The sequence below is a fragment of the Falco cherrug genome, chromosome 4, assembly GCF_023634085.1.
Source record: "Falco cherrug isolate bFalChe1 chromosome 4, bFalChe1.pri, whole genome shotgun sequence".
In the NCBI taxonomy this organism is placed as follows: domain Eukaryota; kingdom Metazoa; phylum Chordata; class Aves; order Falconiformes; family Falconidae; genus Falco; species Falco cherrug.
In genome coordinates, this window is record NC_073700.1 from 72,871,333 (window position 1) to 73,015,244 (window position 143,912).

General features: G+C 40.0%; 3 protein-coding genes across 6 annotated transcripts; 2 read left to right on the top strand and 1 right to left on the bottom strand.

Moving 5' to 3' along the window:
• Positions 1-6,371: 6,371 nt before the first annotated feature.
• STAM (signal transducing adaptor molecule) lies at positions 6,372-42,173 on the bottom strand. Its single transcript, XM_055708398.1, has 14 exons — positions 41,990-42,173; positions 30,945-31,029; positions 24,305-24,380; positions 24,127-24,222; positions 23,435-23,581; positions 23,079-23,169; positions 21,566-21,758; positions 21,160-21,254; positions 19,807-19,895; positions 18,036-18,123; positions 15,329-15,383; positions 14,838-14,991; positions 12,635-12,810; positions 6,372-11,473 (listed from the first exon to the last, which is right to left on the bottom strand). The coding sequence occupies exons 1-14, from the start codon at positions 42,027-42,029 to the stop codon at positions 11,224-11,226; spliced, it is 1,635 nt and encodes a 544-aa protein (XP_055564373.1). The 5' UTR covers positions 42,030-42,173; the 3' UTR covers positions 6,372-11,223.
• A 9,146-nt stretch (positions 42,174-51,319) lies between these two features.
• Positions 51,320-69,316, top strand: HACD1 (3-hydroxyacyl-CoA dehydratase 1). Of its 3 annotated transcripts, XM_055708661.1 has the most exons (8): positions 51,320-51,610; positions 55,361-55,478; positions 56,701-56,719; positions 56,801-56,889; positions 59,600-59,721; positions 62,356-62,534; positions 63,877-64,002; positions 67,528-69,316. In XM_055708661.1, the coding sequence occupies exons 1-7, from the start codon at positions 51,483-51,485 to the stop codon at positions 63,957-63,959; spliced, it is 738 nt and encodes a 245-aa protein (XP_055564636.1). In that variant the 5' UTR covers positions 51,320-51,482; the 3' UTR covers positions 63,960-64,002; positions 67,528-69,316. The 3 variants fall into 3 exon arrangements, with proteins under 3 accessions (XP_055564636.1, XP_055564634.1, XP_055564637.1); XM_055708659.1 differs by having other exon boundaries at positions 63,877-69,316; XM_055708662.1 differs by having other exon boundaries at positions 56,807-56,889; positions 63,877-69,316.
• A 35,250-nt stretch (positions 69,317-104,566) lies between these two features.
• On the top strand, positions 104,567-141,141 carry ST8SIA6 (ST8 alpha-N-acetyl-neuraminide alpha-2,8-sialyltransferase 6). Of its 2 annotated transcripts, XM_055708059.1 has the most exons (8): positions 104,567-105,077; positions 105,365-105,460; positions 115,175-115,273; positions 120,815-120,901; positions 133,878-134,022; positions 136,294-136,406; positions 137,643-137,735; positions 140,669-141,141. In XM_055708059.1, the coding sequence occupies exons 1-8, from the start codon at positions 104,983-104,985 to the stop codon at positions 141,135-141,137; spliced, it is 1,197 nt and encodes a 398-aa protein (XP_055564034.1). In that variant the 5' UTR covers positions 104,567-104,982; the 3' UTR covers positions 141,138-141,141. The 2 variants fall into 2 exon arrangements, with proteins under 2 accessions (XP_055564034.1, XP_027656240.1); XM_027800439.2 differs by lacking the exons at positions 104,567-105,077; positions 105,365-105,460; positions 115,175-115,273 and adding an exon at positions 116,518-116,727 and having other exon boundaries at positions 140,669-141,139.
• The last annotated feature ends 2,771 nt before the right edge of the window (positions 141,142-143,912 follow it).

Genomic DNA, 143,912 nt, shown 5'->3' on the forward strand with positions numbered 1-143,912 from the left:
GGGCTTAAATATGTGATTAATATGTGGACAATGCTACAGCTGTCCTGGAGGATCCCAGGGCTTAGGAGGAAATCATGAAAAAGCGAGTTTTTGCAGACCTTGTTGATAAGAAAAATTCTAAAGCCTACAGGATTTACTGCTGTGGAACATACAGTAGGGCTGCTGATAAAAACCAGTCTGCTGTTAACAAACCAGGAGGTCATATTCCTTAATACATCAGTGGAATATTAAAAAAAAAAAAAAAAATTGCATATCTAGGAGGTCAACAATATTTTTCCTGACTGCTGCCTACATGTGAAACTGTGTTGCAACTGCAGTAGGAAAGTTTTGCTGCTATTAGTAAGGATACAGAAAATTAACTCCACAGGGCATCCACCCGCCAGCACCTAAGACCTTCCAGTCCCTTGTTTAGGACGAACAAGTGTGCAGTGCCACATTCAGCTTCCAAAACACTGATGTGAAGTCACGCCTCTGGTGTCATCCCTTTGCACACCAGTAGCCCAGGATATGGAGGTCCCCGTGAGCACAGCTATTTGGATCTGGATATGCTGAAACACATCCAGGGAATTTGTGGTGTTTATCCTGCTTTTTATCAAAAATATGAACTGAAAGCAGTAATGGTCAGAGCTGCTTCTTATTTGGTTAAATCTCCAACGCAAAGGTCTGCCAGAAAAAGAGAGAGGAGTTCCAAGGACTGAATACAGTCAGCATCAGATAGGTAAGGCAAGAGGCTATAAGAGGCTAAACTGACATTATTCTACAAAATTCCTATAGATAATGGGGACATTATCAATGTCCAGACACTTTCAGATTCAGCGCATGCTCAAACTGTTTAAACAAAACTATTCCCTTTGAACTTGGAGGAGAGAGAACTGCAAAGTACCCATTAGTGTTCCGAAGCATTTTAAAAAACAAACTGAGTAAAGAAAACAGCCAGAAACAAATCAAGTGATCATAAACTGCAACGATGGCAACAAGATTTCTGGCCGACCACAGGTGGATTTTGCAGCAAATCTTCAACAGTGAACTGTCATTTCCAAATACTGAGGTGAGCTGTGCATCACACACCTGGCTGCAGCCTGAAAGACGTGCTGGGAACTGAGACCAGCACAGCTGAGTATTGTTAGGATAAAAATGAAAGGAAAATGCAGACATAGGAAGGAGTAGGAGGTAAGACAGAAAATAGGAGAAAAAATGTCAAGATCACCATGTTTTTGTGTGCAACAGAGTTATTGATTGATTTGAAGAGCCAATACAAATGGTAGAGCGAAAAGACTCACTTTTCCCAACTAATACGAAAAAAATAACAAAAAAAGTTTGCTGAAAGAGGCTTGTTAAATAGAGTAGTTTGAAGAGCAGCATGGACACTCCCAACATGATTGCAAATGTCCTGCACTTGGACCCATTTCTGACTCTATTTTACAAATCAGATTCTCTTTTAGCTGGGAGTTGCCTCCATGTAAACTGTGTTTTAAAAAAATAAAACATTAAAATTACCCAAAATAATAGAAAAATATGAGGAGGAAACAGATTAATAATATAAATACCATGATAAAAATACAGAAACATACTGGATTATGCTTAAGTGGAAATTCTTACAAGGTCTATTACAAATTCCACTTCTTAATAGAGCTGGCTAATTAGGCAGACAGACATTTCCGTCAGAATATTGTGTTCAGCACAGTACAACACTTCAAAAATAATTACTTCCAAAGGAAAGCATTTGCTTTTAAGCACTTACATCTGTTCTACTTACTCTACTTAAATGGTACAATTAAATAATTGGAATAGCATTTATTTTCAAAGATGAGGCCAGGACATGTCAAAGAGGATAGTCCCAGCAGCACTGACAGCCTGACTTGTTCTTGGAAAAGTTTAATCTTCATCTACCTGTGTGGTAAAAATTGCCGCCATTAAGAAATGTTTTAAAAGTTACCATTTCTAGCTACTTGGAATTTGTGTGCTCATATTAATGCACTGTAGAATTAAGAAAGTACTTTATGTTCAAAACAATCCACGGTGTTCTGGAAGTACATCCCTGTTTGTCGGAAATTTAGAAACTTTTTTTCCCCCGGGAATTTGCAGAAACAACCCATGTTCTTGAAGGACATGCTTTCACTTTGGAAGATATAAATGAACACCTGAAAAATCCAGACACAAACTTTGATAAATGCAGGGCTGGAATAGACTACTCTTACACTATTAACTCCTACATTCCCCGCCTCCTCCCCCATCCATCCATCATACGAAGTCCTTAGTGACAAACCAGAGTTCAAAGAATGTACAGTCTCTAGCAGAGACAAACGAGACTGCAAAGGCCGTTAAGTGCATGATCTAGTTGGAATGAAAGCTGCAATCATCTCTGGGGTTCTATAAGCATCATTAAATTCTTGAAAGCAACACACAATGTATAGTGAACCACCCATAAAAGTTTACAATGGACTTGCCACGCATACTAAAGTAATTGCCTTTCTGAATCCTCTAATGGATAAAAATAGCAAATAGGATGCAACTGTCAGCTTGTATCATTAAAACGTTCAGAACTAAACCCCGGTCCGCAAGAACAGAGGTGCCCTTTTCCTGGCTCCAAACCTGGACAATTCTCTTGTGAAACTGTACTACTGATGAACAAAAATTAAAATGAATCAGAAAAATGGTGATTCAAAGTTAATAACCAGGTGCTATGTGAAGAATATGCTGTAGGCTAAAGTGGCATTACAGAGACTTGAAAAATAAAAAGCCCAATTGCAGCAGTTGTGTGACTGAGCTGGTGAGGAGGGAGAGAACGAACTTCAGAGGTTAAAGAGCAGAACTGTCTGCACTTCAGAAAACAATTTAAAGGCTCCACAAAATACCTGTATTATTGTGGAAGGAAGATTTGCAGCATAGAAATGTCCAAATATAGAAATGTATATACATATGTAATTAACTAAATTTATTGTTTACTAACCATTAGTATTTGCAGGCATGCTTACTGTGAGGATCAAGTATGAGAAAGCATATGAAACAAGGAGATAACCATTAGAAAACATACAGTATATGGAACTGGTTGAATATACATCTACAGGAGAGCTGGGATTTGGATTCTTTACATTGCTGCTGCTGAGCTCCAGGGTCCCGCTGACTGCTGCTCAGCTCCGTGCTGGTTACAGATACACAGTTAATTGCTTGCTACCTACTATCTGTCCTGAATAAAGAAACCAAAGCAACAAACCTGGTGTCAGTTTGAGCTTCATGGATAGACAAATTCAAGGGAGTTTAGCTCTTGCAAAAAGCAAAATTAGGAATTGGTTTGAGCAACCAAGGCAAATCGCTGCACCCTGAAACCCTGGGAGGAACAGCTAACATTTACAGGAAGCCTTGATTATCCGGAAGGTAAGAGGTGCTCCAGAGTAGAAAGCATGTCTGTTTTGAGAGAGAACAAGCTTACTAAGATAAATTACCAAAGTAAAATTACAGTTAAGTAAGCAGGCGAAGTTTTAAAAGTTACTAATGCTGAATCCCACTTGAGTGTCATTATCCACACAAGCAGATAACATAAATAATGATTCCACAGAAGATGCAAGAAATTTGTCACAAAGTGACAATTTTGGACTTTGTTAAAGCAAAAGAATTCTTCACTATTTGTTTTTCCTCACCACACCTGGAGGAAACAGAGCCCTCTGAACAAACACACACCCCCAGCAAAAGTCTTTTGGACAACACCTATGGTTTCTCTGAAAACATCCATTTGAATGTTTCAGTAGCACATTTAGTGCGGTGGTTGGTACTGGCCCTGGGTTCTTACACAGTTCCAAAGAACCGTAACTTCTCTGTCCCTGGCTGAGCTGAGACTTCTATTGTTCTTACATGAACCACCGTATTTTTATGTAAATGATCAAATCACCTATATTCCTTAGGCCACATGGTTGTTTCTTGCAGGATTTGCCTAAATGAACTCTGCCACAATTCTTCAGCACCAGCTATAAGAGTATGTCACCAGAGGAACAAAGAAAAATCCTAATTTGGGGAAATTTTCACAAGTCTAAAAGACATTAAAACCAAGGGATCTGAATGTTCACACTCCTTTGTGAGGCACAGTAAATTTGGGACAGTCTGACACACCGACTGCCAAAAGGAAGCACATCTGCATAATCCACAAATACCTGAGGATGCATGAGTCATCGGGGCGAGCCATCGCAGCTCGTTAGAGATAGATTCCGGTGTGATTTCACTAGCAGGCAGGGCAGGTTTGTTTGCTTATTAGGAAATCAGGCTTAGAAAAGTGCTATAGAATACAGTGTATAAAATGAAGTGGCCCAGGCATGAATACATTGAAGGGTTCCATTTCTTGATAAGTTTGCTTCCTGTAGCCAGAGATGGTAAATAGGGACACTGACCAGTCCAATGAGTTTCTACTACTGAACCGTGTCACACCAGTGGCAGGCTTCACCAACCACACATGTTCCTGCTGGATTCACCACCTCTATGAGGAGGGTCCAAAGCACAATTGCAAAGGCAGTACACATCACCCGTCTTGGGAACACGGGGCATAAACACCAGCCTGCACTGATCTTAGAAATCAAGGGTGCATGCATGGGAACAGGCTGCCCAGGGAGGTGGTGTTATCACCATACCTGGAAGTGTTAAAAAAACCCCTCACATGTAGATGTGGTGCTTAGGGACGTGGTTTAGTGGTGGACTTTGGCACAACCAACTGGGTTAAGGGCTGACTTGATGATCTTAAAGGTCTTCTCCAATGTAAATGATTCTATGACTCAAAACTCATGTTTAACAGGGTTAAGCAAAATCAAAGCGAAATAGGAGGTGCTACAATCACTACATTCCTTGTATTTTATACCAGCTCAAGAGATTGTACTCTAAAGATGCTCTCAACCTGCAACTGGAAATACATATATTTCCCTTCCCCCACCCCGCCCCCAATATGATTTTCTGTATTATCGCATGTTGTGCATGTAATACTCTTGGCACCGATATGAATTTTAAGTGCAAATCAGCCTTAATCGGTTTCTCCACAGGTGCTCTCACAATGTCTCATTTCTCATTTCCTGCTTAAAACACAGATCACAATCAGTATCGATCGGAATGGTCTTGTCTTAAAATAATCCAGATAATTTAAATTTACAAACACTGTGATCCTGCAGAATAGCGTAAGATTTTGAAAAGCAGCTGCAATAGTAAGACAATGCATTAAGGTCACCTTCGTAATGCAACATGAAGTGACTGCTATGAAGAGAGATTACATATGAACCAGTTCATTGAAGTTTAAGTTAAGATAGTTGGTTTGATCCCCTTAAACACACTGATGCTTATTTTTCACCTGTTGCCAAGATTCATGGCAGCAGGTTTTACAGTAAGTTTTAAACACTATGGAACAAACTCTCAAACTGTATTTACATCATAGGCATCTCAACAGAACACACTCTGCCCAACAGAGAGGGAAGTAAAGAAAACTCAGTATTAATTCCCTGTCCCAAATCAGAGATGTTTCATTTCTACACTATCTGTAGGAGTTTCAATTCTGTCAACTCAATTGATATTCTCTTGAAACATAGAAATTATACTTAAATAACACACAGCCCACACAATCACTTATCCTAAAGGTGTTTGGTTCATGTTTTTAGGAAGAGACTCTAAGAACAGGCCAAACTGATCATCATCTGCCCACTGCTCCCCAAGTCCCATGGAGATCTCAGATGCTTACATTGGTTTAAGCAAGAAACCAATAAAGTTTGACATTGTTTTAAGAACACAGCATACATCTCTCAAGACTATCAAGTTTCAACTGTAACAGTATTTCAAGCAGTAATGTGGACTCAAGAACCAGGCTTTAGCCTGATCTTCAGCTCACATAGATCAAACCACCAAGTTTTATGCTACTTTGTGTTATTGTCAACAGAAATGGAATTAACTGTCAAATAACTGTGTAAATTAACTGACAAGCTGCCAGTAGTATTTGCTTATTGATCTGTAAAGCACATATATAATTACACTATACAGGTACAGTTTTCATTTGTTCTTTTCCACCCCTGTAAAATATTCATGCTGTATTTCTTACCAAAAGAAAGAGGACATGCATCATACTTGAAATAAGATGTACAATCTTATGTATTACTTTGGTTTTAGCTGAAGGGAGTTAATGACAGATTAAAAAATTTAGAAGTACTAATCTATGTGTAAGCACCATACAAAAAAAAAAAAAAAACCACACCAAAAAAAACCAACCCACAACCCAAACAAAAAAAAACCCTACCAGAACAACCACAACCCCATCTCTTCCCTACCTGCCTATTGCATCTCCAAGTCCTTCCAGCAAAAGTCCTTTTCTGATTATTCTTCCATGAAATTTATAAATTGACTTTGCAGCGTAATGAACTAAATACTCCAACTTTAATATTTTGCATTCATACCAAAAACAATAAACAATTTTTACAAATAGTGTTATTTACTAAAACAATTCTTGTACAACAGTGCAGTATATCTAAATATATACATATGCCAACATCAAAGGGAGCATCAAAACAAACAAAACCAAAAATGCACTTCGCTACTGTGTACACTTTATTAAAACCAAAGCAGACTGCAGCAGGCTTCTTTTCTTTTTCATGACAAAGACAAAAATTATTTGGATTTCCAGAAGGACATGCAGGATAAAACAAAAACGCCTACCACCTTTTTGCCAAGGTAGCAGAATGAAAAGTGAACTTTAAATCTGCAATTTTACATAGTAGGAAATGGAATGCTCTTAAACACAAACATCCTTATTTAAGAAACAGGCTTCAAAAATGTACATAGTGTTTTTTACATATTGAAGCAAAAAGTCCAAATGTCAAGGCCTTCCCATGTTTTATTTGTTGGATATGTGTCAGATAGTATACACACGAAGGTTAATACTCTTCATTGCAGCTGAAAATGAAAAAGGACTAGCTGTAGTGTAGAGTCGGTCAGCTTTACTAAGATTGAATAACAGAGTAAAAAATGATTCTGCCTGCTGTTAGCAACAGTTTTTTGTACTCTTACTTCACCTTTTTCTTTAAAAAAATCTCCTCCCAGTTTTTAACTGGAAAACTTATGCTCCCACGTTCTTCAAAACAGATACATACATCTTCTCCAAAGGAATCTGCAGTTACGTAACCCAAAGCGCCATTGTAGCTGCTGTAATTAGAGATATTCTTTTTCATTCTGTCTGTGAAATCCAGCAGACAAGGTGTAAGACTTTTATATTTAACGACTGCACAGATATCTTTGAAATATGAGTGAAAAATAAGGTGATATTAGAGAATATACTAAAAAAGTTGGAGAATGAGGTATTAAGCAGTTCTCCAGTGTAAATCTGATGTTCCTGCCATCTAGATGAAATCAGAGAACTATAATAGCAGCCTAGACTTGGTCAGCAAAATATGTACGCGCTACTAAAAGCAAATTTATCTCCATTGTTGCATCTAAGCATTTGCAATCTGACAGATTTCTCTGAAGTTCTGGTTACTCAAATTCATTTCAGCTCCCTCTGCTTCAAAATTCACGAACAGTAGCTATACCATGAGGGCAATATGCTGTTCCACACCTGTTGAGAAGCATGCAGTAATTTGTATATTTTGTTCCTTTTTACTGCTGTTTTACTGCTGTTTGTATGTCCTTTGGCTGGTGACATTAAACACACATCTACATGGGTGCCAGTGACTAAACAGAGATGGGTAAATACGTTGCCACTGTTCCTGCAGCTGCCCACTGTGGAACACACTGCCATGACATCAGCATAGCAAATTTTAACACACTGCCTCAGTTATTTTTCCTGGGATGCTTTACAGTAAGTCTTGACATCTTTGTTATGTGCACATAAATTGAGATGATACACATAGGTAAACAAGCTTTGTTTATAGAACTGAAATGCACAGAAGGCACTTTCCACAGTTTGCTCCAGTTCACGATAACCAAGCCACTAAAAAAAACCCTTCTGAAGTTAACATTTTTGTAGTCCTTAATAAAAGGGTTAAATAACAAAGTGTTATATAAAACATTATGAAAACATTTTAGCTTTTCATTGACAATTTACATGTAAAGAAACAAGACATTCAAAAATTAGGTCTTCTATTGGAACATGAATAACACAGCATTTCCAAGGATTATTAACTTCCAAATAGATTAACTTCCTGAAACTTTATTTGCTAAAAAGTTTTCCCATACAGCAGCTGTACATGTACTTTCCCCCTCACCCAGATTTCAGTGTTCAATACTAAGTGTTCAATAGTAAGACAGAATGTATGTGAACTTAGTCAAAACAATGCATACATGAGGAATCTGAGAATAAATCACAGCAGAGAAGCACCAGCAATGGCATCTCCAGGTTCATGACACCAAACCAGCAGAGGAGTACTCAAATATAATTGCTGAATTATCATTTAGAAAGTATACAAGAGGATGAGTGAAGGAACTAGTGCAATGACAGCACCTAGCAAGGTAGGAGGAGGCATCACTTTAAAGCATCTAGCACATGGGACACAACCAAGCGAGAAAGCAAAATTATATTTTCTGATAAATAAAAATAATCAACTTGAAGTAACCCAGCTCCAAATTCAATTTAATCTGAAAATTGCATCTGAAATGGGAAACATAGGATGCAACAGAACTGCTAAAACTCTGAACCTTAACACCTAGTGATCTACCGCACCAACCGTGGACAATGAAAACAGATTTTAAGTCAACTAAAATTCACAACTTGTTACAGGAGATAACTTAGACCAGTGACTCTAACAAAGGCGTGAAGAAAATAAAAATTAAAAGCATCCACCTTTTTTTCACAGCTTTCATTATACTGAATTTATAGTGGCGTTGCATTTTAGAAAGTTGGTTTTGGTCATGATGAACACGAAAAAAGGTGATTTTGACTTTCTTAAAGATGGGTAAATGCCCAAAATAAGTTGGAAAGCAGACTTAAAATACACCCAAGTTTTCAGTGTTCAAAGGAGAAACCAGTAATGAGCATTTCTGTGTGTTAATGAAAGACTACTTCAAAAATTTTAAAAACTAAGATAAATTAGTAACAAAAAATAGATTTGTTGAGTCATTTCTGTACAGAGATTCCATAGGCCCTTAGCAGGGAACATGTGACCACCTAAGAATACACATAGTCAATGCCAGCTGGACAATTCTGTGTAGAAGTTACACTCTTCCATACACATTGCTTCTCTGGTTTTGGAATAAGGTACCTAAAGTATACAGAACACTATCTAAATTATACTACATGCTCTTTCTAAAGAAAACCACCTCTTTGATCTATAAAAAATTATCTATGACACAGTATCTTGGATTATTATTTCTTTTTTAGTATTTCCTTTCAAATTCCACATACTTTTTTGATGACACCAAGTGCTGAAGTAATGACAGTTTGTGAGGGTGCTTAAGAATTCTAGAGAAAAAAAATATGTGAAGATACTAGTACCAAAACTGCCAGTTGGCTAGAACATCCCCGACTGGAACACATCAGCTATAAGCGCGTTGTAACCACCCCAGTTAGAAGTTATGCAAAGTAGTCATCTGAAAGCGTTAAAAGCAAAACACCAGTGTCTATGAAAACAGTGAAACAAAGACATGTTAGGTAACTGCAAACAGATGCAGAAGTGTATGCGATAATTGAGGTCAGCTTATAGTATAATGTACAATGGCAACATTTAATTCCAGAAGCATCACACTAAAATATAGTACACAAAAGCAAACAATTTCTGACATGTACACTAACAAGACTGAAAACGTGGATCTGATGTTGAAGCTATCTAGTATTGCTCTAAGTGGAAATAGAGTCAATGGAAGAGATGAGGAAACCAGGATGCATTAAGAGATTGAATACAAATGCAAAAGTTACAACACTCTTTGTACAAGAAACTCTGAACAAGAATATCTAAAATGCTGCCTTCAATTGCCATGTTCCTTTTGCAGCACCTCAGCTATAGAAAGAAAATATCATGCCTTAAAGAGCCACCTGGCTAAGTTACTGAGAAATGCAAGGGTTTAAAATAGGCTAATGCATGCTGCTGCAGAAGAGAATCCGAAGCAACCTGAAAGTGAATGAAAATAAGATGACTCATAAACTATTCATACTGTAGAAGGGCTAACAAACTCAAATGGTACAACTGGAAATTGAAACAGATGTTTAAGGCAGAAGTGTCTGTGTAAGAACAGTAAGCACAACAAATTGCTAAGCAAGGCCACAAGAGATAAAATAAAGCCCTGAAGGTTTGTTCAGCAAAAAGTGACTTAAATGTCCATAATTCTCCATGTTCTAATTAAGAAGACTTGAGTAAAGTAGTGTCATTCATGTTGTGTGTTCCAGTTTAAAACTCCATCGTTTCTCTTCCAACTCAATTCCTCTGTCTTTGGTGTAATCTCTACCAACACACATAGAATACAGTTCTGGTTCTCACCATAGAAAACAACATGGAAAAAATAAATTACATGCTTCTCATGATAAAATGCAAGATCCTGTTCTGTTGCATGGTCCCACGATATGTTTAGCAGCCTCTGAATAGTAGGTTTTAGTTATTAATTATATCTGAAGCAGAATCATAATTTGCTGTTATCCCCCCAAATCACTTACTAGTTTACTAGTTTACTTTGGTAGACAAGCCATCTAATAGTCATGATACACTTGTGTTCAATTCAAAAAGTATTGAAACCTAGACTCAGATAAGTTTGTAAATTCATATATAGATCTTAGCTTGTAAGTGTAACCATGATATGCAGGATTATCAGAAATACATCACATCTGTCATAAAACTAGACAAAACTATGAAACATGGTTGTCAGTTCATGATTAAAATAAAATAGTAAATTATTTTTAAACATTGTGTTAAATATATTCACATGATCACCATAGCTATACAAAATGGCCACTATTGCAATCACACACTATATGTACATAACATATATGCCACAACAGTTTGCAAGTGTTGAGTTTTCACAGACTAGCCAATTTTACCAGACATAAATAATCTTGTACCAATTTTTAGGCATTTTAAAAGGAATTAAATGTCCTTAATATATCTGTTCCTCTGCAAAATTAAAAAAAAAAATCCTAAAAAGTCAGTGCAAATTGAACTTGTTCACCAAGATAGATTCTTATTAAGCTGAGGATAAACAAAGTTGAAGAGATTAAAGGAAGAAACTCATAGAACTGCCAACTGCCTTCAGCAGAGGTTACAGAAGATTAGGAATCAGAAGTCCTGGATCCTATAGCAGAGCCTTCTGTGAGTAACTATGCTGTTGTTGTTGAGGTGTTGGAGGCTGTGGTTGTTGTGGAGGTGTTTGTTGACTGCCTGCTGTCTGTGGCAGAGGTGTTGATGCTAAGTTATAGTTTGGCACCTGGGACATACTAGTTCCAGCATTTTGATAAGCAGCAACATCAACAGTAGCAGGTGGCGGACTATACACTGAAGCCTGGTTAGAGTAAGTATTTCCAGCAACAGAGCCAACCATTGCACTGGGGAGGGAAAAAAAATAAATAAGTTGAAGTTGAATTAACAAGCCATTTACCAAGAGAACAGCAACACTTTATCACTGCTTCAGCTGTTCTTTACATACACACAAAATCCTCCTAAATCTGGACACCTTGCATATTTAACACTGTAGCCAATGAATTTTCCAATTAGAACTCAAACACACTCCTCAGATTTAAACACACCTCCCTGTGAATCTGTACTTTGCTTTACTTTCATGGAGCCCCATCTACTTTCCATTCTGCTTATGGAAAAAAACAAAATCCAACCAACCATTTTAAATAGCAAAACAAGAATTATGCAGAAGCTCAGTATATCAATATATGTCTTACCACTGCAAATAAGTAACTTTGGGGGACTGAGACTAACAAATACTTCGATAACTCAAGACGGATGTTTATCTCAACTTCATAAAATAAAATTACTTTATACAGAGAGTAAAAAAAGCCACCAAAAAAACCCCACCACCAAGCAAACAAAACCAAAATACCCTAATCTTTTCCTAAGGTCAATTCAAAACTTATTTGTAATACCAGTAGCTTAGCCAAATCTTAGCATCTCTGGGTATCTACCCAAAATAGAAAGCCACTTGTGGCTCCTTTATATGGGGAAGCTGTTTAAGCTTTGGTAAGTATTCATAGCCCTATTCACTTATTTTCCAAAGTCAGCAGAGTTCTCCCCATGCTTCCACAGTAAGATATTTGAAAAAAGAACAACACGATATGCACTATCCCAGAAATTATGTAAAGCCAGCCAGCCAGAGCAGCAGATGATTTTCATCATGAGATGTGTATTAAAAGTTATATTAAAAATAATAATAAAAACCCTATCCATCATATCTATATAATTTTCTACTATTTTTATTTTATATAAAAATATAGATATAAATAAATAATGTATTTCTTACATATAAAATTTAAAACTAGATAAAATTATAAAAACAACATAAAAGTTTGAAGTTTGTCAGGAACTTTTACCATATACACAACACCAATAACACACACATTGGAAATAATTGCACTGCAGTATCTTTCATTTGTGTTTAAAATTATATTTCTGTATGAAAAAAGTTTCCTTTAAATACTATCTGTAGTCCTTGAAGTTTAAATTGATTTAAACTTGAACAGGAAAATATTTAAAATTACTTTGTGTAAGACGTCTGTGCAGGCTGACCAGGCAGTATGGAGCTGGCAGATGGAGTAACTGTGCCTTGGCTGAGAGAGGAGAGCTGTTCAGGAGGAAGACTGTAGCCTTGTAGATGGCCCATCTGTGCACTCCCTGCCACCAAATATGCACTACTTTGAGGTTGCCCCGGATAGACCTAGGAAGTTAAATAAAGAAATATTAAAAATAAAATAGAAGAACATTTATTTAATATCTGACTTCAGAACTTAAAGGCAGCCTCTCAAAACTTTTATTACAGATGTTTTAATAAAAAGCAACCGATTGTCTTCTATTAAGTGCTGCAGTATGAAAAAATTGCCAGCTTTTCAAAGGTCACTATTTACATTTGTAATCTCAGGCTCCAGTACCGAAAAGGTCAAATAGTTTACTGGAAAACTTGTATTCCAAGCTTGTATTTTAATGACCATCACTCATGCTAGCTAAAAGCTTCTACTTTTGAATGAAAATACCAGAGAATTTAAATTATGCAACAACAAGCAGTCCAAAGCAGAATACTTTTTGATGTCCAGATAACTTTCACCAAGTAGAATCATTAAAATGGAAAACCAATTGCATTTTTGTATCATTAGTTAATCTGTCATTTCATGTAACTGTTGAGACTACCACTGTAAAATTGTTTGAGCGGGGCAGAAGGGAAAAAGAGGTCTTATGAAAATTTCAATTGAAAATAAGGTAATGTTTTACAATTAACTAGAGGAAAAGCTTGCTAGTAGATGTGTCAACAGTATTCTACATCAAGACTAAATTTCTAAACCCTATACTTTCGTTCAATCATGAATTATTTGACAACCCAAATTACTAGAAGATACCAGGTCTCATGCACAACTGAGTTCATTGAGTTTATGATATATAGCTCTTCTGTCCTAAGATCCATGAATCTCAGATGACATATTCATAGAAGGCTTATCAATATTGCAAAAGAATTTTAGAAGACAGAAAAGGCAGAGACTACCTAGCTTTTCAGAACTTACTGGCCCATCTTCATCCCCAAATCCAGTTTTTCCCTTTAAGAAACCCCAGAAACATGTCCATTTATAAAACATTAACATTATTTGGTAGGGTCACGACATGATTGCTTATCACATATGAACAGAAGACAATGTTCCTCTTAATGACACTGTAAAAGTATACATCATCTTCTTTAAAACACACTGAAACAAAGTACGTACTTGTAGGGAGCTAAAAGAACTAAATTTTCTTCAATGTTTATATAATACTGCACAGGTACTAATAAATTGGCTTGAATTATTTTTTTTTACTCACTCAAAAAGCAAGTAATTTATTGAAAAAACAATTTGAAATGTTACATATTCCTATAAGAAGGAAAAGAATACATCAAGTGTGCATTAGACTGTGGATTTAAACATCTAAATGTTTTAAAGACCTTTTAAAATACCATAGTATACAAAAAGGCCAAAAGACCTACTCAGAGAGAATGGCCAATTACATGGAAATGCTGTCATGAAAGAACTATAAATTTTAACTTCAGTAATTTAAATGTTAAATGCTTCCTACTGATATTTCCAAAAAAGGAAACTAAAAGAAGAGACTGATTTTAGGGTGGGGAGGGCATAATCTTAAACAGGAATTGTACTGCTTTTGTTCTTTTTACTTTCCTTTTTTTTACCCGAGCAGCTTTAATTTTTAATTTTATGTGCAACTCAAAGCACGGAATGGGCTTTTTCCTTGGTCTAAAAGAACTGAAGCGAAAAGAACTAGAGGTGTTCGAACCTGCAAAAGGAGAATACCCAAAGCTTGCAGCTGAAAACAAACTTATTTTTTTTTAACATACTGTGTTGAGAGGAAATACTGCTTTTTCATTTGAGTTTATCTGTGAGGGAGCAAGATGATTTTAACCTAGCATTACGGTAACAAAGATCATAAAAAGAAGTTTCCAACTCAGGGGGCAAGGGGGGTGGGAACAGAAGGGCAGAAATAGGAAATGAATTATTATCTGCAATCAACAAGCTCCACCATACTTTAAATATCAGTACATATTTATTTTAGTAATGTAGAGAACTATACTGTAAAAAAATATTTAACCAAGTTTTGTAAAAAAGTTATTTCATGAAAAACTGCTTACCACTAATAATTTATAAGAAATCAACCATAGCTCAGTATGTACTTGATAATGTTAATGGCTATTAAAGGTTACATACATACCTGAGAGCCAGAAACACCAGATGACTGCATATAATACTGTTGGTTTTGTAGTTTTGCATACATAGAATACATTGGGTCTTCATTCATCAATTTGTTATACAAAGAAAGAGCCTCCATTGCTTTAACATTGAGCTCTGAAAGTTCTGAATGTTTCCTAGAAAACACATCTTAGTTTATTCTACAATTTAGATAACCTCAGTACAGAACAGATAATACAGGGAACTTTCATGAGATGTGACAAGCAACTTATTCTTACTGCCCGTGAAGTAATGCCTGACAAATGCCAGAATGTCAAACGGTACAATACTATAAAATATTGTGTGACTGGGAAAAACAAACATTCAGACCTCCTCCCAGATGAGAAGATACTAATACACACACCTATTTTCTTTGCCAATATTCACAGAAATGATTAACATATCATTAAGTAACAACACTGGTATTTCTAAGAATTAATTTTCATTTGAGCCAAAACACATGACTTTTTTTACCTGTCTATATCTTCCAACTTTTCATCTATGAGAGGTCCCATCTGGTGGCACATTGCTAGAACAGAAAGACATTAAAATATATCAGAGTAATAAAGATTTCCATATTGCAAAGTCAGAAGGCAACTTTAAAAAAAAATTATGACAGAAATGTGTAGATGCTAGTCTTAACTTTTTTTTACATCACTACTATAATCTATATGCCAAAAAAGTTATAGTAACAGAGGTAGTGTCATGAACAATTTAAGAATGACATTCAGCTGAAGTTTTCAGTAGTGGTACAGTTTAAAAAGTACAGTATCTAAAACGACAATAAACCCACAGAAAATAAAGACATTTAACATCCAGGGAGTGTAAAGCTGAAACTATTTTGCATAAAAAAAATTTCAGGCAAATCTGAAAGGTGATCTCTTCTTCAAGGAAGAAAATTCACCACTGCAACCTAAATCATGTGCTCAACCAACATTAGTACAAAAAGACTATCTACGAAAACAATGATGGGGAAAACAGGTTGCAATGATGCAAATCATCTGCAAAGACACTAACAGCACATTGCTATCTCACTGGGATCCTAACTGGGGGAAGGGGGCTTATTCAAACCACTGACACAAGCAAAAAGCAACACCAAAACTTACCAGAAGTAGAATGGAAAAGCATTAAAATAAACAAAAATGCACCCTCCTGCCAATCTTCAGCACAAGGACAGGAGGATCACATAACCGTCAAGCAAACCAGTTAACTAACAGAAAGACAGAGGTTTTCAAACTTAAAAATAAAGAGACAAGGAAGCTGAAAGGCGATACTGCAGTCTAACCCTACACCAGAATGCAAAAGGTGCCCACTTAGCCAAGCATGAACTATTTACTAACCAAGAGATGTGTTTAACACCAAGAGCCACTCAACGTTCAAACCGAGAGATGAGGAAAAAAAAAAGATTCAGGCATCAAATATGCCCGAAATGCATTACAAGCAGCCCTGGAACAGTGCCTTCCCTCCCAGTTTTCCCAAATGAGAGATGCAGAAGGCCCTGAAAGCCTCTGGGCCATGATGGGTGAAAGGGCATCACTGATGTGTTCCTTGAAGGCAACGCCAGGTGAAAGAGGAGTTGTATGAAAGGCACCCGTATGCTTCTTTGAACTTGGGAGCACTAACACATTAGCAGAAATGCTGGGAAAAGATGTAAAACCTGGTGTAAATTCTATCTTTTTTTATTTATAACACAAAGTGTGGTAGAAGGCATGACAAGGATTGCTTAGATGTCTGTACACTAACACAATGACCGCACTGCTGCCAGCCACAAACAAACCCGGGGCTCCTGAGAGTGTTGGGATGAGCTCTGCAATTGAAACACATTTGTGACTTGACATCTGGATGGCAGAAGAAAATGAAGTGGGTTTTTGTCAAATACTGATCAGCACCTGCCACCACTGGTAGGAACCCAAGATCCAACATACATCTATAGCAAAATTCCCAGAACCTATGCCAGAAGTAGTATCTACCCAAGGCCTACTTGAGCGCAAAGCCAGTACAGTCTTGAATATAGCACTGCTGAAATATATGCAGCCATGTTTGGCAAGTGCTGTTGAAGGTAGCTGGGGAGCAATCACCCGACTACACTACAGCTTTGAGATTCTAGGAGCAGTCCCACTGTTTAATATAAAACTCAGCATTGCTCTAACGATCTCACAATGTGTTTTGAAAGGAGACCCTAACGTAAGCTGTATCTGCAGGTTGGTTGACAAGCACACCTTTAATTTCTTTGCCTCTGTCCTGGACCAGATAGGGGCAATCTGCTTCTTAGACAACAAGCCTCTATAGCTGTATTTGGTACTTGAAAGAATAAAACCATTCATGTTTCTTTTTATAGCCCTTTAGCTTTAGTGAAACTAGAATATGTGCAGACACATCACTGATGTACAGTACCTAACACGGGATTCACTTACAGGTATGATGAACCAGATGGGTGTTGAAAGATGGGAGATATCCAAAGCTTACAAGCCTACGCACTTTCTTCCTGACTAACTTCTAGATAGATTTGGAATCTGCCATTTTTCTTAACAAAGTCCAGTCTTATCTGAATTGTTCGTTTAAGCCAATGTTCTGTCTCATAATTGGTAAGTTTCTTCCTTCTCTGAAGATCCCTTCCAAAAATTTTGGTGCATTTATCAACCCAGGTAAAATGGTCTATAATGCCTCTTTGAAGAGGCATTCAATTCGAGTCTAAAGGACTAGAATTTTTACCATTCTGTAACATATTTGTTTGATATTAAAGTCCTATAGAAATATTCATGCAAGCAAAAAGACTGGGGGACACCCACAGGTCTATTCTAAGCCTCAGTAGTACTTCTGCTTCCTCTCGCGGAATCTTCCTTACACTCCTTTTGCAACTCATGCTGTGCTACTCTAAGAAGAAAAAAGAGAAAAAAAATGAATATATGAGATTGAACTAAGTATTCCTGGGTCTTGAAAAAGAAAAGAATACAAAATATAGTTTTCTTGCAAGAGGAGTGGGCTTGTTTTAAGCTAAAATTTTGCACTTTGGTCTCTTAGATGTGGGAAACAGGAAATAAGAATATAATTATGGGTCAGGCACTTTTCTCAGGCATGCTTGGGGCATGCACATGAAGCTGAAGTAGTTTCAATTTGTTTTGATACAGGTAATGACTAGAGAGGAAAACAACAACAAAATGAAGCCATGAGATCTTCTTACCCTCAAGATGAAGCAATTCTGGGAGGTCTGGCTGGTCATCAGATGGATCTGCACTTTGCAACATCTGCAAGAGCTGGTCCATTTTATCCTAGAACACAAATTGTGTAATTAGGGCATATGTGGGGTGAGAATTAACACTTTCAGGAGAGTAAATTAAGGCAGCTATTTACAACAGCCATTTGGATATCCTGGGACTTGGAAGTCATCTAGACTAACTTTAAGAAAATACAAATCATACATGTTACTTTACAGGAACTAAGATGCTTAAACAAGGAAAAGCCAAATTATAAAAATTATTAGTAATAACAAATGGAATGTGCAGAATACCCCTTTACTCCTAAATTTCCTTTTAAACAGTATTTTCTAAGCAGTTTCCATTTTTCAATTTTAGTTATCACATAGGCAATACCACCACCTGGTGGGATTAGTGGTAATGTTTTCACAGAATACATTGAGTAATTTAGAAAGAGACGGGTACTGAAAAACCTCTTGCATTTTTTAAATGTAAGTGTATAAGGCCTATCAGCACATGAGCAATGTCATTACTAATTTATATATGAAAGGATTTTGTTAACGTGATGTTTGGAGGGGTTACACAGTTGACTTCAGAATAAGTAATCCTTGACTAACCATTTTAAGTGCAACCCAGTTATAAAAATACCAAAGGGTAGAAAATTAACAGGCATAACCTCTTTGAAAAATATGTCTCAGAGTGAGTTATATTGTTTAAACAAATATTAGATATAAAGTATTAAAAATCACTTTTTAGCTGAGTGCTATCAAATAAATAGCCTTTAACAGGCCAGAGTTATACAGGTCATATAACTAAACCCATGCTTTTTCTTCCCTAACCCCAGGAAAGGCAGGAAGAAGCCAAATTACTTACTTCCTTAAAAATAATACTATGGTAATTCTAAAAAGAAAACAAGCCACTATAACATAAACCAACCAGGAATCACAGAAGACAAAAGCTGGAAGGCACCTCAAGGCAGGCCTGAGATAAGCTGTTTCAGCAGATTACAAACTAGTATCTCTTGGGAAGAAGAGTATTTGAGGCAGGAGTTAAACAGGACTTTAGAAAGGCAGTAACTGATTTTGCATTTCAAAAAACAATGACAGAACCCTAGTTAAGAAAGAAATAGAAGGCCATGGAAAATTCTAAAGATAACAATTCTAAGCCCCCCAGGAGGGAGAGAAGAAAAAGAACAAGGTGGTGGGGAAAGGCAGGGGAAAAATATGGGCTGAGAGTTCTTCGGAACCTTGCAGAACCGCTGCGGTGAGATTGTGTAAATCTTACTAAATACTGCTTATGGAGCAACAAAAAGATCACAGTTTTCACAGAGGGAAAGAGGTCTTTCAGACTGGAAGAAGACAGCAGTGGTTATTCTGGAAATAAACCTAAGACAGCATTCAAGATGGGTAACTCTGAGGTATCCTAAAGTACTTAAAGCAAAACTTGGAAGTAAATGCATCACTCCACACCAAGCTTCTGGTCTGAAGGTGAACAGCTGTATAACCTTGGAGCAGGGCCCTAAATAGAATGCAGTTTCCAAATTCAGTTTCAGAAATTCCCAAGAACTTCAAGGCACATGAACAAACTCGAATACTGCAGATATTATTTTTTTAATTTAAATCAACTTTCCCTTCCCATTCTCTTTCGATTATGTTCTCCTGATATTTCAAATTGCTTTTGAAGTACAGGATGAAACTGTTTAACATCACACATTTAATTGTACCAGCAGATGGAAAACAGGGCTTTTATCATGCTTACTTCATCAATATAAACCGGTTCAGGCTCAGGTTCTATTGTCTCTACTTGAACTTCGTCACTGAACTGCACTGTTTTCTTCTCAGCTTTCACTGTAAGATAGACAGGCAGACTTTATTTTAGAAAATAAAACTAAACAGAACAATGATGTAAATGTTATACAGCTAGTATGTTGGCTAAGTTCTTTGCATTTGAAACATCTACTGTGAAAATTCAAAAAAACCCAGTGTTTTGTTAACATTTGAAGGCCAAAACCATCTCCAAAGACATAAACAATCTTTTTAAATGAATCTGTAAATTGCATAAAAAAGGTATCAGTCCACATAAGGTCAACAAAAACATGTGTTAGCAAGTAAATGTCTTTATTGTAGTCTCCCTGAACATAACATACTTCTTAATAAGCCATCAGAAAAAGAGACTGAGAGAGAGTGATTGGAAGAAATAGAGCTAATGAATCAGGTTTAAGAGAAAACTGATAAAGTAACCTATGACAAACCAGAGCCTTCTTTTCTCCAGAACAAAGTATAGAATTGAAAGTTTTCAAATTTTGCTATTCCTTCTCCCCCAAATAGTACCTGCAAAAGCATCTCACTCCTTTGTAGTGGAGGCCACAACAAAAAAGCTATATATTTGGGAAAAAAGCCAAATACTACTCTTATCACACTACTATTATCAGTTAGTCTTAACATAGAACAGATGACTCCTACAGCATGTAATTCTGCTGACCTGCTCATACCTTTGGCACATTCATATTAAGAGCACGGGAGATCAATCTTGCAAACCCATCAGATTTACATAAACCAGTTCTAGAATATTAAAACCTTGTCTAATATTTAATATTTTTATTAAACATTTAGAGTAGGTTAGACTCATATAAATAGATAAAAGAAGATAACCAGTATGCAGAAAAAAACTCCTTCAGTTACACACACACAGAGCAAATCTACAGCTGTAGGTTTCTTGAATTGTTTAAACAGTGGTAACCTTCTCCGATTCCTGTATACCCAAAGGCCTTCAGTTTTTCCTTGATTAGATATGTACCATTGCAACCAGGCAAAAAGGCAATTTGGAAAAAAAAGTTGTTGCCCAAATTTGTCTAGGTGTCAATGGAGTTGTTAAATGAGTTTCAAGGAAGCTACTGACAAAGCCAGCAGCAGGCAGCATTTTTCAGCAGATGCCAGCTTGGGCAACCTTGGTCTAATACATAAAGTTATGACTGTTGTTTGTAACAGCACAGCAAATGCTCCCGCGTTTTTACTTCGAGTATCATATTAACTTGCAACTGAACTCTATCATAAGGGAAAGGAAACAGAGAAAGTAAATCAATAGAGAAATATCCCTTGTAAAGTTACTTACTCATTTCTGGCTCAGCAGAAAGATCAGCTGTGACAAAATTAGACGGAAACAATCCTATACCCTGATGAGTTTCCCCTTTCCACCAATTTGGATCACTAAAGATTAAAAAAAAGAAATTATTAAAACCCCCATACATAAAAATATCCATACTCACATGGAATTTTCCAAAGAACTGCACTGTACAAGGCATTTACATGACTTATACATACACAGACATCTTTACGTAAGAATCTTTATGCAATAACATCAGTATGTTAAAAATCTAGCAAATAATTAAAGTATTTAACATGTAAATTTATTCTATTGCAATTGTATCCCAATGTATGCTTCTACATAGAAGATATGATTACTCCTGATTGATTTTTACAGTCTAATAAATTTATCATAGGTAGTCTAAATGTATTACCTGTCATCAAGGATAGTTATAAGTTCTCCAGCTTTAAAAGTTAATTCGTTGTCTTCAGCAGCCTCAAAATCATAGATTGCACGAACCTTTCGGCCCTCATGTTTGTGATTTGTTAAAAGGCTTGAGGTGCTTGGGTACAAACTGGAAAGTGCTGTTTGCTGTTGCCTTTGTTCTTTTAGTGACAGTTCAATAGCTACAAAAGAAGAGTTATTCACATGAAAATTCCCTATAAAAACAGGCTGAATGATATGAAAATTAATTCTGTGAAAACTTTCAGTATTAATGTCATTCCTGTTGCTTCATAATCAACTTCTGCCTTTCACTTATAAATAATGGTAAAAAACCAAAAAGATGTTTTACAACTAGAGAGCACAATTCTGCCCATAGATTTACTGAGGCTTTCAATATGGACAGGAGAAATAAATAACACTTAAGCACAAATGGGTTAACTCAGTGAAGTCATCCATTTTTTTATATTATTGTTATTGCCTTGAACTGATGTATTTACATTCTTGCTAGCAAACAGACGATGTTGAACTTTTCCAGATTGCTTGAAACATGAAAAAGATACAGCCGTTCAGGTACACACTGTTTCTCTTTTAGATCAGGGGTCTTGAGCCAGGATTCACAGAATGGCACAGACGGCCTGAGGTTGGAAGACACCTCTGGAGATCATGTTGTCCAATTCCCTGCTCAAGCAGGGTCACCTAGAGCTGGCTGCCCAGGATTACGTCCAGACAGCTTTTGAATATCTCCAAGGATGGAGATTCCACAGCCTCCCTAGGCAACCTGTGCCAGTGCTATGTCACCCTCCCAGTAAAAAAGTGCCTCCTTAAGTCATAATTAAGAAAATTATTTTTGCTTAGAAATGCAAAACTTTGTCCACTCCTTTTCTCTCCCTGTCATTTCTTGAAAAATTTTACATTTCTTGGTCATCTTCAATTAAACTTGACTGAGCAGAAAGGTTTCAACTCATATTAAACTCCTCCAAGTTTGTGAAAAAAATGATCATGCTTAAGAGACATGTTTAAGACACAGAACGCAGAAAATAAACATTAGAGAAAACACACAGAATATAAGCCTTTGAGATACAGATCCCATTAAAGCTAGATTTTGGAGGGTCAACTGTTGAAGAAACCATTAGTAACATAGAGAGATGGGCTAATGGCGATTTAAATAAATCAATATTAGATTAGATTTATGACTTATCAAGGTTATATTAGAAAATACCTAAACAACAACAAAAAAATCCTATCAAAGATGAGAAACTGCAAACCGTCCACCAAATACTAGTGCAAGAACTTCATTCATATAGTGAACCAGGAATTTTTTTAGATTTTTTTACCCACAGAACATTTTTAATCGCTAACCCTCCATGAAGGGTACAAAAAGAAAGGAATAGAAATTGTAACCACAATCCATAAATAGACAAAGGAAGGAAGTAAAACATTTGTTCCTGCTTTACCTGATATTTACCAATATATTCATCAGATCAGCGAGTAAATGCACTCACCTTTAGCTAAATCCTCCTCTTCCTTTTTGTTGGCTACTGTACCAGGATCTTTGGCAACTAGAGCTGGACTTGCTTTTGCCTGTTCAGCAGCCTAGCCAAAAGTGAAAGATGTAAAAACAGATTCAACAAAAAACCAACAAAGCATTAAGTTCATCATTTTGATTTTATTCATCTGCAATATAAAAATCTCGAGTGAGAGCATTTCATACCTCAAAGGAACATTTTATTAAGACAAGAGTTTTCATTTTGTTCCCTAAACACATTATAGAATTCAAGACTACAAACTGTAAAATACAGAGCTGAGGATAAAAAGAATTTGTCATCTCCTTTAAGAACAACCACAAAATTTAACATACCTGTGAACCAATAGCTGGGAAAGTAACTCCTTGCTCCTTAAGATTTTTTATCATAGCAGATATTAAACTAAGCTGTGGGTCATTCTTGAATTCATCAGTCCATTCCACCATAAGGGCTTTCAGCTTTTCACAAACTTTTGGATGACCCTGCAAGAACAGTAGAAAGTAGTTAAATAATGTAGGAATCTGTTCTTAATTCCTTAATTTGAAATAATTTCATGTTATGTTACTGTGAATATAAACTGTATAGACACTTTATTTTGGAGTCAAATTTATCACTAAGGGATATCTTAGTTAAGAAAGGGAGAACAGTACACCAGAATTGTGTTTGTACTAGTAAAATATGTACTAGGCCCAAAATAAAGAAAAACAAGGTTATATAAAAGCCCTGTATTATCTCCATTTCACCACATCTGTATTTAGTGTTTCACTGTTGTCATTTAATGTGAAAATGAATTTGTATATTTATCAATGAACACACCACACCTCACCTCCCCCAAACAGAATACATAAGTAACCATGGCTGTGAGAAAAGACTTCCTGACACAGTCTTCCCAGTAAACTTGTATCCTTCCCCCAGCCACCAAATTTCCTATCTTCCAAAAGTAGATTCCATTCCACTTCCAGATCACCCCAATTTTCTGTCTGATTTTTCTTTTCTATGAATTATATAAATCAAAGAAATACATTACCTTATTCAACACATTGCTTACTTCACTGGCAAAATCTCTTGAACAGACTTCTAAATGAAAGATTTTGCCACAATTTGATACACATGCACCTAGAAGCTAAAGACAGAAAGATTAAAACTCAGATGTTTTGCAACGTAACTTTTCACGAAGGAAAAGCACTACCTAAAAAGGAACCTACTGTTAATGCTTGCATAGCAACATGGGGATCTTTATGGTTCACTCTCTTCATAATAGAACGGAGACAGTCCTTAGGCCTAAAAAAATAAAACAGATTTTAAAAAATTTAGTGGAATGAACACTAACTGATAGCAAGCTCTCCTAAACATCATCAGTAAATTATTTAGCAGCGTATAAGCGCAACAATAAAAAAAATACACTAGTAGCAGCTGTAGCCATATCTATCTGTAGGTTTGCTAGCTTTCTTAGTTATCAAAACCTCTCAGAAAGTTACATTACCTTTTGTAGTTAGAAAGAATTACTGTAATTACTCCAGAAATGCATAAAATCCCTTACAAACAGAGAACTGTAGTTCTCTGTAGTCCATATACCTACTTCCCCGAACTTCACTCACACACATGAGCGCATTTGCTTAGGTACTGATTACCAACACCCTTTTGCTACCTTTTTAATTACATTTCTCAGAGTCTCTTTTAATCAGCAGAGGAACATTTATAAAGAAGATATGCAATGAACCAACAAGTGCTAAAAAATTGTTAGACATTCTGTATCAAAGTTTCAAAACAATTCAACACAGAATTAATTACAGGTTTCACCTAATGTTGCGGTAGGTAGAAACAATGTGAAAAGAGAATTTAAGAAAGTTTGAATGGGAGTTTCAGGCATAGTTTAGTGTATTAAAACCTGTGTGACTTTCTATTATTTTCTTCTGTCTTTAAAGGTGGTAGAACGCTGAGCGAGGCTGGGGTAGGACTTATCATGGGCATACAAGCATTAGCTGTTGAATAGCCCTGAAAAGATAACCTTGAAAGGGGTTAAGTAGGGGAAGAAGAAAAAAGGTGGTAAATTTAAACTAGAAGATTTTTATGCATTTCTGGATTATTTATAGTAACTTTTTTTTTTTTCTAAGCAATACTTTTTTTTTCTATTGAACTGATACCCAAGAACTAATACGAAACTTAGGTATAAGTTACACCACTGCTTGGCTATACTATATTTGGCAGTGTCTACATTTTACAGAAATGTCCACCTCATATTTAGTAGTACTAATTATAGAAAATGCTGTCACACAGCAAGACGACATACCACTTAGTGTATACCTTCATATAAGCAATTATTACAAATGAAGGCTATAAGACAAGCACTGCCTTTTATCTATTAATTATCCAAGACTTATCATATGTTCCCTCTAATTGAGAAAGAACACATGCTAAAATTTTCAGAAATAACTGCGCTTTTTAACCATTAATTTCTGAGGACGACATCAATGTTATAGGAGTGCAAACACAAAAAAGTGCATGTCCATTAACTGTGAAGCCAGTATTTATAGAGGTAGGATGCAGGACCAAGACCATAGCAGTTCAGAAACAGGACCATTACCCCAAGTTTTTTTTTTATTAAGGAATCCAAAGTCTTATTAAAAAGTAATACAGTAACAAGAAAGCCTCAAAGCCAAACAATCTTCCACATGTGTCAAGTACAATTATGAAAAGGTAAAATACCAACAAGAAACCCCTCGGTAATTCACAAAACCACCTTAATAAATTTAACAAAAAATATCTATTTGCCCCTATATTTAACAGAAATTATCAATATTTGATTGTTAATGTTTTAACATGCTCGAATGTTTAAAATAAATCTTTTGATTACATCTACAGAAAAAAAAAATGCTGGGTTTACCAATATTTAGTCACACAGACTAAGAATCCATATTCCAGACAGAACTGTAATCCTTATTTTTACTTCAAATTAATTAATCATAAAATTTAGTTTGTAAACTATGAGAAGCACTACGCAGAAATCAGAGGGAAGGCACACAGCCCGCAAGAACGGAATTCTGTTATTAGCCATCTTTCCAGACCATACTATACACACATTGGGCCACAGTTCTGCTCCAATGATTCTATAATCAAAATTTCAGATGCAGCACAGTGAGTGGGAAAAACAATTCAGTAAGGGTAAAATAGGGCAAGCTACAACAGAAGCTATGGTATTATATACTAATATCTCCAGAAAACATTCACAATAAACTTCAGTTTTAGTTTTAGGGAGTAAAAATTAAGGTATTTGATTATATTTTATTTAACAAATACAAAATTAACAGCAATCAGAATCTAAAAATACAACTCTGCACAGAACATTTCATATGTTTTCAGAAATTTATTTTTCATTTACAGTCCAAGGTAACTGACTGTGGGGCTCAAGATTACATAGGTGACTCAGTTTTCTTCCTTGCTCCTTCAGAAACAAGCCAGTCAAAGAGCTTCCTGGTGACCCTGTTAGACAAACATTGCAAAGACTTTGTAAAATGCTACTGAGACTGGGTAACTTGGGGGGTGAGTGGGGGGAGGGGAATAGAAGGTAGTTTGGAAGACTATCAAGTAAGCAATTTTACTGTTCTCTCTGGTATGAACAGGCACAAAAAAACCCAAAGAAGAATCGGCTAACCAGAGTACTGACTCACTGAGGCGATGATTAATTCATAAGGAATCAGGACAAAGTTAGGCAAGCAGCAATATAGACAAACCATTTCTCAATGAAAACTTTCCAGTACCCACCCCCAACAGAGAGTGCTGCAATGAAGATTTCTATTTTATTAAGCATTGGAGTATTCTCCCAGTCACTGGCTTAATGTTTTTTTCAGCCATTGTTTTTAGTAAGTAGCTTTTCTGGACAAAAACTGAAGTTGTGATAGTTTCAAACCTAAATACTGATGTGTCTCATTAAGTTAACACAAAAGGTAGAACTATCCCAAAGCCAAATGCAAACAGAATTAGACTTAGGAACGGCCAGCACTGAAGTGACAGTGGGGAGGCAGGGAGTGGGGTGCTTCATGCTGCAATACACCACATGTGGCCTTTAGTTTTCGTTTTTATCCTGCTTAATGAATCATCCAAATTTTACAATGTTATTTTACCCAGAGCTGATAAACTATAGATTCAGTTGTGCTGTGTAAGCATTTTATAACAAAGCAAAAATCTAACCTATCCTGTAGTCAGATGATTTTAAACGTCAGTCAAATACAATAAAAGTTTTTAACATAAACAAGTTTTCAATATTGCTGTAGAAAAACAGAAAAAAAGATTGCCTTTAATGGTAAAACCTTTTTTTTAATCATGTTTCCATGTTGAAAAGGCAACTTGCTCACTGAATTACCAGTACTCCCAAAAAATCTGATGCAAACAACGTAATATACAACTGCTGATCTGTATTAGTCCTTAAATTCAGAAATGAAAAAAATGTGTTGTCTTTTAGACAAATTTTAGATAATCTTAAAAACCTGATGTGAAACATGCAGAAAGTATTGAGTTAATTCCATACTACGTATGGCAATACTTCATATATGCCATTATAAACAAGGCATATTATTAAAAATATTACAGAATATACTGTCTTTCCAGAGTTTTCTATGAAAATTCCAGCATCAACACTAAATTAATTAAATTTTGAAACTCACAAAAAATAGAGGAAATGGTCAAAGGGAGAGATTCAGTGGAATTCTAATTATTAAAGCCTGTTTAAATTGGTTGTATTAAGGGAAGAAAGATAAAATGTTTAGCTATTGGTGATTCTCTGTGACTAAGGTACTGCAATGTAAAAATTAACAGTAGCAATTCTGCTACTGAACTGTAACTAATTTATCTTAAGAGAAAATGTAGGACCTTTGTAGCATAACAGGTTTCAACAGTTTCCCCAGATGCAAACAAACTGTTGGCAGATCTAAATGAGACAATGTGCCATGTAACACTGTGAGACTTAAAGTGACTTAAGTCCTTCCAGTTTCCTGCTGTTTCAGGTGTAAGACATTCTGCATCTAAAATGCTGCAGACATACAATGAGGCTTACAGAACAGTACAAAGAAAACCCATAAACCAGAGATTTTATAATCTAAACCTCTACCAAAAACAGCAACACACAGCTTGTATTGGACCAGAATTGGTTAAAAGGTTAAAATAGATACCAGTTAAGACTAGCATCCTTGCCACAGGAACTTAAACTGCAGGAGAATTTCAAACACTGTGGCACATCAGATTTAAACTCCTTAATGGGGAAGTTTGTCTTACTTTATCTTTCCATGGCATGACATAATACATCAAATCAAAGAAAATCCACTATCAGTAAGTTTTAACAGAATCTGAATTTAAGCAACAAGCCTATTACAAACAGGATAAATATTACAAAGGTTGAAGTCACAGCCAGGATAAAACCACTGTTTTAATAAAAAACACAACACAACAACAAAACCATACACAAATAAACAAACCCCACAAATCATAACAGAAATTCCAGCTGTCCCAGAAAAACCTAGCTGCACATTACCAGACACTCTCCAGTTCTGTCTGTATTCCCAAGCAGCTGTCTCTTGCAACTACTTACATTTAAGCATTGTTCAGTAAGTTGCTGTGAAACTAAGTCTTGCATGTGGAAATGCTTTCAGTGATTAAACAGAATACTGAAGCCTTCAATAATATTGTTACATGCTCAGCATCAACATGCACAAGGAGTAGAAATGCAGTTTTACATATGCAGATTAATATGAAACATTATTTAACTAGCCAGCTGTTACCTTAGCCACTGTTATACACAACAGCACAGAAGCCTCACTATGCTATTTATAAGTACTCCTCTAAAGACCATCTCTAATCCCAAGGAATAAGCTTATTTGCAAACCTGTCCTTTGGAACAAAAGTCCCAGGTGGGAATATGCTGTCTGGCATCTCATACTGTTTCCCGCAGTTTTACAAGGCAATCCAAGTTGTTCTCAGCGAAGCCATTCATTAAACAGCAGCAATGGCAAACCTCTCTTTTTGAGGCTATTCCTTACCTGAATTGTTACAGGGAATGCTGGGAGAAGATGTATTTAAAACACTTCCAAAGCTTAATGCTACATTGAATAAAACCACTGTAAATACATTGAAATAATTCCTTTAAACTGTATTTTTTATTTGTTAACTCAAATTACACTTTATCTTTTCATGTCCAAAAAACAAGTGCGTGTATAAATTCCATGACAGAGTTCAGTAAAGAATCATTAATGGAAGCACTAGTGGCCCATGTTAAGATGTGTTTAATTTAATAACACATTTTCAATATGTACATTTATCGAAGCCCTGACATCAGAAATAGCTTCTCAAAACAAGGGGAAGAAACACAGAACCTCATTGCTTTCTGTGACAAAGACACTGGTGGTCTGGTGGTGAGGACAAGGGAAGCGCAGCAGATGTTTTATACCTTGGTTTTAGCAAAGTTTCGACATAGAGTTGAAGCTCATATAGTTTCCTCATTACCCAATTGGTGAAATATGGGCTGGATAAAATGTTAATAAGGTGGGTGGAAAACTGGCTGGCCTCCTACGCTCAAAGAGTTGTCACCAGCGATGCAAATTCCAGCTAGTGGGCAGTAACTAGCAGGGTTCTCTGCTGGAACCAACAGTGCTTAAATGCCTTCGCTAATAACCTGAATGATGGGAGGCAGCGCACTCTCAGCAACTTTACTGACAACAGCAAACTGGAGGGGAGCAATCAATATACTGGAGGGCAGGGCTAATATCCAGAGGGGCCTGGACAGGCTGGAGAAATGGGCAGACTGGAATTCAAGTTCAACAAGAACAAGGGCAAGGTGTTGCATTTCATATGGTCTGCACCAGCAAAGGCCAGGAGGTGACCACCTAAAAAGCAGCTCTGCAAGAAAGGATCTGCCGGCCCCATTGGGTAACAGGTGTCAGCAGGGCAGCCTGGCAGCAGACAACCAAACGTATCCTGGGTCAAGCAAGTGGCCAGCGAAGCTAACAGGGCCAGGGAAGTGATCCTTCCCCTCTGTTCTGCACTTGTAAGAGTGTATCTGGAGTACTTGTCCAGTCTGGGGCTCCCCAGTGCAAGGGGGATATTGATGCACTGCAGGAAGTCCAGTGGAGGGCTGCCAGGATGGTCACATGCAGGGAGATGGAGAGCTGCTTTCGGTTTTGAGAAGAGTGAACTAAAAGGGGACCTTACTGCTTTCTACAACTACTTAATCAGAGAATGCATAGAAGGTGCAGCCAAACTTTCTTAGAGCTGCACAGTCATAGGATAAGATGCAACAGATAAACTGGGACTGGGGAAATTGGAAGCAGAATGCAGGATTATTTATTTGTTTACCCACTGACTGTGAGGGTAGTTAAATACTGAAACGTGTGGCCCACGGAGGCTGTGGAAACTCTGACGTTGGAGGCATTCATGACTCGACACAGTCCTGACGAACCCGATGTAATTAGACCTGTTTGAAGCTGGGGGGTTGGACTAGATGACCTCTGGAGGTCACCTCCAACCCAGATTGTGATTCTGTAAGAAAAATCCCTCATGATATCTCCTGGGTTTACAGTGACACTGCTAAAACATATCAGTTTGTTTATTCTGTTATATTGCTAAAAAGCTGCTGAACACAAGTCCTCATTTTAACATCAGCTAGTATCTCCAAAGGAAGAATTGCAAAATGATTGAGCAGAAAATCCATACATTTTCCTTTTACTTGTAACAAATCTGAATTAAATCAAGCTGTTGCAAAAGTATACAAGATAACAAAAATTTCATTCCTCTCATCTACGTATAACACTGAAATAACAAACTTTAAAAAGTGGGGAGGAAATTTCTAAAGTCACTTACCCTGTGCGTGACTGTCCAACTTTATCACAGATGTCCAAGATGAGGCCCCAGTCTTCTGCAGTGTTCATCTCACTGGTTGCTTTCTCTGATGAATAAAATATAAGTAAATCAAAATACAAATTTTAAAAAAATAAACAAGTAAAAGAATTTAACACAATTCTCAACAAAGACGTCGCAATAGTACCTTTCTGTATATTGCTAAATGCATGAAAAATCCTTGTATTTAATAAATTCATATATTAAAACTGTTATATCTAATTATTTTTAACTTTTGCATGTCTACTCATGGCCGTGAATTTAAACTCATAAGCAAATATATATTTTAAGGTTGTTTTCCCACATAATAAAGATATACCCAGAGTATGACAAAAGTATTATAACTATCAACAGATATTTATATTTTTTTTCATTTGGAACTATAAAGTTTAATAGGATATAAACAACCAAAGCTCTAGTTCGCTGCTGAGTCAGATACAACTGCATTGACCACTTCAACAGCCACTAAATTGCTGTGTCTTGCATTTCCTTTCTAGGTATTACAACTCAGCAAGGAGGATTCAACAACTCATTGATAATCACTAAACTTTTATGCCCCCATCTTCATCTCTGCTTTGATGATATATATTGCACACTCTCCTCAGCTATAAAGACTGCTAAACCAACGCTAATCTCATAGAAGCCACCGGAACCCCTTCTTCCAAATCTTTCGAATAGGACAAAAAGTGTCCCTGCTGAAGAGTAAAGAAATGGAGAGGGTAGGTGGAGAAGAAATAGATTCCACTTCAGAAAAAAAAGAGTCTCTCCCTATTTCTTCCCCAGAAAAGCTTAAGTACTCAGAGGATACCATTAAATAGAAGTGTTAAAGGACACTGAGCCTTACAGTGCAGCTGAACAGGAGATGATCTAAACACTGACAGATCAGATCAGGACTGGAGAGCATAAATGAATGCACAAGCAGTTTCCATTATTCACCAAACAGGAGGAGAACGGGCACAGAACAGTACACAAACTTTGTTTTCTACCCCTGGTTCATCTAATATTCATCTCTTAATCTACAAAACACAGAATATGCCTCAGCAACGAGTACGATCCCTCAGGGAATGTCTCAAAGTATTTAGTTTTATGAAAGGAAGCAAAGATCTCCAATAAAAACTTCTCCGCCAGGAAAGATTATCCGTATTAGCAATTGCAAGACTGCAGAGAAGAGAAAACAAAGCAAAACATCTAATCTCCAAAAGTTACAAAGAATTATTAATGTCAGAATTGATGGCTTGTCTTTATGAATGAGTTTTTCTATCCTACAAATTTAAGTAGGTTACAGTTAATTAGTTTAATTCAGAACAAAAATGCAGAAAAGCAAAGCTCTATAGTTATGTGCTCTCAAAGTATTTCTGAGGAAAAATTAAACACTGTCATATACAACTGGAATGACAGCACATCATTTGTGCTGCCTGACACAAGGAAAACAGCAAAGCAGTATACAGAAATCCTACATAGAAGATACTTAGAATTCTATATGTTCTCTCAAAAAAATTAAGAGAGCACTGCCTCCTCTCTTTAAACTGAATTGGAAAACTTATTTTATTACAAAAAATGGTCATAATCAACAAAAATATGAAAAATTCTGGGTAGACACCATGCTAACCTCTACCACTAAGATATACTAGCTGATAAACCAACCACTTTATTTTTCTTTCAGTCCACTATTGTTCCAAATCATCCTTAGGATTACTATAGCTAACAATCAGAGAAAGTCTTGATTTTTAAATCTTGTTCATAAAGGAAACATGTCAACTGTGAAGCAAAAATTGAGAGGAAAACCACAATGGCATGCTGAGTGGATTCTGCCACCTAAAAATACCAAAACTTGAGAACAAAGCAACAAGCCCATACCCTGCTCATATCAACAATGTTTTAATACTCCAGAGTTCTGGTTCTTTAGTCGGGGATATCTTCTAAATACAAGACAGTGTGTGTGAGAGTGTGTGTGTGTGGGGAGGGGAGGGGGGGAGGAAAACCCCATAGCAGAACCATGCATTATACTTTTCCTGCTTGTTATTTATTGCTTTAATATAGCCAGCTCTCAGTCACCTGTAGGCAGAATACTTGTGCCACACATGGTAAGACATCTGAACTGAATGCCTTGCACAGAGCCATCCAGACCAAGCCAGTCTTCTGTAATCATAGTCCATGAGCACAGCAGCTGTACTGCTACCAAAGCCAGCCTCAACTCTGAAGCATCATAACTGCTTTTTTGAAACACAGAGCCTGAGTTGCCTACACTGCATTCCCCAAACAGAAAGCAGCTGATAAACACAGTCCAGGGACACACAAAACAGACCACATGGAGGCAGTTTATTTCCAGGACTCCGAAGTTCCAGTTCATTGCCGGTTCTGCTGGAGCTGGACCAGCTCCAGTCAAAGTGTGCCTGCACGGTGCTCTCCACAGCATTAAGCTCCTGCCAGGCTCAGAGCTCACAAGCAACCTTGCAAACCCACACTGTTCACTCATACTTAATGCTGTACCTTGGTTAGCACATCCTTCAGCAAAGCGCTAAGCAATCCAATGGAACTGAAATTTTGGCCTTTTCCGTTATTCTACACAACAGACAGTTGTCTGTACTTCTGGCAACAATTGATCCTTCTTTCCTCACAATGGCATCAGAAAGAAATGGCACGGCAATCGGTTATGTCTTTTACAAACCAAAAAGTAAACTAACACATGCTTAATGTTTTAAGATATTACCAAACTATGGGTTATGCTAATTTAAATAGTTTGGCTAAAACTACAAATAAGTTGGTGATTGATGAAATCCCTGATCCATATCAGCCACACCAATTACAACCTTTATTTTAATTCTCAATAAGATTATTTTGCTAATTTATCCATAAGTAAGAGTTTTCTATCATGGCTACATTCCTTCATGGAAGTTGAATTTAGTCCTGTATAAAAAATGCCATTTGCTTGCAACACCCTTTCCCCTTTTTAGTTAGGATATTTCCTCCACCAACACACACTAGATAGATTCTTACTAAATTTCAGTCTGAAATGCAGTTCCATTGTGTACTTCTGTCTTCTGTAGTAACAAGCATCCATTAATTCCCTTGGATAATAAAGTTAATGTAAGACATGAGAAAAAAAATTGTCTCTAGAGTTTTAGTCAAATTCTGTCTCAGACAAGGGCAGTTAAAAGTTAACAGCATACTGTGAATGTCAGCAGTACACTATCTGACATTGACTGTCCACAAAAAAGGCCACTATCTCTGTCAGAGCATTAGCAAGCAACTATCACCTTTCACCACTCTGGGAACAGAGGCAAAGATCCTTTGACAAAATTCCTATGTTGCATCTCTGTTTTGTAGACAAAAATATGACTTAAAGCTACTTAAATTAAATTACTTACACTATTATCACTTAAATCCACAAATGCTCTCTCTCCTAACTTAAGGCACGCATTCACAGCCAAAAAAACCTACATGCCAAAAAAACCTCTGTGCCTTCAATATTTGCTTACCCTAACAGCTGGCACTCTACCAGCCTTCAGGTACAGTTCACATGTCACTGTCAGGCTCTATCTTAGTACCAAATGGACTGATAGAGAAGGAAAACCAGACATTTGTATTTGAAGTCCTAGGTTAGGTTAGCACAGCAGACAGAAGATAGCTTAAACAAGAAGTGTTCATTCTCTGTCTCCGATCAAAAATAATTCTGCCATAGCAATATGAAAACTTACTTCAGACCCTATTCTCTCCACCTCACCATTGCTACAAAGTCTTATTCAACTTAGTGAATGCCAAACCAGGATCAGGTAACATTTCAGACTTTACCAAAAGAACTTTTAAAGACAGCACTGGCTCCTTCATGAAATCCGTGTTATTTAAAACTTGTTAATGATACGTCAAACACAAAGGAACATAGGCCTATATGACACAGAGGTATACATGATTGAACTGGGTCTCTAGTTTTCCAGAACAGCTCTCTCCCATAAAGCTGTATTGCTCAAATTCAAGACATCGTTCTCCTAGCACAAGCAAGACCTACAAATTAACATAGTAACTTTAACAAGTGCAAGACTACAGAATCTTACATCACCTCAGATTGTAATGAGTTGTTTTTACAACTCTGCTTTTTCTCCTTTTTATTTTTCCCTTTCATTACAGGTCTTCAATTTTTACCATTATTTTTCTAGGAGTTATTTAAAATTCTTTTCTTACAATTAATTGCACAAAGATAGACAAAGTCATACACACCATCATTTCGGAGGAAAAGAATACTTAGAACTATGGCTTCTTTGGACGACACCAACAATTGTGCACAGTATGAGTGCCTTTCTAAATAAGTTCAACAGTTTATTTAATTCCTAAAACAAAAGCAAGACACACAAAACCAATATATCACATTTTTCAGCCACTTTGCAAGGCACAGAACATGGGATCCCTAGGCTTCTCCCTTCAAACTACTTCTGTACTCAGAGCACGAACCATAATGAGCCAGACAGATTCCACCTCGCCCAACATTCAGTCTTCTGAAGAAGATGCCTAGTAAAACCATAAAAAACAATGAGGCAAGCATTAGTTGTACTTCCCTACAACACACCTTTCAGCAACCAACAATTCATGGTTTCGTAACTCCTGAGTCAGAAATGGTGCTTCAACCGCACAAACATAATCATAAATGACATATAAAACAAATAATTAAGAAAGTGTTCCAAAGCAAAATGCATCTCCTCTGACAGAAATCTCAGCTGTATCTGTACCTTCAGAATTTCTCAATAAGTTCTAGAACATAATCTCCTTCAAGTAAAATATCTAGATGCTGAAATCATACTTCCAAACATCTATGGGGTTTTTTTTCAACTAAGCCTCTGAATAAGATTCATCCAAACCTGAACATCATCTGCCTTCTAAAGAAAACACCATTATTCTGTAGGAATACCATCTAATCTCACTAATATACTGTACCAAAAATGCAGAAGACCACATTACACCTAGTGATCAAAAGCCAGGCCAGAAAGACCTAATTATATGAGTTACATTACTTTGGTTGTGGTGAAAGTACACATGCCTCTTGCATGGGCTCTTTTTAGTTATCTAAATAAACAGGTCTCTCCTTGTGTTGTAAAGTTCATTAATTTTGTTGAGATCCCATTTCCCTCCAATTTACACAAATCTGAAGGGTCTTGGCGCATCAATAAAATTCTATTTTCTCCTGTGGGTTTGTGCATTATTTAGAAATTATAACCAAAGCAAAAATATTTGCACTGTGATTGTATTTGAAGTTCCCTATTGCATACTAAACACAACTGTAGTTGATGATTTTAGGACAGAAGCAGCAAACTTTTCTCAGAAGAAAACGTAATTTCCTAATAATTCATTACTGTCCTGAAAGAAATTTATCACCAGATGTATAAAGTACTATTAAACAGAAGAACTGCAGTACATGCTGAAAAAATCCACTGCCAGACTTAGTGGTTGACTGTTTAGGTGCTGTTAAGTAAAATATAAATATTGCCGCAGATTTTCCATGCAAATATGTGCTAGTCACTTGATTTCTCTGCCTCAGTTCTGCATTTTAACAAAAGCATTTTACTGCCTTATTAGAATTCCACAAGAGTAAATACTCTCATCAATGTTCAGATACTGCATTGAATGGCATGATGCATTTTTAGAGGGAAGTTGTGGCAGGTTTGAGCTTCCTAAGCTTTAGATTTTACTGAAATTTAATTTAATAAAAAATTCCAAACTTAGAACGGAGCTATTTTTCAACTACAAAGTCTCAAAGATGTTAAAGCTGCCTAGAATTTCAAGAAGTAACAAAAACAGATCAAAACACCCCCAAAGCCAACACTTAAAATGTACATAATTTGAAGCAGTTAAATATGAGTAAAAACTACCAGAATATTCTACTAAACTAAGGTTTTTAACGATTCTAGTTGGTATTTGCTCTAACTCCAATCACGGACATAACTCAAGTTCTCCAGTTCCGCATCTCTAAAAAGAAATACTGACTTTCTCAATAATTGAAGTTACAAAGAAAAGAATGGCTACAGAAAGACTTCCAAAGAATGGCTACAGAAAGCCTTCACTCAGAAACTAGAATTACAACCAGTTTCTAGCATGATTTTAAAAATCCTTAAAAATCCGTTATATCAATGTAAACACCACAGAATTAACAAAATATTCAACACTCCCTTTCCTCCCCATCTCCCTAGTCTTTTCTTCCCAAAGAAATAAATAACTTGCCTCCTCTCTATATAAATGCAAACACTAAAATTCCAAAGCATTGTAAATACATAAATGTAACTACTTCATCTCTTCAATATAGTTTAAATGGTCCTGAAAGACTGAAGCTGATGGCGAATTATTCTTTCTTTTTGCAGTCACTCACCAAGAAATTCTGATTACATACCAATCCACATCACTGAAGTTAAAAGTAATTAATTTTGTTCTTTTTGTCTGTCAAATAAAATGAACAAATGCATTTCTTGGCCCACTCTACAAAAAACATCACTTTAATATTAAACTAATCTGCATTTCACTAGCATGCTCAGAACCATACAGAAGAATATGTCCAACCAGGTTCCATTTAGACAAGGCTGAAAATAACCTCTAACAGGCCATGCCACCAAAGAAAGAAACTAGAATTCCTCATTGAAGCATTAACTTCAGTAAATCTATTAACCAACGTCTTCAGTTTAATATCCCATTTACAGTATTCCTAAAAAGCCCTAAAAATGGGAGCACTTGTAGAAGGTGTCCTATGAAAGCACTGCCAGCTGATCCAAGGCAAAGCAAGCAGCAGTGACTGAGCTGACGTGAGGCCACCTTAACTCACTCCTTCAGAAGACTAGGTAGGATCTTACCATGCATGAGGCAGTCTAGCCAAGACAGACATCACTCAACTCAGTAAGCCAAGCAGAATGAGTACAAAAGAACTCAAGATGTGGTAAGACAATGCTGAAAACACCAAGACAAGCTGGGCAAAAATGATTTATCTGTTTAAATATCTCATGCAAGCCCTAACAAATCCACAGAACTCAAACTACCTTTTGACCAGAAATACTACAACAGAGCAGGAAGGTGAGCATGTTAGAGATTTATGAGAATGATGATTACTCTGTAAACAAGGTGTATCACACGCATGTTATACTAAAATATGGTGCCAGGATCTACTTGCAGGGACCCACAAACCAAGTCATAATAGGAGCAGCATTTCAGAAGGAAAATCAGTAAGAGACTTATTCACATCAAATATACAGCATTATTTTTATCAGCTAGAGGAACAGATTTTACATGTTGGAAAACTACTTTTGATTCTTCTGAATTTTGATATTATAATGCACACTGTCACAGCTGAAATGAGGGGTTCTGAATTTTGATATTATAATGCACACTGTCACAGCTGAAATGAGGGGAAGCACTTAAAACGACAGCTCTTCCCTGGGAAAAAAGAAAAAGAATTACCAGGAAAGTAGTCCACAAAAACTCCATTACACCAACTACACTGAGAATCAGATTAACATGCAAAGCAAATGCAAGAAGTGCCTTCATCCCTTACTGTGCGTAAGGGAGAAAAATCATGCAAAACCCCCATGTTTTTTAAATACCTCCTATTAATATCATGTGTGATTTTATGACAACTCATACCAGAACCTGTATTTATCGCAGCTTATAAGACTTCAGAAATAATAAGCTTAACAGCAGGGAGTAAAAAGTTCTTCCAGTTTTCTACAATACAGATTAAGTTTACAATGCTTGACATGAAGCTAAAGTATGCACTACATTAAGCCCAGAGTTACAGATTTTAGTTTGGAGATAACATCTAAATGACACTTCAGAACTGCTTTAGCAGTTAAGTTCTTCATCAAACCTAGCCCAACCACCACTGCACTACCAATTAGCCTGTCATGACAGATTAGTAGACAGTCTTTTGGTTCTTAAAGCACATTTCACCATTATTTTGCTTGCATCAAACCTACAGGTAAACCTGCATTTCTCAGGAACAATTCTCTGAGAGTAATTTTATGATTGAGTTTGTGAAATACAGCAGAAACAGACTTCCCACCAGCCTAATCACACCATTAATTCTAACCCCTTAAATGGAGGATTAGAGACTCTTAATTATAATCACAGCAGTCCAGCGTCTTGAAGGTTTTTTCTTTTGTTAAATTCCAATATTGTGTTCCTTAGTTGGACACAGTACCCAAGGTTCCCAGACTTGACTGTGAAAATCCAAACTACCTTGTGTCACCACTGATTAGGACCCCTTCCTGGTGAAACATGACTAAAATGGTAAAAAGAGGGTTCAGAAAACAAAAAGTATTTGGGCTTCATCCAGACATTTGGACTCTTTGAAGATGACAATGGCCTATTTCCTCAAATGTCTGGGCAGCTTAAAGCATTCTTTAATATTATTAGTTTAACAGTAGTCTTAAACAACATTCTTTTGCCAACCACACCTAAAGAAGAGGTGCACCCCTCAAAATCTCTGTACAAAGTTGACACTAAATGGTAAGCTATTATGGATGACCAGGTTCCACAGCAGGAGTATGCTAACTGGACTAGCCAAATGTTGATGACTGGCCAGACAAACTGAGAAATTTCTCCTTCTGAACTTAGAGATACTTATGTTCCTGAAAAGAATGGAAAACAACCTAGTTCTAGATGTGTTCTCTGCAATCCATCATCCTAAATGGTTCCAAAATCATTTACAATTATTACACAGTACTGATTAGCTGTCCAGTAGACAAGAATGCACAGCTATCACAGCAATACTATCAGCTACACCAATGTCCAAATTCATATGAAATTAAGAATAGCTTTTGACTGCCTTCCTGCTTCAGGAATCTCATTTTTCAAAAGAAAAAAATTTTGCTGAGCAAGAACAAAAGCAGAGCACTCCACTTTCATTCTGAGAAAAGAATAGGAAAATAACACTACTGCTTGACAACTTTTGTAAGTTTCCCGAGAACAGGAGAGCTTACTTTACAGCTGACGTTATCTTATGAAGCCTGCCAAGAAGTTCATCCAGATAATAGCACATTCCCATGGGGCCTTGGGGAAGAAGGGCCCAGGGACACTTTCCAGGAGACTTCATAATTCCCATTTCCCTGGCACAAATCCAGTTAAGTGATGGATAAAAGCAGCAGGCTCCTGTAAGTAGGCTGCCACCAACTGAACAGCCAGCTGCTCCTTCGGTCTCTCTCAGGACACCATGGAAGGGGCCAACAGAAAGAAGCCACGTCTACTGGTGTAAGTTAGCCCATTGCCCATTGTCTGCTTTTCCAAGAACAATCTGGGATTGAGTGTTTATTTCCCTGTGCTCATACAGTATACAGACTAATGCTTTTTAAAATATATCTACAGGTGATCATATTAGGCAAGCGCAGTAGGTAGGATGCTGGCATCCTCTGCACCTGGAAAACAGCAACCAAACTACCAAAGTAACAGTTGGGTACTATTACCCTGCATTATGAAACTTAAAGTGCTGACAAACACATCTATCAGACTTCGCTCTAAAGAAACACATTCAAGCAGTCTGATCTTCACTGCTACACAGTGGCCTCAGGAAGTAAAAAAAGTGAACATTTGCCAGAACCTCCGCTATCACTTTTTAATCTTCTTAGTTCAAATAATTCTCATGTATAATATTAGCAATGTTTCAGTCCTCTAATGGTCCATGGAAAACTGGCAAACAGTTCAATGTCTTCCTCATTTTCAACTGCCAGATTATACTAGAAGACAGAGAAACAATTAGGAAAAATTCTTTACCACTTCTCAAAATAAGTCATTGTCAATTTTGCCGTCAAGAAAATTACAAATTGAAGAGTGGTCTTCAGCGGAAAATTGTTCTTAACTGTTCAAAATGAGAAGAAAAGCAAGCTATGCTTTATTAAGATGCAACAGACTATGAATTCCTGATAACATGCATACAGACTTTATGTCACAGTCCTTCCTTCATGCACTAACCCTCCCCCCTGAAAAGATACATGCTTTTCAGTTTTTGAGTTTTCTTTTGAAGAGCAATTAAATTGGAACTCAGAATTCTAAGGTCAGATAAACATTAAGAAAGAACCAATGTATTTGTAGTTGAAAGCTACAGCAATTATAAGGCTACTAAATAAATTTGTTCCAAGAGACATATACAGTGTTATACTGCTGTAAAAAAATAATCTAGGGTGGGTGTAGGGGGTACCTATCTGCATACGAGAAACAGTCCCTTTGTATTTTGCTGTTCCCCACACAAAGCTTATCGCTCTGATGTGAAACAAACAGCAGCAGGTAGGTGACGAACCTTATTACACAATCACAAATCAGACAAGCAAAACGAATTTTTAACTGCCTATATGTTATTTCACCTTCAGTTTGGACACATCAGCATTAATCACAATTTTTGTCAAGCAAAAGCCAGACATTTCCTCTCCATCTAGTTTGGCCTTGGAACAAGCAAGGTGGGGATGAAACCTGATCACACAGCATGTCAAGTTTCACTTGAAAGGAAAAAAGAAAGCTCCCACAGGAATTCACTTTAAACCACTGCACACAAAACGCTTTGACAATTTTATCCTGTCTGCGAAGCAATAACAGATGGTGCTTTTTACTTTTCATCCTTCCAGCAACACTCCACGTAGGCATTTCTCACTACTTGTTTTGCTACGCTGCAACGTTACCTCTGCGAAGCAGGCCGGCCTGCCTCCCGCGGGCATCCCCGCGCCCGCCCCCCGCCCGCAGCCCCGCGGGGCCAGGCAGGGCCCGCCGCCGCCCCGGGCTGTCACCGACCAGGCCGCAGCCACCGCCGCTCGCTGCCCGGAGGCGCCCCCGGCCCTGCCGCTCCCCCCGCACCGTGACCGCCGGCCGGGCCGGGCCGGGCCGCCCATGCGCCGCCGCCGCCACCGGCGAGGCCGGGCGGGCGCCAGCGAGCCTGGCAGCGGGGCTGGGCGGGGAGCGGGCCGGCGGCCGCGGGGTCGGAGGGAAGGCCGGCCACGGGTTACCCCAGGGGAGGCCGGAACGGAGGGCCGGGCCGGGGCGCCACGGCAGCCACTCACCCACATCCTGGTCGAAGGGGTTGGTGGCGAAGAGCGGCATCGCGGGGCGGGGGGCGCGGCGCGGCCACCCCTCCGGGCAGCGCGGCGGCGGAACGAGAAGCCCTCGGCGGCGGCGGCCGTGGCGGCAGCGGCTCCTCCTCCCGCCCGGGGTCCCTCCACCGCCGCCTCCTCCCAGGGCCGGGGAGCCGGCCCCCCGCGCGCAGCATGCTGGGAAACCGGGCCCGGCCCGGCCCCAGCCCCAGCCCCCGGCCCGGCCCGCCCCGGCCCGCGGCGGCGCGGCACCCGGGGAGCGGAGCGCGGCGGCCGGGACGGCGCCTCGGGCCCTCTCCGCAGGCACCCGCGGCCCGAGCCGGGCCTGGCCCGAGCCGGGCTCGGCAGGTGGGTGGGCGGGCGCCCCTCCTGACCAGGCCCGGCCCGGCCTTGCCCGCCGCCCGGCCCCTGCAGGCAGCGGCCCCAGCGCGCCCCGCCGCCCCAGGCCAGGCAGCTTAGGGCCGGTAGAGCGGCTGGAAGCGGGGGGTTATTTCATTTAGTTCTGCTGAGCTCTTCCGTGCCCCTCTAGGCAGGAGGTGGGTCGGTTTTGTGCTCAGGCACGTTCACTCCCTATACAAAATTTTCAGAGCTTCCCTATATGTCGGGCTGGGTCTTTCCGTTGTTAATGCCATCATGCTTCTGGAGCCGATGGCCTGCCAGCGAAGGTGCTGGGGGTGGTTATGAGAGCGTCTTTGGCAGCATGGCTTGGGAGTCTTATCATTGCTCGGTTAGATCTGCCGAGATCAGTAGCTTTCAGTTGTTCACAGGGCCTTGCATACCCTGTGGCCTTTGGTGCGCAGTCCTGTCTTGCTGCTTCTTTTCACACAAGTATCTTGTTGGCTTCAGTTGGGTTTGTCCCACGGTAACAATTTTGACTCATAGGATATGACACGTTCTGCCTATACCTGCCGTTGCATAAAACTCAAGTAGTTATCCTTTATTGCTCTCAACTAGTTGGATTGCAAATTAAGCAAAAAAGGGCACACGCACGTATGTGAGGCAAGAGTCATAGTCGTCTCAAAGAGCAATAAGGGCATGTCACAGGAGCGCAAACAAGAAATTAAAAAGACAGTACTACTGTTTGTGGTGCAGAAACACTAGATGCAATCAATAGCACTAACCATGCTCAATAATGAATGTGATTGCATGCATTAGGCAAACTTCTGACACATCAAATGAAAAGTGCACACAAGCCTCTTCCCACAGGGATATTCAGTCACTAGGCACTTCCTTATTTTACTAAAATTTATTCCATGATCTCAAGTTCTTCTTTCCCTATCTACAACTATTTTCAGCAGCGGATGCAGGTCAGCATTGATCTACTGCTTAGGACTGACTACTTTTAAGGAATTGCATGTCTGCTTTAGATTCCGCCTGATTTCAGCGACATCTGCTAGATATTCTCAGAGGATGCTTTACCTCCTCACCATTCATCATCCCCCATTATGTTCACAAAAGACATATGGTAGATGTTCTCAGAGCCTGTTTTATTCCACGCCTTTTCATCCCTTCCCTCTAATGGGTTTCAAAATGAATGGTAAGAATTGTTTAAAAACAGGCAGAACAACTATGCAGTAGTCCTGCAGTAAGAGCAAACACAAGAGATGTGGGGAACTGGGGTTTCAGCCTGGTCTTCAGCCTGAAAGGATTCCAGCCCAACCTTAACTCCCAGGCAACACTCTACTCCGCATTTTGAAAAAAGTAGTCAATACTCAGGTTGCATCTTAAGGCTCTGCAGTCATGGCTCATGTTTTGTTTCTCTTAACATTTTTTTTCTGTTGAAATTGGTGTGAAGTACAAGAGTCCTTTGGATACTCTGTATTTTATTGTATCTCCCTCTTTTTCCCTGTGCCAGGGCTCTGGCATTCTTCCATGGCACAGCAATGGGTAGTGGTTAGAGCACTCTCCCACAAAGCTTGGGGTTTGGCCTGTCAGACACGGATGGCTACAGAAACCAGCTTTTCCACCTCATGTGTGAGTAGTATAATAAGTACACTATTGAAAAAAAGGCTTGTTGAGCTCCTTTTGTTGAATGTAGTTCAAAACATTTGTATTATTTCCTGCTGCATTTGAGCCATTTCAAATGGTTCAAACTTGTGCTGCCTAAATTAGCAATCTAAAAGCAAGGATTCAAGTTGAAAGGTACAGTCTCAAATTGCATCTAATTTCAGGGTAACTAAGACGTGGAGAATGTAGCAACACTGCACTCCCTGTACCCACAACTGTGTGCTGCTACCACATTTCTCGTATTAGATTTGGATTTGATCCAATTCATTTGTGGTTGTACAATGAGCCGATCCAGCTGAAAACTACCTCACTGCAGAAAGTTCCCTGTTGGATCATGTCACTCATCTGACTCACCTTGCAATTAGATCCCAGGCAAGTGAAGAGGTGGGAAGGCATGGCTGGGGACTGCACTACACCAGACTGGGTCAAGAAAAACAGGCACATCCAGGGGATTATTCATCTGTTCTATTTCAGACCTCATTCTGAAGATGGCCTCTGCAACAGTCTGACCCTTGATTTCATAGAGGAGCTTATCTGTCCAGCAGTCCTCTGACTTAGGACTGTCTCCGGACAGCCTCAGAGCAAGTTTTAAGTAGGGTGTTTTTTAAAAATATGTGCTACTTTTGTCCAAAGTAAACAGTCTCAGATGATTGGTATGGACATTTCTTTTTTATATATAGTACTGTTGTTCAGATACTGTTAAGAGATAAAGGCATGTATTCAGCAAATTGCCAATGCAACTCACTTCCTGGATTTTAAAGATGCAACATACTTCTAGATTTGCTTAAACAACTGTGTAATTTTATTGTTTGTTTATATAATTTATTTTTTAAATTATGTCAAGGTTATCCATATCAAGGTTAGTTCCAGATTCTGGTGGCATACAATGATTCACTTCCTTATAGTCTTCCAGTAGGAAAGGGTACTTAGGAACAGCAACTTATAAATTACAATCCGCTAGGACAGTTCTAGTATTTTTTACAATCACTGAACTGACACACATCTGCATTATACAAGCATATTTCTTAGAGGAAGACAAAAATGTGGCCACAGAGGGGAAATCCACTGCAGTTCCAGTTTACTGGAGGAGTATTATACTTGGCATGCCCATTTATGTAGGGATATAGTAGTTTGCTGGCTGCTGCACTGTAAAGATAAGGCATATAACTCCAGGAAAAAGTCAGGCCAGTACAATATTAGCAGGGAGACAGATATGAAGACCAGTGATTGTCTCAGGGATCAGTCATGCTAACCTCTATTTTTAACAGCATTTTCATTATAGTCCACTGTGTATGTTTCTTTCAGAACTGGAAACTGGGCAGAAAAGAAAATTAAAAGAAAAGAGGAAGATTCAGACTAGAGAAAGTGCCAGCAGTCCATTTAATCACAGTTTTTGTCTTTGACAGGGCAAGTACAAGATGTTTTGGATGGCATACAAGACGCTGTAATGCACAGCAACATGATGATGTGACTAAGACAAAATTTATCCCAGTCACAGGCCACATGTAAATGTTCTAAGTACTGGACTACAGTGTTTTATTTCCAATCTATAGTCTTATTGTACATGTCCTAATATTTTGCAAGTGACCAGGTGGCATGGCTTACTTATGGTATTCTTATCTATTTCGTTATATAAAGAGACTATCTGAAAGATAAGTAACTCTGGTGTCCTCTGTTATACAAAAAGTCAGGCTAAAATTACTCATCCTTTTTGGCCTTAGTATTTATGAAGTATGCAAGTAGGATTATATGAAGCATATAGCTGGAGTTCCCTCAAATTCATGTAACAATAGAGCTAGGCAAGTGTTCAAACAATAAACTTTATAAAACAATCTATTTTGCCCCGACCACATTAAAAATTGTAGTGTGCAACTTCCTAGTTAATTTTTGCACATATAGATGCCTGAAACAAGGGTTTATATCTTCCCCAGTTTTTCTGTATTCAAAGCAGTACTTGCAAACCAGCTCACACGAAGTAATATTTCATATGTTTACACTGCAGTTTTGTTAAATGATTTTGTATAACAAGTTCACCAAAGTCAAACACAAAAATGTGTTTACACTATTTGCTTTAGTAAGCTTATAGTGATGTATTGTGCTATAGCTGTAAGAAGTAGATAATCTGGAAGCTGCTGGCTGATGGGACCACTGGGTGCCTGGGCTTCCCTGGGGATGCTGGCGGGACACCAGCCTCCTGACACTGCCATGGGGAACCACTTGTCCTCGTGCTTTTTCTGGCACAAGCACCTGTTCTCAGTGTGGCCAAACTGACTATGCCCAACATGGTCACTTTTTCTTGCTGATAACTAAGACCAGTTTTCAACCAATGATCAGGTTAAAATGAACCTTTTTGTTCTCCACTGCTCTTCTGCAAAGGAAAACAGAAATACTTCCACTGACCATAATGGGAGTTAGATTGGAACGCTACTCCCTTGATAAAGAATTCTTTTTAAATTAAGTCCTTGAAATAAAACTAAATAACAAGCAAAGACTGTGTCTGCTCTGAAACTAATAATGGAAGCAGTCTCCTCTATAGAGATTGTAGTGCTCACACAAGCAAGCTACCATTGAAATATGCTGAAAATCAGAAGGTATTTTTAATATTACTTAAGTGGGTTTTGTGAAACTCCGTGAAAAATCTGTTGGCAAGGTAGTAAAGCTTCTTTAAGAAAAATATTACATTTATTGCATAATATAGGGAAGGGAATTTAAGAATATCTTACTTGTGCTAGCAGTTTGTTTTCAACATGTACTTTATTTTACAAATGTGAACAGTACCATTGAAGCTAATGATACTAATTTAAAGTTTTGAGCATTTTATATGTATATCTATATAATTAGAACATTAGAGTTAGCTTCTTGATACAGCCAGTCTTCTTAGTATGCAAAGGTGTCAGCTGCACAGATTACAGTCTGTGGGACGGCTCTATACATAAATTTATCCAAGTCTAGCAATGCAACAAAATGTCAGGATTAAACAGTGGAACAGTCCAAAATATCCCATTAAGGAAATAATTACTGTACAGAATCCAGTTAGTCTGTTACAGCAAAAAGCACATTGAGTTTAGTTTGTCTAAATGAGATGAGTGGGACAGTCATCTTCATTTAACATGTGTGTGTCCTTCAACATTGCAGTTTGGGTGACAGTTTTGCTTCTGAAGAGGATTAAACACACAAGGGCATCTCAAACTGGTGATTTTGAAAACATAAAATAAATATACCTGTGCTTTTCAGATATAGAGAATCAATGGTGTTCATACAAAGACTTCTAAATGTTCACACCAGATTTTTTGTGTATTTTCCACTTCAGCCTGTGTTCATGGCACCTGTTTTCCTTTGCTGACTACTGAACTGCACAATAATATGAGTCATTTATCTTGCAGTAGCAGTACAAAACTCCAACTGCTTCAGATGTGTCTAATACAAAGATATTTTCTAGTTCTTTCTTTATGCAATCCATGCTACACCACATCTTTTGAAAGCATCTTCTGTCCTATTTCTAGAATAATAAATAAATCGATATACACACCTCAATGAATGCACAAAAAGTGTATAAACACTGTGTTGTTCGTTAGACATAGCTAAATTCTGTTTACTTGCATTTATCCTTGAATACTTCACTGATTACTACACACCATAAACCTAAAATAGTGTGCAAGTGCTATATATAAGTCTGTTGTCTAAACACATTGTTCTTGCAAAGTGTGTTGGGAACATGAAGTGAAGACAGGGCAGAAAGACAAGCAGAGTTTAAGTTGTTACTTTTTCTAACAAATTCTCCTTCCTCAGGATTTTAAGTTATCATCTGGCATTTAACTATTCTGAAGTATAAAGGTAATCTAATGATTCTGCAGGGCTCATACTAGAGTAATTCTTGTACCGTTTCATAACACATGACCTTCTCCTGTGATAGTGGAGCTGATAAGCCATTATATTATTTTCAGAGCACTACCACTTTCCTTTTCATAGAAATGTTCCCATAGAACACTGCATGAGAAAATAATTCTCATAAAAGCTTCACTTTGTATTTCTGTAAATAGATTGCAAATAAAACCCATTCAGCTATATAAGGTATTGAATATCTACTTGTGCAATAGCAACCTAGAACATAAATATACACTGATAATATCAGTCATGAAGAAGGCCAGGAAAACCACTCATTTTTGTAATAACATCATAGCAATATTGATGGTTTGCAACTAGAGTGAACATAGGAGAACCACCTGTGAAGGCTGAAAATGAATATGAAACATAACGATGAGCTCACCGACAACACAAAAGGTCTTGATCTAACCATCTTAAAATTTATCAGGAAGGTTGATTTCAGACTGTACTTGAACTGATTGAGCTCAATTGATAAGCCAGTCATAATTTATTTAAGAAGCTGATTTAGATAATGCAATTAATATATCATCCTACTCAGTTCCATTGATTACATTTCTGTATGTAGACAAAATCTGTCTTACGAATAATTTTGAGATTTTTTTGATCAAAGGGTGCTAGCTGAAGCTGAAATAGTAAATGAAATAATTTTGCTACTATAATATATAAATATAAAAATATATATCATATATAAAATCTATTTGCCACAGTATTTCTAATTAAGCCAGATACTGTACTTAATGCTTTGAAAACAGCTGAAATTTTATCAAATTTAAATAAAAGATTTTATAGTGATTCAGAAAATGCAGACTACTAAACCACAAATGTATACACGGTAAATTGACAGAAATAATGATTAAAAGAATAACAGTAGAAAAGTTATGAAAGGGAAATTTCATTTCAACTAATTTCTTGCAATTCCTGGAACACATAATTGCAAGAACAGACTAAAAAAAAATTAACACAACAAACACATTTTGAAAACACTGCTGCAAAGTTGTCACACAGGAACTACCAAGGATATGAAGTAGTTATATATTAAGGAACAAAGTATCTCCATAGATCAAAATATGGGAAACAGAAACAAAGATCAAATCTTCTTTACTTTGGCAAAAAGAAAGCAGTGGGGTGTTTATGAAAGTTCTGTAATTAGTTTTGTGCTTAATAAATTTATAAATGGTCAGGAAACAGAGAGAGGCATGGGATGGCAAAACTTGCAAATGACACAAAACGTTTAGTTTATTGAAATCCAAAAAGGATTATGAGGATATTCAGAAATTTCTCATCAATTGGGTGAATGGGTAGTGTAACAGCAAGAGAAACTGTACACTCATAAATAAACCCCACAATATTAGAGGAAAAACATTGAGCTTATCCTCAACAGTAAGTTCTTAATTGACTAAATCAACTGAAAACAAACCTGGCCATCATTACAGATTACAGATAAATTGTGCATCCAAAATCAACAATTTTAAGCAAATAAATAGTCGGAAGGAAAATAATACAGAATTCTAATGAGAATATATCGAACATTGCCTATCACATTTCAAAAGATTCTGTGCAACAGCATGGAAAACATCCAAGAAAGGATTTAAAGATGGAAAATGTTCACTTCAGCAAGCAAGTAAGATTTGTTTGCTCAAATCTGCAGTGGAACAACCTCAAGAGAAATAGCAAAAGGTAGCTAAAAGTATTAGAAAATCACACCTAATATTAAGAATTGGTATAAGGTCATGCCTTCCTCCATGTATCATGATTTAAAATTAGAAAGTCTTCAGCTGCTAATGAAGTCATAAGTTGCCAAATTCAAATGAGACAAAAAACACTTTACACATAGTACATGGTTGATTTGTGATACCCATTTCAACACTGTATTGAGAAAGCCAAGAAGCTAGAAAGGTCTGAAGAACAAAGTGAAATTTGAGCAGCAAAAAAGTGTAAGGAAGATAGCAGGAATACCCAGAATTAAAATAGTAAATTAAAAAATATTTTGGAAAGCTACAGAGTTTATTACAACTCATAACTGTTACATTGTGATGAAATTTAGGCTCAGATTATCCCGTATTTGCACACTATAGTTTCTTGCACTTTCCTCTGAAGCCCAAAGTTGGCAAAAACTTCTGAATTAGGTCATTCAAGTCCTGTGTGTAAATTTGTCTAGAATTTTTAACTATAGGATTCCCAAACTGGGTTATGACTACTTGAAGACAAAAATCCTCTTTGTATATATAATAACAAAAGCTACTATAAACTTACTAGCATGTACTGGTGCTGTTTTGCCAACTACTTGTTTTGCATGAACGTGTTATACATTTGCTGTTACCGGTGGGTGTGTATTTTGAGGCTGAACATCTGCTTGTGTACTTTGGTGAGAAGAGGGGGAGAGACCAAGTCTTTGCTTGGCACATCTACTTGTATTTTACCTAAAGGCCCACGAACTGAGACCATCTAGGTGTTTCCGACATTGAGATGACCTACCCCATCCTAAAGAAGTTAGAGTTGGACTCTTGAAATCTTTTAGGACTGAAAAAGCAGCGTTCCAAAGATATGTCCTGACCCACTTTTGGAGTTCTTCTGTCTGTATATGCCTGTTTGAGGTGTTTGGGCTGGGTGCCCATGGTCACCACGGTTAGCTGTGGAAATGAGGAGCCCGAGGCCACATGTACGCTGCCCAGAGCAGTGCACAGCATCCCTGGGCTAGCATACACTGGTGTCAGGGTGGCGTCAGCATCCAGGTGCCAAGATGGTGGGTGCAGCCTGCCACTTTGAGGGGCCATGTCACAGCAGCATAGCTCAGGCTCAGGCTGCCCCTGCTTCCAAAGCTAGTCTCGGCAACGCTGCCTGTGCTGGCTTTGCTTCCCTGCGCATATGTGCAGGGAGCGGATGTACAAGACAGCGTGCACATTCAGATGTCACCCTTCAGCCTGACAGCTGGGCTCTCTTCAGGCCCTAGGAAGGCATTTCCCTCCTTCTCAGGTGCGGGCCTTAGTCACCCTTGTGAGTGGAGGGTGGCCTTTATTGAGACCTACCAGACGGGAAGGTGTCCTCCCCTGAGCTGACCCTGGCAGGTGGCTGTTGGGCCTCTGAGGTGGGCGCCTGGGCGCCGCTCCCACCGCTGGGTCCCTGACCCGGCTGCCAGGCGTTCAGGCTCAGCCACGCGTTTCCGCGTGTTCCAGAGCGGCGGGGTACCCTGCCGCTCTCGCTGTGCCGCCGCTTTTGCAGGGCTGGGGACGCGGCAGCAGCCCGCGAGGCCCTTCCTCGCGCTGGAGGGGACAGCGGCGCGACCCCGGCGCCCTGCCCGCCCGGGGACCACGGTGAGGGGCCGCCGCCGCCGCCGGGCCCACCGGCCCCGGCCCTGCCCCCCCCGCGCCGCCCCCGGAGGCCGTGGCCGCCCCCGCGGGAGGAGGGCGGGGCGCGCAGCGCCGGGCGAGCAGCTGGCGGCGGCAGCGGCCGCGGGGGGACAGATGGGGTGAGAGACAGCGCGCGGCCGGCTGTCAGCGCGGCCGCAGCCCCGCCGCGGAGGGAGCCCCTCCTCCCCGCGGGTGTGCGCCGCTCCGCCGGGCCGGCGGGAGCCATGGCGTCCAGCGAGGAGGACGGAGGCGGCAACGGCGCGGTCGAGGAGAAGGAGAATGGCAAGAAGAGGCGGCTGGGCGCCCTGGCAACGGCCTGGCTCATCTTCTACAACGTCGCCATGACGGCGGGGTAAGCGGGCGCGGGCACGGACGCGCCGCGGCAGCGCGGGGCGGCGGCGCGGCAGCCGCCAGCGCGGGAGCCGCCAGCGCGGGAGCCTTGCCTGCCCGTAGCCCTTGCCTGCCCGGCATTGCCTAATACGGTGCAGCGCTGCCAGCCGCCGGCGCGTCACGGCGGGCCCGCCGCGGAGGTTAAGTATAGCCGGCCCAGGAATGCCGGGCAGGGGTGCCGTGCAGGCCGCGTCCCCCGGCACAGCCGCCGCCCCTCCGCCGCCGCCCGCCCCCGGGCCGCCCCCGCCCCGCCGCAGCCCGCCGCACCGCTCCGGGACGGGGGGAGCTGCCTGCCTGCCGCGGGGCGGCGGAAGCGCTCCGGGGCGCCGCCGGGGGGGTCGGGGCGCCGAGGGGGGTGGCCGGGCTGCCCCGGGCGGCGGTTGCCGCCTGCGGCTGCCCCCGCGGGGGGCCGTGGCTCCGGGCCCGCGCCCCGCGTTACCCCGCGCCCCGCTGCGCCCTGAGCGCCGGCCGTGGGCCAGCAGAGCCGGGGCAGGCGGCTGCGGAGCGCAGCGCGGGCCTCGGCCCAGCGGGCGTTTAGTGATGAGCGGGGGCGAGCGCCGTGGTAAGCCAGGGGGCTCGTTGGCCCTGTGCGCCGTGCTGTCCCGCTCCGCTGCGCGGAAAGGGGGTGTATGACGGGGCATAAGGGCACTCAGGTTTGCGGTGGTAGTGCTTGAAGCACATATTTTCACTTCTCGAAAATTTGTCCTGTTCGCTAAATCTTTGGGGAGAAAACCCCAAACCTATCTAATTATCACATGCTTGAAGGAGAACTAAGAACGAACACTTTCATATCTCCTAGCCTGTCATTCATCCTGAGAACAATCTTACCTTGGTTACCAGTGGGTGAACTCTCTGCCCTTTGAATCCCGTAGAGCAAAACTGATATGCTGTAGTTGATGCAGGAGTTCAAGCACTGATGCAGACAGCCAGGAGTACGATCGTAATAGCTTTCTTCTCACTAGCATCAGTGAACCTTGCACACATGCTCATCTGTTCATATATATTGCAGCACCTTTTGAAAAGTGCTTTTACTCAATATAATCTTTTTCTAGTTGGCAAGTTAATGTTGCTTCATTGAATTCCCAGCCTCGTGCTCCATGTGTGAATTTGCTAATGAACACTGACTCTTGCCACTGACTTTTATACGCCTGTAGAAGATTATCGAACCATGTTAGTTTTGACCTTAGGTGCTGATTCAGTATCTCCCACTTCCCTCTCTCCCATCTGTCATTAATATCAAAAGGGATTAAGACATGCAAAATTGCATATTTTAAGTGGAAACAGAGAAATAAGAGATAGGAACAAAATCTTCTGATCTGTTTCATATACAGTTTAAGAGGAAAATAAAAATTTGTAATAGAGCAATACTTAACAGGCGCACTACACAGGGTAAATAAGTAGCAAGAATGGTATGTTTGTCCACATAGTGCAATATAGCAAAATGTTTCTGGAGTTTTAACAAACTAATACATAATTGCTTGTTAACAACCATTCTAATAAAAAAGTGCAGCTTATCTTTTTTTTTCTAAGAAAGGTTTAAGGGACTAAAGTGACAGATCAGTACCCAATCTTACTGAAAGTCCCAACTGGAAACGCTACTTCTATTACTGAAAGTTTTTTCCATTTCCTGGTGATTTGCAATATTCAAAGTACAGGCGCCTTCCTGAGATCCAGAGTCAAAGCCACTAACAACTAAATAAATCAATCTACAGAAACTCACGTCCAAATGAAAATTTATTTAAGAAAAACTTACTTGCAGTCTTTGCTTCTGAGTGTAGTGCAAGATTACTTCTCTCTGCAACCCTTTTGTTACAGAATGAGGTGCAGAAAATGCCTTGTTAGATTAGATGTATTATGACTTCTCAGTGTAGGGCTAGGACAGAGCTGTTGCTGTGGTATTGCCAGCTGGATCTAAACTCCCTGTCACCTTCCTCTTGTCAAACACTTCACTAATTTCACTAACTCTTCATTTCCACAGTGGTGGGAGACAGCATCAAATGAATGCACTTCGGATTTAAAATCCATTATAAAATCTAAGTAACACTTGTGGGGGCAAATTTTGGAGCTCTGGCAGATCGGATTCATGGGCTTAAAGCAGAAGGGATCAAGGAGGGGAATCATTCCTACCATGTGGGGAAGCCTAACTCTATGTGAGTTTGAAATGCCAAGTGACTGCGTAGCAGTAGCTACCATATGTAAGAGTTGTTAAGGTGCTGATACCAAAGAACATGCCATCCGAGGTGAACAGAGAGCTGTCACAACCTATGTGACTCATGCTGTTACAGCGTAATGTGTGTGACCAAAGACCAGTGTTTCCCGGTAGCCCATTCCCAATGTTAGCCAATACCTTATGCTTAGGGAAGAGAATATAAGAACAGGAGATGTGTTAAATGTTTATACAAGTATTTCTCTGAAGGTTTATATGCTCTCTGATTCTTCCCCTAAGTATTTCTCAGACCCATTCCTTAGCCAGAGCTCATGTTGCCATACAGCATACTTGCTGTGGCTTTATGTAGAATGAAAGTACTCAGTAATTGTTCCCAATGTCGTCAGACAAGAAGTTAAGCTAAAGTCACTGTTATTTTTGTATTTTTATTTTTAACTCTCAAAATAGCCATCTATAGTTCTGGTTATGCCTGTAGGTCTATATTGAAGAATTTTTGTACCTCCTTAGTCTTTGTGGTTTAAAACCTGAAGTTTCAAACATCTTGCTAGCATCATGTTTGTGAGAATGTGTTATAGCCTTGCATTAAGGATGGAATATGTAGTACGCTATTTGAAAACCTTAATTATATAAACATGGATTAATTATATTGAAGGATGCCTTGCATTATTGTACTGGCTTTGGGCTGTGTGGTGGGGAGCAACCCACGATAGTTTAGAAGTTTGGGGTTTTTTTAGTCTCAATTTCCATTTGAGATATCAATTTAAGTTTTATATCAAGTTCCAGTCTGATTAAAAGATACTATTACGTTCTTTCTTTTACATTGCAAGGGTTATCAGTTGGTATCATTGTTCAGTTTCCTTAAAAAGATATTAAAGAATTATCCAACACCATCAAACGTGCTAGATAAATAAACCTGCACAGCCAGGAGCACAGAGCACCCATCTTTCAGCACTTTGGAGTCTGATTTTCAAGGATAATTTCTCAACACTTTTAAAAACTGCATCATAATAAATTCAGTTGGACAATCACAAACAGAAGCATTCCGATCACTGGTCATATCTGAAAGTCATGAATTGAGGGGGCCATGAAAAATGTTAAAATGATGTGCATAGGTTCTGGTCTGTTACTTATACAAACTTGCAACCCAAAACAGTGGCTTCATTGCCGAGTTCATCATGTGTTTTCAAATGACAGTAACTGACAGTAAAAAATGCTTGAGAATTTAATAGTAAAATGATATACTCACTGCTAGTGAAAAGTCTGATGGATCCACGGTTTTGGGGAGTCCCCTGAATTCAGGTCAGTCCTCTGAAGGTAAACAAGTAATTCTCTATCCCTTTCCAAGTAAAAAGATCAAAGAGTGTAATGTTTATATAACATCATATACAATTTATGTCTAAAGATATTTTTAATAATCTCCTAAGAACACTGACAAGTGAAGAAGCAAAGATATTCTGTGGAGAAAATATTCTACTAAATTATTTACCGTGGATGGATATTTTTAGATTTTTAATTTGAAATGTATCCATTCTTTTTCTTTTGTAGGTGGCTGGTATTAGGTATTGCCATGGTGCGGTTTTATATACAGAAAGGAACACATAGAGGCTTATTCAGAAGCGTTCAAAAGACGCTTAAATTTTTCCAGACATTTGCTTTGCTTGAGGTAAATTTTAAACATTAGTTTGCTTTACTGGATGCTACATATTGTAGTCAAAACACATTATTAACCTGAATTTAATATAAAAATATTATATTAGTACTTAAAGTCCTATTAACTTTCTTTAACGAAGGTTTTCTGGGGGGCAAGGTGGTTTGTGGAAACAAATGGGCACATTTTTTCAAACTTAATTCTAAGATTTCTTTAAATCAAATACTGCCTGGGAACTGCTTCGATTTGAGAGTCTTTAACTCAAAGGGTAAAATCTCTGAAGGCATTCCAGCCAGCAGATCAATCCTCTAGCATAGCAGATATCTTGTCTCCATCTCAAGAGACGATAGCTTCCCCCTTACACATTATTCTTCTGTGCCTTTCCTGGTTCTGCTTATTTCCAGACTGAATTCACATGCTCCATGTAATCTGTTACAACCGCGCACAACTGTGCAAGAGGTGCAAAGTATTCTTTAAATAATAAAACTTTTGCCAGCTATGCACTAGTGGTCTCAGTTTATGGTACATCTATGGAATGAAACTGTTGGATGTATTGAGCACTCAGTTCTTTCCCAGGCACAACATAGAGTGCCTATCTACATTTTAACTTTTTTTCTCAATCTGCCTACATCTGTAGTTCACTAATTTCATGGGGCCAGCTGTGTATAGGCTTTTATGCTATTAAACTTTCACAGTAAGTAATACTACTCAAATATGTCAAAATAATGAAAAGCACTCTATTTGCTAAACATGACTGACCAGAAAACACAATACTTCTGAAGCTTTGTAGTTGTCATTGACAAAATTATCATTAATTTTGTAGTAATGTTATCAAGCCATAATGACTACAGAACATTTTAAAATTGCCATGCATTTAGCATCACTTACCTGACTCCCTCCCCACTGTCCTGTAAAATTCTTCTTTGAATAAGATAATGGAAGGGAAGCTTACTAGTTGAAAAAATAAATGCTTTGTAAGTATCTATATATGTAATACATACAGCTAATTAGGAAAATAAATCTTTTCCATGTGTTTGCACAGATCAGATACCGAGCCCATCACATTGTTGGTTGCCAGGGCTCTGACGTGTATTTCTTTTAAAGGCTGTTAGTTGGAGATGAAAAAACAGTTCTTCAGAATTAAGCCTAGGTTTATATAAATATCAAAAGGCCATGTTTATAGTGTAGATAGTAACATACTGTACATCAGTAACCTCTAACTTATTTTTATTTACAGGTAGTCCACTGTGCAGTTGGTGAGTTCTTTGTTTTAGTTTCTCCTGTAACTAATTAAAACATGAATTGTGGAACAGAAATAACATGTTTCTCTTTTTAAGGAATAGTTCGCACATCTGTGCTTGTGACTGGGGTCCAAGTGAGTTCAAGAATCTTCATGGTGTGGTTCATTGCACATAGCATAAAACAGGTATGTGCTTGAGCAAGTCATGTTTTGATTGTTTTTAAGGAGAAGCTATTCATCCAGTTCTCATTTCACAAGGAAGACCAATTTAAAGATCAATGGCATTCCTACAGAGAATACTTACATACTTCAGTGTGATTTTGGAACTTGGGGTTACAGGATGGAATTTATGTGCTTCTACCCAGGAGACTGAGTCTGGGTCTTAGCTGTAAATCAGCATCGTCTTGGGCGTCGTGCCAGCGTGGTCTGCTTAAGCGAGATCAATGACTACTGCTATTATTTACCAGCAAGTCTACAACAGTGTTACCAGTTCCCCTTCAAAAACTTAAATCAGCACTTACTGAATGAATCTAAATGAAAATATGTCTTAAACTGAGTTTACCTGGATAAACATGGTTGTGATTTTGCAATTTATTTTAGGAAACTTTTCAGTATTTTAATGTTATGGTAATAGTAACATCTGATGACATCCATACTGTATTTTTTTCATTAAAAATATACCAAGTCATACAGCATGCCACAGTGACACAGTCCTGAATGAAAGACGATAGTTTATTTGCCTGGCTGTAGGTGGTTATTGTAAGTGTAGTGATTCGTTAGCAGAATGAGAAAAGCTTACTAGCTTACAGCTAGTAGATAGGGCATTCAGTTCTGTTTCTGAAGGTCTGCTTTCTGTGAAGGGCATGTGAGAATTAAGTGATGGATTTTGAGCCTGTGCTCCTGAATTTCTTTAAACTGAAAAAGCTGAGCCATTAAACTGTCTCACCAGCAGATGGCACATGCCTCTCTGCTGAGGGGGCATCATGGTACCTGCCTCAGTTGTCAAATCCCTTTGTTTCAGTTTGCAGAGGACTTGTTTTCTACACTTTCTCATCTTTTCCTTTACTGTTGCTTTTCTTAACATGAAATAGGCTTTTCATAGTTTTGTTTGTTGGTTTTGTGGTTGGTTGGTGGTTTGATGGGGTTTTTTTGTAAGCTAAGTGTTTTTTTTCTTAAGGGAAAATGTCTCAAAGAGTAACAATTTTTTTATATTGAATGTTTACGTGAATGCTGGAATGTAGTGCTCCATTTTGCCATTTTGCTGTTACCTGCAGTGGATTAAATCTTTAGCATATCCACTCATTTCATTTGTTTTTTCTATCTTCAGTACAGTAGGTCAAGCTGTGTCCAAGAAAAAATATATCTGAGTGTATGTCTGATTGTATTTCATGCTGTTACTGCTTAGCAGGCATGAATGTTCAGGGTCACTTTAGGTGGTGAGAGGCATGTTAGTGATAATAGCCAGACCCAGATGTCTCTACTGGGCTGGAGATTTGCAAGGCAACAGATAGGAATTCTCTGCATACTTATTTAAAGCTCTTCTGCTTGGATTTAGCAGTGTGACATGAATCCAAGTCTGGGTTATCAATGTTTGTCTCTCATCACGTGAGGCTAAGAGCAGCCTAATTCTGTCTTTACCTTTGCTTATTTGTTTGGATGTCTTTGCATTTCAGTTGTTGCTATTCATTTGTGAGTTTGGCAGTATTTTTATTATCTTCTTTTCTTTTGTGACGTTGGTGACATTCTTTCATTAAAAGTGCTCCTTCTTTGACACATTGAGGGTGCGATTTTATGAGATGATGAGCACTTATAATTCTTGACTTTTGACAGAGTTGTGGATTTTCAGCATCTTGACATGTATTAAGCTTTGTCACTGTGTTGCATTTTATTTTAAAAAATCGATTCCCTTTTTTTAAATTTTAACAAAACTTGTGTTACTTTATTTTATTTCACAGACATCCCTGGAGCTTTTCAGCCTTCAGGCATGGAAGTGTATTACAAAATTCCTCCTCTTTTAAAGAAAAGAAAATTACTTGCGTGTAATTCTTCTTCTCAGAAGGTAGTGTTTGTAATAGATCCCCAGGTGCCTTCTTTGTATTTGGGGACTTCTGTTTATTTGTTCACCTAGAGTGAAAAAGAACCAATGTTTTGAAACACCAGAGGGATGTGTTACCTACCGATGAGGCAGTTTAATGACTCAGAACTTAAATCTTAAACAGGACTGTTGAGTGACTTTACCCAAAGCTCCTGATCTATCAACTGGTCTTCATTTAGCGATCCATCTGTGTTCCATCTCCTTAACTATCTTACAGCTCCTTGAAGTCTCCCAGATTTGATCTTCTGTGACCAGGTTCTAGTTAGTAGATTATACTGAGCAATTCCTTTAGTCTAAAGTTTCATGGAAGCATGCATTATAATGATGAGGAAGAAGCAAGATAAAAAGTAAGAGAAAGTCTAGGAGACAGAGTACTGAAATGCAGAACAGGTAAAAACTGATTTTGAAAGGAGCGTGTCTTCTGTAGTGGTGTTTTCTTTTTGCTGTTTTGAGGAGTAAGAAAATAAATCAAGTACATCAACCACAGATAAAAAGAGGGAGACAGCATAGTGAAAACGCAGGTAGAGAATAAAGAGGAGGAATAAACTTAATTATAGGGGTTTATATTTTGATATTTGCATAATGCATAAAGATTGCCCAGTTTTCAAAATGTCTGTGTGTTAGTAAATACATATGATAAAGAACTGTACATGGTAATGATATCAGCATATCACTTCTATGCCAAAATTTTCTTACAAGACGTTAGTTCTGTTCCATATATCTTAAACAGAAGTCTGTTGCAGTTTGCACAGAAAAGAAGCTTAAGGATGAAAAAAGTGTTGGTTCTTTATACTTCTGCAGATCCAGAATGAGGAGAGCGTTATTCTTTTTCTGGTCGTATGGACTGTGACAGAGATTACTCGATATTCCTTCTACACATTCAACCTGCTCAACCATTTGCCATACTTCATTAAATGGGCCAGGTGGAGATGTCTTGTACTTCAGTTTCTCATGGTTCTGTGCATGTTAGTTTCACGCATGCTGAGCTAACACACAGGAGAGCAGATGTTTGAGCTTCGGTTATGTGTCAGCAGAGTGCAAAGTCAGTTGCTTTCTGTGCTTGGGATCATTGTTAGTTGGTTTAAAACGTTAAAAATATTTTAGCTGAGATTTTGGGGTGTGATTTGTTCTTTGCTTTCTGTGTCTCATGTTTGAACTCTGCTTTCACTTTAACTTTTTTTGCTTTATCTTTGGAGTCATCTTTTAACTTACAGTATGACTCCTTAAGATGCTTTTGAATACAGTGCCCAAAATTAAGCACTTGTGTCTTTGTGGATTTCAGGTCTTTGAAAATGTGGGAGGAGTTGTCACTCAGTCTGTATGCATATAATTACTTTATGAGAAGTTCTGCTTTATCAGAGCTTTTGTAAGGTTATATCCGTGCAGTGAAGCTAAGTGTCAGCAGAGTGCAAAGTCAGCTGCTTTCTGTGCTTGGGATCATTGTTAGTTGGTTTAAAATGTTAAAAATATTTTAGCTGAGATTTTGGGGTGTGATTTGTTCTTTGCTTTCTGTGTCTCATGTTTGAACTCTGCTTTCACTTTAACTTTTTTTGCTTTATCTTTGGAGTCATCTTTTAACTTACAGTATGACTCCTTAAGATGCTTTTGAATACAGTGCCCAAAATTAAGCACTTGTGTCTTTGTGGATTTCAGGTCTTTGAAAATGTGGGAGGAGTTGTCACTCAGTCTGTATGCATATAATTACTTTATGAGAAGTTCTGCTTTATCAGAGCTTTTGTAAGGTTATACCCATGCAGTGAAGCTAAGTATTAACTTAGTTTAGCTCACATAAAAAGTGTATTCCATATCAAAACTGCTCTGATTTTGAAACATTCAAAGTTGGCCACTAGATCACATGTATTACAGAGACTGCATATTTATCAGGAGACTTAACAGGAAGAGTAGTATTATCTGTAGTCATGATTTGAAAAATATGTATGAGACAGACACTGTCAGAAGGAAAATATATAACCTACTTGCAGAGCAGGCAACTCTTATTTAGAAGAGTGTGTTTGTTTTCCTTTGTTTTATAGTTAATGCAGTTCTGATGCTTCTAATGCACTTTTTTGATATGTCTGGTATTTATGTCCACTCTGATAATACACTATCTTTTTGCTAATATCTAGGGTGGTAGGCTTGGTTATGTTTAAGCACTAAATGGCAAACTTAAAAATAATCAGGTCTGGTTTTGTTAATAATTTTTTAATGTAGGCTTCAGAAAGAGAAATGCATTCAGAAAGTACTACATTGCAGATAAACTTTTTGCCATCAAATCAGTGTGTCTTGGATGACAGAATTTTTGTCTCCTTATCATAGACGATAGGGAAAACTGACATTGTCACAGCAGAGATATATGATGAAGTATACTATAAACAAAACATTTGAAAATGTATTATCTTTTCATAGTGTCCAAAATATTCCATCAAGATTTATAGATAATCAAACAGCACAACTGGGCGTAAATTCAGTTCTGCAAGGGACCTGGAAATTTCTCATCTTGAGCTTATAATTGTAAAACATACGTCTTCCATTGTTAATAGGTATGCTCTAAAGTTTAGTTCAGAATTTTTACTTTTTTTTTTTTTCACTGTATAGAGACAAACGTGTGCAGGTCATGGCATCGGTTCCTTCTTATACCTCCCCTAATCTGTTCTCTGACCGATGAGTCCTTTAAGCCCATTTCCTCCTAGGAGGGTTTCATGTTTTGTCACTGCTGTTTTGGATCTCATCTCTTTTGGTCATGGAATGCACACTGTACCTTTCTGTCTGTGTGACCGCTGTCATTGCTGTTCCCTGCATGAACTCGAGAGCTGTTCCTTAGGAGAAACCACATTTCCATGGTGTACACTATGCGTAAGGACAACACAAACCCTATTGATTATGTTTTTCATTTTGTCACCGCCTATGTGGCCTATAACATTCAATCCACATTTTCTTTAAACTGAACGCCTTCACCTTTTATTTGAACACCTTCTTCCCATTTTAGAATAGATCTGATAGGTTTCTAGCATACTATGGTTCTAGCATAGATGGTTTTCCATCTCCATTAGTGGTAAATAGTATTATTTGGATTCCTCATGTGGCAGTGGGTAAAACAGGCTTCTGATGTTTCTCAGCATTTTCATGTAAAGAAATTACAATACACAGGGTTGACCCAGTATGCATACACTGTGACAAAGTTATGTAGGATCATCTGAATTTGGGATCCAGTTTGAATCCTGTCAGTGACAACAGGAGCAAGAGCAGTAAATTTAAAAGAAGTCATTACTGGAGACTATAGATTTCTGGTTTTTTTACTTATTAGTATTAGAAAGACATATAAACATTCTAATACTTAACTTTTTTTAACTAAAAGGGCCGAGGAATGCATTCTCTGTAAACCTAAGCAATGCTATCCAAAGTAACTGAAACTGATATTCTGTGCCATGTCAGGATGTGGTCCTTGATTTTGGTGCAGGAGCTACTGTAATACTTTTCTGTGCCACTAATAATAGCAAGAGGAAATTTTAAATTCGTGGGGTGTTTCTCACAAGGGTTTGTTGTTTTTTTTAATGCAGATACAACTTTTTTATCATTTTGTATCCTGTTGGAGTTGCAGGTGAACTGCTAACCATATATGCTGCTTTACCCTATGTGAAGAAAACAGGAATGTTTTCACTGAGACTTCCCAACAAATATAATGTCTCCTTTGACTACTATTACTTCCTTATTATTGTCATGTTCTCCTATGTGCCATGTAAGTATTACTTAACAGTAGTAACGCTAAAAACATAACAATCAATTAACAGCACTGCCGGAAACACTGCCTGTAGTTAAATTTGCTGGACATTTTCTGCTATAAAAACCTGTTTTCTGCTGACCCCAGCTTTGCTGTGTTTTAATTGGTTAGACTGAAATTTTCCATCCTGTTATCTGCCACAGAACATGAGCTGTCTTAAGTAAAATTTCAGTGAAAATGATAAAAACATTTCTAAGACTCGGACAAATTAAAAATCTTTTTGCTTAACACACAGAAATGTCTGTAACTGTGTTGCTGAGAATTTCTAATGCCCCTGCCACTTTGAATCATTGACTTTAAAATTGTCCTGCAAGTTGTGCCAGAGGTTTGCCTTGTTTTTATTGCCATTAATATCCATTCCCTGGTTTAATCCAGTTGTCTTTGTACTTCTGGATACCAGAAGCCACGGATCAATTGGCTAACCAGAGCTAAGATTAGAGAGGCTATCTCTCTTTCACTTCCAGTGCGATTTCCACTGGTACTTAAGCAGTGTAGCAAGGAGAAAGCAACCTGATTCAGATATAGCACCATGAATGGGGCTAGACCAAACTGCGCAAATAGAATATTTTAGATAGTCTGGACAATGAAGCTAGAAACAAGACAAGAGATTAGGGAGAGGCATTGAAAAGCAGGAAAATTGAAGTTTAAAAGGTTTGTGATGTGCATCCATAAAAGGTATTTGTTTAAGAAGTTGACCTTATACTGTGATTTTTTTTGCCGCAAGAAATCGTGAAGGCAAATGAGAGAGATTAATATCAGTAAAAATTTCCTAAGCTATTGTAACTTACTAACAGTTTTACAATTGTTTATATAACTTAATGCTTCAGGAAGAAATTTGGTTTTCTATCCACTAAATATAAGGATCAAATCTTATCAGCTGGAGAGTAATGGAACAGATCACAGAGGGCCAGGAGAGGGGGAGCTTCTCACTTCAGACTTGAACAAATAGAGTAAATTTGTATCCTTCTCAAAGTCTTAATTCAAACATGCTTACCTTAGCACAGATTTGAATACTTCAGGCACTGTCAGAAAGTGGTAAGTCCTGTTTATACATAGAGAGTGTTGGAGGGAAGTTCCTTGAACACAAGGTGTATATTCAGGGGGCCTTGTCTGATGTTTGAGTAATTACTGTTTTGTAGTTGACTGCAGTGTTCATGACTTGCTATTATTTACCTTAACCAACTGCAGCACTGTGTGCCATAATTTTTCTCAGTTCATCATTCTGCAAAATTGTATTTTTCCATTATGCGATCTGTTGAATTTTTTGATCTAACTTGCTTTCTTTTATGCTTTGATCAAGTATTTCCACAACTCTACTTCCACATGCTGCGACAGAGAAGAAGGGTGCTTCATGGAGAAGTGATTGTGGAAAAGGACGATTGAATCAAGCTGTGTAACTATGGTGCTTTTAATGGAAGAAAAGAGGGTAAAAAACCAAAGCTTCCTGTGATTTTTCTGAGTCCAAGTTTTAAAACATGGAACAAGAATAAACTACTGTGCATAAAATAGCATGGACTGTATTATTTTTACAATTAATATATCTTCAGACTTACCTTTTCATCCTTAGTTTTACCTTGATTTTTAATTATTCATTTCTTCAGACAAATTATTTTCTTATTTCATTAGTTTAACAAATAGCTGTAAGAATTGGAATAGTTGACTACTGTGCTTTCTGTTCTCAAAGTTCTTTTATGACCTGTAGTCATCATCAAGAACTGAAGGAGAGCTGATAAGTTGTAATGAAAGTGAGTCTTCTGGAAAACAGAGCATGAATTAAGTATTGATGTTTTTCATAGACTAGGTGACTTAAATGTCATTTAAGCTTTATATTAAATAATACTTTTCCAGTTATAAGTACTGTTAGCACGTTGTTCAACATTCTTTGAATTACAGGATCACACTGTAGAATTTCGGAAGGACTTTTGAAAGGAGCTCTGTGTATTTTCATTTGTAATTTTAAAGGTCTGTAGAATAATAGATACAATATTAACTGGTTAAAAGTTTGTGCTGAGGAGTAGACTTGATGTGTGCCTACCTTTCTCTGGTCAGTGGCTGGAATGGGGCTTGTTTGCAGAGGAAGACTGTCAGCATGTTTCCTATTCTACACTTATATATGCATAAAAATGATGGTATTGCATTTAGAAACTGTAGCTATAGTGAGATATTTAACTTCTTATAAATAGCTAAGTGGGGTAAAATAATATTCGAAATAGTGTCTTAAAATATAAGTTGTGCTTTGAATCATCCCCTTGTGCAATTTTAATTGCTCCCTGCCCATTAATTGTTTATGCTGTGTTGACCTAATTCTGTTTAATGTCTTCAATAATCTGCAAGAGGGATCTACAGTAGATTAATAAAATTTACACATGATATTATGCTATATGATACCTGAGTGGGAGAGGTCCAACAGATTAGATGCAGCCTAAGAGATTCAGAGAAAAGGTAATGCATTTGAGGAAACTTGGATACTTGTGGAGAGAGAAGATAGAAATGTAGTGATGTAGTAAGAAGCCTCCACAATGTAGGCAACAAAGTTGCTTCTGGCATCACTGATGTCAAAAGAAGAGTATATATGCAAAAGAGCTGCGTCAGGCAGCTGGAAATCAAAATACTTATGATTGCTGAGGTCATTTCTGAAGCATGGTCTTGTATTTTGGGTACTTCAGGGGTGAGGAATTGAGTCAATCTTCTGAAAAGTCAGAGAACAGTAACAGAATCAGTTGAAGTGAGAAGGAAGTCAGAAAGACTGAGTTGTTAAGTATGTGTAACTGTTTGTTATATGATAAATAAATGTAAAGGAAGAAGCTTTCTAAGTATGAAGGTGTAAATACAACTGTTTATATACTTTGAAACAAGGTTAATATCCAATGAATATCAGGAGAAGTATCCTACCAATGAGATAAGTTAGGTCATGGATGACAAAGCAGCGCGGATCAATGCATACAATTGCTTGGAAGGTTTTAAGTTAGATGTAATGCAATAGTGGAAAATAATCTTCCTTTGGCAAGAGTTTGAACGACATACTTGAATAGGTAGTTTCCATTTTTAGCTTTGATGATTCTATGATAATACAGCTTTTTTTACAATTGTAGATACACCTTTTTCTGCTGTATCTGGTAATTTGATGAAAAACCAAGGATTTACTACATCCCTAACTTTCAAATTCCATTTTGTGCCTTAAATTTGTGGTATTTATGCATGTCTTCATTACCTGTAAATTAGTTTTCTTATAAATGATGACAGGTGCATAGTGGACTTGAAATAGAATAGTTATATTTCTTACAATTTTAAAAAGTGTAATCTTTGTATTTTTTAGAACAAATTTCACGCAAGGTGCTATCATTTATTACTTCTGGTTTATATGCAGCTAATATTATTAAAAGTTTAAAATATAGATTAAATTTACAACACTGCATCACAAAATAGTTGTGTTACACATGTTCAGACTAGCAGCTGTATTTGTGCAAAGTTCTTAAGAGTACTGTTCTATAAACTTCACTTGCTTTTTGATCCATGAGGAACATCATGGCACTTTTTAGAAATATTTCTCAGTTAGCAAGCAGAAGAGTGTGATGAAATACGAGTAACTAAGATTAGATTAAATTCCATGTCTCTTTTTTTACTGTCAGGGCAGCTCACTGAAGACCATAGCTATCGATTCATTGAAAATGCATTGGATACTTTAAGAATGTGATTTTTAAATCCTTGATCCGATGAGTGTATCCCACAAATGCTATTCCTGTAACAAAAGGAATACCTGCACTATAATACTGTATTATATTTGTTTTCATTGTGGCCTAAGGATATTATCATATGTCAATCAAGGAGCTATTTATATATCCTTTTGTACATGTGACAAGAAAAAAATACAGCACCGTTTGCTGAAACCTTGGCTTTGCACTTTCATAAAGCAACAGTGCACAAGGTAATGATACAATTTTAAAAGTGATTTACAGCTAGAGAAGAGTCTTGCTAAATGATAAATGAATAAAAATAAAGCTAAAAATCATTACAGTATTGCTTCAGTGTTTCATAGACCAGAGAGATTGCCATGTAGATTAGTTTACATGGCATGCACTATAAAAAAACCAAGCAATGTGTTCTTTTCTTCCTCATCTTTGATTAAAGCCTTTCACTGAAGCCTCAATGTATAACTTTTGCTTTAGTATCTTCTCAAAGATCGTGAAAATTGCAGGTAGAGTCCTCTTACCGTTGACTTTAGATGGGCCAGGATTTTATCCTAGGTAGCTTACTTAAACTTCAATATAACATCATGAAACATTTAATTAGTTTGTTAAGTGGACATAAAAGGTTAAGTATGATTTTCTTATGGTGCTCTCTTTCCAACTTCTTTTTGACACCTGTCTTTTTGTCTTCCTCTCTGCAATATTCCTGGTTTTCTAAAGCATTGAAATCCTCCTGCTTATGAAAGATTAGGAATATATTCAGGCATCAGTGTCTTTAATGTTTTGATGTAGTCTTCAACAAATTATTCATAAAAGGTGTTTTCTTACTTGTGCTATATATGCCTTCTGGAATGGATTAATATAGAGTATGACCTTATAAAGCTTTTTAATGTCAGTACATAGGAATAAGCATTTGGAAGGAGATTCCTATTCATCAGGTGACATTTCCTACTATTGATAGTAACATAAATACACCATCCTTTTCATAAACTCCAGCTGAAAGCAGTTGGATTTCTTGAGGTTCCCCCTAACACTCACAGGCAGTTCCCACTGGGAAAGGCTGTTCTGGGACTGATGGGGTGAATCACCTTGTTTCACAGCTCTGCCCAGCATGTCGAGGCCAGACCCTGGCCTCAGGGCATGGGCAGTACAAAGGAATATGACACTGAGAAATTGCATCTTCCACATTAGCTGCCAAGAGGGTCACTGAGGCCATTGTGAACAGTAGTTGATGGGCTTCATTTCTCTCACCTCTCACTGTGCAGGATGTGAGAAGAGAGGGGAGCTCAACGTGCTCTCATACCTTCTGCCTAAGGAGCTCACGAGATCAGCTGGGAGGATCTCTATGCACAAAAGGTGTGTTAAAGAAAGGACTTTTCTGCTCCATTCAGCTATCTTGGTATCTATAAGCGTGCATTTCTTGAAATACTGGTAAGCCGAGATAGCTATGCCACACTGCTCTCGATAGTTCAAAATTAACAGCCTTGGAGAAATGGTGCAGTGTGCTGCTTCTGATTCCCATTGAACATAACATTTAGTCGGGGTCACGTTAGTTAATGGAGAGATGTCAATCGACTAGTTAACAGGGAGGTGCGTGGAGACCTTTTCTGTGACCAGAGGGAACCTACCTCTTCTCAACAAAGAAATACGTGCATTTTAAATCTAGGTCTAGCTACTGCTCTGCCTGTGGTACCTGCAGTCTTCACAGTAGTTTTAGTGGGTATTTGGATATTTATATGATTAATAAACAACCTAGAATGAAAACAAGTTACAACCATTACAATAAATTATAATTTAAGGTAGTTGCTACATTAACAGTTTTTGTGAATTCAGCTCTTAATTAATCTGCCTTAGGAAAAAAAAGGAAGGAACGTTAATGCAAATAAGTGTTCTGCACTAGTCAGGAGTGCTTCATAAATCAAAATTTTCAGGCAGGCAAACTGGCTGCAGTTGTTTATATAGGGTTGGTTAAATGTGTTTTTGAACAAAAAGGTTGAAAGCTTTTCTGATAATTAAATTTTATTTCATAATGTATATTTTAAAATGTGCTCAGAGATACTGTATTATTTATTACCAGTTTACAATTTCAATTCATGCTGAACATACACTTTTTATAGATGATTAACTGTAGCCCATTAAAATGTTTTATTTTAATGTCTGTTACAACGTTTAAGAAACAAACACCTCATGTTTCTGCAAAGCTCTGTGTTCTCTTGCTCAAGTGAGTTGCAGTATTGTCAGTGCCTATGAAGCTTTGCAAGGCTGTTAAAGCAGCAGGTTTATATTTGCCAAGGATAGCTCCTTAAACTTGCTTTCATGATGGCACGCCTTAACAGTGGTTGTATTCTTGGTTCAGTGTCTGGTACTGTACACCGCTGATGCTGTTCCAGGGGTCTTGAGTGCCTTCAGTAGGACTGAAGGCTTCACAGATGTCAACAAGTGATTCATCCTTACCAGATTGAGAAGACCTGTCTTGTGAACTCTTAGATTACAAAAGTAACTAAATCTGACAAGTAAAATTAAGGCTGTACCAAGACAAACTGTGGAGAACTTGGATGTTGGGTAACTCTAACCCTCTCATAGGAACTTGCTGTCAAGTTCAGGCCCAAAACTGGCAGTGGCTTTCGAGTTCTAAAATGTACAATACTTTCTGTGTCATGTCATGTCAGCTGAAACATGGCGTCGTTTTGTTCACAGCTCTCTTTCTTCTCTGCTCAGTCTTGAATGTATTTTATGTCCGTTCAGTTGATGGCTTTGTAAAAGTGTAAGTACAGAAATATTTATCTAAGTGTATCATGTATAGAATTGTACTTGAGGATTCTTAATAATGTAAATGCACCACAGCTGCTCATTATTGTTATTTTTTCTGAAATGCATTATCATTAGCGGTTTACACAGACAGGAAAACAACACAATATGATACTTTTAGTAACTTATTTATTTGCAAAGATTGTAAGATTTATTGAGCTATAAAGTCAGATATTTGTTTTAGAGACTGTTAATACTGTAGCACTGTAGAAATTCATGATCAATTAAAAGACATTCTAAACTTTGTTCTATTTGACTTCTTTTTTTTTTTTTTTTAAGCATGTAGAAGTCAGTTCCTACAAATCTTCAGCACATGACACCAGACTGGTATCTGTGTACAAATACTATACTTTTTATCAGGAGTTATTTCACAAATTAATCTTGACATCCCCTGTAACATACTTAATATTACCCAGCCTTCCTTTTTTTTTTTAAAAAAAAAATATATTCCATTTAAAAAAGGGGTAGGTTTGAGTAATAATACTGTTTTATCAAGCAAGAGGGGAAAAAATACAGGGCAATAAAGAGAATGTATAACATCTGTCAGCTTGTTTGCGGACAATTGTGTTACAGTGGTCCTGAAACAGGTATTACAAAAGTGGATATTTCAGTGTTTTGGATCAGAACTGTTCTGTGGTATTAACCTTTAAGGGGGGTAGAGGCAGTGAACATCCTCTGGCTGTCCTTTGCTAAGTGACTAACAATGACATTGCATCTATGAGGATTTTGTTGCCATGACAGTAGGATAAAGCACTATGTGAGCATTCACACCTACTTCTTTTGAATTAGGAATCAAGTGGTTGTAACCCCAAGGAGCTTAACTGAGTACAAAGGCTAAATCCTGTTAGTCAGATGCATTGTAATGGAAACGTAGATCTCTCAATCTGAAAGTCACAGAAGATGTCTTCTGATCTATATTTACAGGACAGGATTTACTTGTCCTGGCCCTCTACCAAGGTTAAACCAGTCAGATTTCTATAGAAGCTAGTGGAAGAATATCCAGTGATCTCAACAGGAGTGTGATTGGACTTCGACATTTATGTATTCTGTTCTGTATAAATCTGGATTTACCAGGGAAAGAGTAAACTGTAGCCTCCCTGTTAGCACTGCCTGGGAGAGAGCACGCGCTTGTTGCGCGTTATGCTGTTGTGTGGTGGCTCATCTGCCTCCTGGCTTTACAGTGCACCTGCAGCCAGCTCTGCTCTCTGTGAAATGTGCCAAAGGACCAGGAAATCTCCAGCATTACACTGCTATTGCATTATACTAATCTTAATTCAGCAGAGTCATAGAAACTCCCTTCACATATCTGCAGAAGTATCTTTTATTTCTGAAATTAATCTAGGCCCAATGACACATCTCATTAAAAATAGGCAGGGTAGATCAGCCCTCACAGCTGCTTGGACATTCCTGGCTTGGAATGCTGCTGTCACTGAGCAACTTCGATTTTCATATGTTGTGCTTTAGCGGTCTGTGCTTATACCAGTCTCATAAAATGACACTCAGCCTGCCCTTAAGTGGTTGTTCCAGATTCAGTAAAACAAAATGCAAATGATGAGCAAGAAACGATTCAGATGAGTGTACTGCTTCACATGCCAGACACTCTGCTGCACTCGGAAGAGAATCCTGGGTGTGCAGTCAAATTTGCATGCCTCTTAATTTATCAGGTATAAAGTTGCATTGTATAATAGAATAGACCTTCAAGTCATGAAACAAATTTCAGTACTGAGGACAGGAAATTACATTTTATTGTGTAAATTAAGTCTGGGAAGACCATTAAGATTGAGATTCACTTGGTGACAAAACAGAGACAGAACTGTGGATCTTGCAGCCAACTGGAGGCAAGTATTTAGCATTGCTCCTGTTTTCTTTCAAAATGAGGTGATATTACTGAGAATAAAAATCTGTAGTTCTTGCCAGAAGGAGTCATCTCTGACTGGGGCTCAATTGATTTAACTTTCCAATCTCTACATCATGTCCAGCAAACTCTTAACAGAAGGTTCTGCCTCTCAAAAATAATAATAATAAAAAAAACCTGGAAAAAAATCTTCTTAAAGGTTCCTAAATAGAAAATTTATCTAAGAGTTCATGAGATACAAACACTTTCGACCATTTTCATACTCTTAAGGAGAAATAATTTAAATCTTATAATTTATTTATTTATTTATTTTGTTATCTGTGCTTACTACAATAATACAGTGCTTGAAAAGGAGATGGAAATCTAGGGAACAATGCGCAGATACTAAATATGCTGGTATTGAATCTTTAAAAGGATTATAATATCTTAGGGTTAAAAGGAAGAAAGCCAAGGTACAAACTAATTTTCTTAGAAGGAAAGAGTACTCGAATCTCCGGTCTGCCTGTTCAGCTCTGTTTGATCCATAGGCAGTGTCTGCTGTTGTCTATTATGTTATAAATTTCACTGTGTTCACACTTGATACAGAAGATTTTTTTAAAAAAATCAACAGACATAAGTAGTTCTGATAGAAATGTGTTACTGTGATGTGCAACTCAGGTCAGGAAAAAAAAAAGAGGGCATGGTTTCTGTTTCTTAAACTTTTTAAATGGAAAGAATGTCTTATCTTAAAAGCCGTATTTGACAGTGTTGCCATGATACTTTTAATGTGCCATGAAACCAAAATTAAGCTACTTTTTAGATTATCATTTTCCCACAATTTTTTTTTTGCTGTATGGGAATGAGAGTATGGTCTAAATTATTTTCTCACTTGACTCAGAGCCCTGCTACTTTACGGGTCAGCAGTAGTCCACAGCTGGAAGAACACTGCATCGTGATATTCTTAAATTGGTGCAATGGCTACATTCTTTAGAAATAACTTTATTCCCCCAGTAACTGCAGGATGAAGATGAAATACTCAAGACTAGTGTTTTTTATGAATGTGATTGCATCCTGAATAATGCCTGTTACGTGTGAACAGGTTTTGGGGTTTTGTTTGTCTGTCTTTTCTACCAGTATAGTTACAAACTGATTACATCATTACCTACTGAATATGAAGCCAGTGGGCTGTTGTGGTTGGCATATTTGTGAGTTCCTTGAGTTTATGGCAGGTTTGTAGTCCACTTTCCTGATCATTAGCTTCAACTCTTGGCTTGCAGATGTTTGTGGGAAAGATACAATTATTTCAACTTCTGTCTGAAGTAAGCATTATACTTCAGGATGTCTTTCTCAATGCATTCAATATTTAAGCATGATGCCCGTTTTGTTTTGCTTCCTTCTGATCTGTGCAGGCTACTGACAGGGAACAATCATAAAATCTCTTGTAAATAACGTCAAGTTTTTGTTAGTTCTCGTTTCGCTCCCCTGACTCCTTTGAACCCTTGCCACAGTCCTTGAGCTGTTAAACAGCACTAAGTTGGAAATAGCTCAATCACCTTCCTCTGGTGTGTAAAGTATTAGGGGACAGAGTGTGCAAAAGACAGAAAGCCAGCAGACAGCAACGGAGCTAAGTTTTGTGTTAGGTGAAGAGTGGGTGGCTTTAGCCATGTGTTGAGGGTAGTATGTAGGATATATGTTTAGGGAACTGAAAAGGAGACACTGCGTTTCTGAGTCAGTCACTCCGGGATGGCTGCTGTGCTTGTGACTGGAACAAGCTTGCTATTTAGCCCTTGGTATTGAGAAGACACATGAGACGTGCTTCACTGATGAGTGGTACCATTTATATATCTGCTCTTGTTTTTCATCTCTGGGCACACTATGTGCCTGCAATTGCACAGTTTACAGGCGCTGCTTTCTACATGTTAAAGGAATTAACACCTTCCTCCAGCGTTTTAATGTAGTTTAATTCTGAGATGTCAAGAACTTCTTGGAAGAAATAATGCCTTAGACTAATCTGATTCCATCTTGAGAGTATGAATGTTTCAAGCAGCAGAAGTAAATCTGTTCAGAGTTTTGGGTGCCCATCTTTCTGATGTCATCTTTTCCAGCATAGCCTGCCTCTTCTAATTAATTCTGCACTATGAAATCTCATTACACAAAATACAATATGTATGACAGGGAAATTCGAGGTATGCAGGTGGGCCAGCATGCTTAAAATACAGGACCTGTCCTTCCTTACTGCAATATTTTATGGCAGTTGTGGGAGGTATGTCAGACCAACCGTTCTGAGGAACAGCAAAACTGTTGGTCACTGACAGTGGCCTTAAAGTTTCCTGACTGTCAAACAGTTTTGAGGGGAATCTGCTCAGGGATGTGTTTTTTGTAAGTGCTTTTTTGCTTGCTGAGAAGTCAGTCACAAGCTTTTTTTCCCAAGGTATGCTGGGGTGGTATCTTTGCTTTAAGATGACTGCATGTAACTCACTTTGGAGGTGATGCTTAAACCTTCAAGGTGCCTTGTGCTACTGCTAAGATTTCTACCTTTCAGGGGCTTTAACCTTTCTGTTATTCAGTTATAGATCCATTACAGGCCCATAGCATCCCTTCAGTGATGATCTTTCTTCATTGTATTTCTTATCTCTCTGAGAGGCTGTGACTGTTGTACTTACTATGTACTTAAGAGGTAATATTATGTAGTCTTTCCTCTGGCTGAGAAAGGGTATTACCCTTGTCTTGGTGATGGTAAGCACGGAGGGTTTTTGATTGAGGAATGCTTAGTTTAAAAGCTGAGATCTACAATGAAGCCTGGAAATCTTAAATTGGAGGAAGGGATTAAATTACTTCATTATTTACTAGAAACTCTGAGGCCTGTAACAGGTGCATATTGAATGAGATAATTAGGCATGCTTTAAAGTCCGTTGCAGTTAAGCTATTATTTCAGTATTTCTCTCTCAGAAACCACAAGTAGAGAATTACTGCCTTCATGATGATAGTGATTGCGCTCGGAGCACTACCCAGGCTAGCCACTATCATTTCCCATTGCAACTCCTCTTCCATGGGAAGCTGAGAAATAATTACCGTGTAAGTATGCTGAGCTCTAAACAGCTGTTATTCTTTAGGTATACTATTTACCAAGAGGTTTCATTTGCAAATACCTCTTGAGATGGTGCACGGGAAGGATGTGAAAATTTAGAAAAGCCTTTAAGAGATGAGGCTCTAAATGTCCCAGCTGGGTAGGTTTGCAGTTCACAGTACCTTTGGAGATGTAGATCATGGGACCAGATCCTCTGCTGCCGTGCCTCAGTGGGATTATGCTGATTTACACAAATTTGAAGGCTTGACTCTTAAAAGAGCTTTTCTAAGAGGAACAGTTCAAATTTCAAATACGTAGCCCATGGGAAATGGTGATATTTTTCTTTTTTTATTTGGACAAAAGCTAGAAATACCAGCATTCCTTTCAGAACAAGAACTGTAGAAAAACAAAGCTGGAAAGAGTAAGGGATTTTGTTCTGAACCAGTTCTAGATTAAACCCTTTTCTGAATATTCTGATACTGTGAAAATGCAATTTCCTGTCACAAAATGCATTGTATTCCTAGGAAATTCCTGGCTAGCTCAACCTCCAGGTCCTGAGACTGAGGATGGGGGTAGAGAGAGCAGGGTGGAAGAAGGTGAATGAAAAGCCATCTTGCCTGCTCCAGCTATGAAGGGCCGGCGGAGGCTTCTGTGCCGACAGCTGCTGGATGGGACTGCAGCCCTGGCAGAATGGGGTCAGTAGGTGGAGAGACAGCCGGCTGCCAGGGGCAGGCTTTAGAGATACCAGCTGAAAGAAGCTGTGGAAGGAGCAATACGGAGCAAAGCCTGCCAAGCCAGGGAAGCAGGGAATGGCCACAGGGAGCAATGGACAGAAAGGAACAGTCCTCGGTTGCTTAATGCATGGTCGTTAAATCTAGCAGAAAGATTTCCTGGGTCTTCTGCTCTGCAAAAAAAAAAAGGAGGTAATGTTCCTGGAGGAGAAGTGGGTCAAGGATTCATTAATCTCAGACTTGAGAAAAATAGTCTCGTTCAATGAGATTCCACTGTATTAGTTTTACCCCACTCTGTCACACCAGGTAATCTTTTATCCTGAATTAATCTGTTTCTTTCCAACATAAGCAATGGGATGGGAACATCTTCTGACATGTCATGGCATCTACTTTCTTCCCTGGTGCCTTTGACTTGGAACTTGGAGGACAGTGGCAGGAACTTGAACTGGGAACCAGCTGACGACTCCTCCTGTGGGCAGCCCTGCCGTGTTTGTACTGCATACCTCCAAAGGAGTGCTGGTTGGTCCTGCGCATCAGGAGGGTAACCCTGATTTGCCTTAGTTCTGTAGTGAGAAAATTCCCTAGGGTCTGTCTGAAATGCCTATGCAGCCACTTCCCTGAAGTCTTTGGAAATGCCTGAAGTAGTCAGAGTTTTGCTAGCAATCCAGCAGGTTGAGATCTATGTCTGCTGAGGAATTGGCTTCAGACCTGGGTAGCCTCCAACCCCCTTCTGATATGGGGGGCAGGTCTTCAAAGGAAACCCAACCACTGCTGTGAATCTGGACTCTTCCAGTGGTTCATTGCTTTCAGTCTGTAGGTATAGATGGAGTTAAAATAATCCTTATTCTAACAGTTCAGTCATCTCATTTTTTTACCACTATGCCCTCTGGGAAGTGTGCCTGGCTGAAAGAACCATATTTTGTTCTCAAAAGCTTAGAAAGAGGCTTAATGTTGTGACAGACAAGAAACTGGCTGAGAAAACAAAGGATGAAGTGACAGCAAGAACTGTTTAGAGAGTAGGAATGTGGGATTTAACAACAGTACACAGTAAAAACAAGCTAGTTCCAAAGTGTAAATGCTGATCTTGCATATGTGAGGTAAACTGAGAAGGTTTCCATGTTTCCCAGATTTTTCTGGGACACTTGAAGTGGACCAGATGGTCATTTGGTTGGAATTAGTGTAGTGCCATGGAAGTTAAGCTGCTGGTTTATATAAAGTGGTATGTGGCCTTTTATGTGTATAAAGCACGTAAAGTGTATTTCTCTTTTCTGTATTGCTTTAGGCTTTCTAAACTACCTCTCTCTACATCATTTTTTTGAAAGCTGTAAGAAATTCAGATACTCTCTCATTTCATTTTACTAGGCCTTACTTGGTTTAAGGCTATGGTGAAGACAATTTTTCCTCTCTGTTATGTGTGAGTCCCTTCTGACACTGAGAACATTATATTGTCTTCACAAAGGATTGATGCTGTTTATTGGACATAAAACTAAAGGGGGCACTAAAAAGAATGATAATAATACAGTATCTGCAGACAAATAGCTTTTCTGACACGAAACAACAAAATGAGTTATTGCCATGTCAATTAATGCTTTTAAAATTCTTTGCACAGTATCTATTTCAGAATATTGAAATGCAGAGGTAATTTGGGCTAAAAGAAGATATGATTCACAGTCAAGATGTAAGCTGTGACTTGACAAAGGGTTTAATAGCTGCCTCAGGCAGATCAGAACGTGTGATAATGAGAATCTAGGAGAATAACACATAATGGAACTGAACTTCAGAGTTTGCCAAGGTAAGTGGTGTCAGTGACTAGCTGGTAATGCTTCTTCTACAAGGCAAAGAGGCAGAAGTGGTCACTCTTGACAGCAGTGACTGCTGTAAGCTTTGAGCTAGTTACAAAGTACTCATTTTTTAAGGAAATACGTGCATTCACATACAGTCATATTCATATATATGTATATACACCCATATATAAACATAAGATTATTTTTGTGAAGTACAGTTCAGTGAAATCCATTTCAGTGTGACAGAGAAGTAGGTTCATGATAAAGCCTTCACCAATTTACTGCGCTCCGTTGTCTGCTCATGTCCCCTGCCAAGTCCTTTCTGGGAAGCTGTAAAAAGAAAATTATTTGCTGGCTTAGGGTTGGACTTGACTCTGTTCCCTTCATTGCTACTGTACTTTTCTCTGCAGGGGATCATTTTACATTTGCTTAATTGCATAGACAGCTCATGGTGTTGGCAGTAGTTGTACTGAGAAATAGATTTTAATGAAGTGCAGTTCTCTTACTCTACTGGAACTTCAGCATTCACAAGCTGAACGATAGCATCCTGTCAAGGTAATGCTGACAACTTTGTCACCAAAAGGACAGAATTATTTGGCACCCATGCATTTTATAGCAAGATTGTGCTTTAAAAACGTCTTGCTATGTTGCTTTATGTTTACCTGTATTTTTCTGTTTGTGAATATTGCTACCTGGAAGTGAAATGGAAGGGAAGTTACAGGCTGGACATTAAGGTGAGATTCCTTTCACCTAACTTCAGATTTTTATGCAGCAGATGTTCGCACCCAGGGTAGATACCCAAGTTTCCCTTGAGAGAAATGGGCACTTGGAGGGCTCAGTTTGTTTAACCTTCTGTAGATATCTAATCTGAGTTGAGGTGAATACCACTATAGCCTCTATGGCTGTAAAGATAACATACTGAACCTGGCTCTGCAAACAGTATTCCTATGGGAACAGCAACAAAGGCCTCCTGCATCCACACTGTTTATAGACTGCCCCATCAGCAGAAGACTGGTTGTTTCCCTGCTGCACAACATCTTTAACCTGAGAAACTCTCCAAAACAGATCACTTCCCAGGACTTATAAGCTCTACCTGAGGAAAATGAAGGAAAACATTGCAGATGATGTCTAAAAGGGGAAATCAATCCCATATTTTTGAAGGTTTTGTCTGCAGGAAAGGAAGCCTCCAAGAAATGCAAGACTTTTAACTAAGGAGCGGTGCATATGTGGCTGTAATTTCAGTTCGTGCTTGTTCCTGCCCTCTCTCCAACGGCTTTTCAACCCAGTTATGAATTTCAGCCACATTAAAAAAAAGGCAGTAATGTCTCAAAGACATTGTATTCCAAAAAGTTTGGGTTTTTTTTAAGTATTGGTGCTTGAATAAAGAAGGAAGAGCCAAGTGAGTGTCACCATAAAAGAAAGGTGGCAGCACCAACTGGGCAGGGACCTGCTCTGTTTGACTTACCACTGGCTGAACTGGGGTATACACACTGGCCACCCTACCAGCACCAGCGGGCTCAGGACAAGCCACTGCACCCTGCTGCCTCTCTCTAGCTGGTACCTAGGGAATGCCAAAGAAGGCAAGGGATTCAGGAACATAAAAGCAGCAACTGGGGATGCTGAGGCAGAAAGGTAATAGGCAGTAGCTGGGTGTGTGGTAAAATGCTGGATGGATAAAAATCCAGAGGAATCCAGGCTAAGACTGAATGTTCTGCACATTGTCATTCCTAATTGCTCCTAACATTGTAAATACCGTTAACTTCTAGAAGTCAAAGAAGGACTAGGAGAATTTAAGGGAGTGAGATGGACACACTGTTCAGGAACTGGAACAACTAATTGACTTGCATTCACTTGCAGCATCCTTTCCTGCAACCCCCAATTTCCTACCGTGAAATCTTCTTAGCATCCCCCCAAAACACTTGCAAGTCAAAAGAAAATTGCACTTGGTCTGTGCTTGTTTAGCTAACAGAAAAGAGGTCATCTCTGCTGCCTGGGTATTGTCCAAATGCTATACTTAATGAGCCTACTTAAACATCTTAATGAGAGAAAGAGGTATAGAAAGGCTGTTCCTCCAAGCAATTTATCACAGGAACTATGGAAAGGTCAATAGTGGAAATTCTGCAAGACGCACAACACAGATTCAGTGTGGAAGGGGATGAGCATCCAGGCTAAAGCATCTGTAGAAAAGGGAAAAGAACTCTCTCCCCCCCAGTTGTCAGGCTGCTATAATCAACCTGAACAACTGCTTAAAATCAGCATGTGCCTGTCAATATTGTGGCTAGTAACTTAAACCTCCTCAGTCTTTGAGCTAGTCTTGGGTGGGTATTCAGAGCATCTCACAGGCATTAGTCCCTGACATGCCCCCTTCGACCCTGTGCTGTTCTGCTCAGCCCTTACTCTCTGTCCTGTCCTATTGACTGACTTTTCAGCCCTTCTGCTTGAGTCTCCGTGATTAAGGTATACCTCTTTTTCCTTCTTTATCTCTGAAAGGAACTAATCAGCTTCCGTTTTCTAGCTGTGTGTCTTTTGTTACTTAGAAATCATAGAATCATTTAGGTTGGAAAAGACCTTTAAAATAAACCAAGCCGAACTGTTAACCTAGCATTGCCAAGTCCATCACTAACACATCTACATATTTTTAAACACCTCCTGGGATGGTGACTCAACCACCTCCACGGGCAGCCTGTTCCAATGCTTGACCACCCTCTCAGTGAAGAAGTTTTTCCTAACACCCAATCTAAACCCTCCCAGTGCAACTTGAGGCCATTTTCTCTTGTCCTAATGCCTGTTACTTGGGAGAAGAGATCTAGCCTCACCTGCCTACAACCTCCGTCCAGGTAGTTGTAGAGAGCAATAAGGTCCCCCCCGAGTCTCCTTTTCCCCAGACTAAACAACCCCAGTTCCCTCAGCCACTCCTCATAAGACCTGTGCTCCAGACCCTTCACCAGCTTCGTTGCCCTTCTCTGGACACGCTCCAGCACCTCAGTGTCCCCTCTGAAGTGAGGGGCCCAAAACTGAACACAATATTCGAGGTGCAGCCTCACCAGTGCAGAGTACAGGGGGACAGTCACTCCCCCAGCCCTGCTGGCCACACTGTTTCTGACACCAGCCAGGATGCTGCTGGCCCCCTTGGCCACCTGGGCACACTGCTGGCTCATGTTCAGCCGACGGACCGACACCCCAATGTCCTTTTCTGCCAGGCAGCTTTCCAGCCGCTCTTCCACAAGCCTGTAGCGCTGCGTGGGGCTGTTGTGCCCCCAGTGCAGGACCCGGCACTTCTCCCTGTTGAACCTCCTACAACTGGCCTCGGCCCACGGCCCGGCCTGCCCAGACCCCCCTGCAGAGCCTCCTGCCCTCAGGCGGATCAACGCTCCCCCCGCTTGCTGTCCTCTGCAAACTGGCTGAGGGGGCACTCGATCCCCTCGCCCGGTTCATTGATAAAGAGATTAAACAGGACTGGCCCCAGAACTCCATTCACCACCACTCTTTGGGCTCAGCCATCCAGCCAGATTTTAACCCAGAGAAAAGCACACCCGTTCAAGCCCTGAGCAGCCAGTTTCTCCAGGAGAATGCTGTGGGAGATAGTGCCAAAGGCTTTACTGAGGTCCAGGCAGACAACATCCACAGCCTCCCCCTCACCCACTAGGTGGGTCACCTGTCGTGAAAGATCAGGTTCATCAAGCAGGACCTGCTTGTCATGAACCCACACTGGCTGGGCCTGATCCCCCTGTTGTCCTGCCTGTGCCACATGATGGTGCTCAGGCTGATCTGCTCCATAACCTTCCCCTGCACCGAGGTCAGGCTGCCAGGCCTGTAGTTCCCTGGGTCCTCCTTCCTGCCCTTCTGGTAGACAGGATCACACTGGCCTCCAGTCTTCTGGGACCTCTCTAATTTGCCAGAACTGTTGATAAATGATGGAGAGTGGCTTGGCGAGCTCCTCTGCCAACTCCTTCAGTACCCTTGGGTGGATCCCACCCAGCCCCATAGACTGGTGTGTATCTAAGTGATGTAATAGGTCACTGGCCATTTCCCCTTGTACTATGGGGGTTTCGTTCTGCTCCCCATCCCCATCTTCCAGCTCAGGAGGCTGAGTACCTGGACGGTAACTGGTCTTACTATTAAAGACTGAGGCAAAGAAGGTATGAAGTACCGCAGCCTTTTCCTCATCCTTTGTCACTGTTCCTGCCCACCCCGCCCCCCCCCCCCCCCCCCCCCCATCCAATAAAGGACGGAGATTCTCCTTAGCCCTCATTTGGTGATAATATATTTATAGAAACATTTTTACTATCAATCACAGCAGTAGACAGATTAAGTTTTAGTTGGGCTTTGGCCCTTCTCATTTTCTCCCTGTGTAATGTCACAACATCCTTATAGTCCTCCTGAGTCACCTGCTCCTTATTCTAAAGGCCATAAACTCTCCTCTCCCCAAGTTCCAGCCAAAGCTCTGTTCAGCCAGGCTGGTCTTCTTCCCTGCTGGCTCGTCTTTCAGCACAACTTTTTGTTTGCCATTTCTAGATCTTAATTGTGCCCATCATTCTTTTTATCTGTGTGTGTGTGCTTTCTGTCTTCATGGACTCTTTTCTTTTACTTTTTAATGAACCTGGGTATTTGACCTGTTTTCCACCTTAGAACAGACACAGTAGTCCATTCCATAAAAAGGAATTTCCAAGGTGTTACTGCCTTTTTGCACAGAGCTCTTGAACAGACACCATGGCAGCTATTCTGTCTGTGTCCAGCATGTCTGTGCTCAGCAGTATGACGTTTTCTATTTTTAATCTCAGATTAGCTCAAAAGCCAGTATCAAGCTGATACAAACCTTTACTTAACAGGGGTTCCAGTATTCAGGATGATGTTCTGCTCACATCATCCCCTTTCGAAAAATTCTTTTTCACTGTGAATTACTCATTTCTTTATAGGTACATTAAATCCTGCTCTGCAGGCTTTTACAAAATGTTTTTTTCCCTACAGATTGAACAGTTCTGGCCAGTCTGAATGCTTAACACAACATACATCTTGCATGATCTTTCAGACTGCTGCCAGGTACACATTGACTCTGACTATGATTTTCAGTCTTTGGCCAACAGAAATCATGGAATTCTTTACTTTTCCTCTGTCCTTCAGTGACTTAGGGTTTCATTACCCTCTGTACTGTAATATTGTCTCCTGTTCCTTCTAACATTTACAATCAGATCTGGTTCTGTTTTGCTGATGTTAAATAATCGCTGCTTTTTCACAGGTTAAATCAGGACTGTTAATTAGATTTTTTCCCCTTGATTTTGATATCTGATCCCCATTACAATTTGTTCTGACACAGTGATTATAATAAAAATACATGATGTATTTTGAGTTAAGACAAGTTGCAGATCTTCTATACATGATTCAGAAGTTATTCCCCTCTGACTGGTTTCCCTTTTAAAGCTGATACCTTTCACCAGTACTTTTTTTCTCCTAGATGTGATATACCCCTTCAGTATCTTTCATGTTGCCTGATCACTGGTTCAGACTTAAACACATCCCTGTGCAAACCAAGATCTAGAGCCTGTCTCCTAGCAGTATTTTAAAAAATACCCACCTCCAGGCCATCTTTCTTTCCTGTTACCTTCCTGGAAAACTTAATGGTCACTTGAGGTTTTTCCCCTTGTCTGATACATTTCTGGAAATTGTCACTATTCTTGCAGTTTTAACTGCCTCTCAGTGAAACACTTTATTCACGACTTCTTTCTTTTTCTAAAATCTTCTCTCTATTTTTGAATCTACTTTTGTTTAATTCTCTCACTCCTTGCAACAAGGAATACTCTTTGGTTTGGGAGCTTTTGGAGAATTCAATTACAGCTTTTAAGCTCAGTGAGTCACTACTATAACAAAAGATAAAAATAAAGAAAACGTGAAGAAATAACACGAGGGAGGGAGAGGAATCCACGTAGCCCACACTCAGCCTGCCTGCAGCCAGCCAGCTCTGACAGGATTGCTCCAAGCCAGCACGTTTCAGCTTCTGTCATGGCCCTTTGTCCTCATGTGCATGGTGCACAACACTCCGTAATCACCTGCACTCTAGGAAAAACACTCACTCGGTGAGGTAAGTCAGAAACAGATTAAAGAAATATTCTGAACACTGAAGAACAGTAACATAGCCCTCTGTACAGAAAAGGTGCAGACAATTATTTCAGCTATTGACAGAAGAAGTAATATGATAGTTGTAAAATCTGAAACCTTTCTCAGAAGGTCATTATTCAGTTGTTTGTAGAAATACTAGTTGGAAGAAAAAACAAAGGCAGTAAAATTGAGCAGTAAAGTGATTGCGAAGAGGATGCGTGCTTCTGGAGATTGATGCTTCTTAAATTGCAGTGGGGGATGGATACGTGTGTGCAAGGCAGCATTAAGCCCCACTACTCACATTAACTCAAGAAAAATTGCACTGCTGCCCTAAGAGCTGTTCCCAAAATGTGCTCTTCTGCATTTGCAGGATGAACCCAACTAGTGACTAGCGTGTTGTTAGCGGCAATAAATAACCATTGGAAAGGTTGTTATTGAAAGCCTTGAGACAATAGAGATGAAAGAGACAAATGGTTATTGTCCCAGTTAAGAATCACAGCTATTTTGAAAGGTGTACCACATTGAGCAGGAGAGATGGGGACCTACCAAAAGCTTTGCAGGCATAACTGACAGCAGTAGATGAAGCAATTTAGTGATGTGAAAGGCATCCTCTAGAGGTGAAATATGGAGAAGAACATGTCTGGAAGGAGGGGGGGGCTTTGCTTTTTTTTCTCTTTTTTCAATAGCTGACAACAGCAGCAGCAGCAGGAGGAGGTACCTGAGAGCGAATGAGAGTGAGGGAGCTGGGATGATCACCAAATGACAGTCAAAAAAAAAGTGACTTGAAAAGGCCCTGGGCCCCAAGTGGCTCTAAGAATAGTGAATTGGGACAACAAAAGCAAGTGCACTTTGAAAGAAAACACAAATGTGCTCTTCTTCCTGGCCGCGTCTGAACTCTTTCTCAACTGACAGATCAATGCACAAAGCAAAGATGTGTTGTATCTTTCATGTGGCTGTGCTGTTCTATAATAAAAACCTGAACAAACAGGTTTTGTTTACCAGCCTTCTAGTGAAACCACAGTTTTCAGCTGGGAATCTTCTCATGTCCCTTCCTCCAGCCTACTGAAGCAGAGGGTTAGATGTTCCCTCAACACTGGTGAAGCTGCACCAATTTCCATTGGGGAGTCTCTAACTACTCACTTCAGAAACAAACTTTGCCATAGAAAATATGTTTAGTTTTTGAGTATGAGGAACAAAAATGTTTTTCAAGCCGAGAGTTCAGTGAGAACCAGGCACCGCAATTCTGTGAAGCTGGCAACAACTTTTGGTGATGTTTGAATTTAAAGACTTTGCAAACAGACTGGATCTGGGTCATAGGCTTCAGGAAAATAGCCACCTGTCCCCTCAGATAAACAGCTTCACAACTGTATTGTCCTACTTGGTTTGTGGGTTGGTTTTTAAAACTGGGTTTTGTCAAGGGAAATAAGAATATTGTACATGCCTTGTAAAGCACCTAACAAACAGCTTTCTTAGTCAAGGATGGATTCTTGCCTTGTTTTCTGCTACTGGCAATCTCAGAAGCAGCTTGAGTCAAAGTACTGTAGGTCAGGGATTTTTGTTCTGACTCAATGAGCATACTTTTAAATTGTTTCCTGTTTAGTAAATTACTGATTTTTTGTCTTCATATCACTGTCTTTTTAGTACCTCCTAACTGGAGACTATTTTGAGGGGCAGCAGCAGCAAGCAGACAGCAGCAGAGAGAGCTGACCTGACAGCAAAACTCCCTTCTCATTGTAGGGAGCACAACTTGCACACACCTGAAAACTTTGTCCTCATTCATGAAAAATATAAACCCCGTAATTAACACCTCCTATCACTGACAGCCCCTCTCTGTGCACACCCAGGTCAAGACATGAATACTCTTTCTGGTACATCCCTCCTCTGTCTGAATATAATGTCATGGAAAATGAAATACAACAGTCAGGTTTGCCAGTGACCGTGAGGCGAATAATAAGTCTTCCCTCTGCTCCCAATATGTTCAGTGTTCATAGCATTGAGTTTGGCAGAGCTGCTGGGTTTGCTCATTTCCTTCACTCTGAGCCAACATTCCCAGTAGTGTCAGGACAATTTTAGAAGCAAGATGCACTCAACTGAACTTCATCTATGAAGAGATGAACAGGTGCTTACAGCTGAGTTTTCAAGTCCATATATTACCTTGATGGCTTTTTTTCTGCCTGAAATAGAGCAATTTTTGAATACAGGCTTTTGGCCAGTCCTCAGATTTCAGGAAGCCATCTACTCCTGAATCTCTTCATCCTGGGGAAAATGAAAATGTAGAGGAGGAGACAGAAACACATCTGCAGTAAGCAGAGTAACTGAAATAGGTGAAGTAACTGTTGAGCAATATCCAGAATGCCGTCTGGTGTAATAATGACCTCTCTCAAGCCTGCTAACTCAGCGGATTCCAACCTCTCTGTGCTTTGCTACATTGCATGGTTTCAAATTATATCTCAGGAAGGGCTGAGTGCGTCCACCAGTGTAAAGAAGTGATAAGAAAAAGTTACGGGGAATCGTGAAGGAAGGAGTTGGAAGTTGTTGGGAGGTATACGAGGAGCAATGTGTGGACACTCTGACATACAATCTGTGAGTTTAGTCTACAGATTTTGAAGTTTACAGTCTGCAAGGCTGAAGATGTGTCAGCTAACGTGCTCCAACTGAATCGGAAGCAGCAGAGACCCCATATTGCTGATCAGATCAGCAGTAGCATAAATCAGCATGAGTCTGGCTGGCGTGTCTGAATGGACACCCACACTGGCAAGCAGTGCCCTGCAATAGGAGTAGCTCTGCGGAGTGAAACAGTTGGCACTGAGGATCCAATGTCCACACTATTCAGGGCAGAGGAGTGGAGGGGGATGGAGGAGGTTACTATGCCATTAGTGGCTGGAGCACACTAGGTACAGTCCAGAAGCATGTCTACTGGTTTAATTTAATCTGAAAGCAATTCAGCTTGTGCACCCTGACACCACACCACAAAGCAAAAAAAAAAAAAAAAAGGTTGATAGGGTGATTGACTTAAAAACATACTCTCTGGGTGTAAAATGCTAGCATATATGCACCCTCTTTCAACTTCTCTAACAATACATAACAATACGGCTGAGTTAAAATCATTACAATCGGCAGGAAAAAGTTGAGTAACAGGTGAATTAGTACTCATGGGAAACAAAGCAGTATTTGTTCCAGAGTGGCTCCTTTTAGGATGCTGGAGACTTTCTCTTGCAGCTTTTAGCAATTTGTAAAATACCACAGATCCACGTTGATTGCCCGTGCCTGTGCCTCTGGTCCCGGGCACCGCAGATCTCTGATGCCCCTACCGGGTCCTGGGGTGATACTGCACAGCCAGTAACATAAACCCGTTGCTATTTCCTCTGATCATTAATCACTCAGGATTTCATCGGTACTTCACTGAGATGCCTAAGGCACCCTTATAAAGACTGTAAGATTTCTTGTACTTGGAGCCCTTCTCCTTTTCTAAGGCACTTATATTTTCTTTTTCTAGGAATAGCCTTGGTGATAAAATGAGTCACCTAACCTTCTGCCAGCAGTGAACACAATGACTGACACTTATATGGCACCTTTCATGCTAAGAATGTTTAAATCTACGTGTGGAATCCTGCCCTGGTTTCTGGCTGTACTGTCAATGTGATGCCAGAGACTTTCTACCCACACAGACCAGGGGGTGTCAGAGCGAGGGTTCAGCTCCCTTTGCCACTGCTTTGAAAAGGATCTCTGCATGTGGCTGTCTGACCTGGCTGGCATACGTAAATATTAAGTAGAGAGTTATGGTGCCCGTATGCCATGCCACAGGGAAAAGCAATGGGAAGGATTGTGCAAGTCTATGGGTGGGGCTCCTGCAGCCATGTCACAGGCACCTCTCCTCATCCCCCCTATCAGCAGTGTGCCCACAGCTCCATCCTCTTGTGCACCATGCTCTCTCAGGCACTGCGGACATCCAGTCAGTCGAGTATGAAAAGGAGACATGAGCTTTATGTTTATCCTGTTCCTATTGGCTTAATGTAAGCAAGACCTGACTGTGTGTCTTAGAAACATGAATTACTTTCTCAGGAATGCAGTGCCTAGCACTGCTAACATACATCTAACCAAGCATAGCAACACTAATCAGACAAAGGAAAGAGATGTTGCTTGGCGGGAGTCAATGATGGCATTGAGTCTATTATTTATATTATATATTATAGTCTCCATTTTTTTCTAATAACACGATTGGGATATTTATTTATCTGTGTTATCCAAGAGGACCTTTGCTTTATTTTTAATTTACATTCCTCACTAATGTATATCCTAATCGTACACAGGAGCTGGTGAAAAAATGTCCCCAGCTCAATTTTCAGAATCACCTTCTGCAGCCATCGTTGAATTTATTTGTGATTTTTCTCACCCAGCTACTAACTAGCCCCAGCTCAGTAAGGTGTGATACAATGATATTATAGAAACTGTGACTGTAGCACTGCAAAGTTCCTGAAAAATAAAGATGGCATTTTAGATCAAATCAGAAATACGGTAGAATGTGAGTGTGAATGTCCTTCCTAAATTTGTTGGTCTGATCATGTACTGATTGAGTGTCCCTAATGCTATAATTACAAAAAGAGTTCAGGGGTGAAAGAACAGGCTCTGCAAGAACCTACAGACCACTCCATTACGTCGAAAAGAAACAAGACTCTTAGTAAGCATAAATGTCACTTTTCCTACCTCTTTGTGCAAACAGCCAGGACTGATGCCATGGCTGCTGGCAAGGAAAACTCTGAATCAAAGAGGGAGACTTCAATATTTAAGTGTAAAGTACAGTTCAAAAGCAGAACTGCTTATATACAATTGAAATAAAAGGTCCGAGCTTTATACTTCAGTCACAGGCCATTAATTAATATCTCAGTGTGCCTCTAAATTACCAGCATGCTGCGAAAGAATGATATATTCTTTTTGGCAGTTCAGTGACAATATAAAGAAGAAAAGGCCACTAGCAATTTTTAGATGACAGACTGAAGTTAGGATTATTTAATGATAATAGGGAAGCAAGAGTGATGTGCAGATGTCAGAGAGAAGACTAAATAATTTAACATTAATATTGGCAGTTTATGGAATACTCTTCATGGACAGTCACAACACAAAACCATCTGAGGAGCAAACAGCTCAGCTGTTCCTTCAGCCAGCCTGCCAAGCACTTCTTCAGCTTCTATACCACAAATTACCTGATTCAGAGAAACCTGTAAACTGTATAGAAAAGGAATTAGAAAAGTGACATTGAAATTCATCTTTTCTTTTATGAAACTTGAACTTCTGCAGGGCAGCTACATAAGTTTTTAAATGAAAATGTCGGAAGTACGAAATGAAAATATCATTTAATTACGAGGGCAGTCGGTATTTCTGTAGCCAGAAGCAAGCAACAGGGATGAGGGAGACTGAAGAGGATAGTGTCATTCAGTGTTGATGGGAGCCCTGGTCTTTCAAGTGCCTGAGTACATCTGCCCAGAGTCAACAGTAGTTTTCTATTTAAAGTCAAGCACTGGTTCACTGAACCTGACTCACCAATAACCGCAGCTTGTTTCATAAAACTGGAAAATTAATCGGTGTGAAATGTATTGGAAAACGGTACGGTTATTCATGTGCCTCAGCAGTGTCCTTATTAGGTAAAACAAGCTTTTGATTGTTCTCCCAGGGCATACAATACCTCAATATGCTGCAAAATAGGCTGCTATAAAATGAGCCTGCACAACTTGCATACCTTAATGATCACTTCTGTGACAAATGCAAATTAATATTTGGAATCCAAGGTCAAAGCCTAATTATCAAAATGACAGTGGCTCAGTCACTGACTAGCTTCTTTAGACATATGCCTCGCTGTACATTGCTAGCTTGTCCTGGTCTAACTGGGATCCAGTGGGGTTTGCAGAGGGCAGGGACCACTGGCTGCCTTTGTGATGAGTTCCCTAGAAAGTTACAATGCATAGTCTTCCCAACAGATGCAAAAGAAACCAGCATGTGATCAAAATCTTCCTATGGAAAAGGAAAGCACCACACATTAAAATAGAAAGATTAGAAGCTCATAAAACAAAAGGGTGGCTTAGGGTTCCAGTATATATCATGTTGCAAATGGTCTTTCACAGTTGGCTCCACTGCTTGGAACCACTGAGTCATTTCCTACTTGGACATGGTTGGAAATGTCAGCTTTTTCCAATTCACTTCTATCTGGTTGCATCAACTGAAAATTCAGAGTGGCTCTGTGACAAAGTGTAGTAAAGAAAGTGTGTAGAAGAATGTCAATGAATTCATTATCCTGGCAGAATTAAGCTCATTTACATAGCACCACCCCTTGCCCTGAACGATGCTAGAATAAAAATTAAAGACAGGTCCTTTAGCAGGAAGAAAGTGTCCCTTTTTAAATATGAATTACTTTTCAGCAAGTAATCCAGGCTTGGGCAACTTTTTAAACCTTGAGAAGTTTTTGTAATGGGAGGGGATGTATTAAGACCTGTGATCTCCAGTTCCAAAATACTCTACTGAAGTTTGTGTCCTTAGACTCTCAGGATTAAAGCCTGCAGCCTTTTTATATTAATTTCAAATTATATTGAGATATTCTTCAGATAGCATTCTATTATGAAGTAGATAAAACAGATCTGTAATGTGATTGAGCCTTAACGAGGAAAATTTGTTGCATATAACATGAAAGCTGCTATCATATGTAGACATAGTGATGTTTTATTAGGTAGTAAGAGCCAGCTTCCAAGGCACATGTTGGAGACTGATGGGCGGAAAATCTCCCAAACTTAATGAAACAGAAAATCTATCTTTCCTCTGATATTATTGTAGGAGGGAGAGACTGTCACGGGAAAAATCTGGTAGAGTGACTTACAAACCTGAATGCATGGGACAAAGCTGAGGAGCAGTGTCTGTATGTACAAGGACATTTCATCGCAGGAGCTTTTGCTGTCCTCTCCTCTTGTCCAACTGCAGGTGACACTCTCTGGGCAGCTTATGGTGACTTATGAAGCAGAAGAGTATTTTTGTCCTCGGGAGTGATGGAAATAACTGGATCCAGGACATCAGGATGCTCTCTGCCTCTGCCCTTGAGGAATGGGGTAATAAGACAAGGAATTATGTTAACTTGTAATAAGACAAGGAGTTATGCTGACTTAACCATACGTCCAGAAGCGTTCATTTTGACTTTGTAATCTTGGTATGAGCTGCCGGCTCAAAGGAGATGAGTGTGATGGTGATGTTTCAAGGCATATTGTTGAACGGGCAGCTACTGATTACTTTCTATCCCTGATTTGAAAAGTGACGAGGCCCCTGATTTTACCTGTCTCCAGCCTGACTGTAGACTACTGCTAGGAGAAAGAATTAAAAGGAATGGTGTGACTGCTTTACATACATCCTTACATCTGGTCTAAAAACAGGTTTCCTGGCCCAAGATGTGATCTGGTGGTGTGAGTTCATTCAACTAACATGACATTAAGTCAACACCAGATAGTGCATACCAAGCACAATACCCACGGCAAGCTGGCAGAGCCACCATGGCCAGCAGAACCTGCACAGGCATCAGCTCTTCTGGGCCTCAGCTCTCAACTTACATGTCTACGTCACGTGGGCAATACATAAAACATGATATGCTTGATGATTTTGGAGCGCATAATTGTCAAAACCTTGTCAGTACGGTCCCCCTCCCCTTCACCACAGGCACCGGCCAAAGCAGCTGTACAGTGGTTAGCGCTGCTGTGCATATACCTGGAAATGTGCTTCTCTTTGAACATTTCCAAAGCGACTGGTATTTTGAGCGTCTGGTTAACACCGCTAGTACTGACTAATGTGAAAATACCTTGATACAAATAAGAAGTCATAATAAGCTCCAAGGGAATTATTTCTCTTGTTTATATTTTTAAATGAAGCTACTCTAACACCACATTTCTAGAGGATCTCTACATTGTGAGGTGACTTTCACTGTTAACTCCGATGGCTGTCTGCAGTGGGAGTGAAAAGAACTGGGCCACAAAGCAGCATCCATGAACACATAATTTCTGACCTAACATTTACTATCTATTCTTATTGTGTGTGTTGTTTGCAGACATTAATTTGTAAAGATTTTCTTTTTCTCTTCCTGAAAAAATGGCATTTTTATGAGTAAAACAATCAGTGAAAGTGGCCAGGGTGTCACTACTCCCTTCAAACCATCAAAAATAAAAGATAACCTGAAATTCTACGATGCACAGATCCTTTCTGTTTGTTGTTTGTTATATTCGTTGTCAGTAGTTCATTAGCTTTGGTCTGTTTTCACACATCAAAAAGCTTGTTTTTCATGCGTACACCCATGCAATAGAAAACAGTGTGTGATCAATGACCTCAATACAATGAAAATAACCCACTTAAAATTACCTGTTTGCATAGAGTCTACAAGCTGAAAACTTCACATCACATTTATGCAAAAAATTCCCACCATTTCAGGGAAATGAAATTTATTCTCAGATAGAAATGGATTCTTCCTTACTGTTTTGAGTGAGGTATTTGAATGAATTTTTGCAAATAACAAATACACAGGCAGAAATCGGGATGAGTTTGTAAACAGCCCACAAAGAGGAAAAATTGCATTCTTCTGACAATGTATCCCTCTTCATAAATATTGTAGCTAGTCCTACCTAACCAGGAGCTGTTTGTGAGCATTTCTCGAAGTGATGAATGGTGTCTCACCATTTCCTTCTCTCTTTCTGACGATCTGTTATAATGACAGCAGCTTTTATCATAACTCTGTTTGTGAGAGCCCCTCGCTTTCTTCCTTTTACTATAGAAGCTCTCAAAGGAAGCCAAATGTCAGCAGAACCCAAATTAACATAATGTGCAGCACCTATAAATAGTCCCTTCAAATTAGACTCTTCTACAACACCTTAAAGTGATATTTGTTTATTTTTTTTCCCTACTGCTGGTAAAAGATACAAACCTGTATAACATTTTTTCCTTTAGAAAACATTAATTTTGTTGTTCTGATCTGGGCTGTTTTTCAATGCTTTAATTCAGCCACAGGTGAAAAAATCAGCTCCTTGATACTGTATTTTGAAATTGTGCAAAAAAGAGCTTGTTGGAAATGTGGCATGTAGTACTGACAAATTAATTACCAAGGACAATGCAAATTAGTCCTAAAGACAGATTTAGGAAAATTGGATTTTCCATAAGCTGTGTTTCTAAATTTATTTCAAACTTTGTGAGAATTGCTTCCAGATGTGAAAAAAAAAATAAAAAAATAGAAAAGATCTCATCAGCTGAGAAGCATTAACACCAGGATATTTAAATCAGTGACTGCTATGAGGATGACAAATGAGAAAATGTTAGTCATTATTTGCACACTGTAAGGATCATGTGGTGAAATTATCAGATTATTTAATGCATATGAAATTTAAGGGTATTATTTTTTTTCACACAATGCTCAACTGAAGTGTGGAATTCAATTCCACACAGCAAGTGAGTTTGAGAGGAGTTTAGACAAATTGCTGGAAGAAATATCCCTTAGGTTTTTTTAACAAACAGTCCAGAGATCACCAGTAGCTCAGAGATTCCACAGTGCTGAGGGGTTGCACTAAGGGAAAGCCTACCCTGCTCCTTATGCTTTTCCGCTTGGACATGGTTGGAGACAGGTATTGAGGCTACCCCTAAGCTGACATGCTGGTTGTTACGACCTTAAATGTCTCATAGTCACTGCCCAAGTTTCATTCTGGAGGCAAAGACCTGGTGCCACCTGGTACTCATTGGGACAGTGTCTAAATGTGTCAGCCCTGGGGCCCTCCTTCCCCACATCTCCTCTCACCTTCAGGACAGGCTGGAGTAAACACCCAGTCCCAGAATATAAGCATGGCTGCAAACTCTGTACAAAAACATCTATACTGCTTGTTGTTTGAGGATAGTCGCCATCGAGTTGTTAGTACTGTAAATATTGCCAGGAGGCACCAGTTCCAGCTGTGCCAGCTCAGTCCTACCTGGCACCTGTGCCACTCGCCGTCTGCTGCAGCGGGGATGGAGGAGGCTCAGGGCTCTGCTCCAACAGGGGCTGGGGCTTTTCTGCCTGATCTTGGTTTGTCTGGGGCTTTCCTTTAAGGACTAAGTGGTGTAAAGTGGTTCAAAAATGATCCCCGTGAACTATACAGTCTCTTGTCAGTATTAGTTGCTTACTGCTGCTAAAGAAAGGAGAAATGGCTGATATTATCAAACACAGCTTTTCAAAACCTGCATAGGAACACACCAATTCTTCCAAAATATTTAATCTTTTTTCTTTCTGATTTCTTTAACACTGAGCAGCTTCCTTTTTCTTTTTTTCCCCTTGGCAATTTTAAGGACTGATAATTTATTTTTTAAAGAAAAAGCTCAGCTTCTCAGAATCTCATGACTCCGGTGACTGAGCAGTGGGAAAAATACTAAATATCACAAGATGCATAATTAAATCACTGGCATCCTTCAGTTTCTGGAGATTTTGTCCTGGGAATATTTTCCTGATCTCCAAAGCAGCTAACATTTTAATCCTGGCCAGGGAAACGCAATCACCCCTAACCTAACCTAATCTAATCTAATTTAATTTAGGGCTTGCAATGAAGCTAACTCATAACCAAACTCTTTGCTTTTTAATTCCATGGCAGTATAAACCATCGCTTTATTGTGGGCAAATTACTGATCCCAACCCTTATATAAATGTAAAATTTATTTCCATAAAGTGTAGACTAAAGTATCAGACAGATACTCAAAGAATACCTGTTTTGTTCAAATGAAGAATAGCATGTGCATTGAAAAATCCTATGAAAACTATAATTTCAAACTAATAGGGCTCCTCAATAAATACTTTTTGAGAAAAGGCAGTAGTTGGAGAATCATGAAACAAGCTCTTTGTGGAGCCAAGCTCACTACGTTTCCTGAGACAGCACCATCTACATTAATTACTAGTTCTCCTTCCCCATAACAGTTACTGCTTAAAGTGGAATTTACAAAATTACAACAGCTTTGAATGTTTTGCATGGTGGAAATTCTTTTGAGGCTTCCGCTTCTGTAACTCGGTACAATGATTCAAATGCAACAGAGAAAAGTTCTTGAAACAGGTTCACAGGAGGGGTTTAGAATCAGCTTTCTCGCCCTGCTTTAATTTGACTGTCATTTTCCAGGAATCACGGAGAAAGTCTTTCATTTTTTTTTCACAGCTTAAGGTTTTTTTATACTGTTGCCAAGCCTTTTTTTAAGGAGTTTAGCTCCCCTTTGTTCACCAAGATGTTCCAGCAGTAATGCCACCCGGGAAGGCCTCCTTCGTGGCTGGGCTGCATCTGTACTCACCAGGCTTTGCAGATCCCAGCGCTCTTTGTGCCCGGGGCTGTGAGCTCTGTTCGGGGGCTTTATCTGCTATAATCACCTTGCACATTTATGGCTCAGTACAATAAAACCTCTGGAAGCTTGTTTTCTTGAAGGAATACGCTCAGCCTGACAGAATATGAGTTCACTGATTTGCTCCTCTCTTGGCTTTCTGGAACATTACAGTAGCTAGCCTTTCCTTAAATATTTTTTTCTCTCTCATGGATGTATGTAAAAATTTAACCCAATATTCTTCGCAAGTCTCTGACAACTGGGGGAAGAATAACTTTGAGGAGAATAGGGTTTCTGTAATTGAATTGGCAAAGCAAGCACATGCTGTATGACCTTCTTAATACAAACACAGCGAGCAACAAGCCTGGTGGTGCTCTGCACGCTGGTGCCATGCAGATTCAGGGTACCAGAGCCCTTCACAGGTGATGGATGGGTTACTCTGGTGGGGGCAGGATTTTTCTGAGTAGTTCCTACTAACTAATTCTGCTTTTTGGGGAAATTAACAACAGAACTCCCTTTGATTTCAGTGGCAAGTGCTTGGAAAATCCCATCCTGCTGTACAGTAGGGGGTGATGTGGGAGAGATGGTGGCAGCTATTTTCTACATGAAAAGAAAAGGGAAGATAAAGGCAAATTTTGGCTCTAATTTCAAGGGGAATTGAAGTAGGCGGCGTGAACATAGCAGGGTGTCCATTGACAGGATAACTCATGTCAATAAGGACATGAGTGCATGTACTGTACCAAGTCTCTCAATTATTTTTCCCACATAATTAGATATGCAAGTGCAATTAAAACCTAGAGTTATCAAGCCCAGTCCATGTTAGAATGTGACATGATTAAACCTTGTGTCTTCAGTAGAAGTTGTGTAGCAGGCTATGTAAGAAATACTCACTTAAAAGCTTGCCACCATCTCACAGCACATTACACTTAAATAAAGGAAACAAGCTATGTTTTCAGATGAGGACAAGGAATGCTATTAATTCCCCTAAGTATCTCTCATTGTCAGGGAGGAGGGCTTTATCTCACCTGTAGCTGAACCAGTCTCTCTGGTATCTTTTTATATGCATGGTAATAGATCTGAGCTTAAATATGTTCACTTTCAGGTGAGATAAATTTATCCCCAGAAGTGAGCATCTTCCCTGAAGTATAAATGGAGCCAGGGTGAATGGTTCAGACGTGGATGTATGTATTTTGTATGACTGTCATATGAAACGCAGCCATGGTGTCCCAGCTGCATCCCATAAAAGTAGCTTTTTGTGTCTTTGGTTTTTAAAGACCTTTTAAATAAACAGATCTAATGAGGTTGATGTTCTGCATGAAAAATGTATCATTTCGGTTTTCTTTTAAAGTCAGAAGTCCTTACAAGGTTTTGTAACTATAACGGCAACACCAGCTTGTTTGTACATCATTTATTCATTTCACATCCTCCCTAGGAAAACACAGTATCTGTAGGCTGTGTAAAACCAAAATGGGAATGGGAAGCTAAGTTTATATTAATTTACTTAATTTCCCAAAATGTTCATTGTACTTAAATATGAGAAGCGACCAAATATGGAATCAGGAATCTTAACACAAGCTTCCAAATATTATACAATCTTAACCTTACTGTTACAGAATAGATCAGTCAAAGGAGTTCTGTCACATTTTTGTTACACTACCTTGACCTGGGAATGCAGATGCTATAGTCCAAAAAAAAAATGCCTGTTTGCAATAACCAGAAAAAACACAGGAGTGATCTGATCCTCATGTGCACCCCCCAGCCCCAAGCTCCCACACACACACACACCCCCCCTCAGCTCATTCAGTGCTTCAGGATGTGGTTAGATTGATGCTTTCTGTGGGGGAAGTGAGTGGGCAGCCCAAAGCACTGCCACTTATTTCACATCAGGCTCAGGACCTCAGCCAGCTGGTGTCCAGGGCACAGATTCAGACCAGAGCCCTAAACTCTCCATGCTCCACTCACAGCTCCCTGGTTCATGCCTCCTTCCCCAGTTCCCTGCAGAACATCTGGCAACACCTTTTCATCATGCACTGGGAGTGTACTCCTGTAGTCATGTGTTCTTGCTTTTGTTTAGCCTGAAATACTTTTGCGTTTATTAAAAATGTTCTGCATTTGCTTCATGAGTCTAGATAAAATATACGCTCAATAAATGTCCAATGTCAGTAAATGGTAAAAAAACCCCCATATATTTAACTGGGCTACTGACCAGTCATTTAAGACTCAAAACATTGAGTTATAGCACTGTGTTGCAGCTTTACAAACAATATGGTATCTGAACAAAGAAATCAATATGTCACAATTTTGAATTACTTGGCACCTTTTAATTTCCCGAGATCATCTTGCTTTAGATCTTGATGTGCATCACTGGGTCAGACACAAAACGGGCCCATGACTGCTGTTTCCTGTCATACAGGGCTCAGTAGGCTACATGCAAATATCCCAACGGCAGCTCTCTCAGATACCTGCCACTATGTGTTATTCATCCTTAGGTAGATGCTACTATGCCAAAGAAATGAAAACATGCCATTCAGTGCTGATAATTTGGTTCACTGATGTTGAGAAATGGAACTAGTTCCAGCTCCTCCAATATGGACCGAAGTTGTGGTCTCAGTCTCACCCCTGGTGAAAAAAGATCAGGGCTTTTTTGTCTTGCTCTCCCCGGCTGCCCCCCCCCCCCCCCCCCCCCCTCCAGTTATTGCATCATACACATTACTGAAGAGTGAGTCACACAAGAAGGAAAAAAGTGGTGTGGAGCCTGCAGCAGCATCTTTTCCCGAGAAAGATCCAGGCAGCATGGTTTGGGACAGTTCAGAGAGGTGCTGCTGTGTCACCTTGCTGCTGTCTGCATTACCTTCTGGTCAGTGTCAGCAGGGTTCAATCAGTTTTTCATGACCATACCCAACAGTTATCAATAAAATCACATATTGCTCACTTGTTAAATTCTCAGTTTGCTCTTAAGCACAGCCAAGCTGAGCCTGAGTACATCTGGAAAGCCTGAATAAATTTTCTCCAGCTGCAGGTTTCGAGTGATGATTCCTTGCTTTAGAACCATCTTTTACACATGCTCAGCTATTTGGTCAAATGCATACTCATGCAATATGCAAACACGATATTAAAGGCGAAGGATTTTAAATGTTGGTATTTAAAATGCACATCTCCCCAGCATATGATAACGGTACGTTAAACATCAGCATTCCCCTCTGCTGAAAATGCCTTTATCCTCTCTCCCCTCTGCCCTTAGGGCTCCACACACCCAGCAAGCCGTCCCCTATGCTGCACCCCGGCAGCTCCCTACGCATGCCCTCCCCTCCCTTCGACACCCGGGGAGGCTTCGCTCCTGCTCTCCCCTTTGGACCCTCCTCCCAAACCCTGATACATTTTTAGATTTCTTAAGATCTGATCGTGATGCCAAGACTGTTGAATAAAGAAGATTCAGAAATGGTGCATGTAAACCATACGTTTATAAACTTAGTCTCTTTAGATTAGGACTTGTTAACTTTGGGGTATTTCTAACAGCACCTCACACAGTGGGTCTCTAAATCACTAGGGGTGTTACAGACCTCAAGGTTAAAAATAAGGTTGATCAATCTGTAAGAAGAAAATGACCATGTGTTGCAGAAAGTCTCACCTGGGAGCTAGGGAGACTGCCTGTTCTGAAAATAATGTTAAATATAAGAGTATTTATTGATCCCTTCTGTTCAGCTGGCACACACTTTTCCTAGGCTACATTTGGTTTTCCCCTCTGCTAGACCAATTCTCTCCTGCCAGGCCATTGAAAGCACTGGATAATAATAAATCAAAATGTGCTTTCTCTGGATGTACAGTAATTGAGAGTGAGACAAATACATAAGTGGCTATCTGAGGACCATAAGAGAGATTCTAGCTTACCCAGTACACAGATTTTGTGAGAATGGCAGCATATTTGCAGAGCCTAATGAAAGTGAGCCAGGAGCGCAACATGATCAGCAAGGCCTGTCACCGAGGCATGGGATATCAGCACATTTACTGAAATGGAGAAAGTAACATTTAAAAGAATTGTTATTTTTAACTAACGCACGAATCACAGAGGAGATTATATTTACATAACTGAAGGATCTCACTGGGGGGATGGAGTCCTGTTCCTAGCACTACACGTTTAGAGGACAGAGAGACAGAGAGCTGAGCCCAGGTGATCATCTGCTGGGAGAGAAAAAAAGTCCCGGCTCCCTCCTTTGGACTTCATCTGCCGCTTTTCACACCCCCTGGCCATGGCACAGGCCCTCCGAGGTTTCTCACTTGCTCCCCATGCCAGAGAGGGGCTGCGCTGCTCCACGGCTGTCAGGGATGACCCCCGTCCCACTCTCCCAGCTGCCTTTCCCACCCCAGCAGGACAGCGATGCTCACACCACGTGAGGTGGCTCTCAAATATCAGTATGAATCCCATCATGTATTGGCCCGCTTTGGACTCTGGTCTACAACCTTTACCATTCAGACAGAAAATTACCTCAGAACGGAGGAAAAAAAAAAAAAAAAAAAGAGACACTTGAGAGAACCCCAGTTTACAATAAATCTTCCCAAACGCCTAACTTGCTCGCTCTTGAAGTAGCCTGGGCTTATTTCTGTCTGGAGGTAAAGGTTTTCAACTTCAGTTTATAAATGCCTCAAAATGCTGCTAAACAAACAAATAAAGGATTATCTGGAGGCTTTTTTTCCCTCAGTTTCACTGAGCATCTTGAAACAGGAGGGCTACCCTGACGCTAAGAGGTATTTTTTTGCATGGCTTATTTTCCTATATCATTTCTCTTCCCAGGGTGTGCTGAAGGTTCGCTGTCTTCCTTTTCCCCATCACTGCACAGATATGGCCCCTGCCCTGTGCAAACACTGATGTTTCATTGCAGAGACACATTGAGCTTTCAGAGAAACCTGGCAGGTGCTTCACTAGAAGCACAAGTCTGGCCCCAGTTTAACAGAAATATTCGTGTGCTTAAAGCTGCATCTGAGCTGAAGAACCTTGCTGAGCTGGCTCCTTGGCTCTCAAGCACCCTTATGATTAATTTCCCATACAGGCTACACACGTGAGCTCTCCTCCAGATGATCTCTATTCAGCAGGGCATCCCACAGTCACAAGCCCTTTCTGGCTGCCCCCACTGTGGGTCCCCATGTCCCTCTCTCAGGCACGGCCACTGCAGGCAGGGGGGCTCAGGCACACCTGCACCCACTGAGCATCTCCCTTGCACCGCAGCCTTACCCGCATTCACTTCACAATGCTGCAAACAGCTTAAGGAGTACCCCTGATGATGGAACATGGAAAATCTGGCATTTGCAGCAGATACGTTTCTATGGAGCATTCAACAGTTTTTACTGCAGAAGAGACTGGGAGAATCAGTTTTATGTAGGAATAGGTTTAGGCTGAAATCTGGGCAGTTATATTTTTAGGTCTATTTAATGAGGTTAATGGCTTTTTCTCAGTTTAAAGACAGAGGTCCTGTCTTCCTCCAAACCCCTCAAATCCATGTTTATGGTGCTCTGTATCACATCTGTTGTTCTATGGTACCAATGAAGTAGTCTTTCCCCATACATCAGCATACGATGCCTCCTTATTTTTATATTTACTGTACTCCATGTGAATTTCAACAAAGGACATGAAAGAATGACGGGGGGGGGGGGGGGGGGGGGGGGGGGGAGGAAGGGGGGGGCGGGGCTCTAGCTTTTTTCAGCACACTGTGATCCCAAGAAGCCAGTTTGGAGCTGGGCTGTCAGGCCAGTATCCTGGATCAAACTCAATAGATGATCTTTCTCTCCCAAGATTCGGCCCTCATACAGCCATCCCTTTTTTCTTCTTCCAAGTAATCCCTGCCATTTGCTTACATAATGCATTTATTTATTTTCCTAAATTACAGTTCTGATTTCCAATAAGCATGAACAATGCTGACCAACCACCGCAGCCCACCACGTGTATCATTAAGGATGACTCTGAACTCCACTATGGCCCCTTGTTTCTATCACTGAATATTTTATACACACACTTCAACAAACATGTGACCCCAAATTGGAAATTGGATTTTTCTACAGATAAGCAGCTGGACACACTGTGCCACACTCATTGATGAAAGAAATGTTTTAGCTTGATGTAATTACCTCAACCATCGACCATAGTGCCTGATGAGAACTCTTTCCATTATGTGACATCCCTGGAGGCATATTCCCCCTTCAGCCGTGCAGGCATTTCAAGAACCTCTGGGAGCTGTACCATCAGCCTGCGTGCTCATCTATGATGAGTAAATGTTGCTGCAAACAGTTTTTGTCAGTGCTGATTTACTTGCTTTGTTTGTTTGCTTGGGGTTTTAATAATAGTATTAAAAGTCTTTGCTCCTGATCTATTTGACATTGTGCCATTGGTCCATTAGGATTTAGTTGAGTGTTGTGCATTATTTTTAATTTGCATTCACAGTATGCTCTGTAATAACTCACTCTGAATTCTAGCAATGGATGCTGTGAATTTGTATTAAGAGCAGCACTGATTTGTGCAATGTGTAGTAAAATTCTTTGCAACAGAATACTTAGCACTTCATGTCCTTTAGCATAGGATATCAACGTTTCCAAATAACAGACACTTTTCTTAGCAAATTGTTCCTGGACTAATCGTAATGGGAAGGATTTCAGCTTGGATGGAAATCGTTGACACAAGCTACTGTTGATGCCAAAAGTTTACAGCAATTAGACACAATTATAGAAGAAAAATCCATGAAAGGCAACTAAACACACAGATAGCTCTGGTTCAGAAATTCCCTCAGCTGTTGATTGCTGCAAGCTGAGAAAGGATCCTAGGGACGGATCACTGCACTGTTCTTCCCTAGTAGTCTGCTACTGGGCACTGCCTGAAGAACACACTGTTCTCGTCTGACCCAATATGGCCTTTCTTATGGTGTTATGTTAGGAAGTCACGCTGAGAGCATTTAAGAAGGAGAACGGGGCAAAAAAAAAAAATAGTATCTCCCTTCAGGTTAAAAACTTGCAAGTTTTTGGAGTTTCTGCATTAAAATCCTCCTTTGTATCTAATTAGAAATCAGATCCTCTTCCCCCCCTTCAGCTTCCTTAGGAAGAATATACACACTGGACTGCACTACAATTAAGGGCATTTCAGTGCCCACAGCACCCTTAATTGGATGAAGCCTTGCACAGTGGCTGGCAGTAGAGCACCGATTTTCAGTAGTTACTGGCCTCAGGTTTGCTTATGCTAAAAGATGCATTTTTGGCAGTGAACGTTTATCTGCCATGGGGCAGGATCATGATTGCTGAAGAGGAAAAGCTGGTTACTCAGTTAAACTGAACAGAGGAATCTGGTGAAGCATACACAGTACAACAATACTCTGACAAAACAAAAATCACAGCTAGTTTACAACAGTGAAAAATCATTTAATTTGTGCACACGAGGGAAGTCCTACCGTAAGTGTGACATCTTATGAGACGCTCAGCATCTTGAAGACTTCTCCATGTGTCCTGACCTTGACCTTTCTCTGGAGAGTGAATGGTGCCTTACAAGATGAGCTGTCAGTAGCACACTTGATGAACATCTCAAAAGTGGGGTACACAACTGTTTTGAAACACCTAATACTTCAGCTAGTTCTATATAGACCCTCAACAGACTGCTGACTGAATTTAGTTATTAATTATTTTAATAAAGCCTATTTTGTAAGTTATAGGACACAAAATCCTGTCCTGAAAAAAGTGAAAAACATCAAAGCAAGATTGCAAAATTGTAGCAGCAGCAGCCACACAAGGTGATTATAAGGTTTGGACTTGACTTTTTAAATGGGGTACCGGAATGCACTGGGGTTTGCCATTTTGCTTTTGTGAAATTATCTGGACAATTTGTTGTCCTGGAGTTTAGCAGAAAGCATCTCCATTCTTGCTGTTTATCATTTTTAAAACCATGTTGCCCAAAATTGTGGGTGGAAATAAATGAAAAAGTTGTGAAACGCAATGAACCACTGACTTTCTCCTAGTCTGAAACCCATATGTTTCGTTTCTGCAGGTTTTTTTGATTTATTTTTGCTAAAAGAACTCGCATTGATGACTACACTAAAAATACTGAAATAGTAGTATCACACCAACATCTCACCTTGGGGACTTTCATGCTTTGCCACAACACGGGACTCCAGTTTCACTGAATATCTTAAGTACCTTTCTCTTCTTCCTAATTGTACCAGTCATCTCTCCTCCTATTTGCAATAACTAATATCGCTATGACAGCCATTTCTTAGATGAGAAGGCAGCATTAGGAAAGCATTTAATGAACATTAATTGCTTCTTAATATGATTTAGCTGCTGGAAGTAAGAAGGCTAAGCTAGCTCCATGTGACCAGCAGCCCTACAGGCACCACCACCAGACTCCTTTTAAGATGCAATCCTGTTGACCTGGGAGGCAGCAGCCATTCATGGATGATACCCAAGGCTACATTTTACTTCTCCAAATTAGCAGCTAAGTAGGGTTGTAGAAACTCAGCAAAGGCATCATGACACCACCTGGCTGATTAGTGATCTCTTCCTTCTGTGCAAGCCAGCAATTACCAGTTCCCACTGACTTCAGAAACTAACAAGAATCAGAGGCTGGGGGATGCTGCCAAGATGCAGCAGCTTCCAGCTGTCAGGAAGAGGATGGGATGGTGGACAGTGTCAGCATACAGTGTTCAGTCCTGGTGTTTTCCTGTGTGGCATCTTTGGCACCTGTGCCTTTATCATTTTGGCCCTCTACGTTATGTTATCTGACACAGTCACTTCTAACATGGCAACATTACGCAAGGAAAAACTTCACCTTTTAATCCAGCATTCCTGAATTTGAATCCTGATTTACCATTGATTCTCATCTCACCCTTTACTTAAGTCACTTAACCTCTCTACTAAGCTGTTCTGCCAGGAAATTGAGGCTGGTAACACCTAGAGATACTGTGACAATCAATCAATAAGTGTTTGTAAAGTTGTTGATGAACAATAAGCACCAAGTGCCAAGTCTAATTTAAACAGATATTGTTTATAACCTTCCCATCTTCTTTGCAAGAACTTTAATATGACACAAAGATTAACCTTCTGATCTGGGAAAAAATCTCTACTGATATTAGACTAGTGCTGGCAGCAGACCTCCAACTTGAAATACGATGTCCTCACTGACATCACTAGATTTCCCATGGATTAGCTGACAGCGATACTTCAGGACTCATGGGAAAACCGTATTGCAGAGGGAAATAACAGTGAGAGGGGAAGAAACACCAAATAGTTTCCCGGACTGTAATTCTTAGTCTTCTTTTATTCAGAGCTGAAACAGAATACCACTAGACTTTCTGAAATGAAAGATTTATTGTTTTACAGAGTAGTTAATGGATATTATGAAATAGTTTATAATAATATTCACTAACATAGGCAGGAGCCTTCAAGTTTTACAGAGGTAATGGTGGAATTGAAATTTCTGGTATGTGCTAACCAATGAACATATACATACCTTGAAAAGTTTCCTGTTGGCCCCTACACGTTCATAAACATTGTCAACTGGATTTATAGGATAGGCCTGAAGCTGAAGTAAGAATTTTTTGAAGCAGTGATGAAACACCTTCATGTTCAAAAGATTCACGATTCACGACAGCCTCAAAACAGCAAACTTCTTCAGGACTTGAGAAGTCTTAGCACCGGCTTTGTCTATTACAACCAAGCACTTCAAAGCCAAGGGAATGACAGCTGTGTTCACAGGGGGACTGTGCATTGAGCCAGTCTGTTACTCGCTACCCCTTGGCAACACCATCCCGCAACTGCTTCTAGCTTCCTCCCACCAGCACCCACAGCACTGCTTGCCAGTGAGCTAAAAATGCCCTAAGAAATAATTAGGTATTTCCTAGCATACCCCATCACAGCTGGTGCTCTGCTGTTTTCCTGATGCACTGTAGGCATGCTGCTTCTCCTTGTCATACCTAACTACTTACCAGTCACAGTATCAACTCCCTTGTTACTTCATTTATACGGCTGCAGCAGTACTCTTATTTTGAGGCTTTCCAGCCATTGTTTGGGAACATAATAAGAGCAGCTCCAAGGCTTAAGGGAATGCTTGCCGACACAGAAAACAGGAACGATAGGGAAGAATCTGCAAAACCAAGGTGTCAGCTGGCTCACAGCTTAAAGGCTGCTCTAAGGTATAGCACCTCCACCACCCCCTCTGGTAATAAAGGCAGCCTAATTAATGGCACCTTGTTACCTTATTAGGTTTCTCATGGCAATGGCTGGCCTTGTGAAAACAATACTAAATGCAACATTACGTAAAATGACACAAACTTACCACTGAAAAATTTCTTTACCAAACCCACTGCAAATAAATCTTCAAAAAAAACCCAACCAAAAACCCAAACCCACAAAACAAAACACATCGACTGTCATTTATAAATAAGATAGCGAGCTATTAAGGCAACCACGACCTCGCTACACCAGCCACGGAGCCGGGCAGGCTGCCCGGGCCTCCTCGGCGGCCCCTCGCCGGGCCACCCTTGCTCCGCGCCTCCCCCGCCCCCCCGGCACCGCGGCCCCCACCAGTTAAAGTTTCCACAGTATTGTAACTCCCTCGGAAGGCAGGGTAGCCGCACCGCCGCCCTGGCTACCGAGAAACGCCCCGAGCGGCCGTGAGGAAAGGCCGCCCAGGTCCCGCCCTCACGCCGCGGCAGCTCGGCGAGCCCAGCCGCTACCCGCCGGCACCGCCGCCCCGGCAGCGAGCGGGCGAACCGAGCCGGCGGCGCCCTGCCGAGCCGGCCCCCGCCCGGTGGCCGCCGTCCCCGGCACCCCGCCCGGGGAGCGCCGCGCCGCTCGCCTGAGGGGAAAGTTTGGCGGGAGGGCTGGCGGGAAGCCGCCCCGGCCCCTCAGGGCGGCCGGCCCCGGCGGGCAGGGCCCCGAGCCGCGGCCGCGGTGGGAGGGGGGGCTGATGGCGGCGGCGCAGGGCTGCGGGCGAGGGGCGGAGCAGAGAGACCCTGTGGCTGCCATGGCCGCCTCCCCCTCCCCGCATCCTGCTTAAATACTATGGGGCGGCCGTAGCTGCGGCGGGCGCCGCTGCCGAGCGCACCATGCGGGCTGTCATCGCCTTGGCCGTGGCGCTGGGCAGCCTGCTGCTCGGCGGCTGCCTCCTGCGCCTGGGCGGCCAGCAGCCCCTCCGCGCCAGGTAGGGCGGCCGGGGGGTCTCGCCCGCCGCGGTGGGGCTGCGGGGCGGGAGAGCCTGGAGCCGGCTGGGGAAGGAGCGGGACGCGGCGAGCCCCCCGCCGGGAGAGGGGCGCGGCGGAGCCCGGCGCGGTGCCCCCCGGCGCGGGCTGGGCTGGGCTGGGCTGGGCTCGGCTCGGCTCGGTTGTCCGCGGTGTGTGAACGATTCGTGGGGAGGAGACCGGCGCTGCTCACGCTGGTGATGTTTAATCACTGGTTTTGACAACTTTGTTTTCCCGTCTTGCTTGCCAGAGGCTGGGAGGAGGACGCGGGAGTAGCTACTGTCACGCCGAAAGTGGTGCGAGCCCTCAGGTCCCCCCTAACGTCCCTTCCTCAGACCGAGAACAGGTACGGGCAGCCTGCCCCCGGTGCCGTGCTGTGCGGCCGTGGGGAGGGGGCTGCAGGAGCGGAGACCTGCCCTTGCTCCCCTTCGTTCTGCCTTTTGTTTTGGCAGCTTCATCAGGGAGCACCGTCGGAGTCTTATTAGACTGAGGAAATGAACATTCACTTTATTGCTAATAAAGGCTCGTAGGCCCTCTTAAATGACAGCTGCCACTCTGCCATTGGTTTCGAGCCCAATAAAATGTTGCGTATAGCAGTTTTGTTAATGTACAGCGCAGAAAGTGCTTGCTGAACGGCATGTTCCAGGTATCTTTTATTCTTTTTCCCAGGAAGGTGGAGCTGGGTAATATTGTTACCAGTTTTGTAACGTGTATTTAGTTAAAAATACCGATTTCTTCTTTAAAATCCATAGGATGAAGGCGAGACATGGTAAGCCTTTATCATGTTGTGTAGCATCTTACTTCATGGGAGACCTTTCGCTTGATCCCATGTCTTGATTTTTTACATCAGTGTAGATCTTTGCTTTACAGCCTCTTATTTTATACTGTGAAGTTTAATATGAAAATAGTTGGTAAAATTAGCTGTGAAACAAATTGTTTCCTACATGCAGGCTTCAATGTTAAAGACTCTGTTTTCATGCTCTTGAGTCTTCACACACTGTAGGAAAACTAATAGTGCAGAAGAGGGTGGTATAATCCACACATGAGATATTACTATGTACGAAGTCATTTGCAAATGTTTTTGCTACTGTTTTACTTTATATGGTCTCATTAACATTGAAATTCTAATAATTATTAGATGTTAATATATATTATGGTCAAAAACACATGATAAAAAATACAAAGAACTTGGGAACTGGGTCTTCCATGGGAACTGTGATGTTCTGGTTACATTGAAATCGATGGTGACAATGCAGTTAACCTTACTGAGGCCACCATCTCACCCCGTGTAGCTGAATTTGAGGCTGAAACAGCCGCAGCTATCAGTACCTAAAGGGGGCCTACAAGACAGCTGGAGAGAGACCTTTTACAAGGGCATGTAGTGATAGGGCAAGGGGGAATGGCTTTGAACTGAAAGAGGGTAGGTTTAGATTAGATATAAGGAAGAAAATCTTCACAATGAGTGGTAAGGCACTGGTACAGGTTGCCCAGAGAAGCTGTGGATGCCCCATCCCTGGCAGTGTTCAAGGCCAGGCTAGATGGGGCTTTGAGCAACTTGGTCTAGTAGAAGGTGTCCCTGCCCATGGCAGGGGGGGTGAAACCAGGTGATCTTTAAGGTCACTTCCAGGCCAAACCATTCCATGATTGCCTAAGTTTTCCCTAAGTGATGTTAGTCGTAACCATTGCAGCATACCCTAACAGTAGGTTTCTTATATGTTTCCGATAAGACTCTTGTGCTTACAGCCTCAAATTTTAGAAGTTTCACAAGCCGTGTTTATAACATCTTTCAAAATTAGAGCGAAACAAAAGGAATAGGAACATTTGCAGAATTCTAATTGCAGTTACTTGCTTCTAGCCTGCTTCTCTTTCCTGCGCTCATTTTTTCCCTTCCTGCCTTTTTTTCCCCTTCTTTTCCATTCCTTATAATTTACTGCTTTTGCAGTATGTTCTCTGTTCTGCTTTGGTTTTTGTGGCTGCCACTCTGTTCTCCTCTGCTCTGTTTTGTGTTACGTCTGTGGTTCCCCCCTGCCCCGTCTTGTCATATTCTTCCTTTTCCCTGCTAGTTTCTGAGCTGCAGTCTCCTTCCACTCAGCTCTGTGTACTAAACCATGGAGTAAAATTGACTAGAAATGCTGGCAGAGAGCACTTCAGAGAACAGTCTAGCTACTTCCCATCTGTTCTTAGTACACTCACAACTGGAGCAAAAAAAGTGGAAGCAACACATACCAAAGAGGGCTGAAAATCCATTGCACGTATGGGTCAGTTTTTAATCTCTGTAATATGGCAAGTGAGCATGAAATTTTAAATATATGCTTTTCCTTAACCTACTTGGAGGATTTTCGCACCAGTTTGGAGCTAGTTTTGATCAACATGAAATTGTATTTTTTCATAACTAAGTGACTGCAAAAGGGTGACAAGTAAATTATTAATCAAAGAAAGTTTCATTTCACTCTAGCTTCTGTAACTGTAGTGTCTTCGGAGGGATGGCTTACTGGCTGAATCCAGGAGAGGATGTTCTTTCTCACCTGAGTAACTGTGCTCAGTAAGCTAGCCTGACAGGAGTTTGTGGTGCATGTTTGGCATACGAGGAAGGAGAGAGAGCTGCTGGACTGACCAGGAGCTGTTACTTAATCCAGTGAGCAGCTGGACTGGGCAGGGAGCCGTGCTGGAGGGGGTTGATCCAGGCAGCAGCTGGACTGGGCCTGGCTGAGGGCCATGCTGGAGAGATTTGATCCAGAGAGCATCTGGACCCATTCAGGAGATTCAGACCAGTCCCTCAGTGATGGAGATGGATAGTCTGGTCAATAGGAATTAGATGCCAGTTTGCAGTGGGGTTTTGCTGCAGTGTCCGTGAGTATAGCAAAAGGACAGAAGAGTCCCTCATTGAAATAGGTTGTACAGAGGTTAGTGAATTTTTGAGTTGGTTGAGACTACATTACTATGTTGATATGTAACACTAGGAGCAATCTTTTGGTGCTGTGTCACTGATGGCAGTGTCCTTTCCTGTGTAAGAGGATGTGCACGGGTGTTAGGTTAGACTCTGATTGCTTCGTAAGTTTGATGTGTTTTTTCTGGAAAGTTAAGATTTCTTAGCAACTTTGGTGGGAGGATACAGGAATGGGAAAAGGAAAAAAAAGCTGGGTGCTATCCTTCTTGAACTCAAGTGTAAGTAAACTGGACAATCTTCTGAATCGCAAGCTAATCTTTCTTCTTATCATGATTTCCTTTGCTGTTGGAGGTGTATTTGTAACCAGACATCTCCTGAAGAGTCTTTAAGGCCCTATTACTCTGTTGCCTCGCAATATTGAAAGTTAATCTGTTCCTTTACTTTGAGTAATTCTTTTAAAAGGATGAAACCAAAGGATGAAAGGTAGAAAAGCTGGGGATTGGTTCAGACTGTCATAGATATTTAGGCAGCTGTTATGCACAGCAAGATTTCATTAGATGGCGACCAGGCATCGAAAGTTCTCTGAAGATCTGTGTCCTAGTAAGTAACCTTGAAGATGTGGTTTGTCTCTTGCAGGACATTCTTACCACTTTTTCTTGTTAAGTGTTAGATAACTCGAACAATGTGACTGCCTCTACAGTGTGACTTCCAGTTTTTGTCTTTGGTTTAAATCACTGCCTACTGTGCCTGTTAGTAAGGTTTCTTACTAAACAAAAGGCCATTGTTGTTAAGAGTGTTCTAGCAGTCCCCACATTTATTCATGGAACCAGTATAATTTGCACTGCAGTACTACGGTTCTCTGGCAAATCCTCATGTCTACACCTCATACCATCATCTCAGTTTTTAAGCTGTAACTGCAGGTACAGTTTAAACTTGCTTAAGACAACAGTACAACCAAAAGAAGTAGCCTTGCACTTTTCCAGCCTTTAGACACTTAGTCCTCCCTCCCTCCCCAGCTGTGTTTGTGCCAGCATATTTTTTTGTGTAGTCACAGCATTAATAGCAGAATAGAGGGTTTGGTACTGCTAATGCTTATCAGGGGAAGGTGACAATAATAACAGGAGCTAGGTAGTCTGTTATGAGGCCTGGGGTGTGCTGTGTTAAGCTTGGGCAGAAGTTCTAGCTCCTTTTGTACTGCCCAGGAATATACAGCAGATAAATAATGCCAGCTCCTACAAGAGAAGTGAAAATAGTTTTGTCATGCACTATTTATATGTACTTTATATACAAGTAATAACAAGGCAGTAGTATCCTGAAGAACTGACCACCACTGCGCTGTTACTCCGTGTTGCCAATTTTATGGCATTCGCTTACTATTTCCCTACCTTAGTCTCTGTATTTTCAGGTCTGAGGCAAGCCCAATGCAGGGACTATTGGGGTAAATGAGCAGTGGTAGGAAGTGATTGCAGGGCTGTGAGTAAACAAGTTAGTATTAATACAGTGTTCTATAGTGTTGGTTTCGCCAATTCCTCTCTGAGCAGCAGATCTTTATGCAGGCCTAGGGAATAAACAACTATACTTAATTAACTATGCTACAGAGATCTGTGCATTCTGTCTCCTGTCAAAATATTGCATTCTGGCAGGCAGAAGGGGAAGAAGAGACAGGCTATTACCACGATTATGAACAGGAGCTCAGTATATTGCACAAATAATTTGCTACAGTTTAGATTGGTCAGCACTGTTGGCCACTTCACTGATTTTACTGCTCCCTTAGTATTTTTTCCCCTTCATTCCCAAGTGATGCATGCAGACATATTTTAGGAGCACATTCTGAACACATGCCTCACGTATTAGTTCTGTCTAAATGAATAGGTGTTCAGCTGAAAGCTGCTGCCAGGACCCATTTATGTTCTGACAGTGGTGAAAGGTTTCCCAGCCTCTTTCTGTTTACTTGGTCCGAGTGAAACTGCTCTGTCATTCTGTCTATCATGTACTATTGTAACATCATTTTAGAGTAAGTACCTTATTCTTTTCACTTTACCCAGCATGAAACTCCCAGTGTTGCTTGTCATGTTACCTGTCATGCGGTTTATGGATTTTAAAAATAAAAAGTATCCAATCTTGTGTATAACTGGTGAAGAGCACCAGAAGATCTTCCAAATAATTTCAAAACGCAGCTTGTCTTAAAGACCTGATTTAGCACTGCAAAACCTCCATGGGAACTTGAACAAGGCTAGTAGGATCAGTCTCTTTCTTGGTTACTGTGATTAATGTTACAAGACAAATTCTTACTTCTGTGGTTTGATAAAACCATTTTTATAGTCCATTTCACCAAGCATTTAAATTGTATATTGACTTATTAAATTGTTGCAAACCTTAAAAACATCACCATATTCTTATCATAGATTAATTTGAAAAAGTGTCAAGGATAGCACTTAAGAGCATCCTTCCTAGGCAAGTGTGGCTTACAGGTTTTTAATAGTATTCAACTAATAGACTATGACATTCAAATATAAATTAGTCTCTTCAAGGGAGAGAGATTAAGACAGAAGGTATTCACAATCGGGATAAAGCTGTTCAGTGCCACTTTGGTAGAAGGATATAAGAGCACAATTCTGCATGCAGAAGTTACCCTTTTTAGCTGGAGATGCTCAGCTGGAACAGGGTTCAGAGGTCCTGTACTGCTTCAGGCAGACAAGAGCAGGATGCTGTAGAAAAAGTGCAACAATTAATTCTACTGGGCATGGGGTGGATAAAGGCAATGAGTGGGATTTTTCCTTACCTTCAGTGTGAATTTAACTGTTGCTGAAATTAAAGGTGAAATTATTGTTACTTTCAGTGCTGCCAACAGTCTAGTTCTGATCTCTTTTGAAAATCTCATGCCACATTCTTTCAGTTGTTTCCAGCTGATTTTGCAGGAATTCTGGAAGATTGGCCTTTCAGTCTTGGGCATATCTTTATGTTATGGTATAATTCCAGCACTGTTTCCTTTTTCTGTTTGCTTATTCCCACCACCTCCACCCCCTGTCCTTTTTTTCATCCATCCTTTTACGTCCATCCATTTTCCAACTCTGATAACTGTTTGGGGTTGAGTTTGGTTTTGGTTTTAAAGGGCTTCCCTTTTCCTTTACTCTCTGTGCCACTGCTCCCCCAGAACTCCATGTTAACTGAGGCATCTGTCTGTCTGGTGATTCCCTGCACTAAGGCTCCCTGTAGTCTCAGGACTTGAATGCTACAGGTGCAGCAAAAGGGGCCATGGACTTTCCATGTAGTTTCTCTATTTCTTACTCTAAAGGTGGGTGTACTCTAAAGGTGGGTGTAATCCTTGTCTTACAGAATTTTACACTTTAAGGAACTGCTGTTTTCCTGAGAGCAAGATAGAGAATGGCAACGTGCTGATAAATATGGCACATGGTCTTAATCTACTGTGGATTTATTAAAGTACAGATGGTGTACTTTCTGAGTTCCTAGAATTACCATAGGAAGTATGTGGTCTTCAAGCTGTTCATATATGATTAAAAAAAACCCCTGATTTTCAGATTTTGGCCAGTGAGGCTGGCTTTGAGAACATCTAAGCTCTAGGGAAAATGCAGCAGAAATTTCCCTGTTTCATCAGTTTTATGAGTTCAAGCCAACAGAATATAATATGGTTTCCACTTCAAGTTCTCATCTGTCTTAAGAGTTTGCAAAATTAGTTGAATGTAGCCTAATATCTGTATTGTTAGGCATGTTACCTGATTTTATTACAGAAGTTTTAGTGCAGTTCTAAGTATTGAATAAAGACTGTGATCCACTAGGTCAGGTAAATTCATTTAGTGGTAAATGTTGCCTAGCATAATTGTCCTGAGTGATCAGAAATCTAATTCGAGTCTAATGTCTGCACAAGTCTGCGATGAATAATGCAGCAGAAGTCTGAACTGCCCCTTGCACACCCCTTTTATCTGAATGCAAAAATGTTTCACTCATGAAACAGAGGCCAATCTGACAGTTAAACAGAAAGTCAGAAATTTAACTTTGGCCAGCGAACCATAGTTTTGCATGTCTCACAAATAAATAGTTTTGGTTTTGTGTCTTTTTGCACCATATAAAGAGTGTTGAGTAAATTTGGTGTGGAAAAAGCCACAGAAGCAGCATGTTGGTGATCTATTTTGTGCTTGCATTATATGGATAAAGAATTTGGATTAAAATTCATGTCTGGTTTTCCCCACAGTTGTGCCATTTTCACCAATCTTTACATGAAAGGGAAGGAAAGACTTCTCATTCCTTTTTTCTCCCCTTGATGGCTGTAAAAGTGATTGTCAGGATTTAATGACAAAACAGAACAGGGATTTATTTTGCTCATTCTTTTTTACCTGACTTCTTCCTTTTTTAATTTTTCAAGTCTTTAAAATGTGTGCATAAAAAGCATTTACATATTAAAAAATGGCACAACTTCCCTCAGTTGATCTTAGTGCTGTGAATTTAAGACTAAAAGTCTGTTGAGTAAAGCTTGTATTTGGTTGAGAGAATATTTATTCAGTGCCCCGCTGATCTCAGGACATAAATTAATAGGAAGCTGTAAGGACCTTGCTATGATTTTCTGCACAGAGCTGAAACCTACTTGTGAAAGAACGTTGGTTCTCCAATGCACCTCACAGGGAGCTGATCAAACTTAACCGCCTACTCTGACTTGGTCTTCCCGGCAGGCTGCGTGTGTTAAAGGTCTCCTCTGACCAGCTGTGGCTCAGAAGGGCTGGGGCCACATCTCCAATCCATATCCAGCATTTTGATTTTTAGTTGTAATGAAAGACTTACTTGCAGCAGTAACATGCACTTGGCTTATGATATCAGTAGTTCTTTTTTTAAGGTTCTGTTTATGCAGCTAAGCTTTGCCTGTAGCCATTTCTCTTACTTTAAGCTGCAGCTGCAGAAGAATCATTTGAGCTTACTGAGTTAAAGAAGCAAGAGAGAGGAAACATGATTTAGTGCTAACTAAATCGGTTCGGGAACTGGTGTTGGGTTCTTTTATGAAAGGGTCCACCTGGTTCTTTGGTGTAGACAGAACAATTCAGACCAAGCTGCAATAAACCCGTGTGCATAAATGATGCGGGCAGAATATTTGCTGGATCTGCTGCGTTGTATGCTCTGAACTGTGCGCTCTGAGAGCCTTCTGCCCTCACATTTGTATGTCACTCCTTGAAAAAGAATTAGATAAGGAGCTGTATGCAAATTCAGCCTAGGAGTTCTCAGTAGGTAGTGCCAGCTGTTACTCTTTATTAAAGTCACTGCAGAACTGAAAGGACACAGGTCTATGTTCTTACCATTGCCCTCAACAAGAGAGATGCAGACAACATACTTCCTTGGGGGCACAGAGTATATGCTGGGAAGAAATTCTTGATGTTGGAAAGAACAGGAGAGAGCTGATCTCTGCCTTCTGCAGCCTATGTCCTGGGTGATGCGCTCCTATGGAGTGACTGATTCACTAGAAAATTCACAGGCAATAGAAAGAAGGAAAGGTGCTTTATTCCTTTTCCTCTCCTGTCATAGCTATGAACATGCCATCTGTTCAATACCAAAATAAGCATTTATTCTGCTTTTTCTTCTTTGGTCAGTCTTCTTATTCAAATTGTTTAAGATTTTAGTTAAGAAGAGAAGGCTCAGAGGAGACCTTATTAATAACTGAAGGGAGGGTGCAAAGATGGTGGAGACAGGTTCTTCCTAGTGGTACCCAGTGACAGGATCAGAGGCACCGGGCACCAACTGAGACACAGGAGGTTCCCTTTGAACAACAGGAAACACTTTTTCACTGTAAGGGTGACTGAGTACTGGCACAGGTTGACCAGGGAGCTTGTGAAGCGCCCACCTTTGTAGATATTCAAAAGCCGTCTGAACGTAGTCCTGGGCAGCTGGCTCTAAGTGGCTCTGCTTGAGCAGGAGGCTGGACCAGCTGATTTCCAGAGGTATCTTCCAACCTCAGCCACTCTGTGATTCTGTGATTTGAAATGCCATCTTTCCCAAGTAAAAGCTTCAAAATCAGCTTGGCAGAAACCATGTTGATGAGTGGTCTCCATGTTTTAACAGGTGAAGGCAATGGAGTTTTGGTCCTTGTTAGTAAAAGGAATGATGGATCAGAAGCAGAGTTCATTGTGTCCACAGCTTTTCTCTTTGTGTGTGAGTGCCTCTGTACAGAGATGGCTCAGTTGGTCTGTGTTTCTAAGAACAGCATGGGTTCTGTTTACTGCTGCAGCTCACACCCAGGAGCGAATGACACAGCATCTGTGTCTTCTGTATTTCTAGTTCTGGTTGCAGTGTCAAAGTGCTCTGTAAGTACTGAATCAGTGGAAAGAGCCCCAGAGGAACAGGGCAGGGGGGGGCAGGGAAGAGGGAAGGATGGTGAGAAGCAAGGAAAATCAAAATGCTGGAGGAAAAAAACTTTGTGGTAAATGACAATACAGCAGAAGGTTGATGACAGAAGAGGGTGATGGTATGAGATTGAGCCTAGATACAGGGTGAACTGAGGTGAATGGAGTAAGACCTTGGTATCTCAGTCATTTACTAATTTACATCTCGGTCATCTACTGGAACTGACAGAGCAAGAGGACCACACAGGTGTTTGGTGAAATTATGACAACAGGAATTAAAGATGACTGGTACTTGCCTTGGTTCCTTTTACAAATATTTATTCTCACTATGTAAATAAAGAATAAACAAGGGAGGAAGTACAGTAAGTTAAGGCACAAGTACAAAGATCCATTTCACCTGTGGTGTTTCCTGTACATATTATATTGGCTCTGAATATTGCATTTCATCAACAACTTTAGGAAATCACATCTGCTAAGTATTTTGCTGGTGAATATTTTACATACCTTCAAAACATAATGTTCAAGAGGCTTCCCATTTAATTTCTTTTTTTCCATTGCATTTTCTGATTACAGTGTAAAGCAGAAAATATAATTCAGACTATAAAACAGGGTTACTTTAAAGAATCAAGGATTTTATAGTTGCTAGCAGCAAACTCCCCTTTTATACAAAAGCTTCACAATAAAAGTCAATAAGATTTCTTCGGTAATATTTTCAGCTAAATCGACGATTATTAATCTTACTGTCATAGCAAAGTAAATGTGACAGTATTATCAGAATATGTTCTGTCTTTTAAAGTTTGTTGCTTTTTCTCCCTCCCTCCCTTTATAACAGAACAACTGTTAATAAAAATGGAATTTACCAGTTTGAACAGGCTTCCAAATGTAAGGCGATTCAGGACAACATTTTGTCATCATCTGTCAAGAAGAAAAGGTAGGTGTTAACTGTGTTTTCTGCTTTGTTGTTTTTTTGTTGTTTTTTTTTTTTAATGGAAGAGTAGAAGATTGCCCTCTTTACATAATTCTTGATGATATTAATGTGGAGCTATACAACAGGAAACAGAAATTGTTCAACCAGTGTTTGCCTGCATTTTTTCTTCCACATGAATAGATTTATTCGAGGTTGGATTTAACTTTTTTTTATTTTCACAATGTAAGCCAAGAAGATTTCTCCTTGCCAGTTAGCAACATTTTATTCCAAGATATTCACAAAAAGGTTGAACAGAATCTGTGATGTATAATTTCATTCTTGAGCGTCTTTTTCCTGATTGGTGAACACTCTTACTATGAGCAACCTCAGTTAATGGATTCTTTTCAGCATATTCACTAGAATAAGTATGGAAATGAACTAGTATAAAAACCTGCTAATTGATTGCACTCATCATAATAACCAGGCATAGGAAACTATTAATTCAATTTTAGATACATTGAAAAAACACCCCAAATTAATTTTGGGTTTCAACTTGCTGTTCTGCCTTTTCCTGATGTGGAAAGAGATACTTAGTATCAGCCCTGCTCGAATTCCTTGCCATTTTCTAAAGTGAAAATGGGAGGAGCAGCCCATTGCTTTTGACATGTAGCATTTTGCCTGTAGGGGTGCACCAATAAATAAAACATTGTAAATAAGAAGGGCTTCCCATTAAGACTGAGTTCCAGCTTAAAATTAATTCTGTGCCATGGTGTCTTTAAAATTGGAATCCCCACCCCCACCTCCATTTGTGAAGAAAAGATAAATAGAATGTGAAACAAAAGCCCTGCTAAAAATAATTATGTGCCTTCCCCCTTTCAAAGGACTGGAAAAGTAAATTTTTTCCTGAACACAAAACCAACATTAAATCATGATTTTAACAGTTCTTCTATCTTTTCTGCCCCTTCTCACTTTCTCATTGTGTTTTAAGGTCTTTCAGCTGCTTTTAAGTCGCTGTATTCCCAGCGTTCTGTCTTTATTCTTAATTCTTTTTTTTTTCTTCTCTATAACCTACTCCCACCAATATTCCACTGCATCAGCAACACTACCATTGAAGTATTTATTCTTCTGAAGGGTGGTAGACCACTATGTTGCTGATGTGCTGCTAGTGTTAGCTGAAACAGGGACTGGCAAAAAGAGGTCAGAGAATAAAGTTGACTGAAAAATTTAATAATTAACACAAGAGGAGGTCAACCAGTCACTGTATTGCTTCCAAAATCCAGTTTAGCAATATAAATGCTGTTATTTATCCTGTGTGTTATGAGGTTGTACTGGCTGCAGCAATGCCGACATGCTCTTCATATCTAGAATGTTTTGGAGCTGAGATTGTAGGAGAAACTTCAGGAGGTGTGATACCGTTATTCTGTGGCTAAAAAGAAAGGAGCTGCACCATTTAATGAGGCAGAAGATGAATTGGACAGGTAGGAAGAGAAACTGATGCTTGGAACAAAGGAGCAAGGGATTGCTTTGTGGTATGAATATTGCAACTCATTGTCCTTCACTGAGAGGAGCTGCAGCAATCTTTGCTGCTTTTTCAAGGTGTGACCCACAGGTATACAAATGCTTTATATTGCAGTTCTAGAGTTTCAGGGACATTCTGGACACTCTTGCCTCTTAAATTGGCAGAAAGGGGGAAAAAATACTATTGTAAAGCTTGTCAAATGATTTGATAGTAAAAAAATGCTATGTAAGTGGGAAGTTATTGTTATAGCAGGTATGTGCTGGTGCTGATAAAGAGCCTGAAATGCTGAGTTTTGCTGGCAGTTTTCCATTTTTATTCTAGAGCAAGCCTTGTGCACACTCTCCTGAGGGCTTTAAAAACTGATAGTTGTTTTTGTAGTATTTAAGTGTCCGAAGGCAAAAGGGATCTTCCTTTTCTCTTGCATTTCCTGCCACTTTTTCTTTATATTTGTTTCTTTTTTGAGCATAAGCTGTCAAGTAGGAATATCTTTTTTCATTCCTGCTGCTCATTTTTTCTTCTAATTCTAATAGCTTTTTTAAAGTAGATGTTTAGTTTTAGCAAGTAACCAGTGGGCCCGCATCTGTGTCTCCGTTGTGACATTTTACCTATTGCCTCCCTAGTATCTCAACACTTCTGTCCTTGCTGTTGTCCTTTAGATATCTGCCAAAAATTAGAAGATACTTATACTTTGTCAGTGTCTCAACTGTGCATAATAATTCCACCTTAGCTACTGCAGTTAATGTAGAAGGTCACAGAGTACCTGACAAGTACTACAGGCAAAAAAAACCCCCTTTCAGGTGTTATTTGTCAGCAAGGCTTATATAGTATAAATGAGTTTCCTACAATAGCAAGTTATTATAATGGTTGTGGTGCAGGTGGCAGACAAAAACAGAATGAAGCATGTTTCATTCACTATTCTCAGCACTGTAATTATTTTCTTTTCCACGTATTTTAATAGTTCAATTTACCTGAGCTTTTTTTAATCTTAATAATAAACCCCTTTTAGCATTAGTGAATATGTGCTGTAAACTCCTGGGTGCCAGTGGAAATCTATGTATTGTCCCAGCTCTTTAAAATGGAACGGAGGAGAAGAGGATTGTCTGGTTGCAGCAGGCCATGAAATGATACCCTGATGGCCTTCTGGACTGATTCCATTGGAGGAAAGAGTCCATAAGGCTCCTTTAAAGCAGTAAATGCTAATATAGGCTTTTTGAGAGGAAAACAAAGCTTTCTGGGCTGTAAACCCAGCTGCAGCAAATCCCCCAACTTCTCTTTGGGTCTTAAAAAAAAAAAAAAAAGTATGGGAATATTGTCTGTATTCGAGTAGAGTTTGGTTCCTGGAAGCCTTGCATCGCTGTGAGCAGATGTGGTGGCTGCCTTGCAGCACTGCCACTGTTGGGAAGCTCGTGTCCCCCAGCACATGCTGCTGGGATGTCTGCTGCTTGTGGTGCTCTGCTCAGAGCTGAGTTCTGATAGTCCATAGTGTCTTTGTAAGGCACAAGAGGAGTAAAAGTGGGTGCATAGGGTGACCAGAGGTGGTGGTCTGCCTTGTAAAGACCTGTAAGTGCAGCTTTTCTGGGTGAGCTTGTAAGCTTAGACACCTCCAAGCAGGAGTGATTCTATCCAGTAGACAGCAGTGGAAAGGCAGCAATGTTCTTGCATTGTATTGGTGTTTTTTCCCTAGGTGCAGCTTCTGTTACGTGTATAAGAAGGTCCTTACATTTTTCTGACAGTGAGTGATGGTGTTTCTCATGAGGCCTCAGAACTAGCATTATGGATGATGCTTTGATTTGTCTCCTTACCAGATGTCTCCCTTTAATTTGCTAATAACTTGTCAGTCTGTGCAATTTCTTTCTGAGCTGATGGTGATTTTTCTTTTAATTTCTGACTCTGATCTTCATCTTACCAATGTCTTTAGGCTAGAATTTGTTTTTCCTCTCTTTTTTTTTTGGCTCCTGGATAATGATAGCCTAAGTAAGTCTTCTTGCCATGTTATCCTATTAATTTTTGGAATTTTCCTGTAAGTTCCAGCATCTACAAGTTATTTATTGTTCAGCCTTAAGGAATAAAACTAGATGAGTGATTCAGCATCAGCATAGGCTATTTTAAACTTGTGCTTCTATGCCATCCTCCCCCCCTACACACTCCCTGTCCTGCCCTGTGCTGGTACTGACACTTGTGTGACCCCACGGTGAGCCAATTTAGGTAGCAGCTTCATGAAGAAAGTAGTTCCATTTGCTCTGGCTGCAGTTCTAAGGCTGCTATTATACTATACCAGCAGGCAGCTGCCAAAACAGGAAGGTCTTGTTCCCAGTTTCTCCACTGCCATCACCCCTTGCTTATACTGGCTGTGGTGTTCAATGGAATTTTTCCTGATCTGGTCTAACACACTAAAGAAGGAGAAAATGTATATGCATATTTTTTTCCTTCTGGGTTATTTTTTTTGCTATGACAGTAAATTAAAGAGGCCTATGAAGGCATTTAACAAGTGCAAAAGCTGGCAAAAACAAAACAGAGGTGGAGTCAAGTAAGTACCAGCAGTGGTACAAGGGAGAGAACAGATTCAGAGTTGGACTGGAAGGAGGAAGAATGTACTGCACCAGGTCAGGTCAGCTACAGCTGCAAGGAAACTAGTTTCACTCTTCTCCCACCTCTGCCCATTCATTCCTGCTCTCTTGAGTTGTGTAAGGACTCAGTAAAACCAGTTTAGTCGCAATCATCTAGTTCCTTTAAGTGTTTGCTCAGTCTGGAGAATGCAAATCAAGCATACATGCTGTCACCAGTGCAAACTTGAGCCAAAGACCAGTTCTAATGCAGTATTCCTCTTAAAAGTTTTAAATTTTTTTTCTACGTGGAAATGGGAAAAGTTTTTACTCGGTTGCAGTACTTTTATGAAGCAAACAATGGGATCTGTTTTTTCAAATGTTTACCATATAGCTGTGTTGTTGAACACAAAGAAGGAAGCTTTTGGGTTGTTGACCTCTGCTGCTGTAAACCAGCACAGCCTTTTTTATATTCCTTCTTCTCAATTCTCATGCGGCATTTAAAAACAGGTGATGTTTCTTTCCATCCCAACTCTTGTAAAACTGTTCAAAATACCCACTTTTAAGTTCCAGCTTACGTAAACTCATGATCATTTGGGTTTGGGCCAAGGTTAAGCCATTTTTGCTAAAATAATACAAGGTAGATCTTTTCTGAAGACGTGAGTCCCACAGAATTTGCAGTCATGGCATCCATATAATCTCTTCTTCCCATTCATCAAGTGCTCCTTATTAGTCAGTTATTGTTTTTAAAAAACCTATGTTAGGTTACCCAGCACAAATGGAAGAACTGTTAACATTGAACCTATAAGGGAGGAAATGTCTCTATTCTTTTGACTTACATGTTCTGAATATGGACAAATTTAAATCTTTTGAAAGGGTTTAAATGGAGCAGAAAGCTCTTTGGTTATATGTACCAATGTAACCAAAGTGCTGGTTGACATAAACCAACAGATTTTTATATTTAAGAGATAATTTGAAGGAAAACTTACATTTGTAAATATTGGTCTATGGTCTTAGATGATCGAATTGAGCTTTGAGAACTATAAGGTAAATGAAAGAAAAGGCATAAGAAGTGTAATGTCTCATCTTGGCTTGCAAGAGCCACATTTCAAAACATTTTTGAAGTTTAAAACACTGAGTGCAAGAAAGAGGGGTTTTTTGTATTATTTTGGACTTTTGCACTTGAAATTATTTCTAATAACATCAAGATACTTATGGTCAAATATTAAAGCTTGAGCCAGTGTACTTTTGAAAGTTTCTGGAAATAAAAGTTCATTAGGACGTCAGTATTAAGAAGAGATGTTTAATAGGACATGCTAATTAAATGAGGATAGTACTGTTACAAATTACAAAACTAAAATAGGTCATGGAGTTCTAAAAGCAATCTATTATATATGCACCATGCACATTATTATTAATACATGCATCATTTGAATGTTTTAGAGACTGTTTCTGAATATGCATACATATATATATTCTAGTGTTTGATGTTGCCTTTTTTAGATATTCGGAAGATTATTATCTTCATATAGTCACAAAACTGCAGAACTGCACCTGGATAAGGAGACCAGAAGAATCTACAAAATTCAGGTAACTTTCATTGTTTCATTTAGCAAAACTGTTTACCCTAGATTTGTATAACAAGCCATAAGTTTAAATTTCAGTTTTGAAAAGATAATTTTGTATGCTTTTAGAGTGCATTCATAGCTATACATTTCTATTAATTCTTTGATGCTGGGGTTCTTATGGTTTGAATTGAACTGTGCAAACTGAGTAGGATAAGAGAACTACACAAATGAAGTGATTTCACCTATCTTCACTATAATGAATTGTTAACTAACTTAAGTAAAATGAATTAAAATATTCCTGACACAAAACCTACTGTATTAATCAGTGATGTGATTTTGTTCATGTGAACTGGCACTCTGGTAAAAGCCTGTGTAATGAAGCAGTGTATTTCTCACCCCAAGACTATTGCTTCCATTACAGAAGTGCTCAAGGCACTCATTAGGTTTGACACTCATGTCATGGCCTCTGAGCATGTAAGCACATGATGACATCTGTCCTTGTTCAGGATGGTACGTAAGTACATACTCCGTAGGGACAGTGATCCCTGAAAAGCTTCCACTCTCATTTGGAAATGCATCATGCTGGTTTTAGAGAATAGCTTCACTGTGCCAACCCTGTTTTCTCCAGGGGAAATACTCTCTTGAAGTACATGGATCATAATTAAATATTCTGTCATGATCATTAAAAATAAATAAATTGACCTACCTTCCAAGTCACTGGAGTTAATTGGCATTGAAAACTTAATATCCACATGCTCAGCATGATACGCCTGGAAGAAGTAGTTTTTGGGGATGGGTAAAGCTTCTTGTGCAACATAAATTGCAGGGTTCGCTGTGTATTGTAGTTAAGATGGTGTTTCCCAAAGCTGAGGTAGGAGAATACGTAGAGTTAAGGTTTAAGAAACTTTCCGTTAACTCAGGCAGGCTTTAGCTGCACACAGAGTATCAGAGCATGATAAGGAGCTGTAGAAGCAGCCCATTCTATTTCAGAACAGGCAGGTGTCTTGTACAGAGTTGAGAAAAGGTGAAGCTGCTCTCTTCTGCTCTTCACCATGCTTTTTGTTTTCCATTCTTTTTTTTAACTTCTCCTACTTCCGAATGTACCAGACACCACTTACCAGGAATTTGCCACTTCTGCTGCTGAGCTAGGTATGAGTCAGTAGCAGAGTAACCCCTCCTTGTTCCAGCTTCACTTCCTCATTTATTGTTTCTGCAATCTGTCTTCCATTGGGCCAACTTCTACATTTTCTAGGCCTATGGGAATCAAACATGACACTCTCTATCTAAACTGTCATATGAGACTGTTGGACTTTTAAGTACAGGATGGTTACTGTTCCTTTTGCTGTCCTTGCCTTCCAGCAAGGAATGTGGGTCATAAGTAGGCAAGGTGGGTTATACAATAAATTATCAGACTGGAAATATTCAAAAGTGAAAAATTTGGAGTGCACTGAGCCAGCTAGAAAGTGTGGACTGTATGTACATTGAGGTGAGCTTGCTAGCTTTAACTTAGCTCAAATACCAGTGAAACAAATCTTTTGAAACCCATGGTTCGGCACAGGCTGGGCAAACTCTTGTTACTTAATCAACATGCAAAGGCTGTGCTGTTACGGTTTCATTACTTTTTAACATTCAAACTAGCTAGAATATTAGCTAGTTGATATGTACTTAACCCATTGTGCAATTATGATGAAAGTACTTTATATTCCTCTGTCCCCATGAAAGTTGATCTGTTTTGTTATCATCCAAAATTTCCATTGATAATGACCAAGGACTGATACTTTGGTTTAGGACACTACAGATGATTATTTTACAAAAGTTGTGTGCTTTTGTGTAAGTCTTTTTCCATTCTCTCAAACTCCTCTCTTGTTTTTTGGAAATAGGTTATTAAAATTTTACAGCTGTCCTTGCTCCCAGACCACACTGAAGACTTTCAAGGCTCTTAGCAGTTGGTCAATAGAGGCTTTAAAAAAAGAGAAAAACAAATAAGGTATAAAATTTACAGAATAAATCTGTGTACACTCCTTGCTTACAGCACTCCCAAACTTGTTTATCAGAATTAAGCTCAAAAGCCTGGAACTAGCTTTGTAAGGACACTCTAGCCGAGAAATGATGCATTGACAGAGCACTATGGGGAGCACAGCTTCTAGAAATGTAGTGAAATAAATGAATAAATAATCCCTTGGCAGTACATCTCTTCCTTTTTCTAACTTTGCCTAGTGCCAATAATGCATAATAATTGTGTAATACAAATATTATTCAGTTCTAAAAATCTCATTAAGTAGGTAGATAAACACACCCATTTTGCAGAAGAGGAAATTAATCTCAGAGGGGCTGTGCAGCAGGAATTGGGAAATACAGCTAGCCACTTTCAGGAGGAGAGCTTGAAGCTGCCTGTGTCGTATTATTCACCTGCCAGTGCCACCAGAAGTCTGCCTGCTGACTAGACTGCAGAGAAGCTGCTTGAGTTCTTTCCCTGTTTGCCCATCTGTTAAATGGAGTGAACACTTACATGCTTCTCAGGTGTGATGTCAATTGTATGACATCTCTCTATTATCCTGAAGTTCTGAAGAACAGGCATGCATATTTATAAGGGATTTAATGCCGTGTGCTTCAGGGCATAAACTGACCTCTAATTAATAAGGTTCAAAAGCAGCTTCCTGTGGGGTAGTGCATTTTTCAGAGAAGCTTTCTTGTATTTTCCTTTGCAGTTTTTGCTGTGGGTTCCATCATACTGGTGGTAGAGTGAAGGAATATGTGATCTGAGTCAGTAACTCTTATGTTCCTAGAAGACAGCACTGTGTGCCAGCAAATACACATCAGTTCTCTTTGTAAGCCACACTCCCAGCAGATCCAGGCCAAATAAAAGAATATGAATAGAAGTGCAATGCAGGAAAGAAATACTTGTCTTTGTATTTGGCAAAATAGTTACAGCAGACAGCCATGCATGGCAGAAACCACAGTGGGTTTGCCAACCCAATGTACAAAAAGCAGAATGCAGGACCCTGTTTGCCATGAAGCTGTGCAAACAGTTTTATTTGTTGTCAGAGAGCTGCCCTGTTCCAAACTGCTTTCTCTAAAGCTGCTCTGCTGTGCAGGCTCACATGCACTTGGCTAGATTGCTGTCTGGCAGTGGTCAGTGGTTCTTGACAGCTATGTCCTCCATGTCTTGACAGCTAGGTGCTCTAGACTCTTCACCAGCTTCGTTGCCCTTCTCTGGACACGCTCCAGCACCTCTACGTCCCTCTTGTAGTGAAGGGCCCAAAACTGAACACGGTGTTTGAGGTGCAGCCTCACCAGGGCTGAGTACAGGGGGACGATCACTTCCCCAGCCCTGCTGGCCTCACTGTTCCTGATACAAGCCAGGATGCTACTGGCCACTTTGGCCACCTGGGCACACCGATGGCTCATTTTCAGCCAGCTGTCAATCTGCACCCCCAGGGCCTTTCCTACCAGGCAGCTTTCCAGCTGCTCTTCCCCAAGCCTGTTGCGCTGCCTGGGGTTGTTGTGCCCCCAGTGCAGGACCCGGCCTGCCCAGACCCCCCTGCAGAGCCTCCTGCCCTCAGGCAGATCAACGCTCCCCCAGCTTGGTGTCCTCTGCAAACTGGCTGAGGGGGCACTCGATCCCCTCGTCCAGATCATTGATAAAGAGATTAAACAGGACTGGCCCCAGTACTGAGCCCTGGGGAACACCACCGGCCACCACCCAGATGTAACTCCATTTACTATCACTCTTTGGGCTCAGCCATCCAGCCAGATTTTAACCCAGAGAAAAGCACACCCGTTCAAGCCCTGAGCAGCCAGTTTCTCCAGGAGAATGCTGTGGGAGATAGTGCCAAAGGCTTTACTGAGGTCCAGGCAGACAACATCCACAGCCTTTCCCTCACCCACTTGGTGGGTCACCTTGTTGTAGGAGATCAGGTTCATCAAGCAGGACCTGCCTTTCATAACCACACACTGGCTGGGCCTGATCCCCCTGTTGTCCTGCCTGTGCCACATGATGGTGCTCAGGCTGATCTGCTCCATAACCTTCCCCTGCACCGAGGTCAGGCTGCCAGGCCTGTAGTTCCCTGGGTCCTCCTTCCTGCCCTTCTTGTAGCTGGGCATCACACTGGCCTCCAGTCTTCTGGGACCTCTCTAATTTGCCAGAACTGTTGATAAATGATGGAGAGTGGCTTGGCGAGCTCCTCTGCCAACTCCTTCGGTACCCTTGGGTGGATCCCACCCAGCCCCATAGACTTGTGCATGTTTAAGTGGAGCAGTGCATTACTAACCCTTTGCTCTTGGACTGTGAAGACTTCATTCTGCTCCCCTGACTTGTCTTCCAGTTCAGGAGGCTGAGTACCTGGACGGTAACTGGTCTTACTATTAAAGACTGAGGCAAAGAAAGCATTAAGTATCTCAGCCTTTTCCTCATCCTGAGCAGCAGTGTTCCCCACTGCATCCAATAAAGGTTTACCCACATGTTTCTCAAAATCAAGAAAAATCACGAGGCAAGTACAAGCCACAATGTTCTTTTTAGTATCTCCCATTATCCACAGTCAATTTTCTCTGGTTGATTTTTGTCCAACCTGTGTCGGGGAAGCAGTCTCCTGGCCTTTCAGTTATTTCTACCTGTAATGCTGACATCAGCAGTATCAGATTTAGGCTGCCCTCAGAGGAGCAAGTGCAAGCACTGGGTTCATTGCCCTTGAAATCTAGTTAAGATTTATCATGCCCCACAGTAGTCTATGTCAGCCATTGCTAGAGGTTGTATCTAACTTACAATAGAAGCTAGCAAAGGTGATGTACATACAACAGAAGTGGTGAAAATGGCATCCTACTAACAGTGATTTAAGGAAGTCATTCCAATGTTTCCTACTACTGACATACAAAGAACTATTTAAGTGTTTTTTATTCAGACCTTTCTTTTATGAGATTCAGCTGTGCTTCTCTTGTTCTTTTTTTTATTTTGCTTGTTCTTTATGGCTCTACAGTCATCTAGCATCTCCACACTACCCCTTTGTTTCTAAGCCCACCTGTATTCTTCCTTCCTTTTCAGATTTACATCAGCTTTAAATTGTTTTAGAGAAAGCAAGTCCTCAGGTTTCTTGATTATAAGAGAGGATTGGTAGAAGCTTGGAAAGGGAAGAGAAATAATCCTGCAGCTGTCTGGAAGCGTTATTCTTAAAGCTCCAGCAAAAAGCCACGCTGGGTAGCTTCCTCTGCGATGGCTCTTCTAGCTGCAGTCAGTAGAGTCTCAGGTTCCCTAGGTAACCTGAATATTAATTATTATATTAGTATTCTTCAAAGGTTTTCCACTTAAAAGAAATGTTTCATTAGTGCAACAAATTACAGAGCCCAATTGGGTGCAAGCTGTAATTGTTCTTTACACCTCCACATCTCTTTGCTTTACAGACTTTTAAGCTTGATTTATTCTCATTTGGGCTATACACCCATGGTGGGAAATAATCTGCAGGTTTTGGTGGAAGCTAACAAGTAGCTAAAACAGCCCTCAAAATGTCTGGGGGGGAGGGGAGGGAGGATATGGAGAAAGCCTAAGCAGATGCTGTGTTTCAGAGAAACCTCTGGGCATTGTGTTTTCTGGGCCATCTCGCTTAGCTTGGAGCCTGGCAGAGCAATGCAACAGTTTTTCAGGAGTGGTATCACACTGGCATAGCCCTGTGTGAACTGTGGGTAATGGGCTGCTCCCCATGGAAATACCATTCCTGACAAAGCTTATTTGCATTTGGTAATGAAGGGAGAAGGAAATTCCTATGTGTAAAATACACTTCTAAACCCCCTGATGTTACACTGCAGTTCAGCTGGCACACTGCTCCACCCCACAGAAATATTTTTAACTTTTTTTTAAAAGAAAACATTGCTACTTTAAAAAAAGAACCCTAGGTCTTGAAAAGAATAGTTAAAAGATCAAACCATTTTCCCAGTCCTGTAATTTCCCCTCCTGCTTTTTATTCCACTCGACCTCTATTACCCTTTTCCCACTTTAATGTCTTTTCTGAAAAGTGTGTGTTAAACATTCCTGCAGATTATAAAATTCCACTCCTTCTTGAAGAGATTAATTTGTAGTGTGCTACACTCTTAACATATATAAGAGTATTGCTTAATACATCTGTGTACTGTGATGAATCACAGCTGAAACAAATATAATACCCTGCAAGGTCAATTTATGCTTGCATAAGCTCACACCACCACATAATCAATAGCTTTCCTAACACTAAACAGATCAATAATTCCACTGTATTCTCCGAAATCTTCCATTCCAGTATATAAGAAAATACACAGAGCTCAGAGATTACAGTGTGATTTAAGAGTACATTCGCTGCATAGGTTTAATAGATCATATGTAAAATCAGGAGTATATATTTGGAGACATATTTCTATTTCAGAAGAGGAAAAAGGCTGGGTGGAGAGATAGTAATTAGTGACAGTTTGGAGAAATGGTTGAATCTTTTAATTGCTCTACAGACTATATACTTTCCTAAAGGTTGGAGGATTCCTATAAGGAGAACCTAATTTTGGATCAGGCTGAGTTAATTATGTCTTCACAGTGGACTCTTTAAATAATCTTTCACTTGAAAATGTTAATACGTTTTTTACATATTCAGCTTTGATTTCAGATTCAACCCTGTTGGCTTTCATTGTCTTAATCATTTATGTTACTTCATTTATAGGCGGTTCAAGGGTTGTCAGTGTAGCATTCCCCTTCAACATGTTCTGTTGCAGATACCGGATTTAACCACTCTTTTCTAAAATACTGGAATATGTCATAATATGCCTCACTGCACTTTGCTGCTATTGACCTGGATTGACAAGAGCCTGGAGAAACCCATATCATTGTCTAAAGCACCCAGTGCAGTACAGTAAGATAATTGCTTGCTCATTATAAAATATTACAGCAATGGACGTAGATAAAAGGTAGTCTTGCACTGTTTGTAGTTGTACCCTTGAAATTTGCTGTTATATAGTGGGCTTTTTTGTGGGTTCTTCTCTGTACCATCACGACAGTCTCTTCAATGTGAAACCTCAAAGTCTTTGTTGTCTTCACACGTGCAGTACAATAGCTCACATGAACTAATGATTACAAATACCTAAGCTAGGTGAACCATTAAAGCAAGCTATTAGGCAAGCATACACTTTTTCTGGTTATTAGTAATCCAGACTTTTGTCACTTGGAATACTTTGCCCTTTATTCAATTTATTCCAATTATATTGCAAACTGCTGTGAAATATACTTAGCATCAGGCTTGCAGGAGTTACAGCTTTAAATATTTGCTAGTCTTACTTTGTGTTTGGTTATGTCGTTTATGTGGTGGTTATGTGTGTTGGCTAACTGAAGATCCACAAAAGGGTACGTCTGTGTAAGCACTGCTGGTGTAGCTAACGTGCAAGTGCTTTATAACAGGACTGATACAATACTCTTTGCGCAAACAAACATTTGCTTGTAGAGATGTTTGTAGAAGGTGACTTAGAATCAAATGGACTTCAGTCATTTCTGAAAGATGTTTGGCCAAATACATATGAAAAGATCTCCAGTTGTTGATATTCTGCACCTTGCCTACACAGTCTGTTTCAGTGTGCTTCCTAATACTGAACTTAAGCTTTCTTTAGTGCAAATTAAGATGATTTTCCTCACCCTCCCTACCGTGGCCTTAAAACAGTTGAGTATCTACTATTTAGAAAAATGTTTTGCATATTTTGGTACTTCTGCAGTGTCAATCCCCATCCACTTTCCCCTCCTCTGACCTTAATTTAGTCCAATATATAATGACAGTGAAATATTCCACACTGTCCTCAGCTATGAAGAATGCCCTCTGGCCCCAGGTCTACAGGCACTGGCATCACACTGAACTGTAGCCTAACCAAAAGAAATACTATTAAGTTCACACAGTTTTGTCAGATTATGCAGGCTTCTGTCCCCCTGAGGATCACGGTTATAACTGTGCAGGCCCAGTTGTCCAGCTCTAGGCTGGAGCAGACAATTCCAGTGGTATACGCCCTTTCCTGTGTCCCAAAGTACAAGGATGTGTAAAGTTTTGGTGCAGAAGCAAGTGCCTTTTCACACCAGATACGTACCTGAATAAGATATTTTTTGAACATATAGAACAAAATTACTTTTAGCTAAGCATTTCTGATGGAAGAATGTGTTCTGAATAAAAACCATCCTACTTACTGCAGGAGAATGAATCAGAGGTCCTCTTGGTACTGGTTTCAGTAGTTTGCAGCAGTGGGGAGTTTTTAAACTCAGTGGAAGCTCTTAGGACAAATTTCACCCCTATTATAGATTCTTCCCATTCCATTTAGGATAAGGGCAGTGCTGGCTTTTGGACCAGCTGAGAAACTCTGCTAGCCCTTGACTAACCATTGACTGCTTTAGCCCTCATGGCTGGTTCAGATTGAGTTGTTGAAAGGAAGATGTTGAGACTTTTGCAGTCTCTTCAGGATGTGTGCACACCATGTCTTGTCAGCAGGCATGTGCAGCCTGTATGCAAGCGCTGAACCAGCTAAAATGCATGTATTCATATTAGTGCAGAACCAAGCTGAGCTAATTAATTTTGCTACTTGGAGGGATACAAATAGTTCAGGCTGAGCTTCTTGGCTACAGAGCTACCACAGGATCTGCAAAGAAACTACATCAGCATATTTAGATACTGTAGATGCTTAACTGACTAGCACTACACAGAGTGAACTATCAATGTGAAGTGTTTCTGTTAATGCAGAGGGCTTTGGAAACGTGTACAATCAAGGCAGCAGTCCTCTATTACTGCCCACAGTTAAGTGTGGACTAGCTGCATAGCAATTGCAAAGCAATGTTATTCCTTTGGCTTGTCACAATACTTTGATAACTTGCTTCAGAAGCCAGGATTTTCTTAAATTCCCAGCAGCCGCAAACCTGAAGAAATTATCTGGATGCCTGCCATGTGGGCTCATAATTCCATCCCACTTGACCTCAATACAAAAATGGGTCCGGTGTCCTTGGTCCACAAAGGATGAAATTCGTTGAAAGCCTGTGGTGAACAACAAAATACATTCTCCAGTGCAACAATGACTCTGTGTTGTCTACTATGAACAAAACTTCACAGAGAAATGCAGCATACCACTCCTGTTAGGTTATTGATTAAGAATATCATGACTGTATTTATTCAGTTTTATGAGGTATGTATTACTAGTCCAAATGGTGTCTTTTTCCAGGTACTGGTTTTGTTCCTCACTTGTTACAAGTGAAATTTTCCAAATAATGCATCAACTGCCTTTCTACTTATCTTGGCGTAAGAAATATCTGTGGTTGATAGTAAGCCTCAGGATTTAAAAGTAGCTCTTAGGTTTCACTCCACTTCCAGCTGTGTGCAGGAGAAGTGTTGGAGAGAAGGTTTCCTCCAAATAAGAAACTGGCAGTACCAACCTGTACTCCAGAGAAGATACTTTACACACCTAGAGCCTTACAAAACTTGGGTACTTTGACTGCAGCTTGCTTCACTCCAAACTTATAATATTGTGACTGGATCATAAAACCACTTTGTTCTAAGGCAGCCCCCAAGTCTAGCAGCTCTGCTAACAAGTGGAACTTAAACCTTCTTACTGTGGGCTACATCCATGTTCTTACACATATCTGAGGTGGATGCTCAGCCCGTATAGCAACATCCCATCTTCCAAAAGCTGCCTCCATATCTCAGTGTCTTCTGCTGGTCAGAACAGACAATGTGGATCACTTTCTACCCTTCCAAAGAAAATGCAGTTTGGATTTAAGGTGGTACTGTTTGATGCTGTTAAGATTCTGACCCTTGTCTCTTATCCCACTATCTGGTTAGGAACTTCTTTATATGTTGGGTTTTAACAATTTGTCTCCCCAGATGGCATGATACAGAAGTTAAAATGTCTTGACTTTGCAACACCTTACATATAGCACTTGTTAAAAGAATTGGCTTATATGATACATATCTTAATCTTATGAAACACATACTCTTTAGTGTGTCATTACCTCATGACATCAATACTATAATGATGATTGCAGTAATAGATTGCTTGAAATGCCCAGACTCTACCACTTCCTCGTTGTTTGCTGTCAGTTGTAGAGGTACCATGTGTCACAGCTTGTGCAAAATCCTGTATGAACAGATCACTAAATATATTGCCAGTAGGTATTGCTGTCTGCAGTTACATGCATTCTGGCTTGAACTCTGTACATGGATGCTTGGGCACATTTTGATCTAAGTAAGAGGTTTCTGTCGTTGCCTCCAAATTTTTAGCATATATGCTCTTAGGTAACCTAAGTATATATGTCATTAATCAGTATGTATTTTCATGTTCTTACTGCATTTCTGAACTAGCCTGGCTCTGTTGTACTTCCTCAGTGAATCCATAATATTAATTTAAACTATTATTTTCTTACTAATTCTGATATCTGTTTTTCTTCCAGACTGTTGCTGCTTTTATTGAAGCACTCGTTCTTGTGGAATGAGTAATAAAAAGCAAAACCACGTCATCTGTATTAGTGAATGTTATCTATCATCAGTTTGCTTTTTCAGGTTCTGGTAGCCATCACACAAAGAACAGCTGTTTTACTAAAGCTGGGCAAGGATATTCTGGCATTATGCCTTCTGTGAACGTCTTGTACTTGACATAGATAATATTTAGTGAACGATGGCAGCTCCCTAAGGGTGGGATCCCAACCCAGCAGAGAAGGGACTGGCAGCCGGGCCCATCCCACCTCCTGCCAGGAGTGGGGCAGCCCTAGCCCTGGGTATGGGCACCTCCCTGGGGACAGGATGGGCACAGCTGGAGACTAGCTCTGCTGCAGTGTTGCTGGGTCAGAGGCTGACAGCTCTGGGGCACTGAAATGGGGTCCTGGGCCATGGGCAGGGTGCGAGGGCCCTGAAGGTCTGGGCAGGGGTAGTGAGACTTCATGGTTGTTCTCAGGGCCCAACAGTAATATCTGAATCCTCTTGTTAGCACACGTGTTAAGGTTAGAAAGATGTGGTTATAGGAAAAAGTGTACAAGAAAGAAAAGCAAGTGAACTCTAGTCGAGTGGTTCCGTAACATCCAGTGTTTCCAGAATTATTGACTTAATTTGACTCTCCTGCCTCATTCCTCCATTTCTATTTTTCCATATTTTTAAAATAGGACTCTATATGCCCAGAGCAATTGTTTTCACCATGTGTGCACCTTCTGTGCTTTGGTTCCATCCCCACCCTTGTACCTAGTGGTTTTCATAGACCACAGACCTCCCCTGCCCCTTAAGGCTTCGAGCAAGGCAGTGGGAATGATTGTGTTTGGGGAGTGGAGCTGAATATGGCTTGTGGGAATCTGGACCCTACTGTTTCCTTCCTCAGGAGTTAACATTTCCTACTAACTCTCCTAGTATGATTATTTCAGATCTGTGCCATCCCAGCACTCGGTGTTCCTCACACATCTGGAAACTTTGTCTTTGGGGACTTTTAGAGCTCAGTATTCAGAATGGGTTAATATATAGCAGTAAGCCATCTGCCAATTGAAATGATACTCTTTCCTTTGGTATTGTATGTATGAATTAAACCAATCTTCCCAACCTTGTTGCCCCCCATTTTGACCATTATTTCAAGAGAAGTGAGCTTGGGGGTTATCCCAGATCTGTTCATTCTCTTCCTTGTCTTTCAGGAAACATAAACCTTGGGTTCTTCCATGTGCTAGACTATGCCTCTTCTCCATCAGAAACAAAATTATACTATTATTAGAATATTTGCTCTATTTAATTGTTGATAAAGGTGAATGAAGCAACTTCTCTTACCTGTGTCTTACTCTATTACAGTCAGCTTACTTTCAACCAGAATTTGGCCTGTATTGTTCAACTAGTTCCAATGGTTTGGTTTACTTTATTCACTGGAAAAGTATGAAATAAAAGTTTTCTATTCCTTTGGCTATAACTGTAATATATATATTATTATTTTTTCTTCACATTTAACCTTCAGCATTAGGACAGGAATTATTATCTTTTCCCTGCTGTGTTATCTTCTTCAAAATTCCAAGCAATTCTGTTATCAGTGAACTTTCTTCTCTAAATGGTTAATAATTCTCTTAGTATCTCACCTAATGAAATAGCTATGTCCTAACGATTGATGGATAATATCCTGGCCATGAATATTTCAGCCTTACAGTCTGAAAATCAGATCCAGTGGCAGCAGAGAGAACATTGTTCCCTAAAGCAAAATGAATTACAATGTTTCAGGTCTGATTTCAAAGGTCTGACGGGGCTTTTCATTGCATTTCACTGTTAATAGTAGGATGTTTGCACACGTAGTATTTTTATAAGTTTGGAGGTAATGGGAATTGTAAGATGGGTGATAGACTTCACTCCTACATAAGGTCGTCTATTTAAGAACTCTTGCACTCTCGTCTATTTAAGAACTTCTGCTAGGTGTTTTGCGGAGCAGGTGGGCTGTATGTCTCTACCACAAAGATATCTGTCTATTTGCAAGTTGTGATGTAATTCATTTAACATCTGTGATGATGTGCACAGGAAAAATGTACTGAGCAGTTGCAGAAATGAATTTTTAATTAATTGGCTTGCAACTATCCAGCTGTTCACTAAGTACTATAGCCAGTACTTCCCATCACCATTCCTTTCATCTCCTTGGTTCTGTCTTCAGCCTCCTAGTTTCTTATAATTACTCATTCTATGTTGGTTGAAATCACATCGTTAATTCTTTGGGGATTGAAGTTTCTCAGTGTTTCTATAATAATCTTAGCAGTTAATAGTAAGGAGAAGACTGATTACAACTTTTTCTGGATGGGAAAGGGAGACCAAGAGAGAAAATCAGGATAAGAGAAGTTCTTGGTCTGATAGTTTTTGAGCATTTGCTGTGAAAGCAGACTTGCAAAGCAAGTCAGGAGAAATGACATTACAGAGGGTTCATATAGCCTTGTGTTGCTTAGTTAGAACTGGTTTTCACTGATCTGGTTCTCTACAATCACTTTCCTACTTATATGCCTGTCTTTGAGCAGGTTTTGTTTGGGTTTTTTGCAGGTCAGAATTAGCTTCCTGCTGTGATGCAGTTCACAATTTTATTGCTTCTCAAAACAACAGCCCACTGGGAAGTAACATGAGTTATGAAGTGGACAGTAAAAAGACCATCCTCATTACAGAGGACATTTTTAAGATGCTGCCTGTGGTAAGAACTGTATCTTTACCTGTTATTATAATTGCAGTATCGTATGTATTTCGGGTTAGTAATAGAGTTGCTTTGTTTGATACCTCTGGAAGAGACCCTTCACCTCCTGTATGCACTTCTTCATTCACCTTGTAAGACCTTTTTTTTTAGCCTTCCCCTGCAGTGATGGAGGCATGGACAGGGTATCAGAAATCAGGTTGTAGGTAGATTTGGTACAGAATACGTGTTGCAGCCTGGCTTGGCAGGCTGAGAATGTTTGCCTTCTTTTCTCATTCCCCTTTTCAAAGGCATTTCAGTCTGGAACAACATTTCATATTCCTCATACTCCTATGCCATTTCCAGTGCAGGCTTGGGCATATAATTTATGAAAGTTATTTTGGTGGTAAACCTGACACAGAATGGAATGGAATGAGGATAGGATAGGATAGAACAGAATAGCCTAGACTAGACTATTGCAGTGGGAAGGGACCTACAGCGATCATCTAAGTCCAACTGCCTGACCAATTCAGGGCTGACAAAGTTAAAGTATGTTATTAAGGGATTGTCCAAACGCCTCTTAAACACTGACAGGCTTGGGGCATCTACTGCCTCTCTAGAAGCTTGTTCCCATGTTTGACCCCCCTCTCAGTAAAGAAATGCTTCCTAATGTCCAGTCTAAACTTCCCCTGGTGCAGCTTTGAACCATTCCCATGCATCTTATCACTGGACACCAGGGACAAGAGATCAGCACCTCCCTCTCCCCTCCTCAGGAAGCTGTAGAGAGCAATGAGGTTGCCTCTCAGCCTCCTTTTCTTCAAACTAGGCAAGCCCAAAGTCCTCAGCTGCTCCTCATAGGACATTCCTTCCAGCCCTTTCACCAGCTTTGTTGCCCACTGGAGAGGTGCCAGAAACACAAGTTGAGCAAAGAAATCAGATTTTGTAGCCCAGGACTTAAAATAGTTCTGGAGAACAGACAGAGAGGGGTGCAGAGATGTACAGAGATTTCTCAAAAGTAAGAGCACATGGGGGCCCTCTTACCCATCTCTGGCATTCTTGATTTGTGATATATGAGCTACCATGAGTCTACTCCTTTCTAATGCTGCTGTGAATCACTAAAAACATCATTGCAACAGAGGTTACAGTGGTTCCAAATTTAAACTGAATGAATGGAAAAAGTAGTATGTTTTATGTGCATATATTCTTCCTAAGCTAGCAAGGCTTGTCTGGCCTTTGTGTTCTCCTACTGTCTTTTCAGAACTGAACAAAATATTTGAACATGTTGGTTTGTAATATATTACCAGGCAATGTGATACATGATACTTTTTCCACACTTTTTGTCTTGTTCATAATGGTGTCCCTTCCTACTTCTCTTTGGGCAAGCTGATGAGAGGAGGAGGAGGAAGGATAAACCTTTGTGTAAGCAAGTTTTAACTCAATTTTACAAGTGGGTTCAGTTTCTGCAGTCAATGTAGCTCAGCTGTTGGCCTTTCTGTTGAATGTCAGTGCTCCCACAGCAGGAGAGGCTGAATGAGATGTATGAGATGGTTCTGAGACCCTGGGATAACAGCCAACTATATTAATGTCAACTGAAATAGCCAACAATTTACATTAATTTGCTAGGTTGTGATCTGTGCTGGTTCACAAGTGGATGCGCTCAGCTCCCATTCAGCTTCCCTACTGCAAGACAGCAGCCTCTAACAAGAAGAGAAGTGGGGAGGGCAAACAGCCAGAAACAGTAACCTCTTCAGTTAGCTGTCACGTTAACCATGAGTTAAGGCAGGGTACATGATTATCCTTTGCAGCATCTTCAGGTTCCCCTAAATTTGTTATTTTGCATCAAATGTAATTGTGTGATGACAAAGTAATGAGCATTTACAAAGTTACCTTCTATTAGCTGACAAAGTCAATGACTGTTTGACAGCCCCCAGTCAGTTACAGTGCCAAGGAAAATGGGTAAATTTAAATTATCTTCAGAACAAGTTAGTTCCTTTGTTTGTCAAGGATTCAGTCCACTAGATAATTTTTGTGCTAAGTGTATTTAAAGGGTATTCATTCAGTTTTAACAATCCAGTGTTATTACCTCAAAGTACTGACAACAGAAGTAGCAGTTCCCAGTTTGTTGGTGCCTTTTTTTGCTCTTGGCTGTCCAGGCCTGGCAACCCTCTCTGCTAAATGGTGAATGCCTTCACTGGGATTTACTGGATTAAACCTGCAAGGGCAAATGACTAAAGAGCCGAAGAAACTATAAAAAGATGTATAAGGCATTGGCTGTGTCTTTTTGTTTGTTTGCAGTCCTCTCCTCTTTCGGTCTATCCCTTCAAGACCTGTGCCGTGGTTGGAAATGGAGGCATTCTGAAAAATTCCAGCTGCGGAGCTGAAATAGATCGTTCTGACTTTGTGTTTAGGTAAGAGCGGCTTCATCTTACTGAAGTGTGTCAAATGTTTTCTAAAAACTTGGCAGGCTTGAAAGCATGCCAACACCAGTTTGTAGCAGTGAGGAAGGATCTTGGCAATTCTTTATTTCTGCCTCTCTAAGGATACTCATTTTGCTTTGCAGAATTCAGAATGCTTCTTCCTAAGTAAAGAGGGGACTATGTGGATATATGTATGATCTATGATTGCAAAGATACCTTGCCAGTGATGTGAAATGTGATTATCTGGGAACCTGAAATTTCTGTTCATTAAGCATCCTTTAGGAGAGGGAACTTGTTTTCTTTATTTTGTTAATCAGAAGACAATAAAGAAAACCCTGAAATTGAAGTAAGAAAGACTGGTATGAAATGTCACGTTTACCTTTACCTCTGGTTTAACGGAGGATTTACTTAGCTTTAGGTTGGCTCACTAATGCAGTTATTTAACTACCCCGGTATTTGTCTCACCTTATGTTAGCTATCTAAACAATTAGGCAACTAATTTAAATAGGTTTTTTTCAGCTCCCTGTGTAGATTGTGGAGAAAACTAGGCATGCTCAGAGCATAATTTGGCCCACTGTCTCAGTACATGACTCACACTTCGTAGTCCCTGCAAGGGAACAGAGTAACAGAGTGAAGGTTCTCTCAGTGATCTCCAATGACAGAGTCTGCTGGATTTTGTTTACTGCTTAGTATTTGGGCTTTTCAAATTAAAAAAAAAAAAAGTCTTTACAGTTAGGCAACTGTCTTAATGAAAATGGGAAATCTGCATACTATGATGCTAAACTTTCTAAGTGACTAGTTGACTTTAAAAGATGCTTTCTTTACCTTTTACAGAAACCACTGTTTCTGCAATTGGGCAAGTTATGCTGTTGTTAGAAGACCTAACAGAAGATTTTCAGAAGAAAGTTTTTGTTTTGGCAACAGGCAATATTTCCTAGCAGCTAACACAGGGCATTCATAGACTGACTCCTTCTGGGATTTTAACTTTGCTACTGATTTGTGAGATGATTTATGAAAATGAGCTCTCTGTGCCCTATTTTAACCATCTGTACAGTAGATTAAATATTTTTACTAGAAGTGCTCTAAGCCTTATTTAATGTTTGTAAAGTGCTTAGAGATCCCTGTGAGCTGATGTGAAAGTGTCATTACACAGGACAGGAGTTTGCAAATAATATTTTGAAGCATTTCTGGTGCACATCTGTTTAACTAAATGTTTCTCAATTTCAGGTGTAACCTCCCTCCAACCACAGGAAGCATTAGCAAAGATGTTGGCAATAAAACAAACCTTGTGACTGTTAATCCGAGTATCATTGCTCAGAAGTAAGTGCTACTGCAAATCTCTTTCTGTGCAATATTGTATAATTGTTTGACGCGATTTAGATTTTGTTGGAAATAGGCTGGGATAACAGCATAGAGTAGTGCATGCAGATTACGTCATTAAGCCTTAGTTCCCATGTAAAATGTATGCCAGTCTAAATGGAAATCTGTTAAACCTAGCCTGTTTTGTAGCAGAAAGGAGTCAGCAATACCCAGATTAGCAAGTGCCTTGGTTGGTAACAGTCCACAGTTTATAACAGAATAAAATTGATGATTGCAAGCCCAAGCCTCTTCTTTTCCCCCCATGACCCTCATGACCCCCTAGCATCAGAAAGGAATTGTAATCATAAATCAGGAAAGCTGGGAAATGTGTGTCTGACTCTTGTCAGTAGGAGTGTGAGCACATGTTCTTAGGTAATGTGCTTAGAGGCTGTTCTGATGAAGGCTGTTTCCTGAATGGAAGCCCAATTTCTGTAATCCATTTTCTCAATCCATATTTAAGCTGCTCACACTTTTTTTTCTCAGCAAATTGTGGTTTTTTTCACCTTCTTGAAGAAAAGATAATCTAATAAGGCCGGGCTGACTAATCTGACATCTTCAGCAGGCTGGAACTGCAGCTTATCTATGAAAAGGACTACTGTGGCATGTTATTTACTGCTTACTGATCTTACTGTATCTTTTTGTCTGTCATATCTGTATTTGTCAAATAGACAAAATCAGTCAAAGCTTTTTTTTTCCTTTAAAAGACGAAAGGGAAAGTACAGTGAGCATAGAAATGACTAACAGGCATTTGTCATTCATTCAAGGATACAGCTTTATTTTTTTAAATAAGTACTAACTACCTTAATGCTTACCCAGCCCTTTTTGGCTTAAATTAATTATTGCTTCCCCAAAAATAGATTTAGCTCACTGGTATTAGTGGGGCTGCGCAATAATATGGGGAAGGAAACTTTGTCCAGTGACTCAGCATCTTTAGTGACTACTGACCTGATGCACGATTTGTGTGGGCTTGATCAAAGTGTTCTGCAATAGCTGCACTCATTTTTCAGCTGAATTAAGCAACACCAGGGTTAATAAGAGTTACGTTGAAAGAAATAGGAGCTAAATCTGTGAGGCCAAGATGAGATTATGAGAGGACTTTAGAATTTTTTAAAAAATAATTATTTAAATATTCAGAGAACATTGTAAATGCTTTTGAAGGAGGAGCAGGAAGCAACATGGCACCATTTAGCAGAACTAGGTTTGTTTCTTTTCTCAGAAGACCTATTCTGACTTTATTCACTTTAATTTCTAATTCTGTATTTGGGTTCTGGGTTAGTCTGATGTTATTATTGTTAAGGCTAATCAGCTTTTGAACTGCGTCTGTCAGGGTGCACAATGTAGGTGAACTCTCTTGGAGGAAAGAGGCATGGTTGCATGGTTCTTATGTGTCCTGATGGAACTGGGCTGCACTGTACCTTACAGTGGCAGAGCTAGAAAGGAAAGCAAGACAAGGTTGAGTTGTTCAGGTTTCTAGCTAAGGAAGAACAAAGATCCGAATTCTGTCCTGAAGGCTCTTTATGTACTTTACACTGAGTAGAAATAGAGAAAATTCTTGAAGCAGAGGCCAGAAGTTCACCCTTTAGCCACTTTTCCTAGACATAGGCTCAGGCATTTCTTGCTTGTTTCAGCTGTGCAGCTTTCGCGTGCACAGGGGCCCAAGGTCAACAGCAGGGCCTGAGTCACTCTCATTCATTTTGTTTTAGTCTGGTGGTAATGGCACTTTTCTGGGAAGCAGAAGCTCTGAGTTTAAACCCCTCCAGGTGTAGGAATGTATCACTCCTTGCTTGAGTTCAGTTGTGCAAGAGGTAACTGATGACTCCTCCATGAGGGCTTTAAATGGAAGTGGCAGTGGCTGCTGTCCTCTGTCTTGGAAGTGCTGCATGAGAAGAGGGTTTGATCCTACTCAAGTTGTGAAGAGACATGAAACCAAGCGTTCCAGTTTTCTGCTGGAGCCATTTGTGAAAATGGGCTCTGGTAGCCCTTAAAAGGTAAAAATGCACTGCTCATACACACAACTGCCTACAAAAGAGGACTCAGTGCTTTGAATCTCAACTCAGATGTATAGAGTCTACAAGTTGAGTGACACTCCTGGGTGTTGTATCACTTCATGGATAACTCTGAAGTTCACTATTAATATTTGGGAGCATGGAATTATCCAACAGTGACAACTAAGTCTCTTTGCTGGTTTATACTTCCTCAAAACATCTGAGGATAAATCCTCTTCATTTGTGAAGTTAGATCTCTTAAGTCTACTGATCTCCATGTGTTCCCTTTGTAGTCAAAGGAGATAAATAGACATGCCTATATTGTCAACTATTTTAAAAGTATATCAGAAACAGCTAAGACCCTGCAAAACTTGAGCACACACTAATCTTCAACACCCCAAGACTGCTCACGTGCATACTTGTATTTCCACACAGGGCAGACACCCAGATTTTGGAGAGAGGTTATTGTATACCTATTGACGTAAAAACCACATTTCACAAACACATGCAGTACATATCATAGTGCGTGTATTTTTAAACAGAGGAAGTATAAATACAAAATTCTTTTTTTTTTTTTTTTCTTCATTCTCCTTTGAATTTTCTTGAATTGATCAATTCTGTAAATGGGTCCCGGTCTCATTAGCAGTGAATTTGATCTGCTTCAGTAGCTCACATGTTGCCAATTCTATCCTGTGAAGTATTTTCTTATTATGCAATAAAGCCAGATTTTCATAAGTGCACATAAGACAACATATAACAGGTTAGGATGATTTGCATGTAGACAGACTGAACTGGTACAGTGGAGTTCATAACTCATATATGCAAGTGCATTTGTGCTGGTTTGGCCTGTAGTATTTCTATTAATAGTACGTTCCATTCACTCTATACCTAAAATGTTGTACTTTGCAGATACAACAAACTAAATGAAAAGAAGACAGAATTTCTAGAGAACATTGCAGTCTATGGAGATGCTTTCCTTTTATTGCCAGCATTTTCCTTCAGAAGCAACACAGCCACTTCTTTTAAAGTATATCACACTCTGCAAGAGTTCAAAGCAACCCAAAGGGCAATATTTTTTCACCCCACTTATCTGAAAAGTCTTGCCCAGTTCTGGAGAACTAAGGGTGTGAAAGCCTACAGATTGTCATCTGGTTTTATGATCACTAGTGCTGCTCTTGAGCTGTGTGAGAATGTGAAGCTGTACGGCTTCTGGCCTTTCTCAAAATCCACAGAGAAGATGCCAATCAGCCACCACTATTACGACAACCAGCTGCCTAAACCAGGTTTCCATGCAATGCCCAAAGAATACAACCAGATCCTTCAGCTTCATGGCAAAGGCATTTTGAAGTTGCAGTTTGGTAAATGTGAATCAGACTGAAAAGGTAGGTTACATTCTTATCACATAAAATGTCTCTATTTAAGTAACGTGTCAAGGGAAAACAGTGTGGGTCTGTTCTTCCTTAGAAAAACATTTTTAGTTTACACTCAATGACAGTTCTGTTCATAAATAAGTGAAAGGTGGACTTTCCTGAATAAATGTAACGTACCACAGAGTTGAGAAATGTTTTCTAATTGTAAACTTTGGATGGGGAGCATAACTAAATACACGGTAATTCACAGTCAGTCAGTAGTGTCTCTTTATTTCAGACAGGTGTCTTTATCAACCTGTGTTTGGTTTGGTATCAATCCCATGAACCAGCCTTCTTTGTGAATTGCTTTATTAAAGGTAGTCACATACTATGATGCACAAGAGAAGAAACCTAATCCTGGCACAGCCTTTCCAGATGTATACAGAGGCCAAAGTAAGGATTAAGGTTGCCCCATGAAGCAGTAGCACGCGTTATGTGCCTTTGTTCACTCTTGTTAGGTAAAGGTAATTTTAGAGCAGTGTGCTCTTGCAGCCCTGGACTGCAGGGCAGCTTGTGGACAGTAGTGAGGAAGCTGCCATACACTACGGCAGATCTTGCTGAGGATCTTACCCTGAGGCAGCTCACGATCTGGGAGTTACAAGTATAGGATGAAGTGTCATTTGCTTTCCTCTTTTTTCTAACTGTCCCATCCCCATTGGAGCCCTGCCTTCTGTGTATTGCCTCAGAGAAATGCAGCACAGAGTCTGGCCTCTGACCTTGAGCCAATTTACTGTATACAGATTACAGATGACTTTGAAAAAGATTTGTCTGCATGTTTTCAATCTTGATTCGCCCTGTTGACAAAATAAGACCAATTTGTATAAATATTTCTTATCTTTTAAACTAACTTAGAAATTCCCCAGCTCACAATACTGTTTTCAGATTTGCCTTTCACAGAACTCTCTTTTCCCAGGGGATTCAAGTTAATGTAACTGTAAGTGAAATGTATGGTAGAACTACCATGGTATACGATAAAGCTTTAATTGGACTGATGTAACCTCATGACTGTATGGCTCAAGCTAAAAATTTAAAATAGCATCATCTTGTCTAAGCCATAAATTTTAAGTTAAAAAGCTAAGGGCTTTTATTCTGGCTAGGTTCTGAAATGTATTTGAAAATACACTTCAATGGTATTTAGAAAACATGCTATCAAAGATTCATTCACACTTGATTCATCATCAGGAACTTCAAAACAACTAGCGGGCTGCTAGTAGCAAGAAGGCACAATTTTATTCAGTTTCAATTTACTTGAAGAAACAGAGAAATAAACTGCTTTCATATATTGTTAGAATAATATAAAACATGTAAGAAGGGACCTAGAAGTGAATCCGTTCTCCCAGTCCATGGCAGATTACCTAGAAGGAGGTGTATGTGTCTGCAGTTTCATATGGCTAAGGTATGCTTTTTGGCTTATAAAAAGTTGCAGCATATTGAAAAGGTGAAGAACCTCATTATGTATTTTTCTTAGTGACTAAAATGTTTATACCCTGCAGTTTCTGTTGTATTTATTCTTTCTACGATATCAATCACTGGAAGCATACCATATAATTTTAATTGTAGTAACTACACCAGCTAAGAAAATGAAAGGCAACTCTTTAGGAATATTTAATCTAGAGAGAAGCAGATAGAAGCCACAAAAATAGTTAAGCATCTGTTTGGGTTAATTAAATGCTGTCCATGCTTGACAGACTGAAAATCACTTCTGTGGCCAAATTTGCAAAATAAGCTGTAAAGAAAAAAACAGCCAGAAGGATAAGTTGTGCTGCCCTAATTTACACTTTTATTTACAAAGAGAAAAGTTAGCCCTTTAAAACCAAAGAAATGTTGTATGAGCCACCATTCTGCTACTGTTACCAACTGTTTCAGGTAATTGAAGTTCTACAATGAGTATATTTCACTGAAGATGACCTTTTCTAAAAATTGAGCTATATCCTTTCTCTTTTCAGTTTCCCTTTTATGTTCTCTCTGCTCTGTACTTTTTTCCCTGTTAGTGGATAGCTGAAGGTTCCTTACGCTGCTGGGTGCCCACAGAAGTCTCAGGCAGAACTTCCCTCACACGTTACTAGGACACAAAAGTTTGCTGCCATAAATAAGTGAAGGAGGCTGTTCTGCTGCAAGCACCTATATTGCAAGCAGGTAGCAGGTTCTGGAGCACTATAGGGAGAGCATAACTCCATCCCAGTGAATAATTTTGGCAGCATTGCTCTTAAACACCACCCTTGCCATTGTAAAGGTGAGCTCTTTGTATTGGATAGAGAGAATTGTCAGCTATGAGAGCCCTGTAGAGCTGGTGCGGAACAATGTGGGGAACGATCAGCCGTAATAGCGGCTCCTGCACTTTTATGATTATGCTCAACAGACACATACATGTCTTTGCTAGAGTAGATGCATACCAATCACAGATGGTAAAATGGAAAATGAGACATCAGCAAAATCTTGAAATGTAATTAAAATAATGATCTTTATTATTTTGTATTAAATTACCAGATCATTTTTGCTATGGCCCTGCAGCTGAAGGAAGTCTTGTTTGTTCATTGGTTTAACCTGATAAGCCTGAAGGGCATGACATTAGCTTCAAGTAAACATAGGTTCAAGGAGGGGAAATGGCCTGATTCATATTTAAAAATAAACAGAAAGATCTGATTAGAAAAATTGTCAGATGATGAATTAATCAGGCTGGCTAAAGTTTGATTGCCCAGAAGCCTGGTTAAATGCAAATTTTGTCTGACCAAGAATCCACTAGG

What these genes read in the sequence shown, in the direction of transcription:
- STAM (XM_055708398.1), bottom strand. Translation starts at nt 42,029, where the DNA reads ATGCCGCTCTTCGCCACCAACCCCTTCGACCAGGATGTGG. An exon ending in AGAGGAGGATTTAGCTAAAG is followed by an intron (nt 21,759 to 23,078) that starts GTGAGTGCATTT and finishes CTTCTTTTGTAG; the next exon opens with CTATTGAACTGTCACTAAAA. An exon ending in AACCGGTTTATATTGATGAA is followed by an intron (nt 18,124 to 19,806) that starts GTAAGCATGATA and finishes TTTGTGTTCTAG; the next exon opens with GATAAAATGGACCAGCTCTT.
- HACD1 (XM_055708659.1), top strand. Translation starts at nt 51,483, where the DNA reads ATGGCGTCCAGCGAGGAGGACGGAGGCGGCAACGGCGCGGTCGAGGAG. An exon ending in AACGTCGCCATGACGGCGGG is followed by an intron (nt 51,611 to 55,360) that starts GTAAGCGGGCGC and finishes TTTCTTTTGTAG; the next exon opens with GTGGCTGGTATTAGGTATTG. An exon ending in TTGCACATAGCATAAAACAG is followed by an intron (nt 56,890 to 59,599) that starts GTATGTGCTTGA and finishes ATACTTCTGCAG; the next exon opens with ATCCAGAATGAGGAGAGCGT.
- ST8SIA6 (XM_055708059.1), top strand. Translation starts at nt 104,983, where the DNA reads ATGCGGGCTGTCATCGCCTTGGCCGTGGCGCTGGGCAGCCTGCTGCTC. An exon ending in CTTCCTCAGACCGAGAACAG is followed by an intron (nt 105,461 to 115,174) that starts GTACGGGCAGCC and finishes CCTTTATAACAG; the next exon opens with AACAACTGTTAATAAAAATG. An exon ending in TCATCTGTCAAGAAGAAAAG is followed by an intron (nt 115,274 to 120,814) that starts GTAGGTGTTAAC and finishes TGCCTTTTTTAG; the next exon opens with ATATTCGGAAGATTATTATC.